Source organism: Erigeron canadensis, chromosome 7 (assembly GCF_010389155.1).
Source record: "Erigeron canadensis isolate Cc75 chromosome 7, C_canadensis_v1, whole genome shotgun sequence".
In the NCBI taxonomy this organism is placed as follows: domain Eukaryota; kingdom Viridiplantae; phylum Streptophyta; class Magnoliopsida; order Asterales; family Asteraceae; genus Erigeron; species Erigeron canadensis.
In genome coordinates this window covers 29,509,131-29,653,309 of record NC_057767.1, presented here as the reverse complement: position 1 = coordinate 29,653,309, position 144,179 = coordinate 29,509,131, and the positions used below count along the sequence as shown (strand labels likewise).

At 32.6% G+C, this 144,179-nt stretch overlaps 13 protein-coding genes and 2 long non-coding RNA genes across 15 annotated transcripts in view; 8 read left to right on the top strand and 7 right to left on the bottom strand.

The window, feature by feature from the left end:
- Positions 1-1,267, bottom strand: part of LOC122608748 — a 2,668-nt gene extending 1,401 nt beyond the window's left edge. Inside the window, exons 1-2 of the long non-coding RNA XR_006325317.1 lie at positions 994-1,267; positions 1-899 (exon numbers count right to left, since the gene is read on the bottom strand). The exon at positions 1-899 is cut by the window's left edge and continues 42 nt beyond it. This is a non-coding gene — a long non-coding RNA (uncharacterized LOC122608748). The remainder of the gene's footprint in view (positions 900-993) is intronic.
- A 265-nt stretch (positions 1,268-1,532) lies between these two features.
- LOC122608001 (F-box protein CPR1-like) lies at positions 1,533-3,486 on the bottom strand. Its single transcript, XM_043781081.1, has 3 exons — positions 3,383-3,486; positions 1,946-3,024; positions 1,533-1,855 (listed from the first exon to the last, which is right to left on the bottom strand). The coding sequence occupies exons 2-3, from the start codon at positions 3,011-3,013 to the stop codon at positions 1,808-1,810; spliced, it is 1,116 nt and encodes a 371-aa protein (XP_043637016.1). The 5' UTR covers positions 3,014-3,024; positions 3,383-3,486; the 3' UTR covers positions 1,533-1,807.
- Positions 3,487-6,483: 2,997 nt separating this feature from the next.
- Positions 6,484-8,239, bottom strand: LOC122608561. The gene is made up of 3 exons (XR_006325255.1): positions 7,231-8,239; positions 7,037-7,140; positions 6,484-6,851 (listed from the first exon to the last, which is right to left on the bottom strand). It is a non-coding gene; the product is annotated as an uncharacterized LOC122608561 (long non-coding RNA).
- Positions 8,240-17,493: 9,254 nt separating this feature from the next.
- Positions 17,494-19,105, top strand: LOC122607144. The gene has a single exon (XM_043780067.1). The coding sequence runs from the start codon at positions 17,704-17,706 to the stop codon at positions 18,835-18,837; it is 1,134 nt and encodes a 377-aa protein (XP_043636002.1). The 5' UTR covers positions 17,494-17,703; the 3' UTR covers positions 18,838-19,105.
- A 4,394-nt stretch (positions 19,106-23,499) lies between these two features.
- On the top strand, positions 23,500-25,743 carry LOC122609250 (transcription factor MYB119-like). Its single transcript, XM_043782308.1, has 3 exons — positions 23,500-23,945; positions 24,082-24,208; positions 24,721-25,743. Exons 1-3 carry the CDS (start codon positions 23,500-23,502, stop codon positions 25,741-25,743), a joined length of 1,596 nt encoding a protein of 531 aa, XP_043638243.1.
- A 2,448-nt stretch (positions 25,744-28,191) lies between these two features.
- Positions 28,192-31,764, bottom strand: LOC122607433. Its single transcript, XM_043780405.1, has 3 exons — positions 31,602-31,764; positions 29,653-31,022; positions 28,192-28,742 (listed from the first exon to the last, which is right to left on the bottom strand). The coding sequence occupies exons 2-3, from the start codon at positions 31,017-31,019 to the stop codon at positions 28,487-28,489; spliced, it is 1,623 nt and encodes a 540-aa protein (XP_043636340.1). The 5' UTR covers positions 31,020-31,022; positions 31,602-31,764; the 3' UTR covers positions 28,192-28,486.
- A 3,276-nt stretch (positions 31,765-35,040) lies between these two features.
- LOC122609249 (MADS-box protein AGL42-like) lies at positions 35,041-36,027 on the bottom strand. The gene has a single exon (XM_043782307.1). The coding sequence runs from the start codon at positions 36,025-36,027 to the stop codon at positions 35,041-35,043; it is 987 nt and encodes a 328-aa protein (XP_043638242.1).
- Positions 36,028-53,789: 17,762 nt separating this feature from the next.
- LOC122606806 (mitogen-activated protein kinase homolog NTF6-like) lies at positions 53,790-57,543 on the top strand. Its single transcript, XM_043779661.1, has 6 exons — positions 53,790-54,060; positions 55,329-55,458; positions 55,592-55,729; positions 55,844-56,176; positions 56,556-56,739; positions 57,159-57,543. Exons 1-6 carry the CDS (start codon positions 53,882-53,884, stop codon positions 57,344-57,346), a joined length of 1,152 nt encoding a protein of 383 aa, XP_043635596.1. The 5' UTR covers positions 53,790-53,881; the 3' UTR covers positions 57,347-57,543.
- Positions 57,544-71,524: 13,981 nt separating this feature from the next.
- LOC122608512 (probable serine/threonine-protein kinase PBL7) lies at positions 71,525-74,206 on the top strand. The gene is made up of 5 exons (XM_043781616.1): positions 71,525-71,675; positions 72,286-72,536; positions 72,632-72,821; positions 73,172-73,563; positions 73,716-74,206. The coding sequence occupies exons 1-5, from the start codon at positions 71,600-71,602 to the stop codon at positions 74,004-74,006; spliced, it is 1,200 nt and encodes a 399-aa protein (XP_043637551.1). The 5' UTR covers positions 71,525-71,599; the 3' UTR covers positions 74,007-74,206.
- A 1,088-nt stretch (positions 74,207-75,294) lies between these two features.
- On the bottom strand, positions 75,295-77,670 carry LOC122608510. Its single transcript, XM_043781615.1, has 3 exons — positions 76,833-77,670; positions 75,836-76,378; positions 75,295-75,574 (listed from the first exon to the last, which is right to left on the bottom strand). The coding sequence occupies exons 1-3, from the start codon at positions 77,667-77,669 to the stop codon at positions 75,473-75,475; spliced, it is 1,482 nt and encodes a 493-aa protein (XP_043637550.1). The 5' UTR covers position 77,670; the 3' UTR covers positions 75,295-75,472.
- Positions 77,671-78,163: 493 nt separating this feature from the next.
- Positions 78,164-95,159, bottom strand: LOC122607667 (DNA-directed RNA polymerase III subunit 1-like). The gene is made up of 27 exons (XM_043780686.1): positions 94,988-95,159; positions 93,427-93,562; positions 92,659-92,808; positions 92,167-92,341; positions 91,192-91,376; positions 89,927-90,039; positions 88,786-88,885; positions 88,272-88,496; positions 87,633-87,781; positions 87,417-87,558; positions 87,192-87,332; positions 86,157-86,345; positions 85,810-86,026; positions 85,037-85,130; positions 84,596-84,830; positions 83,304-83,495; positions 83,061-83,159; positions 82,278-82,481; positions 81,923-82,198; positions 81,522-81,669; positions 81,259-81,410; positions 80,663-80,818; positions 80,477-80,590; positions 80,284-80,357; positions 79,687-79,891; positions 78,673-78,875; positions 78,164-78,549 (listed from the first exon to the last, which is right to left on the bottom strand). The coding sequence occupies exons 1-27, from the start codon at positions 95,083-95,085 to the stop codon at positions 78,501-78,503; spliced, it is 4,221 nt and encodes a 1,406-aa protein (XP_043636621.1). The 5' UTR covers positions 95,086-95,159; the 3' UTR covers positions 78,164-78,500.
- Positions 95,160-95,706: 547 nt separating this feature from the next.
- LOC122606531 (embryo-specific protein ATS3A-like) lies at positions 95,707-96,440 on the top strand. Its single transcript, XM_043779382.1, has 2 exons — positions 95,707-95,852; positions 95,964-96,440. Exons 1-2 carry the CDS (start codon positions 95,730-95,732, stop codon positions 96,414-96,416), a joined length of 576 nt encoding a protein of 191 aa, XP_043635317.1. The 5' UTR covers positions 95,707-95,729; the 3' UTR covers positions 96,417-96,440.
- Positions 96,441-121,701: 25,261 nt separating this feature from the next.
- On the top strand, positions 121,702-123,661 carry LOC122609248 (putative WUSCHEL-related homeobox 2). The gene is made up of 2 exons (XM_043782305.1): positions 121,702-122,034; positions 123,413-123,661. Exons 1-2 carry the CDS (start codon positions 121,702-121,704, stop codon positions 123,659-123,661), a joined length of 582 nt encoding a protein of 193 aa, XP_043638240.1.
- A 5,278-nt stretch (positions 123,662-128,939) lies between these two features.
- Positions 128,940-130,608, top strand: LOC122609247 (GDSL esterase/lipase At1g71250-like). The gene is made up of 3 exons (XM_043782304.1): positions 128,940-129,114; positions 129,490-130,131; positions 130,391-130,608. The coding sequence occupies exons 1-3, from the start codon at positions 128,940-128,942 to the stop codon at positions 130,606-130,608; spliced, it is 1,035 nt and encodes a 344-aa protein (XP_043638239.1).
- Positions 130,609-142,484: 11,876 nt separating this feature from the next.
- LOC122608714 (zinc finger protein CONSTANS-like) overlaps positions 142,485-144,179 on the top strand; it is a 2,117-nt gene continuing 422 nt past the window's right edge. The window contains exons 1-3 of the mRNA XM_043781810.1: positions 142,485-142,903; positions 143,702-143,878; positions 144,001-144,179. The exon at positions 144,001-144,179 is cut by the window's right edge and continues 422 nt beyond it. Coding sequence (XP_043637745.1) covers positions 142,520-142,903; positions 143,702-143,878; positions 144,001-144,179 — 740 coding nt within the window. The 5' untranslated portion in view covers positions 142,485-142,519. The remainder of the gene's footprint in view (positions 142,904-143,701; positions 143,879-144,000) is intronic.

The following is a 144,179-nucleotide window of genomic DNA, read 5'->3' as shown; positions in this document are numbered from 1 at the left end:
AGTAGCATTTGCATCAGGATGGTGAATATCGCACTGAATGAATCGTTGGCAATCTGAAACCATGTGGTGATCAACAATATCAGCATGCATTTGAAGACAATCTTAATTTCAATCACTAAAACAGAACTTGAAGCATTAAACAATATCCAAGTGTTTAAACTCTTGGTTTTCTTTCATTTCCTTAATTTCAGCATCTTGCTTCTCTTTCATTTTTCATTGACCTTTTCTAATTAGGCCTTGACCCAACTAACCTGTTTTTAAAATATTACCCACAGTGCTGACCCATAACCGAACCAACCCATTTTTCCTTATAATACAACAAGAAGATAATTAGACACAACACACAAATCATTAAACCTAATATAACAAAGCTAGATTTAACTATAGATACACGGAAAAATACAACATGAGAGGAAGGATAGATAGAGAGATAAGTGGGTGCATATGTGTGTGTGTGCGCGAGATAGAGGGTGTTTATTCACGAATAACTAGCATTGGCAGAAAAGCATGTAAACAGCATTGCATCTGTAACCTCAAATCTAACGTCACCAACATATATGTTAAAGTGACCTATAAAAATACAGGTATGTTATAAGACTATATTACATATGGATGACAATAATAAGCAACATTCAATGCCTAGCCTTCAAATGCATATTATTTAAAGCGAAAAATAAGCATCACATAAACCAACCTGATATGTATCCTCCCTCTACCCAGTGGCATACGCCCAATTAACTTCAATAGGTGGTCCAAACCTGGTAATAAAACTGAGAAGAGTTTACCTTTGAGGTTATATACAGCTCTAATGATACCACTTACAAATGCCTTCCATTTAGATACAAAATTGCAAGTGCGATTGATCTGTAATCGAAGCAGTGAATAAATCCATAGGACGACTGCATTGAAAAAAAGAACACAAGCTGTTATACAACCTAAATTATAAAAAAGAATGATAAACATTATTTATCAAAATTCCGATTCTCATTTTACATGAATCATGTGTGTGCTTTCTTCAAAGTCGGAACATAGCCAAGCAGTAAAGTTAGAGCTGCTTTATCTTTTCTTATGAGTTTGCACCCTTCAACAGGATCAGTACTTGCAGAAGCGTCTTGAAGGAAGTGGTTCAGTACTAGTGTATGAACATTGCCCATATACTTGTCAACAATGAAGAAACTATAGGTTTGGAAAGAGAGACAACAAGGAGGAAAACCTTAGCGAAAAACTCTCATCTATCAATAAATCGACAACAAAATGAACAACAGTCAGCTACATGCTTAATGTATATAGTGCCTAAAAACAAAATTCCACGGGCATACGACTTTTAAAGCAAACTGAGGGGAAAATAGTGTATCATAAGACTTTAATGCTGTAAACAAGCAATAGCAAAAGAAGAAAATAAACTGGAAATAGTTTGTAAACGACTCACCCACTCACTTGGAATAGATTTAATATGCAAAATAATAAAAGTAATCAAAATATAGATAAAAATTGAAAAAGGAAAAGAAACATTAAATTAAGAGCATAAAGAATACTAAAAAGGTAAATTTTATTCACGACTAATTTATATACTAAAACCACAGAAGCACAATAGAAGTACAAAGTAAATACCATAAAATCAACAATAACCAAATAAACCATAAAAAGATAAATACCAAGTAACAGCTTACAACATGATTAAACTCAAGAAAGCAAAACATTAACAACAACCAAATATAATTATAAAAAGATAGACCAACAGAGTCATGGATCTTAAATCATGGTCCCAAATGATAAACAAAGGCTCAACTTGAGATCTCCACCATTATCAAACCTCAAGAGTCGGTCTATGAACTGTAATATCTCCCTTAAGTATCTGAGAAATTGGGCATGCCAGTGAGTGATTATCCGATAATTAGATTAATTTATGCTAGAATTCAAATATAACATCATAATTGGAGCACACCTTAACAGTCCTCTTGTTATTCATTGGCTGCTTCTTTCTCTTTTGTTTGGCATGACTTTGAATACGTGGAGATACAAGACTCTGCACATATATCGGGGCACCGATGATATCCTGAGTCCTGCACAATTGTATCTCATGACACAAGGATTTGTCGCATAGAACATCATGCTTCAATAATCCACTCAAACAGTGCACAAAATCATTCTTCATCTGCCAATCATGTGTCACGCTTGTCCAAGATTGCTTTACATTGTAATGATTCATTTTCCAAATCTTTTGGGGAAGCAGGTATTGATCAAATATGCATAGACATTCGTCAATGATCCCCAAGCTTATAATCGAGCAAGGGGCACGGATATAAGATTGATATACCATATCATCATCTGGTTGGGGGATTTGTTTAAATTTCTCTCGAGATAAATCAAAAGAGAGAATTACTTTATTCTCATTTGGATCCTTCATGACCCAATGAAGTGCCCCGTTGCACAAGACACCAACGCTTCTAAGATAACAATAGTTCACGTCTCCAACAAGTGTCCAAGCATTGGATTTCAAGGTTAGGACGTGAAAGCATGTCACATACTTACTTTTCATGAAACCGACTACAACTTTGTAATCATCTATGGATGAATCATAGCCAAAACCGAAACATAAAACTGGTTTCCCTTCACATTCCGCCCGGAGCTTGTTACATAAATTGTGCTTTCTCAGTTTTCTAACCTCTCTAGTTAAAGGGTTGACTACAAACAATTGAGCATTATGAATAGAAATGCATACCAATCCATTTGAAGAGCCAAGAAGATGAAAACGATGACGAAAACTAAAATACCAGGAACCAATTTCTAACTGAAAGAGGGAGGCTGATAACCCGGTTATAGCAACTCGCCGATGTTCAATCTGAGTATTATTGCAATCATCGTTGTAACTATGTTTGAGATGATCTTTAATAAAACGGTTACTGGAGATCAAAAAGTGCCATGACTTACAAACACTCTTGCAACAGATAAGATCCTCAACGCCTAATCTTATTAGTATCTGCTCGTATATGTCTACTTGAAGCATTGCCATTGCCACGCGTGCTAGGAATAATAAAAAAAAAAAAGATGATATATAAATTATATATATCTATACAATACAATATATATGCTCAATGTAACTAAAAAGTTCGTACAAATTGACAAACGGTAAAAAAGCTTAAATCTTTAAAAATCGAAACAGGAAACATGTCACACAACGATCTGATGAGCAATTTTTGGGGGCCAAAGTCTTGGAAACGAAAAAGAAATCAGAAAAATCGATTAATATACCAACAACTAAAGCAAAACAATATTAATCATCAAAATTATAGCTATAATTATAATTATAATTATAATAATGTTTGATTTATGTTTTGAAATTAACCGACTAGAACCAATTAAGTAAATAATAATAATTCACCTGATTGAGAAAATTAATTGGACGGCTGGAAAAAAAAAAAACCTCCCTATGATGTGCTTGAGCATCCGTTGAGCTCCGTTGCTCAACTGGATTTATCTTTAATGTTTTTAAATTTTGCCCCCTTTTGAATTTTTTTATTTTTTTTTAAATTTTAATTTTCCTTGGTTTATAATTATTTCCGGTACCACGTCTGCTGATAATTATTTCGGTTTATAATACTTTTTTTTAATTTCTTTAATGTTAGATTTGTTGGATTAAGTTTTGAACTTTTGGTATTAATTTTCACTTGTATTGAAATCCTCTATCGTGATTCGATTATATTATCTTGTATATAATTAATTAACGAGTATTAATGCTGGGATGCACGGGTTGACTTATAGTATTGACACAGATTGACTTATAGTATTGATATTTATAATTCTTTTTATTATATTAAAATTGGGAAAATTTCATATATGTTACTTTTAATTCATAAAATATCACATTTGTCCAATTAAATTTTGAAATATCATATATGTCATTTCTAATACTCTCAAATATCAAATATGTCATTATTAAGTAAAATATATCATATGTACCCAAATACATTATTAAATATTGCACTGAAATATGTAACATATCACTCAAATATATTGAATAATTCAAATTTATCATTAAAAATTAAATTGCACTTATTCTCTCATTCTTTAATTCATAAGTTTTTATTGCATCAAATGTCGTGGAGCTAATTACTTGTGCAAAAATAAAAGCATCAAATAGTTGAGTCACTTACAAACCAAGATCACAATACTTAACTATATACTATGAATTGAATAGAATAACGAATTTAAGAATATCAATAAAATTAATCATGTTGGTAACATTGAATTAAATTTACACGGTTAGAGGAAAAAACATGGATCGAATTACAAAAGTAAAGAGAAAAAAATGTGTGTAACTGTGATTACTAAGTATCTTATTAATAATTTTAAAGATTTTTTATGTTGTAATTTTCACTAAATTAGTTTAATCGGGCATATTGAATACATTTCAATGACATATTTGATGTATTTCAATATTAACAACAAAATATATAATATTTAAAAAAAAATTGGAGATATTTATTTTTTTTTACTTAACAATGACATATTTGATATATTGTTAGATTAGGAATGACATATATGATATTTTATTATTCAATAATGGCATATTTAATATATTGAAAATTTAAAAATGACATATATGATATTTTAAAATTTAATTGGACAAATATTATATTTTGTGACTTACCAATGACATATATGAAATTTTCTTATTAGAGTTTATATATCTACTTGTCTACTTGATGTATAAACCATGGAATGCAAGTTTAATCATTTATAAACCATAAATGTAAAAAAGTTATAACATTTAATTAGAAAAAAACATAACATGAAAGCTAAATCTATCAACCTAAATACTAAATCTAGTTATATGCTTTTAACCAGATTAAACATCTAACCCCAGTTCGAATATGAAAAGATGTCATTCTTTAAACCCCAGTTCGAATAACAATAATAATAAAATAGAAAAAAAGATTTCTGGATATTTTAACGATGAACATGAAGGTAAGTTGCCATTACCGTTAAAGATGAACAACCAGACAACACACTATCACCTGCACCTGCCAATTCAAAGTAAGTTCCGGCCCGTTGTTTTGTTTTCTTCTTGGTATTAATTGTATGTGTCTGTAAATCTGTATATATATATGGGTCGTATGCGGTAATTATTTCAATTTCAATATATATTACTCGTACTAACTATATATATTGGAATAACTTGTTTTCAAACAGGAATTCGTACAAATTATACTGCGCAGTATGTTATTTCTCGTCTGTCGTCTTCATGGTTTTTCTTATGCTTGTTCGTGCTAGTAAAAGGATGTTACACGACGAAAATGACAAAAAAAGATTCTCCTGGTCCTCTGGAATATAATGGTTAATTTGTTTATAATCATAGCCATCGTTGCGCTTTGTGTGGCAGAATTGACAGCTTTCATATTGATTATTATTTCAAATATTATAAGCTGCTGCGGTTGGATAAAACGTATTGGTTGCTTCTCAGCAGTTCTAGCAACTTTTTCGGTTATGATGGTAATACCTGTCCCTTCCAAGTTCAACTGGATCGGGGTATTAGTCGCATGTATAATCTCTGGGATCATACTTGCAATATGTTGCTATTGGGATGATCGTACAAAACAAGAGCAACGACACTTTTGATTACGTTTTAGCCGGATCAAGACAACTTTTTCATGTACCTGTATCTCTTGGTTTTGTGTTATTGTCATCCATGGATGTCGACGACTGGATTTTATATTTGATAATATTGTCATTATTGGCTTATAATGCGGTATGTAGCTTTCGTCGTGTGTCACGTTTTCTACGAACTACATGCTGCTAATAGAAGCACACAAACTTGGAATCTCGTCAAGCTAGCTAGCGATCCAACACGACAAGATCGAGCAACATATGTATATGCACGTACGACCTATCCTACTTGTAATATCGATCTAGCTAGGTTTCAGTGGTATCCGATACTATTAACTACTGTATATGTCTATATCTATTAGATATTAATGGAACATTCAGAAGGCCATGTTCTTGTTTTTTTGTTTTGTTTTTAACTTTAGTTTACTTTGTTTTTTAGTTTTGTTGCACAAACCATATATATATACATACTAGACGGATACTCAATATTTACCTGTACACAAACTAAGTTTGCTAAATCAAAAATAAACATGGACAAATTAACATCTAAACTAAACATAGTGGGAATAATTAACTCCACCCAACTCCTAAAATTTCATTAATTTCCTTACAGTTTCCCCACACCCTGTTTCTCTATAGCCAGCATGACTGGTTCCAACCCATCCATAAGTTCGTTTCACACCATGAGTACTCTACTTTCCTTGCAGCACAGCGGCTAAAGATATGGCGCTATAGATACCCTTCACATAAATATTTTGACTGATACGCTATATCAACGTAACTCTATGGGACACACAAAGTACTAAAGACATACACGTTAAAATGTCATAATTCATATATACTACAAGGCAATGAGGGTAATATTACATACTCTTGTATTTGCTAATCAGAAACATTACAATTTCGGTTAAAAAGTTGAACACTTCTCATGCATATCAGTTTAGTTCGAAGTCATAATTGCACGCAAAGGAAACCTTAAAGTATTGGAGTTGTAAGACAATAAAATCTAACTTAAACAGTACAGAAACTTTTCTTAACTCCCCATCTATTCAGGATAACCTTTGAAATGCAAATTTCCAATTTTAATGAAAAGAAGAGTCCACAAAAATCTGGCTTTCTCTTTCATTGCAAAAGAAACTTTTTGCTCCAAAAGCATCAGATGGACTATAATCGTAGACAACTCCAGACCAACACAAACAGACGCAAACTACTCGGGGATATCAACAATTTGAATTCGGCATTTGCTGAAAGTGAATGCAAAACAGTCAAACAGAGTTAGAACTAAAGTAACAAGATCAAAAGGAACTGTTAACACCATAAAATTCAGTAATTACCAAGTAACAGCTTATAATATGTTTAGAAACAAGAAAACAAAACATTAACGATAAGCAAAAAAACCATAAAAAGATAGACCAACAGAGGGATGGACCTTAAATGATGCTCCCAAATGATATGCAAAGGCTCAGCTTGATGTCTTCAACATCATCAAACTTCAGGAGTCGACCCATGAACCGTAATATCTCCCTTAAGTTTCTGAGAAATTAGGCATGCAAGTGAGTGATTATCCGACAATTAGATTAATTAATGCTAGAATTTTATTATAACATCATAATTAGACCATACCTTAGCAGTAGTCCTCTTGCTATTTGTTGGCTGCTTCTTTCTCTTTTGTTTGACATGATATTGAAAATGTGGAGATACAAGACTCTGCACATATATCGGGGCAATAATGATATCCAGAGTCCTGCACAACTGTATCTCATGACACAAGGACTTCTCACTTAGAACGTCATACTTCTATAATCCACTCAAACAGTGTGCAAAATCATTCGTCATTTGCCACTCATGTATCATTGTCCAAGATTGCTTTACATTGTAATGACTCATCTTCCAAATCTTTTGAGAAAGCATGTATTCATAATCAAATATGCATAGACATTCTTCAATAATCAATGATTGATATACCATATCATCATCTGATTGGGGGATTAATTTAAAATTCTCTCGAGATAAATCAAAAGAGATAATCACTTTATTCTCATTTGGATCCTCCATAACCCAACGAAGCGCCCCGTTGCACAAGACACCAACGCTTTTAAGATAACAATAGTTCACGTCTCCAACAAGTGTCCAAGCATTGGATTTCAAGGTTACGACGTGAAAGCATGTCATGTAGTTACTTTTCATGAAACCGACTACAACTTTGTAATCATCTATGGATGAATCATAGCCAAAACCGAAACATAATACTGATTTCCCTTCACAATCCGCCCGGGGCTTGTTACCAAACTTGTGCTTTCTCAATTTTGTCATCTCTCTAGTTGAAGGGTTAACCACAAACAATTCGGCATTATGAATACAAATGCATACCAACCCATTTGAAGAACCAAGAAGTTGAAAACGTTCACGAAAACTAGAATACCAGGGACCAATTTCTAACTTAAAGAGGGAGCGGGGTAAATGAGTTATAACCACTCGTCGATGTCCAATCTGAGTACTATTGCAATCAGAGTTGTAACTATGTTTGAGGTGATCTTTAATAAAATGGTTACTGGAGATCAAAGAGTGCCATGACTTACACACACTCTTGCAACGGATAAGATGCACAACGTTTAATCTAATTAGTATCTGCTCATATATGTCTACTTGACAAAGTGCCATTCAGTACAATCCACTGTGAAGAATAATAAGAAGATCATATATATATATGAGAAAAGTGATATGTGGTTGTTAGACACCTAAGCTTGGGTGTAGATCGAACTCCCTCATACTAATTTTTTAATATTTTATTCAATAATATATAAATGATTGGCTCCCCAGTTTTTTATGGATTAAAAAATTCAAGATGTGAGGGTATCTACATCAAGATAGGTGTTTAACAGTCACATATTCTCATTCCTATATATATATATATATATATAGCATTTCCTTAATTTTGGAATTTTTTTTTCAAAAACTGTGAGAACTCCTAAATTATGTATTAATCACATAATATTAAAGTTTATTCACATGTTAAACGTTATGAAAATATATGTTGTAAAATAATTTTTTTTCAAAACCCTATACATAGCCGTTTGTTCACATGTGAATGAAAACGTGAATAATTTTATTCACAAGTGAACAAAAGACTATTTTGAATGTTTCAAAAAAAAATTTCCTATACAACATTAACTTTAATAATAGTTTACATGTAAATGAGCTTATAAGTTTTAAAAGCATGTGATCCAATAGATAATTTAAGAGTTCTTATAGTTTTTGAAAAAAAAAAAGTTTTTTAAAATAAGGATCCCTTGTAACTAAACCAGTAGCTACCAAAGTTATTTAGAAGCCATCCCTCCTGAACCTTCCCAAAGCCTTCATTTAGTCCCAAAGCAGCCTCATTATTATATTTGAATTATGGGTCTTGTTAAACGCAATCCTTGATGCTGCAGTTAAGGTGAGTTAAATATAGTTGTACACTTATTATAAAATTCAAGAGTGGATTTTTATATGAAAGGTACAAATTTTTATACACGTTAAGTACAGCCCTTAGGTCTGCGTTTAACATTTTCCTTATTGTGTATATATATACATGTGTATGTGACAAGACTCTGTTTCACGCTTTAATAATGTTGTTGATTTTCATAAATTTCTTAAAACTATAACCCAAAAAAAGAATTTATATCACACAAATAATGTTGATTTTCATAAATTTCTTTAATAACAAGAAATCAAGTGCTAGGAAGTCAAATATTATAAGTAACAACAAATTAAAAGATTTAAGGAGTTAGGGCAAAAACTAAATTAATTGCTAGTGATAAACAACTAACCGTATGGTGGTGGACTCGACTGACTGGAGGATGTAGGCTGGCCGGAGCTGCAGGCGGAGGTTAGTGGTAATAGAGTGCTCACTTGTGGCTGTGAAGGAATTCGGACTAGATGTCCACGGTCTGGTGGTGTTATGTTCGGCGTTAATAAACAAAAAGATGTAATTTTGTGGTTTTCATAGAAAGTAGAAATAGTGAAGAAACATGGATGAAAATTATAAAATATTTGGGCGGTCATGGGCTATATATAATACTCAGTAGTAATTGTTAATGGACTATCAGATCATATCTCGCCCCTGCTATCGCCCATGGCATTATGCGAACAAAAATTATTTTTAAGGTTCTGAAAAAAAAGTTTATTTTACCACATGAACTTTTATAACATTTTGATATTACATACTAATGACAAATTATTATAAGCATGCCAAAACCTTTATTTTTGTACTTATCACAACTCCTCTAAAGCTAAGTCAACGTGTTTATGGGTTGAACGAGATTCAAAATGGGGACAGCCTTACCCCTATCACGACAGTGTAGAGAGGTTGCTTCCAAGTTCTATCTGAAGATAGAAAAAGACCTCCAACCTTACAAGGGATGAGGATAGAACCCATGACCTCTGTCTCCAGAGGCAAGGGTGTTAACCACGAAAACAAAAAGTTAACATTAACCAACTAAAACATCAAAAGATAGACCAACAGAGTCCTGGATCTTAAATCATGGTCCCAAATGACAAGCCTCAGCTTATGTATCTGAGAAATTTGGGGAATTAAATTAAGTGAGTGATTATCCAATAGTTTGATTCAAGTGAACAGTAAGTCATGCTAGAAAATTACTATAATATCGTAACGTAATTAGATCACACCTTAACAGTCCTCTTGCTATTTGTTGGCTGCTTCTTTCGCTTTTGTTTGACATGATTTTGAAAATGTGGAGATACAAGACTCTGCACAACTTTATCTCATGACACAAGGACTTCTCACTTACAACGTCATACTTCGATAAATCGTCCTTCGTCTGATCATGTGTCACCCTTGTCCAAGATTGCTTTACATTGTAATGATTCATTTTCCACATGCTGTGGGGAAGCAGGTTTTGATCAAATAAGCATAGACATTCTTCGTCAATCCCCAATTTTATACACGACCAAGGGCGGCGTCTGTAAGATTTATATACTATATCATCATCTGGTTGGGGGATTTGTTTAAATTTCTCTTGAGATAAATCAAAAGAGACAATTACATTATTCTCATTTTGATCCTTCATAACCCAATGAAGCGCCCCGTTGCACAAAACACCAACAAAACTTACATAGCAAAAGTTCACGTCTCCAACAAGTTTCCAAGTATTGGATTTCACGTAGTTACTTTTCATGAAACCGACTACAACTTTGTAATCGTCTATGGATGAATCATAACCAAACCCGAAACATAATACTGGATTGCCTGCTAAATCCCGGGGCTTGTTCCAAAGGTTGTGTCTTATCAGTTTTCCAACCTCTCTAGTTAAAGGGTTGACTACAAACCAATTGAGCATTATGAATAGAGATGCATACCAACCCATTTGAAGAACCAAGCAGACGAAAACGACAACTATAATTAGTATACTACGGATCGACCAATTTCTAACTGAAAGGAGGAGGCGAGTAAATAAGCTATCATGACTCTTCGATTTCCAATTTGAGTACTATTGCAATCAGAGTTGTAACTACGTTTGAGATGATTTTTAACAAAATGATTACTGGAGATCAAAGAGTGCCATGGCTTACACACTCTCTTGCAAAATTTAATGTCAAGTAAATTAATTAATAATTATATAGTACTCGTAATAGGGAGGGTTTTCTTTGCCGGCCGTCCTATCAATTTTCTCAATCAGGTGAAAATTATTATTTACTTAATTGGTTTTAGTCGGTTAAATTATACATATAATTATACATATAATTTTGATGATTATTATAGTTTTATTTACAGCAGTTGTTGGTATATTAAAGGAAACCCCAATAACTCTTTTCACCCTAGAATTTCCCGATCAGATTCACTCAAATAATTGTTTTTTTTTTGTACTATCCAAATTTTCATCACTATCAAAATTTGGTCACTATTATGGTTAATTAATAGTTAATTATTAAATTTTGAGTAGTCACTTTTCGTCACTAAAGGTTCGTCACTAATTTTGTTTAGAGACCAAAAAATGTTATTTTTAGCCACTAATTTTGTTTAATGACCAAATTGAGTGACCATTTTTTTTTAATGGTAACTAAATAAGGTTATTAGTGACTAAATTTTAGTTGTCAGGAAAACGATCACTAATCAACATATTTTTTTTTTAGTGTATAATAAAAGCTAAACATAAAACCTCTAGATTTTTTATTAACAAAAAAAAGTGAAAGAAGGTACACGAAAATTTATCAAAACACGTGGCATGTGTTTCATGTAATGTGATGTGTAGTTTTGGTCTTCAATCTTGTTTTCTTTCCCTTTTTTATTGTCGAAGTCTACTGTTTTTTATTCACATAGATGGACACACATTCAAGTGATTGTTATTTATAAAAAGAAAAACACATAATTGATGATCATTTAAAAAAAAAAAGTTGGAGTCAAACCGAAAACCGACCCAAACGTAACCGAACCAAAAAATTGAGAAACCAAACCGAACCAAAACCAAATCCAACGGATATGGTTTTTAAAAAACCGAACAGATAAATTCGGGTTTTGGTTTTAAGCAAAAACCGACCCAAACCGACTCAAGTTCCCCCTATCTGTTACTAGAGTCTAAAGATGACAGTATCATTTCAATTAACTAGCACGTTACCCGCGCAATGCGGCGGTGATCGTGAGAGCGACGGTGTGGTGGGGGGCGAGTGTTGGTGGTGGAGGCGACGTCGAGTGATGTGAATAATTGATATAAAGGGTTAATCAAAATATATTGAAAAAAATAATGGATTGGTAGTGTATATTAATAATTAATGTTAGGGGATAGTGTATGTGAAAATATTTTAAGGGGTGCTAAATGAAAATATTACATATTTTCAACATTTCCATAAATAAAAAGGGTTATTTCTTTTATAATATAGTATAAATTATGTATAACTGCTGGATTTGGGCTATAATTTACTGGGTCAGATGGGTTAACACTCATAAATTAGCTCAATATGACATGTGAATGGGTCAAAGTTTACAAAAGTTGTTTTTAAGATGGATTATAAATTTTGCAAGGACCAAATTCTAGTCACATTAGTTTTTGATATAGACGTTTTTATTTAACTAACTAGCTTAGTAACCAGTGTATTACGCGAGCTGATAAAAAAAATTTTTATTTTAATTTACCGAAAAATGTTTGTAAAAAATGTATATATATAAAACTTAAAAGAAAGCATGTAATCCATTCACATGTAGCAAATTAAAATATTTAAAAGTGAAAGTATTTAATGAAGGAATAGAAAATCAAAATTTAATTAGATATGATGTCATAAATTAATTAAATAAAAACAAATAATTAGTAAGAAAATATCTCATAATGACAAATAGATTTTCCTTTAATAAAGATGACATCATCACAGTTTTCTTTTATTTATATAAGAGATTAACTAAAGTCGTTACAAATTTTTTTTTTAACAAATTAAAAAGATGTTGCCAAATTTTTAATTAATTAGTAATAGTTGAAGCTTAATTCAATTTGAAAATGACAAAATATATGTAACATAAACCTAGTTTTCTATAGTTTTACATTATGCATAAAAGCCTGTTAGATATTTAAACTTAATTCAATTAAATATTAACGACGCATTATTTATTAGAACAATATCCGTGTGATATGGCGGTATAATACAGTGACGAGTGGGGTGGAGGTGACGGGCAGTGGCGTGCAGCCGTAGAGGCGGTGGAGGTGGGGCCGGTAATAGCGGAGTCGGTAGCGGCTACAATTGGTGGTGGTGCCAGTGACGAATAGTGTAGAATTATTGATATAATATGGCTTTGAAAAATTGTTACAAACTTAAAATTCAATATTGAGACTCAAAATTCAATAAAATGAAATTTGTTTTATAATATAATGTAGATTAATTATAAATATGTCTCATCAGCCCTTTTACTTAAATTGCTTGACATACATTTTGTCGATCGCTATATTATACCCAAATCAAAACTACAAAATATATCTCTACCAATCTCCCCTTAGTGTTAATTCGACAAATATTCATCATTTTTTTCTCTCTCGGAATGTGTCATATGTGGAGTTGGAAATCGATGTCCTGAAATAAATGGACCACCTGGGTAAAAGTCAGCTGGCACTATGTTAGGTGGCCTTTATTTTGTACTCAGAACATATTTTACATACTGATCATCAAGATCATTTGAAGTAAAATTTAAACTCCTTTACCTCTGGATATATATCTAACTTTTTTGGTTGTCTGATGTTTACTCTCTGAATCTTAATCTTGTTTCAATAATGTGTGATTGGTTTTTGTTGATTTTTTTATTAGGCATTTTAATCGTTAGAAGCAACTCTGGTTGCTCTAGACTCTATAGAGTCTATATGTATCGCACATCACACTTGTACTGTATATGTCTCATGCCACACTAATTGGTTGTTGTTTGCCACATAATCACAACGTATATAGACAAATTTTGGCATGAAATATGTAAAAAAGAAAAGTTTGTCACACACATACCATATGTGCCGCTTATCTTTTTCGGGTTCTAGTCCTGACCGAGTTTAAGCATGTAGTACTAGAGTATGTATATGACGTGAATAGATATACAATAATTTTAAAAATAAGATAGCATTTTTATTAGAGAGCTACTATACGGATGTTTTGTAAATATGTGTCAGTTAATTACCCTTTTAGGTGCAAAAATCTACATGAAAGAAAACTTATCTTGAAATAGATTTTATATGTACTTGTATTTGAGATGTGATTTTTGCATAAGAGGAAAATAATGCCTAAAAAGCTTTTAGTTTGTATTAGAGAACCTCACCCATAGTGATGGCAACAGACCGATAAAAAACCATAATCCACGAATACCCATCCGTCATGGACGGGTAATTTCAATAAATTTCATCCGTGGATCCATAACGGGTATAAATATGTACCCGTTTGCGGATCGCGGACGGGTAATGGATATACCATATCCTTCATGGATATATCCGTCTCACTAATCCGTGATACACATTAGTAAGATTCGTGGATATATCCGTAGGATAACCCGTCAAACACGCATACTATTTTTAGTTTTATATAAAAATTATATATATGATACATATTAGTAGATTTTAAAATTCAAAATATCAAATCATTTATGTATTATGTTTAGAGTTTTGTTCCAATCTTAATGCTTCATTCCTAATTTGTAGCCCATTGATTATTTGTTTCCAATTTACATAACATTATTACTTTAATTTGACCGTCCATTTAAAATTTTTAACATTCTACCGTTATCATCTCTTTCAACAATTATTATAATTTTAAGGTGATATAGAATCCGTGGATCTACCCGTGAACTTGTATAACCGCGGATAACCAATATGGATCATATATTTTACCCGTTTGCGGATACCCGCGAATCGACAGATCAAGAAAAATCCGGGGACATGATAACGGGGAAGAAGTATCCGCACCCGTTACCCGTGGGTGCCATCCCTACTCACCCATAGGAGTTGGCCTAATAGTAATATTGGGTTAAGCACAAGCCTAAACCCCACTAACTACTAATGCCCTCAAAATTTCCATACATTATATTGAGAATTTTTTTAAAGATTAATAAATTTATATTTAGAATTCTTCTATCAAATAAAACAACCGCATCTTTTATATGTTAATATCAATTGTTTCAACATCACAGTTTTCTTCAAAATCCAAGTTTCGTTAGCTATGTAGCATCGAAACGGATACGGCAAAGGGGTACGGGAACGGGGAACGGCAAAACTGAAAAATCAAGGATACGGGTACGGCAATAAAAAAAATATACAAATATAAATTAAATCAATTTTTTTATAGAGAAATACTTGAGACTTGAGAGATTATGTATAATTGTATAATTGTATAATACATGCTTGATCAATGATCACTCATTGAATGTTTAGTGTTTAATAATTGGTTTTTGAATAGAAAAAATTTAATGTTGATCAAATTGTATTTAATATAACTTGTTTGGGTTTGAGGAATAAAAAAAGTCCATTAAAACCTTGATATTAATTAGAAACCGTATAGAAAATTGAAGGGAACGTTTCATATATGTTTCGTACGCCGAAACGTTTCCATGGAGTTTCAGAAACGGATACGGCTACTTGTTTGGAGTTTCGGTGCATCATAGTTCGTTAGTCTTCTAGAGAAATTTGAAAAGCATTGTCGGCTCTACCATGATTGTCTCATTTGAGTTTATAAAAGGTTTGTTGATTATCCTTATTTTTCAATTCTTGATCTCTTGCTTTCTTTAATCTCTTGCTTTCTCACATCTGTTAGCTAGTTTTCTTACTGTCTTGATGTCATGCACTCATACACAACCAGGTCCGTCCACAGCCGTCGCCACCATGCACCACCTATCCACGGTACCCCGGGTCCACCCAAGGCACACTAGATGGCAACAATCCAGCAAACTACTAGTGCAAACGACATTTTAAAGTAGTTTTATGAATCCGCCATAAGGCATGTACCTTTCTTCTTGCTTTCTTTGTTTACCATAATTTTGTATGCTAACTCATAAGGCCCCCAAAGTTTGTCTTGTTTAAGGCTTTCAAAATGCTTGAGTCGGCACTGTGATCAACACAATGACGACTTTTGTTATTAGATCGATACGACTTAGTTTTTGGGCACCATCGAAATTATTTGTCTTCTTGGTGGAAACTTGATTTATTTCACTTACATAAAATAAAATTAGAAAAGAATATTGTATTGAATTAAAGGGTTGATGGGAATACAATGGAGAATGAATGGATATGTCGTATCAAAATAATCTTCTTTTTTTTTTTTTTTTAAGAACATAGATATATAGTAGTATATATATTAGTATTAGGAGGATAGGAATATAAGGCTGTGGAACACTTACATATTATTTTTTTAATCCATAAAAATCATGGGGGCCCATGCATTTATTTATTAAATAATAAATAATAAAATATTAGTATGTCAGGGGTTTTACACCTAAGCTTAGGTGTCGGACAGCCTTATATTCCCTTTTCCCTTAGTATTAATATATAGTGTGTGTATATGTATATATTAATATTAATATTAATATAATCTATATTATATTATAAAAGAAATAACCCTTTTTATTTACTTAGCACCCCTTAAAATATTTTAACATACACTACCCCATAACATTAATGATTAATTTACACTACCAATCATTTATTCTTTAATATATTTTCATTAACCATTTACATCAATTATCCACACCACTCGACGCCGTCTCCACCACCAACACTCAGCCCCCTACTACAACAACATTGTCACGACCACCGCTGCATTGCGCAGGTAACGTGCTAGTATAATTAATATATATACCACATGCTCAAAAGTAAACCACGATTTCTTACCTAATGATGTATGCTATTGAGGCATGGATTATAATAAGTTGCCATTGTTTTAAAATATGTATATAAATTGGAAGTGAACAAATAGACAAGAATTCGAGTTTTCTATAATTCCAAATGTGTACCTTTATTACAGATAGAGAAAAGAACAATACAATGTACGTAGGTCACTAGCATATATCTTGATTTGATTATTGAGTTTTATTTTTAAAGTTAATTTAATATTGTTTTTTAGAAGATAAATTCTACACATCGTTGTCCTCACTCATCACATATTTGTCCGAAACATTGACTAAGATTACACATTCTTCGTCCCAAATAAACATGCTTAAAATGTTTAATAACAATACATATGCTACATATATACAACTATATCTAATATTGGCATATTGCAAATGAATATGATATATGCTAAAAAGAACGTTAATGAAACAGCTTAAAAACAACATGGCCTATGTTGTTTTCTTTTTTCTAAGAGAACAATAACTTTACTTTATGAACAATTAAAAAGTATGGATGGCATTAATGATGAATCATGAAATCAAATGATGAAATTGAAAGTAATGTAGGGTTTAACACATAAGATATATCATGAAGTTGCCTTCCACCAAACATTGTACCCCTTTATTCTACTTCCATTGCCCCCCACCCCCCAACTTTTCATCCATTTTTCTTCTTTCTCTTTTTCTCATGGCTCCAAAACCTCCATTACACTACATACTTTGATTAAATCCATACTAAATACTACATTTCCATTGGTTATATGGCAAACTTAAATCCAATTTTCACTAAATTCATCTCCTTAATCTTGTTACTAATCCATCTTGGTTGTTTTGTAATATTCCCTACCTCTAATCACAACCGTCGCCGCTCCAAAACTACGCGAAAACCATCGTCTCCCCTCCCTCTCCTCCGTCCCATCGCCACGAAAACAAAACCGAGAAAGACACTTTCGGCCTCATGGGCATTCATCAAACAAATCTTTACATCAAATTCATCTTCTCACACAGATAATAATTCGTCTATTATTCATCATGTACCCTCTCCTGCCTCCTCTACTCGCTCTTTACGTACAATTGCCCCACTTGAAAACAACCTTTTGGATGTTACAGAACCAAGAAACCGACACGGAGATTTATCCGAGTCGGATTTCTTTCCTCTCCGCAACGACATATATCCGTGTCCTAGGTGCGGAGAGGTTTTTCAAAAACCCGAGTTGCTTGAACAGCACACGGCGTTTAAACACGCCGTGTCAGAACTGTCTGATGATGACCCGGGTAAAAACATTGTCAGAATAATATTCCAAACAGGTTGGCCCAGTAGTGGGCCAACCCCAATGATTTACCGAGTCATGAAAATCCACAATAGTCCAAAAATACTAGCCCGGTTTGAAGAGTACCGGGAGCTAGTAAAATCAAAAGCGGCAGCGAGACACGGAGGAGCGCGTCGCCCCGACGAACGATGTATCGCCGACGGCAACGAGCTCCTCCGGTTTCACTGTGCCACCTTTTTATGTGACTTAGGCCAAAATGGTAATTCAACTATTTGCACACATCAATATTGTAGTGTATGTGGGATCATCCGGGTCGGGTATTCATCTAAAATGGATGGTATATCCACATTATCAACAAGTTGGAAAGGCCACATGGCATTACCAGAAGACATAGAAGAAGAATTCAAGTTCATGCACGTGAAACGGGCCATGTTGGTCTGCAGAGTTATAGCGGGTCGGGTCGGGTGTGACCCGGAAATAGGAGACAAAGATGACCCGGGGTATGACTCATTGGTCGGGAGGGAATCAGGTGCGACGCAGAACAGGATGGAGGATGATGATGAATTGATTGTTTTTAATCCAAGGGCTGTACTTCCTTGTTTTGTGATTGCGTATAGTGTTTGATTTTGATCGTGTGGTTGTGAGAAAAGATTGGATGTAGGAGTGAAAAAGGAGTAGAGTATAGAATAGATGCTTTGGAAAACAGGCTTTTGTAACAAGATCCTAAGAACTTGTTACTTTTTGGTACCACGATCGTTGAAGATGATTGCACCCACTTTGTTGTGTTATGTAATTTATGGTAATTCTGTGAAATGATTGACTTGTACTTTAAGCTTTGCAGGTTTGTTTACTGTATTATTTATGACATAAGATCCATATTATTCTTCTTTTATCTTTTCTTCTAAAAATCAAGATAAGAAATCAGATAGCCTAAATATTATATTGACATATAGGAATGGATTAATCTAAACACTTGTATAACCTTGGTTCATGATTATAAGAATTTATGATTGTGATGAAGTTGCATAGGTTTTGTATTTGATGATTTAAAAGAAAAAAAGAAATTGAACACCAAAGAGCTTAAGTAGGAGATTCTCTTGAATGGTTACTCAATTAAGATGAAGCATGTAATTCGATTAACACAACTTACTTTATCGCCGAGTGGCCACCACCTCTAAATGGTGGGTTGACCGTTATACGAAACTTGCCTTTAGAGGAAAACATAATTTTTTTTACATTGAAAATTATATCATGGTTAAATAGTTAAGGATATTTGTCAAGATTGATAAAATAGTAAGATAATGATAAAATAAGACGTACGGTACAAAAATATTTATAAAACATCTATCTATAATATAATTAAAAGAGATAGTTGAGATACACGTGGTACCAGAGGCGGTACCACATCGGAGGCAACGGGGGCAAATGCCCCCTCAAAACTTAGATTTTGTTATGTATTTTTAAATTTTTGATCGCTTTTTAAAAATTTCTTATAGTTTTTTTTCACATTTTGACCCATTTTATATTTATATTTCACGGATTTTTTAATTTTGCTCCCTCTGAGTTTTTTCTGATACCGCCTCAAAAACCATCACTTATTTTCAAAAAAAAAAAACTATGATTGATTACCAATAGAGTTTTTTTATTTATATACTTTATTCATATTTAATCATTATTATTATTTAACATTTAATTCTTATGTTTTGTTATTGTTGTCTCTTTTAATTTAGTTTGTTTTCCATTATATGTTCATTATGACTTATTCCTCAACCACAAAATATAAGACACATTAGTTCATCTTGAAGATTTTAAGCCAATACATGTTAACCATCATCTACGACTCCGTGTTGTGCATGTATTGACTGTTTTGGAGTGGAACAACCCGAAAAAAAATCAAAACGTTCGAGATGGTCTTTGTTGATGAATTTATATGTATTTTTCAAATTATATACTTTGTTGCAAATTCTTTATTTAACTAAATTTGAAAAAAAAATTGGGTAAATTGGAAGCGATATTTATATGGAGTTAATTTCTATATGTTTCTTCTTTAACTTTCGTATTGATTAAGTTGTGATATTGATCATATTGATGGTTGTTCGAATCATATTAGATTTGATTAATATATATATTGAGACTACCCGTCCATTGGATAAGCTTGAGCACTAATAGTTTGATATTATCAAATATATTTTATACAAAAAAAAATGTCCGGATTTAAGAAAAGTGATATATCAATATTCTAATGTTCCATGATAACGGTAATTTTATCTAAGAATATCAACGACAAAATGAGTATCAATGACAAAAAGGAAGGTATGCTTTACATAAATTAAAAGAAAAGGAGTCAAACTCCAAACCATCACCTCATCCTCATGATCATCTTCATAATCGACGAATTAAGTAGTCTCGTTTTGGGTGCCCCACTTTCAAATAAGATTAGCATCGTATATGTAAGGCGATGAATAACAGGCTTCTCATGTTTATGCAAATTATTTGATTATTTATCTACATCTAGTAATTTCTTTGAGTCAATAAAACATATTCTGCCATTCCAAATAAAAAATAAAAAAATAGAACATATATTCTTGGCTAATGTGATCAACGAGTCCGTTTTTTTTACTGTAATTGCATTATGCCTTTATTTTTCTTTGCTTCGACGTCTTGTCGATGTATAGTATTAATAACATCTCAGCTGTTTAAAAAAACATATATTCTCATCTTAAAAAAAAAAATCAAGAACACGCCAATTAACTTTAAAAAAAATAAATAAATAAAAAAGAAACAGAGTCTTCGAAAGATGTTGAGAGTAATACACACATCAACCAATCGACTAACGTTAATCTGAGTATAATCAGTATATAAATAAGGTTAAGTTAGTTATACCTTTCAATACAATCGATGTACCGAAAACCAAAAACAAAAAAGAGAAACCGGTGACCGGTGATTATAAAATGAAAGCCCCGTCCAGACCTAGACTTGGCCACCCTGGGCTAGGCCCGAAACTCAAAATAGTCTAAAGTTACCCCAAAGCCCAATTTTTTTACAAGAATAGTCTAGCCTTATTTCATTTATAAATGTCTTTGTAAATATATAGTTTTTATTTACTTTGAGTTATACATTATGTATTGAAGTAATTAATTTCATAATTTAGAAATTATAAATTCTTAGAAAGTGATGTATTTTATATTTTATAGTATCCTTAGTTCTTTAACAGAACCATATGGGGAGATTGGGAGAATCCAGGAGCCAAAGTCTTCTAAATTTCATACAAATTAAGTGGTTGGCCAAGGGCCCAAGATTAAGCCATTAATCCATATCTTAAAAAGATATCGTTTGGTCATTGCCAAGTTTCTACTGAAAAGAGGTTTTGGGTGTTGATCTTGATATTAGTGAGTTGACCTGTGGCCTAAATAATTTATTTTTTATTTTTTATTTTTGAAACGTAAAATTATGCTCGTATACAATAAAAGGAGTCGACTAGCTAGCAATGCGCTAGAAGCTGAAATTAGTACACACTAAACAATTTATAATGCAACAAATTAAAAGAAACACATCCTAGATTCTTAATTGATGACTTCGCTTGTATCTTTGGATGTCTTGGTCTTCCTCTTTGTGTGAAAATGACTCCATGCTCCAATTGGTCTACACATTGCAAGTTTGTATCCTATAACGAAGTTGTATATATACCCTTAACGCCAAAAGTCATGGTTTGACTTTGATCGCTCACAACATAAAAATCCAAATGAAGGATATTGGGATAGACTCCTGTTGCCTAATGTTAAAGGTGTGGCAATCTCACTTAATTGTACACAAATGAAACTCGAACCCTCACTTTATTGTTGGTTGAGTTGCCATGAATATCACCAAATTAGGGACCCTTTGATAAGGAAATTCAAACAAGCATAATATGTAATGTGAAATTAACCAAAAATATGAGAGTATATATATACTTGTATCTTAGTAACGTAAAAACTTAATCATGATCATAAGATTAATGGAGAGCTAAGTATTACTAATAAATTATCATTAATGGTGTATTTTCTTTATAAGCTAATTTAAGATAATGTCAAGAGGCATTACATAATTACCATTTTATTAATACGTAAATTAATAAGTTGGATATATAATAATGACAATCAATTTCATATGGGTTAACGATTCTCGTTAACGTGCATTAAATAGTTATACACTTACCATAAAATTTAGCGATGTATCTTTTATATGAAAAGATACAAGTTTTTTATGCACGTTAAGTAAATTGGTGAACTTTTAATATGAAAAGATGCACTAAATAGTTGTAAACTTATCATAAAATTCAGGGGTAAACTTTTAACTAAGTTTTATCTAACAATTGAAGATTGATAAAGCATAAATAATTTACGCTTGGTAAAATTCAAACCTCACACATATAGCAGGTAAATAGCTGAGCTGGTGTTATTGTCTAACAAAGAAATTAATAGTCAATTTATATTATATATTTTTCTAAAAAACAGTGGTGATTGGACTCAGCGGCATGCCTTTTCATCGTCCGGTAGAGATCGATCACGCCACCAGCACAGTCAATCCGAAGACATGACTAGCGGTTGAAGTTCCACTACCGTTCTGGAGGAAACCAAATTATATTGAGACATATATAGAATGATGATAAAAATAAATTTATTTTTCTAGCGTGTGAAATTAATTTGATTTTTTTACTTACTAAGTTTGAAGTGTTTGGTGCATATAATTAATCAACACATGATATATTTGAAGCGAAAATTCTTTCATGCATTATACAATGTTAATATGTCATATACTCGTAGTCTCATATCCACTACAAAGAATATTACTTGTAGTACCATCGATAAAGAGTCTTAAGCACCTAGCTAAGAGCAAAGTCATTAAGTCATGCATGCATGATACATGAGTCAAAGGTCAAGGTCAAGGTCAAATGGAGCGTAATGTAAGCAAAAGTTGCAAGAAATACAACCCTTGCTTAATAATCTCCCCCATACACTCCCTTCTTAATAAATACCATTAAGTATTAATTAAGAGGTAAGAAATGATTATTTACCATTTTGTCCAAAAGTGGAAGTTTAGGAGTTGTACTTACAAACAATTCTCAGCCTTTGTATCGTCTTCTATGTATCTATATATATTGATAGAATAAACTTGAGTCATAACTATATATATTTATTGAGTTTACTTATAAAGAAGAAAAGAAAGAAAGGAAAAAACACCAAAAGACCCCTTTTATCTATCTTAAACACTTTTCTTTTCATTATAGAAAATCTTTCTTGAAAGCAAATGGAAGGTGTTCGTTATTATGGTGGTGGCTTTCCTAATAATAATCATGTGAATTTACAAAAACATTCTCTTGTCCCTCCTCCATTGACAGCCATTGGTAGATTCTTGCAAGGTCAAAGGCCTAGCCAAGAAAGTTTTTCTCATGATCAAAATTTTGAGAAGAACAAAGGAAGAACATTATTCATTCCTTCAAATGTTGACTATGGATCGTCCTCGTCGTTTAATGGAGATATCGGTGGTGGCGGCGTGTATGATGATGTTTCATTAGTACAACGTTTTCCCATGGAAAATATCTATGCTAATGGTCATGGTATCGTGTCAAAAAGTTATCAAAACCAAGAACTTGAAAATGAAGTGATTAATAAACCTTGTAACACCATGAAGAAGACGAAAAGTGGTTTTCGTAAGAATTTGATCAAGGGACAATGGACTAGTGAAGAAGACAGGTTAAAACACACTCTTTCTTTTTTAGTGTCAAATATATTGTTTAATCATATATCCTTATTATACTAAAACTGGATCTGTTTTTTAAGGCATAAACATTATTGACAAAATTTTTTGTTCCATTTTTGTGTTATGTAGGAAACTTCTTAGGCTGGTGAAAAAACATGGAGATCGAAAATGGTCACGTATTGCTGAGCAGATGGATGGGAGAGCCGGAAAACAGTGTCGTGAGAGATGGCATAATCATTTGCGTCCAGATATAAAGGTTTACATTATTTCTAGTTTCTTATTAATCTGTTATGATTTTTATTTGTTGGAACATAATAAGTCAACTAAGTTTCTAAAATTAGGGCAAAACAAGCTAATCTTGTGATGAATGCACATATACAATAAGATTTATGAACTGTGGATTTGGTGTGGATATTTAATCAGATTATCATTCACTTGTTTATTAAAATAAAACCTAATTCTATTACTCTTAATTTGTTTCTTTTAGTAAAAACCTAATTTATCACATTCAATTTCTTTCTTCATATCATACCCTATTTTTATCCCATCCATTCCCTTTTTTTTTTTAATTTTTATTATTGTTGTCAAACCGTTATAGTTATTTTGTTTCGATCTAAACAAAAATCATAAGTTGTCTTAAAGAATCATTGTGTTTTAAGAGATTCATATATTGATTATGGTTTTTTTGATAATTATGGTTTTTTTTTTCTGTTTTAAGAGATTCATATGTTGATTCTTTTTTTTTTTTTTTTAAATATTTTATTTCAGAAAGATACATGGGATGAGGATGAGGAAAGAATGATGGTTGAGGCTCATCGAAAAGTAGGAAACAAATGGGCCGAAATCGCTAAGTTAATCCCAGGGAGAACCGAGAACGCGATTAAGAACCATTGGAATGCTACAAAAAGGAGACATAACGCTCGTCGTAAGAATAAGAAAAACGATACAAAAAACAAAAAGTTACGCTCTTCTGTTTTACAAGACTACATTAGAACCAAGGTTAGTGATCATATTGAGAATGTTGCTCCCACGACGAGCAGCGTGATCAATGCAACTCCTAGCAGTCCTACTATGATCTCCTACGGTGATAATGCACCGATTAAACTCAACACTTTCTTTCCCGAGCAACCGAGTAATTTTAACTGTGATTATTACTCTCCATCTTTAGACATCACTCAATCACATGACGACGAGTTAAGGTTCATGAAAAGTTTTTTTGGTGAAAGAAAACACATTCGACAAGATTCATCAAAAGCCACCTCCACCGAGTCACAATATTTGTTTCAATCATCTTCATTACTTTCCAATGAGTCAGTAGTCCACAACATAGATTCAAGATCCTATTTTGGTTTTCATAGTAACTCACCATACGAATTTGCTAATTCATCTTCATCGATATCAAATGAGTCCTCATCGGTTCACATCAATCTGAATTCATCTCTAGAGTTTAGTCCACTAGGGTTTACTGTTACTAATCCATTATATAGACTTGGTTCATCTTCATCATCAATTTCTCATGATGAGTACTATTCAAATATATACTTGAAACTAGAGAATTCATCAAGAACCCAACTCACTCAAGATGGTTACGTTTCTTATCTCCCCAAAGGAGCTACCACGTTGTCTCGTTCTATCGATTATGGGGACAGAAATAGTGATCACTTAGTGTTTGGTGCTGAACCAAGTTCCGCCAGTTTTGGTTGTTCATCAAATAATGGGCAGAAAGAAATGGATTTGGTGGAAATGTGGTTATCTTCTCAGATTTCTCAAGGTAGCAACTTCATGATATAAACGTACTCATTGTTAGTTTCTTTCCTAATGACTTATGTTTAGCCGGGGTCTGGTTCCGTAGATTACTCCTTTTCGTGTGTTTTCTTTAACTCGTGTTGATATCCCTCTTATTTAGAAACTTATCGGGTTATTTTTCTTTTGATGCAAATAAATTAGTGAGTGATTTTGTAATGTTGATAACAAATGTTTAATGTTAATTTGGTTGTTTTTAGTTTATCTTATTCAAGTGTTGCCTGATAAAAATGTGTAGTAACTTTGTTTCGTGTAGAGGACTATTAATAACTACTAGATTTCTGTTTGTTTAGCAAAAGTTTGGGTTGACTAGCTTAAACCATGCAAAAGGAAAGATGATTGATAATGGAAAGAAATTTAAGCACCAAACGTTTATGAATTGGTGGATTTATTGTTGGTAGCAACAAGTGGTGCGATGAAATAGCTTTCCATGTATAAAATTATACATAAATAGATATAGGATATAACTACAGGTAGGTTGTATAAATGGGCTAAAATCCGGGCTTACACCCATCCCGGAAAAGCCCAAAAAAGCCCGGTCATAAAAAGTCATGTCCATGACTATATAGTTAAGGGACCAAAAATGAAGTTTTCAAAATACAATCAGAAGTCAAGAAAAATAGTGAAAATGACTACAAAATAGGGATGAGCCGAAAATCCCAAGTCCCGAGTCCCGTCCCGGTACCGTCTCGATCCCGGTACCGGGAAGTGGTACCGAGTCCCACGTGGGATCGGGACCGGTATTGAAATTTGATGATTTTCGGGATTGGGACCGGGACGGGACCGGGAAAATCCCGCGAACTACGGGATTTCCCGGTACCGTCCTGGTACCGTCCCGACCCCGCCTTATTTGGGACCGGGACCGGTACCATGTTTTTGGGTTTTTCGGGACCGGTACGGGACGGGACAGGTCCCATGCCCATCCCTACTACAAAATCCACTCGGAACACAGTTAAAAACGACAAAAATTCCCGTTTTGAGTTCTTTTATTCGTCATACGGCATTACGGCTTCCACAACAACTTTATTTTTTTCTACATCTGCTGATCCGCATAATTCAATAAAAGAAAAAACAAAATCATTTTTGAACCCCTGTTTCCATTCCTGAGAGCATTTTGCTAACACCAAGATTTAAAATCAAAATCTCTCAGTCTCAAACTTCACCATATACCAATCCATCTATTGATGATTGGTAAAATGAAAAAAAACAAAATCAATTACATTATATACAACACATTTTTCAAACCATATCCTTCTCTCGTCCCAATAGTAGTGTCATACTTTAAATATTTAAAATCTTTATTTTTAACTTTGAACATAAATATATTTTATGGTGTTATATAAAACTTGATAAAAGTTATACCATTAAAAAATACGTCTAAAACACAATCAATTAATGTAACTTTTATCAAATCCTATATAACACAAATAAAACTATTTAAGATCAAAATTATAAATTCTAAACTTTGAAAAATCAAAATTTGACGAGACAGAAATAACATCATTTAACTTGATTAAATTATTTGAAAGTTAAATTTATAACGTTCGGTTAATATCATGAATTTAATGTGCATAAAAGAATGTTAAAATTATCTTTGTTTGTTTCTAGAGTCTTGCTAGAATCTAGAACAACTTATTACTCGGTCACCGTTATTCAAAATTACAACATAATCAAAAGAAATTCGTAAGCAATAAAATTTACTACCATTATATATGCCCTTATTATTATATGAGAAATTATTAATCTTCCTAACAAAATACATAAAAATCGTTCTAACTATTGGATGATGACATATGAAAAAATCAACGGACAAGATTAAGAAAGAGAATTAATGGATTACACATGTCACATCCTTAAAGTTTTAAGAGGATTTTTAAAAGAATTAATCATTTTCCTTATTATATTTATACAAAGTAACTTCATTACCATAGTTCTATATCTTTACAAAATTTAAATGACAATTTTAAGCCTTTGAAAACCTATATTATGCATTTTATTACTTTTTAAAATTTTCTTTTATAATTCATATATATATCTAAAATACATTTAATTAAATAAGTTATTAAATTTATCTCTCAATTTTTGAAAAAACTACAATATCATTTTCATATTAATTATTTTTATATCAATAAATACCTTATCACCATCAATTGTAGCCGTCAATATCACACCGCCACCACTGTTGTCGGATCGTGTGGGCTTTCGGCTAGTGTATAACAAAAGAATATATCCTTCTCTTATTCCATATACGCGTTTCTGTTTTCATGCACTTGAAAGCATAAATGTGAGTGCTACTATATTTATTTATTTATTATAAGGGTTAATATGAGAATTATAAATCCAAAAAATGAATTGGGTAAATACACATGTTTTTACACATATATGATAATATGATATATTCAACTTTCCAAACGATCAAAAGAGCTAACATCATCATTTAGCTACTAAACCCTTCAATAATTATCATTATAAATTTAAACAAAAATTAATTACACTTGTTGGCTTTACAAAATCACATTTTGTAGTAGTGAAAGTAAAATACAACTTGAAATGTCCAAATGTTCAAAAGCAAACATCAATGTAGGCAGATCAACATCCCAATCACATTCTTTGTTAACCTCCTTAAATGTAATTATACAATCTTTAACCACAACTCAACCCACCCCGGTATCATATAATTAGTTAATAACCGGAGAAAAGGGTTTAACGACAATTTATCGTTTTGCAGTGGTTAAAGGTCATCCGAATTGGTCATGTCTGGTGAATCGAATGTGGAACAAGGGTCGTCGGATCCGTTGCTCCAAAGGAAATTTGCATAAGTGGCTGCATAAAAGGAGTTGATAGGATCAACATCAATGGCTTCCAAAAGATTCTGTTCTGCAGCCCAAAAGTCCTTTCTTACTTCCAAAAGAAAGTTTGCATATTTGCTAAGTGCTTCTGCGTCCTTTGGCTCTACCTTAGAAGCCCTTTTGAAATACTTTTCCGCTCTGTCCATGTAAAAATAAGAAACTTTAATTGCATAGTGCACAAGTTGACATGATTTATAACTCTTGATTTCATAACATTTCATTTTCGGATACTAAAAACTGCCTATATATTATCTACAAACGCAAACCTTGTTTATTAATCAATCAAAAGAGCACTTATCATATCTTGTGTGTGTGGCATATATTTTGTATGTATCTTGATCACTAAAAAGTATAATGTTGTGTATTTTGACTATTTTGAAGAGATAAATTCAATAATTCAAAAAGTTACTTATTGGAAAATATCTAGATAGACGATGTCGATAATATAATAAGAGAAATATCTGGATGATTTCTTTTCATATCAAGAAAAACCACACAATTTCCTCTTATCCCTTCCTACAAAGTTTTAACAAGATGACAATTTGGGGTTGCACTTTATTGAAAATGAAAAGGATGGAAAGAGATGTATAGGTGCCTTGGTTTGGCACGAAAAAGATACTTTATCGTGAAAGAACACCATATGCTATAATAGATTCAACTCACCTTATTATGTTTTCATTTTGTTAACCAATAGAAAGGAGTTATGTGATTTGGGAGCAACCAATTGTCATAATGTCATCTAAAAAAAAATCTCATAGTTAAGGGAAAAATACACCTATTAAAACTCTCATCATCATCTAAATAAAAACCTATGTGTTTTTATGTGGTTAAGGAAAAATACATAGTTAAGAAACTTAAAGATGAACATGGACTTCCAAATAATTGAATGATGGCAACTTCTAAGTACAAATAGTCACTTATGAAACTAGAATGAACATGGGGTCTTTTAAATTAACTTAAAATAAGGATTTCTTCTTCCATATTACTAGATGGTGCATACTTCTAAACAAATTAAGAATTAAAACATCAAAGATTAAAAAAGTTGTACCTATCATAATCTTGGGCGACGACGTAAAGAAACTGAGCATAATTTGCCAGGAGAAGAGGGTTATCCGGTTCTTCTGCCAGACCCATTTGATATAGAAGCTCTGTTCTAAAATGGCTTGCGGTGTCATTGTCGTCTTCCATTACTTTTGCAGTCACCGGAGAGACAAATCTTTGCATGGTTTGATAGTCAAGAACCCCATTTCTAAACAAATCTTGCATTTTATTAGCTTCTTCCACAATTGCTCTCCATAAGCCCAATTCATAGTCTTGGGTCATCTGACCCGAAACTGTAGGGCTTATGGTTGATGACAAGAAACCTCCATCCGGAATAATATTCTTGAGATGTGCAATAGCCCCATTAAAACTCTCCTCATCATCTGTGCCACTAGCCACAGGTCTGGTATCACCACCACCGCCGTTTATGCCACCAATTGAGGCGGTTTTTCCACTTAAATTCATAGGAAACGTCTTGATAGACGTCGAATCAATGTTGGTATCTATCTGGCTTTCAATAGACATAATAGACTCCATGGCGGCAGAATGGGATGCCATAGCAAAAGCAACATTGTTAGACATAGCATACACACTATAATTCGCCAAAAGAATCATCACATACACCATAAACGTAGGAGTATGCGAAAAAACCTGTTGAAACAACCATACAAAAGATGCATTCATCTCTTTTTGTACCCTTGCCAAAACACCTTGCAAATCTTCATAAAATAAAGCTTCCCTCATTTGAAGTGTATAACTTTGAAGCTCGCGGATTATAAAGACCATAGAGGAAAAGGCTTTTTTTACTGAACAATAAGCAGATTCCCCTGCTTCTTTAACTCCTTTTTTCCATTGCTTCTTTCTTTGAATCATTCGTAAAGAGAACGGTAGCTCCACCCTGCTTGCCTTCCGCTCTATACTCGCTTGAATCATATCCATTTCCTCTATCCATTCCGGTTTCTCCATTACTGAACTACCAAACGGCTCAGAAACCTTCATTTCCGATTTTAACAAAACACTACTTTCCATATTATCATTGTCATTTTCATTATCATTATCATTGTTATCCGAGACTTGGAATAAGAGAGCCAACTCTCGAATCTCTCTACAAAATTCTTCATCTGAGAATTCTGCATTTAAACTAGCACGAACGGTTTGTTTGGATTTGAACACATGAGATTTGTTCTGCTTTGTTCCAAACATACTCGGTCTATGTATGATCCTCAAGACCATAGCAACGTTTTTCAAATTACGACGTTTTGTAGAAGGTGAAGAGATAATTGAAGAAGCAAGCGTTTGAGTTGATGAAGAAATCGGCCAATAATTCAAAGACTGTGACCATATCAAACAACCACTTGCCACTTTCACTCCCATTTCCTACACAACAGATACAAGCAGAACATGAAATATATTATATATGTTATAAAAAACGTAAAGCTTAATACAAATTAAATCTATCAAAATAAGAATACTAAGATAATCAACTCAAATTACTCTTGAGCTTTGGCTTTTGTAGTATACTAGCTAGCTAGTATGTGTGATGGCCCATCAACCTACAGGTTGCAGGTTCAAGTCCCATAAGTGACCTCACAATGTCTATTTATATTTCTAATATCATGTTTATTTATTAGCGTAGCTTAAAGCTAATTGGCCACTCAACATAACATATATTTAGAATCTTATATGCTCATCCTGGCTCTATTCAGAGTTACTAGTTATTTTATTACTATATTGTAAACTGTTTGACCACTCGAGACCTTAAATCCTATTCTAAAAGGTTTGTAGATATGCATAGAAGTTGTCATACTTGAAAAACACAAAATGACTATAAAAGCAAGTTTGAATGACAAACCGAAAAACATGAAATGAACATCAGCATATAATACAACAAGCACATACATACATATGCATATAGATTTTACATGGCACTAAATTAAGGAGAAACATTTCACATACCTAAGAGAGATTGTTGTTGGTAGACACGGCGGTGATACGGGGTGGTGACTATTTTTCCGGTGGATGGATACCGGGGTATATATGGAACGTAGCTTCACTTAATTAAGAAGAGAAAGAAAGATGTATGAAAGTGTCTTAATTGTCACATGAAAATAAAAATATCTGTGTGTGTATTTGCACGTTGTGTATGTGTGTCAATGGGACGTATATAGACCATAGGGAGAAAGATATTTGAAAGTATATTTCCCCTGTCCGAGTTAAATTGCTTTAGACCTTAGCTTTAAAAAACTGTTTGGGCCAATATAATAAAGAAGGATTTACTACTGGTCTGAAGTTTTGGACCCTCTTTTAAATTCTGTTTCCAGTCATATGGGCCCTAAATTTTAACTTCTAAAAAAAATTCTATTCCCGGCCCTAACTAATTTTAGGATCATATATTGAATATTTTATACTAGTATAATTTGGAATATTGACGTTTTTATTGCTTGCAAAAAACCATTAATTTACGACTTAATATTAAGATGTTAAATGGCAAAAAAAATAAAATTTCATTTTAGTGAAAGAAATAAAAAGTGTTATAACAGCAAAATTCTTCCTATTAATATTCTTTAGGTTGTCCTTGTGTGAGGGTTTTTTTTTTACTATTACTTACTAACTGGTTTATAAGAGCAAATGAAGCTAGCTAAATTAGCAGATGCATCCCTAATTTTTTTCACAGGTTTTGGGTTAGACTTTTAGGAATGACAAGTCTGTGGTTTTTTTACCAGTGGTGAACCCAAAATTAATGTTTTGGATGAGCCAAAACTACATAGTACACAAAGAGTAATAAAGGTTAAAAATTACTATAAAAAAACAAGATAACAAAATAAAAAGAGAGATTATATTACACTTTATGCACTTATTTAGAAAGTTTTAGTTGTACGTGACGTTCTTTTAAGTTATTAAAATAATCTAGAACTGAATATAAGCTAAAATCACCAACTATTTCTTTTTCAACATATAAAGAACAAGACTATCAAAAAGAAATTCATTGTGAGCTTATCACGAAGTCTATTATTCACAATCTTTATAGCTGAAAATGTTAAAATTAATATTCAACACTTGTATACATGATACATCTGAAGAGTCAGAACAACTCGAATTATAAATGTCAACAATGTTAATTAACACATAACATTTGTAATTAAAAACTAACATATTCATATAAAACTATATGTATTAGATAACAGATTGCTAATGTGTGTCTATCCATTGTTCCTATTTTTCTTAATTTTTCATATTTAAGTGTCGATACATCTTGATTTTAAAATATGACAAGGTGATTAATCATAGGAAAGGAATCGAATGACCAAGAAATCAAAATACTTTTGTTATATTATATAAAGAATAGGAGATAAAAAGTGAATGAATAATCTCATTTTTAAATTTCACAACAATATAATTACAGATTTTTATTAACTAAGAAATTTTCTATCAGTGGGCCAATGTTATTTTTTTTGTTTTGTTGGAATGGGCCGATTAAACCATAAACCAAAAATTTAATAGAATTTTACATAATGATTATAGTAGTAATTAGAACTTTGGGGTGGGCCTTGGCCCTTCCTGGGTCACATGTGGCTGTTTTTTACCTAAATCATCTGTAACAATTTATGGTCTACATCTCGTAATCTAAAGTACATGTATGATTTCACCATTATACGATGAGTTGTTCCCCAATGTCAAATTCCGACTATAAAAAAAAATAGTTTATAAGAATTTACTTAAAATAAATACAAATACCGGCAACAATTACAACATTGAATCATATAATGGTAAAATTGGGGCCGTCCATGGATTTTAATAGTATTTTGTCATAATAAAATGTTCAGCCAACATATACTAATAAAAAAAATATATCAATATTGGACTCTCAAACTCATATTTCATATAATAACACATTTTATAGTTTATTACTTTATTTTTAAATAATTATCATTTTATTAATAAGAATATCATTAAACTTTCAATTATGTATATGGATATTCTATAATTTTTTCACTATTCATAATTTATTTTAAAAAACCCGGTAAAATTAGTTAATAGTTAATCACACCATTATAATTACAAAAAATAGGTCTATATACAAATATGAAGCTACAATAATTAGTTGTAAGATAAACAAACATAATACTCGTATTACATAAATGAAAAATGAAAGTGTGAGACAATGCCATTCAATTTGGATGTGATTCTCTCTCATAGCAACAATTTTTAATTTACTTTGCATAAAAATCAAAACAATCACAAATATCAAAGAAAATGTGATGTGAGAGAATCACACCCAAATTGCATGGTATTATCTCACACTTTCACTAAACAACATGTCTTTATAAGATCTAAAACTTCTCATAGATATATTGACAATGACAACCTTAATTGTTGTCACTAATAAGTTGTATAAAAAAGTAATGAATAAAGCAAGAAACAACTTAGTTCTGTTTTTTGCGGATTTTGAGTTTCAGTAATTCGATGATATATAGAAGAGGTTAAGATGTAGACAGACTTTACGTCTAGTAAAGATATTGTTTCCATTTTCTACCTAAATGGTAGAAAAAACCCTACAACCTTTGAGATAGGATGAGAATTGAACACATGACTTTTGTTTGCAGAAAGTAAGGAGTTTACCATTCCTCCAAACCACATCATTATATATTAAATTTGTTATAAAATATAAAACCACAAATTAAATCACTTGCCATCCACCCGAGCATGATGTCTTTATAGAATATTCTTACCAGAAGCACATTCAACTTAATTAGGTACATCAATCCTAGAATAAGTAAATTACATTTGATTGAAATTAAGACACATAAATTTAAACCACTTCCCTTTAAAAAAAAAAAAAAAAAAAAAAAAAAAGAAAACTAGAAAACAGAAAAATAAAATAAAATATAGCATGTCAGCCAAGATATATATATCATCGTACTCACACAGGATGTCAGCCAAACCAATGGATGATCCAATTACTCTGGTTACATGATAAATAGACAAAAACATGAGATTCCTTATTTAAATTTTAACCAAAAATAGCAACAAAAACTGTAAAGCAGATCGCAATAATAAAAAAAAAAAAAGTTTAGTATCCGAAGGCGTAAGGAACTTTTACACATTTCCTATTCTATAAATGAAACTTACATTTGGTGCATTGTAGAAAGAAACTTTGTAAAACTGTTCAAATTATGTAACATTTTTAAATGCACTAATCAAAAACTTACACGTGGCAGCTCATATCTTTTGCCACGTATACAATTTTACATTATTTGAACAATTTTCAAAAGTTTCTTTCTACAATGCACCAAATATAAGTTACATTCATACAATAGTACAAGTATAAAAGTTTCTTTCACTGCTAGATACTAAACTAAAAAAAAAAAAAAGTAACTAATGACATAACTATAGATTACATAAGATTGAAAACTCCATCACGAACGAGTTCTTGTGTATACCTTGCATCCGGTCGGGCTAATCCATTACCTTCTGCTCGAAGAAGATTTTGAAAACTATTGAAATCGTCATAGCGTTCGCGATCATCTTCACTCATCATCTTCATAAACGAGTTACGGTTCACAAAGTTGGGATTTAATGATGGCATGAACAAGTTATTTTTGTCATTCCTACACAACTCCATACAATCAAAACCACCAAGATTGTTGTTGTTGTTGTTGTAACCAATCAGCATCATTGCTTTAATCGGGTCACAATAGTTATTATTGAAATCTTGATTACTCATCATAGGCGTCTTCATTGCCAAATTAGGATTTGATGATTGCAATTGCATGAACATGTTATTTTGATTTTGATCACCACCATATGAGTACAATCCGTATCCGGATTTGTTGTAATCCATGCTTGGGTTCATCAGTGTTATCGGGTTGACAAAATTTAGGACATTCTTGTAATCTTGATTAAGATTCTGAACATAAGAAGCTTTCTTGAGAGATTCAATTCGAACTTTCACATTATCGATTTTATTGCCCAAAACATATGCAAATTCCCTCAATTTCTTTTCTGGGGCATCATTCAAGGAATCAAACCAAGTAGGATACTTGGCATGCAATTTTTTTTTTTTGGTCTTGAATAATTCTTCTTCAATCTTGCTTTTCCTGTCTTTTAAGAACTGGAGTAAATCATAAGATTTGATTTTCCCAAGATCACTAGCACGAGTTTTGATATAAAACTCGATCAATCTATCAAACTCCTCAGTATCTGGTGGAAAGATTTGAGGAGTTTCTTGATGATCACTGAATATGATCATCAAGACAAAAACATCACACAATGTAGAAAGCTCAGAAGCTTTCTTGATGACACCTAATTTTCTTTTTTTGAATGTGGTCTCACGTTTCTTGTTGTCCGTGATAAATTCCATTTGTATTTTCGCTCGTCCCATGTTTTGAATCTACAAAAACAAGAAAGTATTTTTTTTTTTATGTATATGATCAATATGCTATGAAGAAGATTATCAAAGTTATCTAAAAAATAGTATGTATATGAATGTGACAAAGATTAATTAATCATCAAAGTAAAAAAGCCATAAAATCTAATGCATTCAGTAATTAAATGTTTACCGGCCGGTAAGTTAATTCTGGACGATGAAGGTGCACAAGAGAGATCGATGATCGAGCTTTAGTATTGATTATTACGAAATAGAAGAAGGTTTAAATTTTTTTCGAACAGCTAGCGCTTGGAAGATATGTATACATGTACGTATTTTTGGATATATATATTATATAGAAATTGAGAGGATACGAAAAAGGTGCGAAGGTGTCTTAGAGGGTGTCTTAACTCTCAAAAGGAAAGTAATCTAAGTAAATCTTTTTGAAATTATATGATTGGATGTAATAAATTAGGAAAGTTGTTTTTGATTCAATCAAATCAATTAGCCGAGAATCATAATTTATGATCATCAGCCTATCAAAATGTTTAAAACTTGTAAAGAGTGACAACTTTCTTTATTAACTTTATGGCTGATATAATACCCATTGTTTCTATACAAGAAGTATGCAAAAGTATCTTCGGCCTCCGGGCTTAGTTCTTAGATTTTTGGCCTGGGCTTAGCCTGGACCGCGACTTGATATCTAATAGAGTTGTACGAGACTTTTAGACCGGACTAGTCCAGTCAATTTCATGATTTACTGGTCCAGGACAGAACCTGGGCTCGATCATGCAACATAACTACAAATTATTGGTGGAACCAGAATTGAAAGTGACATATAGCACCATTTTTTTCCAACTAGCCTTGTATATTAGTATAAAGTAATGATAACGATAAAGTTGTTACGATCTTTAGCTGTTTTTAGTGATTTTTGGCTATTTTTAATGAATTTTAAGAATTTTTGGCACTTTTAGTGGTTTTTATTTATCATTTAGTTGAACCCACATCTTTTATCTATATCTATATCCATATCTATATCTATATCTATATTATAAAGCAATTTCTCCGGTCTAAATTTTTAGTTTCAATATTTACTTTCCTAAAATGTCTCCTTTATCTATTTCCTATATTTACCTAAAATAACTATAATACTTTTTTTCTCTATTTAAATCTCAACCAATCATTTTTTTTCCTCTCCTCCATAAATCATTTATTCTTCCGATTCATTCAAAATCTTTTATCTCAAAAATTGTACATCGATAAATTATAAAAATTATATGGGTGTTCTTAAAATTTCATGTCCTTTCATTAGAGATGTCATTCGATATACTTTCGACGAATATATAAATCTGAGGGCGGAACCCATACGGTTAAGGCATGACTATAACACTCTATGACCTATCAAACTTTATGACCTATCAACCCACCATCTCACCACCGCAACGCGTGGATACTTACTCTTGTTGATAAAAAAATGATTTAAAATTTTTAAGTTGGTTACATTGACCGGTATCCCATAATTATTTGACCCGTAACACAAATTAAAAATACATCCTTGTTTGAAAACATTGAACTCCATGAATTTAACGGACTCGTAGCTCGGGCTATCCCCAAATACCATGTGGTTCCTCCCCTGACGCCGGGCTAGATCACACAACAAAACAATTAGAATTTGGTTGCTGAATGTATGATTTAGTAATATCTAAACCATCAACAAGGTGAACTAATGGGTTTAAAGAACAAAATAATGATAATAAAAATACCTTTAATTTTCTTTCAGATATGCGACCTTTTTATACTTATAAACAGGGTTTTAATTTAATTGGGGATATACTGGGTGATTCTTGCATATACTTGCTAACAAATTGGTTAGTTTGACATATATTTCAGCAACTATAAGTTTAACTAGGATATCAAAAAAATACATCAAAACATCAATCATACTAAAGCTAACTTATATTCATGATCATGAGTACTAATTTCATAAGAAATTCCATACATATGCCCACGTACTTAGAAAATAACAGATATGACATTAAGAACTAAAGAAACTCCAAGTTATTATTAAAACATGGAAATTACATAACAATTAAAGGATTGAAACTACTCTCAAAATATGACCAAATGGTTAACAGAAGTGCATAACAACCAAAACTGTACCCAGATCATGTCATTCAATAACTAGTACTTACAATAAACTACATGATTAATTAATGAAATATTTACTAACTGAACATGTAATTAGTAACAATAACCGTTTCCTGTATCGATCACATGAGAAGGCAAACTAGGCATCGCGAATTCGTTCATCTCCATACAGCGTGAACTAGACCGGGGCTGCTGCTGCTGCACCATTATCTCTTTGCAAAACTCGGGCTGCTGCTGATTCTGCTGCGGCTGCATAATCTCTGGTGAAAAGCAAAACCCGGGCAATGGGTCAGTTTCAAGACTGAAAATCCTATCATCAAACCAAAGCTTGTCGTCTTCTTGTTTTTCGGCCATTAGCACATTAGAAAGTACCAACCCATCTTTGTCACTAAATAACTCATCAAGATTAATTCCAAGATTTCTAAAATCCTCATCACTCATCTTCAAATCACAATTATCTACATTAGGGTTTTGATCACCAGGAAATAAATCATCAAAATTAATTCCAAGATTCTTGAAATCCTCATCAGTCATCATCAAATCACTGTTTTCTACAATCGGGTTTTGATCACCAGAAAAGAACCCAAATTTGTTGCAATCATCCATATTCGGGCTGAGTGTACTAGTTACCGGGCCAAGATTTTCAACAACAACATCATCATCATTGATTAGAATAACAGAACTACCCGGGTCGGTTTCAAGATTTTGAATCTTGGACCTTTTCTTGATAAATTCGATCAGGGTTTTTAATTTATTAACTTTACTTTCCAACCCAGAAGCAAATTCCCTCAAACTCCCTTCTGGAAAACCATTCAAGAAATCAAACCAAGTCGGATACTTTCTTGCCGATTTCTTGGTTTTCGCCTTCAAATCATGAGGCCTGATTTTCGCAGGATGGCTACGGCGATTTTTCACATAAAAATCAATCACATTGTTGAATTTATCGATATCGGGTGGAAAGATTTGAGGGGTTTGGTGTTGATCATTATATATGATCAAGGCAACATTAACATCACACAATTTCGAAAGTTCAGAAGCTTTCTTGATGATGCTTTCTTTTCGATATCGAAAAGTAAAACGGCGTTTTTTGGGATCGGTTATGAATTCCATCTGTACTTTTTGACGACCCATTATCGATCTTCAAGTTTATTAGCAGAAAGTTCGAATCTTTGATGGGAAATTAAAAGAGAGGGATAAGGGTTTAATTAATGAGTGAAGGTACATATAAAAAAAAGATTATGTGGGTGTGACCTGTATTTATAATATATGAAATTTATGTGAAAAAGAAAATAAATCTTGAAATTAAATTTGTTCGGGCAATTTTAAATAACATAGCCGTTTGCTCCAAATGAACCTTGCGAAATTGCGCGTATACAAACAATATAACAACCGCCATACGAAATTGCGCGTATACAAATACACTTTATCATATCTATATCTAAATCTATACTTATCTATATCTGATGCTTCTAATATAATAATACTTATATTATAAAGCATTTTGTTCTTTTTACACATCTTAATTGAACTACCTAAATTACTCATCTTCTTTATTTATTAATATAAACATCTATACCTAATATACCTATAATACCTTTAAATCTCAACCATTCATATTTTCTCTCTTTCCTAAAATCTCAACAACTCATTTTTTTCTCTCCTCCATAAATCATTTTATTCCTCTAATTTATTCAAAATCTTTTATTTCAAAAACCGTATATCAATAAATTATAAAAATTATATGGGTGTTCTTAAAATTTCATGCTCTTTCATTAGAGATGTCATTCGATATACTTTCGACGAATTTTTAAATCCGAGGGCGGAGCCCGTACGGCTAAGGCATTTGACAATCATACTCTATGACTTGACCTATCACCCCCACCATCTCACCGCCGCAACGTGCGGGCACTATCTCTCGTGTATATATATATATATATATATACTATCTTACTCTTTTTGAAAATCTCAATTCATGATTTGAAATACCTAAAATACCTATCTTTTTTATTCACTAATTTAAACATCATTAGCTAATAAATATATAATACCTTTAAATCTCAACCACTTATTTTTTTTATTTCTTCCACAAATCATTTTATTCATCTAATTCATTCAAAATCTTTTATCTCAAAAATCGTATATCGATAAATTATATGAATTGTATGGGTGTTATTAAAATTTCATACTCATTCATTAGAGATGTCATTTCGACGAATTTTTAAAGGCGAGGGCGGAGCCCGTACAGAGAAAACATTTGGCTATCACACTCTATGACTTATCACCTCTTATGACCTATCATCCATACCATCTCACCGTCGTAACGCGCGTGCACTTTCCCTCGTATTAATAAAAAAAACTACACTCCCATTTCCAACTCTCTACCTTTAAAATACCCAAAATATCCTTAATTTTCAACACATTCTTAACTCACACACTAAATCTACTCAATATATCCCTAAAATATTTTACACTCATATTTATCAAAACTATCTATCTCTTTTATTAATTAATTTAAATATTTTCACCTAATATTTGTAAAATATTGTTAATAAAGTTATTTACAAAAGGATACATTCCTTAATCATAAAATAACTACACTACCATTTACGTCAATTACTTTTAGATTAATAACCACATCGTTAACACCGCCGCCACTAGCACCACCCGTTGCCGCCACCGCCATTTCATTGCGCGGGTACCCATCTCGTCTATCTACATCTATACTACATTATAAAATATTATCTTTTTATTTTTCTTCCACTAAATAATTGATAACCCCAAACAATCTCTCTCCTATATTCATTAGTTAAACTTAGTGTTACATGAAATATTTCGAAAAACAAGAGCTTAGAAAGTAAATTAGTATGACGAGAGATAATGTCCGCGCGTTGCGGCGGTGAGATGGTGTGGGTGATAGGTCAAGTCTTAGAGTATGATAACCAAATGCCTTAGCCGTACGGGTTCCGTCATCGGATTTAAAAGTTCGTTGAAAGTATATCGAATGACATTTCTAATGAAAGAGCATGAAATTTTAAGAACACTCATATAATTTTTATAATTTATCGATATACGGTTTTTAAGATAAAAGATTTTGAATGAATTAGAGGAATAAAATGATTTATGGAGGTGAGAAAAAAAAAGAGTGGTTGAGATTTGAGGAGAGAGAAGAAAATGAGTAGTTGAGATTTAAGGGTATTGTGGGTATATTAAGTAGAGATGTTTAAATTAGTGAATAAAAAAAGAAGGGTATATTAGGTATATCAAATCCTTAATTGAGATTTTAAAAAAGAACATAATGCTTTATAAGATAGTATTAGAAGTATTAGATAAAAATTTAAGGTGTAAATAGTTCATTAAGAATAAATTGGATAATATCTAATAACTTTTTCCATAAGAAAATGATTATTAAAGACAGTTTGGTCATTTTCAAACTAATTTTTTAATTTTCTTGTAACACTTTTCAAAAGTAGGGGAAGTAGGATTTCATAGAGTAGAAATTTATTAAAAATTAGCACACGTATAATCACTAATTTTTAAATGTTTTTTAAAAAAAAAATTGAAATTGGGGGTTTAACTACCTTCTTTGTGGGTCATCTGAAATCGGGTGAATATCGATCAAGGCGGGGCTTAACTTTTTTGGAACCTTTAAACGAGATTAAATCCAGCGGCCTAGTTCATTAACATAATTGATAGTGTATGTATAACACCCCGAGCTAGGCACGAAATGTCACCGAAAAGATATAGCGTATGCATGGAATTATCGTAGAACATGAACTATATGCATAAAAGGGATCCGGTGAATCCAACATCAATAATCAAGTATAAAATGCGTAAAATAGAGCGAATGAATCCTGGATCCATGTAAGTCCAAGCCCAGGTCCTAGCACAAGCCACAATCGATCATCACGTCTTCGATTCACAAGTTTACCTGAAAAGTGTACTAAACAAGGTCAAAACTAGGTTGGTGAGTTCGTAGGAGCGAATGACAAAGATCTAATACCAAAGCCATTTACAAAATGAACAAGGAAAATGAGCTAGCAATACACTTACGATAAGTCCTTAAATATGCACAAGCATTCAATTTTGGTTGGCTCGTAGCGCAACCTAGTCCCACTTGTATCCATTGCACAAACTATACAATAGCTAGAACACGTATAATGCACAAGAACACAAAATATTGACATCAACAAGTATCCATAAAGTTCTAAAATGTCAAACATGTTCATCAATGTCCCACAATTGTTCTCATGTCATTCAATTGTCATCAAGTACATATAGTACCCGTTCATTGTCATCAAATACGGATAGTACCCGTTCATTGTCATCAAGTACATATAGTACTCGTTCATTGTCATCAAGTACGTATAGTACCCGTTTATTGTCATCAAGTACATATAGTACCCGTTTATTGCACTTGCACACATTGTACTCAACTGAACATCATGCACCTCATTGTACTCAATTGCACATAAGTTGTTCATCCATGAACATCGATGCCCACACATAACCAAAACACCATGTGTATATACTTCGTACGATACTACTTTTGAAAGGCCTTTGATGCTTATATATAGGGTCACCCGCAGCCTTCCCACCACATCTCCAACTTTTCAAAGGCATTACCGTCCTCTATATATACACAACTAACCTATAACAACTCAACATACCATATACAATAACCATACAACAGATCACATAATTGCACATCTACAAAACCGTCACCCAACATGTAATTCCATAGATCAATCAATGTCTCCATCAAGACCATGTCCATCAAAGACCCTCACACGTGTATTCACATAATGAACTACATCAAGGTATTTAGAATACACATAGTAAGCAAGAATAACTAATAATGATATCAACAAGTATCCTAACAAGTCCTATGCTTTCACGCATGCACACATTGTCCCTCAATTATCCCCTTGTCCTCCATTCTGTCATCATTCATGACACTCAAACATGTGCACAATCAAGTCATGTCATCAATCAAGAAAATCAAGCGTATGCACAATTGAACTATGTCACAAATTCAAGGCAAACATATAATTGGACACTCAAACAAGTCAACACACAAAAGTTGTACACTTTTCAGCCCGCATCTCAATTGAGTAGGGAGCTACGAAACTCACCTTGATTTCCAAGCAAAACGACAAGTTAATATCGAGCTATAAATGTCCAACGAGCGTCAAATGTCCACAACCGAAACTTCAACAACGATCTCAACCTACTTTACAACATCACATCATCACAAATGCATTCCAACAATGAGGCCTAACTTTCTATACTATGACACAATCCCCAAAGGCATTAGAAGTGATTTAAGAACGTTTAAACAATACTTGAAGAGTTTTGGCTAAATAAGGTCCAATGACTTAGCACCAAAATTTGACGTAAAAATCAAAGTGTTTAAGAATGTGTTTAATCAATTTTGTTGACCTTAAAATGATGTTATAAGACTAATAAACAAGTTTTGGATCATTAAAAGTCAACTGATAACCGAACGAAAAACTTGAGGAAAGGACAGAAAGAGTGCGGCCGCTCGCACGGTCGGTCGTGTGAGCGTCTGCAGTAACTGGGCACGTAGCACGGCCACAAGCACGACGCGTCTGTCTGAGCGGCCGTGCTCCGACTGGGCAGATTTTTTACTTCAAGATCGATTAAGGAAGCTCCAAGACACATTTTTATGCATAAATCAACATATTTTAACGTCATTAAACATAACCCACATCATAAACTTGATTCATAACATCAATCTTGACTCAAATTACACCAAAATCCATCCAAACCCTAATTTTGACCCAATTCCATTTTGAACCCAAATTTTACCAAGAACACTTAGATTGGACTAAGAAACATGATTAACAATATAAAATAGTGATTTTGAGTTAGAAATTACTTACCAAAACTTCCACCAAACAATGAACCCGAATTTGAACCCAAAAGGAGAAGTCTTACACTTTGAGAAACCCAAATTTTGACAAGATGATGAAGGTGATAATAAACCCTTGATTTTACTAACAAATCTACTAATAACAATGATTTTGATGCAAGAAATCTAAAGAGAGAAAGAGATTTATGTGTGTGTGTGTGTGTTTTTGAGTTCTTGCAAGAAAGAAAGAAAGAAAGAGAGAAGAAGATAAGGAAATGAATGAATGGTTGAGGGATTGGGTGGAAGAATGGGAGGATAAGGTTAGGTAAGTTAGATGGGTCACGGGTAGCGGGTCGGATCCACAAATGACCCGTTTCACATTCCTAGTCCATTGAACGCAAATTACCACCGTATGACCAAATAAAATGACTAATTGACCTCAATAAGCACGTTGCACACAAATGACCTCCAAAATGACCCTAAATATATTACTAACTAAAAATGTTAGTCTAATTATACAAATAAATCGATGGTCAAAAGTCACGGATGTTACAGTATGATAATACATGGTCCCAGTCAAAGCTAGTCAACACCTTGACCTAGTCAATGAAACTAAGTATAACATGCTTTGGAGAAGCGGACTGTGCTCCGGACCAGGCAAGCGAACCACAAAAGAGATTACCAGTCAAAAGACATGCAGCAGACCAACTGTACAAGGTGACGTAACACTCAACCAAACCCCTTCAAAGAAGGTACATTCTCAAGAGGGTCCAGTCCGTACTGGATGGGCCAAAGGAGACAAGTACTCAGACCTTGTCCACTTGCCCTCTATAAATACTCACCTCAAACACACATTTGAGGCAGATGATTTCACACACTCACACACTTTCCTCTGATTATCTTTGTGGCGTGGAATAGCTTCCATCACCAATAGGGAACCGCCAATAAACATAATCAGCTTCTTCTGACCCCTCCTCAAGCAAGTTCACTCCTTAGTAATTAGACGACGAAATACGTTTAAACAAGTGGCGCCATCCGTGGGACAGATGGTTTACTGTTGAAGTTCACCCCTTGGTAATTAAGTGTAGCGGGTTTTATTAGCAGATTGAATTCCAAAGCACCCGTTGTTAACATATGGATTCGCCTTTGCTTATCATCTCTCTTAAAAAAGACCATGTACGTCTCTATATGAAAGGTGATCAAGGAGAAACCAAATTTAATTTAAGTACGAAAAATTATGATATGTTATCTGTTTAACACAAATTTTTTTTTTTTTGTAGTAATCTAGTAACTACACTTACATATTTTGACAAATTTGTTGTATTAACCCGCTCCTTAATTGGTTGTGCCTTGAAATAAAGAGGCCTATTTAGGTAGGCTCAACTTTATGTTCTGTAGTTTGTCTAAACCCAGCCCTAGATTTCATATTAGACACAAAATATGCAAGTTATTTCTTGGATTTCATGACCCGCCGTTGTTTCGGATATACAACTTCAACAGTAAACCAATTTGTAGCGGCAGAAAATCCTACCATATAAAAATGGATTCTTCCATGCTTCTATACGGGTATACCTATCACATATATTAGAGGACACTTTCATCTGACCTGTTTTGGTGTAAAAGGGAAAAAATATGAACTTATTAAGAAAACAAAGTGCACTCTTTATGCACAAAGCATCCTATCTCATTCAAAGATAAAGAAGATTGATAAAGAATCAAGCAGAAAAAATTTAGGGTCAACCTAACCCGGCTCGTTTTGAACCATACAAAAGTTTTCCGTCTTGAACTATTATCCACTCTTCTGACTTCTATGTTCCCACTTCTGGATGATGATGTTCATCCAATGAAAGTTTGAAACTCGGCTTTATTTTATTTACAAATAGCTTGTGACAAACATACTCGAAAACTGATGGTACATGAACACTACTAATCTGATCACTCTTACTAAGGGCATGATAACCCCATACACTATACAGAAAAAACTATAGTAAGTGGAAATCTAGGCAGCGCTCTTTAGCATCTTTAACCACCGATTTCGATTTACAATAGCACAACTCTATACTACACCCTATCATCAATCAAACTCACCGCTCTTCACACTAGTTCACCGATCCATTTTGGCAAAACGTCCTCTAAGCCTTGTTCTGCTTTCAGCTTGTACCTTTCGTGACTCGTACCTAATATGCTTATCACACCTGTTATAACACCAATAATACAAAATATCCACTTAATACAATTTGAGTATCATGATTTACATGTAACTTAAGGCTACTGTGCCTGCCTTTCTGATAAAAATATGGCTATTCATGTGGGTTTGGCACACAAGTCTATAATGCAGTCATGATTCAAAACTGGTATTTACATTCACAAATAATATATTGTAAATATAAGATAAAGAATTGAACCTTCTAATAAAATAATTCAGGAGGTTTTTATGAATTTGTATATATAGTTCAGGTGATTTTCAGCACGTTTGACCGAATTGTGACCCATTTCCTTTTTTGTTAGATTCTTATTCTTTAGCTTACCAGCTAACACATCAGAGATAAAATATAAGTGAAGGGATCAAAATTGCCACATCTAAGAAATGAATAGAACTACCTTCTAGATTTCTTCTTCTCTTTGTATCGTGTTATTGCCATCTTTCTCTCCTGGCTGTTAAGGTCGCGCAGAGCAACAGCATGAAAGGCTATTGCAATTTCAACAGTATGATGTGACTGGCCTTCATGATTGGTATTGGTGTGGCTAGATTAATGTACATTATCATATTTTCCATCACGAATAACGCAGTTTGCCTCTGTGTTATATCTTACCAATCGGTCAGAATAAAATTCCAGCCCACCAGTTTCAGAACTATCAGGGTACCATTGAAATGGATTTGCCTGTCTATTAGAACTCAGAGTCAGTTATGGGATCCAAAGAGTTTACTATTGTCTAATAAGGCAATGGGTCAAGCCGGGAGATTACAGAATAATAAGGCAAAAAAGCTAAAGCTTAGAAAAAGGTTGGCCCTAATGAGCCACCACTTTATGGGGCAACCAGCAAAGGGCTCAAAAAAGCAACAAATCCATTTAACCGTAACATGTTGGTAAAGGTGGCAAACTTTGAACCATTTATGGGTGGATGCCGTTAACAGGTCAAATGGAAAAAAAACTAGATAAATTGGTTTACCTCAAAACAGGTCTAAAATCACCAAAATGCACTCAAAATGCAGAAGACCTCTTCAAGTGATTTTAGAACTAAATATAGAGGAGCTAAAAACTTTAGTAGTCTATAAACTTGTAAGCAGTTGCTATTGCATTTTGTAAAATAGAAAACTTTTGTGATGTAGCTGTAATTTCTGTACAGCCACAACCAGACATGCATGAATAAAGAAAACAAATTATACCTCATATGAAGAATATACATTCAGGTCCAACTTATGTTCAAACCCTAAACTCCTACCTTTGAATCCAATGTCTTGTGTGGTTACCATGGATGATTGAAACTCACTTGTTGCTTTAACTATGTCTCGATCATTATCCACATTTGGCTCAGACTTGGCCAATTCAAGAAGCTGGCGTAGAAGTTCATCTTTATAAGTTCCAAAAGCAGCATTCCGGCTCTGATTCAGCAAAAACAGCCTAAAATAAGTCAACAAACAACAATGCACAACACTTGGTGATCCTAATAACTCAAAGAAACTAATCACTATAACATTTCATATGCAATAAAGCCACAAACTTATTACATTCTTCACTGTAGACTGAATTCCAAAACACCCAATTTCTTGACATTGAAACAGGCATCTTATTTTCTTTCAGAAGTGCAGCCTGGCGAATGGGTGATTCCAGCATATACTTGTTACCAAATTGGTTACTTTGACATATTTCAGCAACTACAAGTTTATTAATTAGGAAATAATTTATTTTTTTGTTATCAAAACATCAATCATACTGAAGCTAATTTATAGCATACCATCAGATAAAGCACTAAACTAAATTCATGATTATGAGTACTAATTTCATAAGAAATTCCATAATAGTTGTAAATTGTAGAGTAATTATGAACATCTTTTAGCATATACCCACCAGGGAAAAAAAACAGATAAGACATAAAGAACTAATGAAATTCCATATGTACAGATTTAAGATCAGAACATTGAAATTACATAACAATTAAAGGATTGAAACTACTCTTAAAATATGATCAAATGGTTAACATAAGTGCATAACAACAAAAACTGTACCCAGATCGTGTCATTCACTAACTAGTACTTACAATAAACTACATGATTAATTAATGAAATATTTACTAATTGAACATGTAATTAGTAACAATAACCGCTTCCTGCAATGTACTCCATCATATGTGAAGGCAAACTAGGCATCGCGAATTCCTTCATCTCCATACAGCGAGAACTAGGCTCGGGCTGCTGCTGCACCATTATATCTTGGCAAAACTCGGGCTGCTGCTGATTCTGCTGCGGCTGCATAATCTCTGGCGAAAAGCTAAACCCGGGCAATGGGTCAGTTTCAAGCCTGAAAATCCTATCATCAAACAAAAACTTGTCGTCTTCTTGTTTTTCGCCCATTAACAAATTAGAACTTTCCAAACCATCTTTGTCACTAAATAACTCATCAAGATTCATTCCAAGATTTTTGAAATCCTCATCACTCATCACTAAATCACAATTATCTACATTAGGGTTTTGATCACCAGGAAATAAATCATCAAAATTAATTCCAAGATTTTTGAAATCCTCATCAGTCATCATCAAATCACTGTTTTCTACATTCGGGTTTTGCTCACCAGAAAACAACCCAAATTTGTTGCAATCACCCATATTCGGGCTGATTGTACTAGTTATCGGGACAGGATTTTCAACAAAATCATCATCATTATCAAGAACAATAACAGAACTACCCGGGTCGGTTTCAAGATTTTGAATCTTGGATCTTTTCTTGATAAATTCGATCCGGGTCTTTAATTTATCAACTTTACTTTCTAACCCAGAAGCAAATTCCCTCAAACTCCCTTCTGGAAAACCATTCAAGAAATCAAACCAAGTCGGATACTTTCCTTTTAAATTCTTCTTTTTCGCCTTCAAATCATGAGGCCTGATTTTCGCAGGATGGCTACGACGATTTTTCACATAAAAATCAATCACATTGTTGAATTTATCGATTTCGGGTGGAAAGATTTGAGGGGTTTGGTGTTGATCATTATAAATGATCAAGGCAACATTAACATCACACAATTTTGAAAGTTCAGAAGCTTTCTTGATGATGCTTTCTTTTCGATATCGAAAAGTAAAACGGCGTTTCTTGGGATCGGTTATGAATTCCATCTGTACTTTTTGACGACCCATTATCGATCTTCAAGTTTATTAGCAGAAAGTTCGAATCTTTGATGAGAAAATTGAAAGACAGTGATATAAGGGTTTAATTAATGAGTGAAGATATATATATATATATATATATATAAGAAGATGATTGTGGGTGTGACCTGTATCTATAATATATGAAATTTATGTGAAAAGAAAATAAATCTTGAAATTAAATTTGTTCTGGCAATTTTAAATAGTAGCCGTTGCCTCCAAACGAACTTTGCGAAACTTGCGAGTACAGACAATAGTACAACTGTACAACCGCCATCGTAATTCTTTTCTTGATTTTTTGATAGGCTAACATTAGTTTTTATTTTAACATGATTAATAATAGTAAAATGATAATAACAGCCGGTTGTCATTACCTGCTTATTACATGCATAAAAAGTAGTACACTATATATCAATAACCGCCTTTCAATTTTCACAAGACAAAGTATAAATTTTAAAGCATCAAGTTAATTAATACTTACATCCCTAAGAGCTGTCATTAACAAAACTCTTAATAATACTAGTGTACATAAATCATATTATTCAAATATTTTTATTTTTATTTTTCAGGAGACCTATGTATGTTGACCCGACCCAATTTGCAAGCAGACTACCCTTTTTTATGGATTGATTGAAACCGTCACCGATAAATCTCGATAATCATAAAGTGTGTATTCTTTCTTGAAATTTGAACATAGGGTCCCTAGTATTTTCAACTTAGAGACCAACCCTTGACTATTATACCAAGTGGTTATTAATTCGTAGATATATGACCGAACATATCAAATACTTAATACTCCACCTTAAAAATTACAAATGTTTGTCGTTTCGAGTTTGATGGAATCATTTTAGTGGATTTAAAATATACCAAATGGAACCTAACTTGGTATCAAAATCGGGCTTAGAAACTCAATCCCAACAGTCAACCCGAACTAAACCAAGGTTTTTATTTTTATTTTTATTTATTTTTATTGATTTTAAGTTAAATACTCGTAAGTCAAATGGGTTCACAATTTGTTGGTCTTTTAAAAAAAGAGAGAAAGTGAAAGGGGTGTGCTAATTGGTAAATTGTCAGGTTTAAAAAAGTTATGTTCAAGTCGATCCTTGTAAACCCAACCTAAACGACTAAAACAAGCCAATAAAATTAGGTGGGGATTGATAGGTTAGCAATCGACAGTCGAGAGTCTATAGAAGAATAAATTAATTATTTTCAAGTCGAGTTTTATGTTTGATTGAATATTACCTAACTTTAATACATAGAAGTTAAATTAATAAACTTTTAATATTGTTAATCTTTTTTTAAGAACCAACTGGGTTGGATCAGTGGTTGGAGCTCATGCCTCTGAAAACAGGGGTCATGGGTTCGATCCTCATGCCCAGCAAGGCTGGAGGTCCTTTTCTACCTATGGTAGTACCTGGAAGCAGCCTCTCTACCTTTGGTAGGGGTAAGGGTGTCTACATATCAACCTCCCCCATACACCATCGAAGACGGTATTGGGACCCAAAACCCGTGGAAGACGGCATTGGGCGTTACTTTACTTTGCATACTAAGGTTTTAAATAAGAAAGATTAACGTTTCGTATGGGAGATGATATTTCTCCTAAAAAAAACTTCTAATAATCCTCCTAACTTTATGATGATGACATTTGTTATCGATATTTTTTTTAACGGTAAATTTAGGCTGAACGATATGCCTCATCAGGTACCCCAAATTCCAATTAAGTCCATTTTGGAAAAAGCTTTGTTTATATTATTAAAAAATATCAAGATTTGAACTAAAGATCTCAATGTTATCCAAATATTAATCCATTAATTGTTGGTTGGTAAAAATTATTGTAGTTGAAAAGGGAAAAAAAACTTTTTTTTATATACTTTAAACCTTTTATTTTATAAATAATTAATGCAAAAGTATATGTTTTTATCCATTTTAAAGTTTTAATGTATATTTTATTTGTTTGAGATGTGATATTCGTACAATTTTTTTTTTTATAATATATCTATATCAAATTAGAATTTATACAGTAGACTCTATAGATTTATCAAAAAGAGTAATACAAATATCACCTCTCTTTTTTATTATTATATGCAATTAAATGTATCTAATTTTCTAAAAATTAAAATTAAAATTTTTTCTTGAATATTTTTAACTACGATTTTCTATTAAATTTTGATCATTGCAATGCATAAGTGTTGGACGTTGACCCTGTTCCTAAATGATCATACAAATTTTTTAAACTTTTATCACATAAATAAGATATAGATCAATTGGCAATTGTTTAGAGTGTAGAGAATGTAAGGAGGTAAATTTTTATTATTACTTATAGGTTTTTGGGTTCGACCCTCTGGAGTAACAAACTTGTAGGGTTTTTCTTCTGTATTTTTTGTGATCACATCCTGTCTGAGGTGCTCTGAGGTCTAATAGGTTCTGAGTATCAAATTATCAAAAATATGAATAAAGTTGAGGATCATTAGTTCATTACTTTTGTATCATGCTGAGTAATAAACGAACATAAATAAAGAGATTTAAGAGTCCATTTGAACCTTTTAATCTCTTCTTCGAGGGTCAACTTTAATTTTCAAATAGTTGGTATGACTTTTCTTTTTCATCTTATTATTTTCATTGGCTTTTCTAACTGATATTTTCTTGAATTATTTGAAGTTTGGACCTACAAAATGTGAGTTTTATGCCATCATATTGATCTTCCAAGAAATTATCATTTATATAACCAAATTTTTTAAGTTAAAGATCCTTGACCAATATATGTCTATACGAGATGGGTACCCGCACAATACGGCGGCGGTGCAACAACGAGTTGTGCTAGTAACGGTGGTGGTAACGATGTGGTTATTAATCTGAAAGTAATTGACGTAAATGATAGTGTAGTTATTTTATGGTTAAGGGATGTATTTTTGTAAATAACTTTATTAAGAATATTATAGAGATTTTAGGTGGTAAATTAATTATTAAATGAGATAGATAGTTTGGATAAATATGAGTGTAAAATATTTTAGAGATATATTGGGTAAATTTAGTGTGTGAGTTAGGAATGTGTTGAAAATTAAAGGTATTTTAAAGGTAGAGAATTAAAAAGAAAGAGGGTGGTTTGTTTATTAATATAGTATACATTATAGATATTGATTATTACTAAAATTGATGACCAACGAAAAAAAAATGAATACAATACCTCTTAGTCTCTTACCAATAGAAGAAGTCTATCAGTCAATGCACAAGTTAACCATTTTTTGGGCAATCTAGTTCTAGCTAAAGTAGTACGTTTCCTCTCAATTTCACAATAGAATCAGGTTTGATACGTTAGTTTATCATAATATGATACTAAGATTTGAAAAAGTAATTAACAAATTGTTAGTCTTAAAACGATATTTTCGTTTTTGTTTTTCTTTTTAAGTTGATATTAAAAATATAGAACTATTAATAGCGTAGATTGTGAGAAATTGTTAGATATCTGATTATTAAGATCGAGATTAAGAACAAGATCACTGGATTGAAAGATCCTACCACCCTACAATGCGAAGTCGTGCAAAATCGGGCTAAGACCTTGAGTTATCATTGGATTGTAAGATTGGTCATTGATCCAATCTTATTGCTATATTTAATAAGTTATTGCAAGTTAACGACTATTATCAGTAAACTAGTAAACTACTAATCTATTCACACTATGGTTATTAAATAAATTAGCATGTTCGTGGGAACACAACTAATACGAGTCAAAGGCAAAGATCACATATATAATTCTGATTAAATTTTCTGATAAGAAATCTCTATAAACATAACCATCACACACACACACACACACAAAAAAAAAAATCACATTCCACTATATGCAAGTCATCCACAAGTCAAATATTTGTTTGGTGAACTGTTTTTAATTTTGACTGGTAGTATATTCCTCCCAACTTCCTAAAAAGAATTATCTTTGATTTTCTTTCATCAACGTTGACCATAAAAAAAACTGCACTAACATAGAACTTTCCCACTATACCACCAACATTTCAAATTCCCAATCAAGAAGATGATGACCAAAATGGTCCCCTAAGTTAAAAATATGGGAAAAAAAAAATTCAAATATTTTATTCCTGTTGCTAAATTTAGCGATAATTACCTGATTGTCTAATATAAATTGAGAACTTTTGAAAATATCCTAAATAACCTTACTTCATCAACATCCTTACGAATGTAAAAAATAAAACTTGAACTCGGGTAAAAAAACCAAAAAAAGTAAAAACCTTGCCTATATGACCAAACTCGTTGACTCCATAATTTCAAAATAATAGTAATACTACTTTTTTAAATAGAAACGTAACACCCGCTCCTTGTCAACTTTCTATTTAGTCTTTACAACTATCATTATAAATACATTCCGTGTGACAACTTATAAAAAGTGATAATGATCATAAGCGCCATTAAATTTTGAAAACACATATATAGAGTACTAAAGCATTTTTTTTCCTCCATATATTTGTGTTTAAAGAATGGAGAGAGGTGAAGTGAAGGGTGGTAGTGGTGGTGGTTTAGGGGTGGTGTTGAAAGGAGTCGCGGCGTATGGCGGCAAATATATGCAGTATAGTGTTCTTGGTAACTTGTTTGAAGTTTCTTCTAAGTATGTTCCTCCTATTCAGCCCGTCGGTCGTGGCGCTTATGGGATTGTTTGGTAAATATCACTTAATGTTCCCCTGAATTTTATTTAGTGTGTGTGATGTGTTTATGTGTTTTATTGAATTTGCCATGCTTAGGAAGAGGTTGTTTGAGATCACTTATTATTCAACTTATTACCTTAAGAATATACAATAAGCGCTTTGTTTCGTTTTTTGTAGTACTGCTTGGCTAAGCTAGTTATTATAAGCCTCGACTTGAGTCATGGGCTTATTTCGATAAGCTGTTTTACCATATCTCTTTATTGATTTTTGGAAGGTGGTGTACTTGTGTATCGTTTTATTGTATAAGCTAATTGGAACATTATCTCTTTATATGATAATACATATATGATATATCTGATAGCTAGAAATGGATCCTATGATCCTAGACTACTGATCTTAATTGTGATTGCAATCCCAAATTTGTCTATGAAGATAGAATCATATGATATAAAAACCGCCTTATTTGGTATAAATAAGAAGCACATCTAAGTGTTTGGATGTAAGCAAAGAAGCAAGGCTGGTTATTGATTAAGTGCCAAACACCTCTTTATGCACCTCTTTAGGGTGTGAGATTGCTTATTTAACAGAGTATCAATATTTGATTCAAAATCACAAGTTTATGCTTGAATGTATTACCTATTAGTAATCTCACAAAGAAAAGCAGATCTGCATTCACCTCCTTTAGTTAATATATGGAAAGATCTAATTCTATATCAAGAAAAAATGCTTTATTGATAAATAAGCACTTTTCAAAAAGCTACCCTTCAATCACTTTCGAAAATTAGCTTATTGTTATTCCTAAGAAGCTTAAAAGTAGTTTCTGTAGCAGTTGGAGCTTATGGTGCTTTGATGACACAATAAGCTGATAGTCATCTTAATCTTCTAAATATACTTGGCTAAACATCCTCTTAAAGAAGTTTCTCTTTCAATAATAACTAATGGTACTGCCAAAGTTACTAATCTTCTTTCCTTCTTTCTTTTTTTTTTTTTTGTAAAGAACTTGTCTAACATCATTTACATCATGTTCCAAATTAAGAGTTCGTGATAAGTTTGATACTTGTTGGTTGCTTTTACTAAATATTAACTTGTTAGTTCCGTTATATGTTATGGGTATATTGCATCCCCGGGGCATGTAAGAGTTGATTGCTAGTTCTAACACGTTAATTTAGGGCATTCGGTTGGTACTAGATTATTTATCAAGTATATATCAGTTTTATTGTGTAACCTTTGTTCTTGCTTTACCGTCTTCAAAAACTTTGATGTTACCACATGTTAACTGCAGTTGTGCAAAAAATTCTGAAACAAAGGAAGACGTTGCAATCAAGAAAATTGGGAATGCATTTGATAACACGATTGATGCTAAGAGGACTTTACGTGAAATCAAACTCCTCTGCCATATGGACCATGAGAATGTAAGTGCATTTTGTTGGCAGAAAATCATCTTTTAGTACATTTTAATGTTGTATTTTGGACTTCATGGTAGTGCACATTGATGTTAACCAGTGTTATTTAGTCAAAAGTGTCTAATATGTCGATGGTTTGCAGATTGTAAAAATTAAGGACATCATAAGGCCACCAGATAAAGAGAAGTTCAATGATGTGTATATTGTATACGAGTTAATGGATACTGATCTGCATCAGATTATTCGTTCTTCTCAGACATTAACAGATGACCACTGTCAGGTGAGGCAAAAATAACGTATACTCTTTGATGTCCTATTAAAACTTTATTTTAAACTGCTTCTGGCAGACATATTTATAAGTTTTTACTGAAACTGATAATTTGTTCGGTTGTAGTATTTTCTGTATCAGTTACTGCGTGGACTAAAATACATACACTCGGCCAATGTTTTACACCGTGACTTGAAACCAAGCAACTTGCTCCTTGATTCAAATTGTGATCTAAAGATCTGTGACTTTGGTCTTGCAAGAACCACATCAGAGACAGATTTCATGACTGAGTATGTTGTGACAAGGTGGTATAGAGCACCTGAATTGTTGCTAAACTGTTCGGAGTATACTGCAGCCATTGATATCTGGTCTGTTGGCTGCATTCTAATGGAGATTCTTTTGAGGGAACCTCTCTTTCCTGGAAAAGACTATATTCAACAGTTGGCACTTATAACCGAGGTATCTATCTTCATGGAAATCAACTTTTTTTATACCAAGTTAACTACTATGTTTACCCTGCATGAGCAACTCATTAGATCAGAGTTGATGAATAACATAAATAAAATCATGGCAAAAATTGACCAATTTATTTGTGGATGTGTCCATTTGACTTTTATCTCAAACGGGTCAAACAAATAAGACATAGCTCAAGGGAAACAGGTTAAATGGGCTAACTTTGCCCAAAGTGTATTTTAAACCTTCTTATTCCCAAAAGGCTATGGCTATGGTTAGAACCTGTTTGACCCATTACCCAACCCATCCATTTAGTCACGTCTAAGAACAACCTGATAACAAATGCTCATTGTTCTCCCCCTTGTGTATACTTTGTTTAATACAGCTATTAGGTTCTCCAGAAGACTCAGATCTTGGTTTTCTTAGAAGTGAAAATGCTCGGAGGTATGTTAAACAACTACCTCATGTCCCAAAGAAGACATTCCAGCAAAAGTTCCCAAATATATCCCCTGTGGCGATTGACCTTGCACAGAGAATGTTAGTTTTTGACCCGGCCAAACGCATAACAGGTAAGCCTTTCATAATACTAGTTAAAATGCCAGAGGTGTCCATTTCAATCCATCTACTCATGAAAATGCAAATTGTCACGTTTTAATGGGCCAAGAGTAACTAAAACGGAAATGGGTCAAAGATTACCCAAAGTGAATGAAATTGCATAAAGTCTCTTATATCATTTATTCAATCAACTTGATTACTATTGACATAATACTCAATATATATTTTTGAACTCATATACTCATATTTAATTTACTAGTTATTAATGAAAAGATTAATTTGTTGATAAAGAAATTGTTCCAGATCAACTTGATCTGACTTGTACTAAAACACCTATGTTGGCCCATTTTGACACCTATAGGACAGGTACTACCATAAGATCTATTACTGGCTTCTTTTTCTATAATCTTACACTTGCATGACATATTATTAGTTGAGGAAGCACTAAACCACCCAATGGTCCGAAACCTTCATGAAATCAACGAGGAACCTACCTGTCCATCGCCTTTTCTCTTTGACTTTGAGCAAACTTCTTTAAGTGAGGACGACATTAAAGAGCTTATATGGAAAGAGTCTTTAAAGTTCAACCCAGAAAGTATCTCAATGCCAAAAATGAGTTGAGTTTACAATAACCCGAATGATCATAAATCACTAGGTAGCTTCTTGTTTGTATGAAGGTAAAAAAAAAAAGAGGTTTTTCTTGACAGTTTCTTTGTGTGCTCCGGTTCATTTTTCGTGTGGATCATTTCGCTTGTTGTTGTCTGTATACATTCTTTGACATATATATTGAGTGAACAATTATACGTTTTTTGACATTATATTGAGTGACCCAAATATACATTACTTATTTACTTATCAATCACTGATCAATATGAAAACAATAATTGATATATATATACTAGGTATTTTACCCCGCGCGATGTGCGGCTAGTTAAAAAGGTTATTTTATCCATTAGTAAATAGGTATTCTATAAGTTTATTATGTGAAAATTGATTATGTTATAGCTCATGGTTGAATTCTGGTCACCTTTTGACTTTTCTGACATGTCAATATTACAATCACTCAACCTACCGTAGTTATTAAACACTTTTTTTGAGAACATTTACCCTAAGATATTTTGATATCATCAACAACACTATTTGTGTAAAAATAAATCAACTGTAAATCGATAATGTAGCATGCTATCTATTCATTAAAATTAATAATAATATATATGTACAAAGCAAAAAACGAAGCATGACAACAATATAGTCATATAAGATATACATAAATACAATACAAAAAGCTAAAAAAAAAAAAAAAGATAAATAAGAGAAAATCATATAGTTTTTGTTTTCAGTTATGTTTAAGAGATGAAGAAAATACCTTATATAATGACTGAAAAAAATAATCCTAAACACAACTAAGAAATAAATTATTTTTATCAATGTCAATCAAGAAACTCATTTGTAAAACTCTAAGTAACTATTATTATCATTATATAGGGGTTGGGTATTGTAAAACAAGTATTAAAGTAAAACAAATAAGACAAGATCTTGACCATTAGATCGTGGTTAGATTGATGCACGAAGATTCACGAAGCAATTGATGCATAATGATTTTCATGATGCACGGTGATTTTCATTAAAGAAAAACCTATTGTTTTATTTGATTTATTTTAATACTTGTTTTATTTTACCTAAAACCTCATTATATAATAGACTTTGTTTTGTGCCTAGATAACAACTAATTTTGATTGCTTTATTTTATGTGTTTTGGCCAAGAGAACGAAGGAGAGAAACAACATGATTGTTTTATCCTATATTTTTACAGAAAACAAAAACAAATATTTGTTAACACAACTAAATTTTAAGATGAAAAGTAATGTCATTCTGGTTACAAAAACCAAAACAAAAGCAAAAAAATTATTGTATTACCATGAAGATGTATATGTTACAAATTCATAAAATCATCCATTAAAAGAGGTGAAATCACGAAAAAGAATACGTACATGCTTCTAAAACTTGTTATTATATTATATTATATATTATATATTATGTTAACATTAACAATCCTCCTATGTAGACTTTTTTTATTTGGAAGGATTTTATATATTTAGGTTTAGGTTATTTAACATACTATATCAATAAATATATTTCAGTATACACTGTCAAGTTTCGTAAGATACAATAATATCTGTCTAGATTTTCTTTGATAATATATTTTATTTTATTATATAAAATATATTTATATTATTATTTTATTATATTGTACATAAATATTCAAAAAAAAATATGGAGGCGATACGTAAGAAAATTCCTACGTGGCAAAGCATAAAATATTTTTAAGTTGAGTTGGATGGCTTTATAAAGCTAGAATTCTTACTGTTTTATTAGTTGTATAGATATATATATAGTTGAGTTATTATGAGAACCAATAATTTGTCGAGAATTACGAGAACCATTTTTGTCTATTTGATCAATTAGATCAATGGTTGAAAAGATTTGATGACATTTATTAATTAATTTAAATAAAAGTTGATTTACTAATAAACGAGATGGATACTCATGCAATGCGGCGGTGGCGGCGGCAACGGGTGATGCTAGTGGCGGTGGTAGTAACGGTGTGGTTATTAATCTAAAAGTAATAGACGTAAATGGTAGTGTAGTTATTTTATGGTTAAAAGATTTATATTTTGTAAATAACTTTATTAAGAATATTATAGAGATATTAGTTGAAAATATTTAAGTTAATTAATAATAGAGATAGATAGTTTGGAAAAATATGGGTGTAAAATATTTTAGGTAGATTTAATGTGTGAGTTAGGAATGTGTAAAAATTAAAAATATTTTTTGGTATTTTAAAGGTAGAGAGTTGAAAAAAAGGTAATTTGTTTATTAATGTGGTATAGATAATAATGGACAAAAGGGTATATCTGGAATATTCATGAAAATAGAATAGCGAAACACACGTCCATAGATTATGGATCTTTATTTTGAAACTTTTATACCGTTTCAAATTATTATTAATTTATAATTTATAATAAAATAATGATAATAAATACAGATATTATATTATTCATTTCATTTTTAAAATTTAATTCAATAAATTAATCAACTAATAAGAAAATGATCGATCCAAACATCTATTAATATTTTTAATTTAATTAATTCATAATACATTTTAATAATATATATAAACTTGTGATTATAATTTGTAAACATGTGAATTGTATAAATATAAAGTTTTTTGTTAGTACACATGTATATGGCCATATTTACAAGTGCATATGTTTTAATTAGGTATATAATAAAGTATTTTTAATTTGTACAAATATATTACCGTGTGAATGTGTTTATTTTGGTATCACAAGGAACATCTGTATTTCGGTGTCCACATGTGTTATTGGGATATGGTCATTTATATATGTATTTCAGTGTACACATGTATTTATAGTTTTCTACCAATATCTTCATATTTTTAAGATGTATTTGGTACAATTGGTTGTAATTAGCAAAAAAAAAATGATATTTATGTTCAAATAAAAAATAAAAGATAGGATATTTACATATTTGATAAACAACAAATTTATATATAGTATAATAATAATTTTTAAATATGTACTTGTGAACTAAATATTTATTAGTATTGTAAGTATTACGAGTATAACATGTAATCATGAAACTTAAAAATGAACAGAATTCATAAAATGAAAAGGACGGTCGACGGTGATCTATATAGGACGGTCGATGGTGATCTATAAAATTGTCAAGCTATTTGAATAATTAGTTTTTCAACTTGTAACCGTTTGAGTAGATTTAGAAATTTTATTTTAATATTTTTATTAATTAAAATGATCAATTATTATATTACAATATTACCTTTACATAGATTAATAAAAGATTGGTTCTCGTAATTTTATCTTTTGCCTATATATATATATAGAATGTTAGGAGTTATATGATGAAAGAAAAAAGGAATTATCTGACATTGTAAATTTTGTAAAGGAGGCCAAAGTGTCTCACCTCCATCTCCACTCTTTCTCCCTTTTTATGTCCCCGCTTATAAGAAATGTCTCACTTACCCCTCCTTTTTTTATATATACTTTTTGTTTGGTTTCAAACGTCATATGAAATGGTGAGAAAATGGTGACCAAAAACGAGGCAGCCCTCCCCTAAAGCCTCCTCACCCTTGCGGTATCAAGTATTCGGAGTGGTGTTCCTTTGGGTACCGGTGTGGGGTATCAAAACACTCCCCGCATAAACAAAGTTACTATAATTTATTTGTTGTGAATTTGTGCACTTAAATAAGTTCCCCAACATTATAATTATATTGTACAGATTGACATCAATAATATGTTGGTTCCACTTCCCCCATATCATATAAGTAACGCAAATGTTAAAACAAATAATTGTAATTAAAATTTTACTCTTCAAAAAATTTATTCTCCCTTTAAATATTTTTACCTTTAAAATACCCAAAATGATCTTACTAATATAATTTACATTATCCATGGACATATTAAATATCCAATATATCCTTAATGAAATATTTACTTACTTGTCAAAAAAAAAAAAAAAAAATATTTACCTATTAATTCTTAGAGAAAATTTCATTAGATAACCTTGTGATTTGCTGTTTTATCATTTTTTTACCCTGTTGTTTGAATTTATTATTACTTCACCTTGTGGTGACTTTTTGTATCATTAGAAACCTCTCTCTTAAACAAACGTTAGTGTTTCTCCATTAACCCTCTCACGTGCATTGCACATGAGGGTAATTTCGTTTTTTTACCATCTAAAACACTCTTTCTTCTTGTTGCTTTTCGTTTCTCGATCAAATACCCTAAAATCAATACATACATACATCTATTTTGCTAATCCTTCAAAATATGGAAAAAACATTATGCCAAAAAGACATTAAAAATCTGGAAAAATAAACACACACACAAGCACACGTAAACACACACACACAAGCAACATGGCAGATCCCCCACCGGCTTTGAAATCCAACACCGGCGGAAAACTTTTGAAATCCAACACCTCCACCACCTGTTAGATCTCGCCCTCCCCAACCACCTGCTACAACCGGCAGTCCGTCACTATTTCCGTCGACCTACCCATCGTCCCTGCTACAAATGTTATCTCTATTCACCCAACGACCGTAGCTACCACTCTTTCCACCCACCAGTTTTCTCGATGAGAGCAATTGATAATAAAAATATAATACTTCCGGCGGTTTTTGTTTGTGAGAACCAGGGTGATTGGGCGAATGGCAAAAACGGTATCTTCTTTTCGATATCTCCAATTGTACGCTTCTAGATTATGGGTTGGTTAATTTATAATTATTAGTTTTTAACTTTTATTTGTGATTTACAAATAGTGGGTCGACGGTCAAAAAAAAATAATTGGGGGTTTGTTGGGGATGTACATGTAGTGCTTTAATATTGTGATAATCAAGTATATTATCTTTTATTATACTAAAACACAGTTGCTCTAATAACTTATCGACCAATCACATCTCTCGATTTCTTAATGTTGACTTTTGTTTTTAATTTTGACTTTAATTTACACTTTTTTGTTTTTCATCACAAATTTACACTTTTTATCCAATAATTTTTTTTACTCAATAATTTTAATACAATAAATAAATAATAATATCTATATATATCCGATAGAATAATAGTTAATATTTATCCAATTAAATAATAACTAATATATATCCAATAATATGTTCAATCATATATATATATAACTAATTAAAAATACATTAAATTTAATGTAAAATATTAACATCTTAATAATAATTGTACTATTTTAATTCTATTTTATTTTATTTTAATATATACTAAATTAAAGTTGAACTAATGACTTATTAACCAATCATATCGTTCGATTTCATCAAATCGACTCCTGCTAATGTCATCATTTGATTTTTTACAAAATTTTATTTAATTAATAAAAAACAAATAACTAAAATAATTATTTTTACAATGTTAATAAAATTAGTTTCTATCTAAAAAGCCCAGTTTTCACACACGAACAATTGTACATTACAGTATCTTGAGTTAACTCGAGAAGGGCTTTAAAGTGTTAAATTGTGACAAAGATGAGAAGACCAAAAAACAGTACAACAAATTTCATGTATAAAGAAGTCTTTCAAATGCTGAAGGAGGGTATATGTTTTCAATATTCTTTTATTACATTAGTTTTCACACACAAACAATTGTACATTACAGTATCTTGAGTTAACTCGAGAAGGGCTTTAAAGTGTTAAACTGTGACAAAGATGAGAAGACCAAAAAACAATACAACAAATTTCATGTATAAAGAAGTCTTTCAAATGCTGAAGGAGGGTATATGTTTTCAATATTCTTTTATTACATTAGTTTTCTTTATATTATCTTAACATTCTTGATATTTGAGTTAAACATTAATTTAGTATCTACTTATATTTTCAACATTGAACATATAAGCTTTTATGAGTTATATATATATAAATATCTAATATTAATAATGTCGTAAGTCTCGTGTCCAGTGTTGGACACGGGTCTAAAATCTAGTTTATGGCTATCACAAAAGATCTTTCAAATGAGTTCTCAATAATTTTACTATCAATAGATATAATTGCAAATGTATATGTGTGTTGTTTTGATGTAATATATTTGGTGCCTTGGTGCTTAATCTATTGTATGTATATAGATATATGTGTTAAAAATGATGGTTGTTGTAATATGTGTTAAAAATGATGGTTGTTGTAATATGTATGTATATGTATATGATATTTATATTAATTTGAATGTGTTTATATTATCACAATTGGTGATCTGGAAAAAAGTGTTAGAGATTTGTTGTTTAATATATGTATGTGAGATTGTGAGATATAGATAGATTTGGTTCTTAGATCTGGTAAAGAGAAGCAAGAAGAAGCAGAGAGTGTTAGAGGTAAAATGACCAATACACCCTCATGTGCAATGCACGTGAGAGGGTTAATGGAGAAACACTAACGTCCGTTTAAAAGATGGGTTTCTAATGATACAAAAAATCACCACAAGGTGAAGTAATAATAAATTCAAACGACAGGGTAAAAAAATGATAATACAGCAAACCACAGGGTGATCTAATAAAATTTTTCTCTAATTCTTAAAATAATCTATCTACCTTTTTACATCAACAATCTAATTACGCCGCTGACATCACACATGTCACTACCACCATCGTCTGCATTGTGTGGGTATTCGTCTAATTTAGAATGAGCTAAAATGGTAAATACAAATAATAATCTATTTATTATTTTTGGCCAAACTAAAGCGGTAACGTAGATAATAATTTTAACACGGGAAGAGTACTAATCATATAAAATGGTGAAATAAGGGGAGGATAAGAATTATTTGTAAAAATGCAGCATCTAAAGTTTAATTTAGAAAATAATGTTACATCATTAACCTATGCTTTGTACTTCCTAATTTAATCTAAGGATTTTGCTGATTAAAGTTTTTAAAATTATGTTAATCTTTGACTATAGAGTATTTCAATAGGGTTCTGTCAAATATTAAAGGTTTATAAGAAAACAAAATAGAATTCAAATTCCAGTTATTACATTTTTATGTATCAATTATTAGAGGTTATAAGGAAAAAAATAAGTTAACCAGGTTATAACTTTTTCTAAAAAAATAGGTTTAACTTATAATAAAATATCAAACATGACGTCTAGAAAATTATTTTTAACGGGCGGTTATTATTACTCGTATCATTATATTAGTCACAACTCACAGGTCACAACATTTTATGTATTAATTAACTATTTACTACAAGAAAATAGGCTTTTGGTGACGGAGTTTGGGCAACGACAAAAATGTTGTTATTGAAAACCCACTAGACGACAAAAAAGTCCCCATTTTGACTTTGAAAGTCAAATATAATAATTTCACAAAAAAATGATAACCTAAACTTAATTTTGTGTGAGGTGGCTAATCTTTAGCCCTGCTAGCTTATCACATAACTCACTCCGACTATATTATTACATCATAAACAAGTTTCCATATATTTATTGATTTCGCTTATATTTTTGGATTATCTCTAGTTTCTATATATATATATAGACCACTCCCACATAAAAAATCATATCAACCACCACCCGGCCCATACTTTCTTTCGTTTTCTCTATCAAATCTTTTGTCTATCGATCAGATCACTAATCATGACTCGCGAGCTAGAACTGATCAACGATGCGCAGAAACGTGCAGATACGTTCCAAAGATGTAAACAAGGGATCCTCAAGAAAGCTGTCTGACTTGTCGACCCTTTGTGACATTAACGTCTCTATGATCATATTCAATGATCAATATCTTCCAACCCCTGAAATCTTTCAAACTGATATCGATTTGATCAATCTTTATAAAAAAGTTCGCACTGCTGATCCCAAGAAAATAAAATCTCATAAAATTTCAAGAAATAACAAGTTGGAAAGTGCTTAAACAGAAAACTTGCGACCCAAGTTTCCAACTTGGCTTGAGTTCTTGAATCAGTACTCAGAAAAATCTTTGAGAGAATTTGGTTCTGTTTTGGAAGATAAATCCAAAAAAGTGAAAACCCGAATTGAATCATTCAAAAAAACATCCGATTTTGGGAATCTTGAAAAAGTAAATTCTGATTCGATAATGACTGAAGAAGATTTCAACAATCTTGGAATTAATATTGAGGAGTTATTTGGTGACAAAAGTTTTTTGGAATCGATAATGAGCGAAAAAGAAGATGATTATAAGTCTTGGTATGATTGTGAGAACTTTGGTCTTGATCAAACTGATCAATTTCCAAAGTTCGAGTTCTGCTTTTCACCGGAGGAGACAATGCAGCCCGAATCGAGTTCATGCTATATGGAGATGATGAAGGAATTCGTGACGCCTAGTTTACCTTCACATGTGATGGACTACATTGCTGGAAGTGGTTATCTTTAGTTAATTACTTGGATTTTTGGTAAATATTCATATGCTAATTAGACATGAAATTGATTGTGAATACTACTTACGATGATTAGAGAATTTTTTGTTGATGTTTCATTAAGTAGACATGAGAATATTTTCGTTAATACTTCTAATGATAATTAGGGAATTTTTTGTTGATGTTTTAGGGGGAGAGGAGTCGTGCCTCCCAATTTCTCATCCCTCCCAAATTCCACCAATCAAATACCTCCAACTTAATTTTCCTTTTCATCCCTCCCAACTATTTTTAATGGCATTCATGACTTTCCCATCTCTCCCAAAAATTTTTTTCTTTTTCATTTAATTTAATCAAACACTTTCTTTTTTAATAAAAACTTAAAATATTTCATTCAAATTAAACTAAACATTACATAAATATAAATTAAAAGGTACATAAATTTAAATTCTAAATTTCTAAAATGAAGACAACTAAATCAAACTCGCAACTGATGGTGGCTACATCGCTGGATCGTCAAGGAATGATAAGTCTAAAGCCGATACATGCGCCCGTGAGATCGTATCGGAGCCGATGATGCACGTTCTCGTCCATTATCTCCCGGTTTGCTTCCGGGTTATAAACTCTTGGCACCGGTGGATCCATAATATGAACCGGTGATATCACCCGCCCGTTGTCTTTGATGATCATGTTGTGAAGTATAGTAGGTACCTTGTGATCACCCCTCGTGTATTGCCCCTTTAAGTGTTTAGGGCACTTGGTTAAAGAACTCAAAAGTACTCCCCGTAGACGATTCGTCTAACTCCGGGGGAACACAAAATGAAGAAGATGAGGACATGGAATCCATTTTTTAGTAATGTGATGTTTGTTTTGGTGAAAATGTGAAAATATGTTTTTTGTTTGGTGATCTTTTGGTTAAAAATGATATGTATTTATAAATAAAGAGGTAGGAATTTTTTTTTTTTTTAATTATGCTTCAAACGGTCAAAAGATGCTCATGGACCCACCACAAACGCTCCCCACGCTCCTCTTAACGTTCGAAAATTGCCATCCCTCGCAGGGCTTTCAACCCGCCGACCCTCATGCCGCTACCATGCCGGGTTAATGGCGCCGGTGTTCCTTCGGCGGCATGCCGATGACCACTCCTCTCCCCCTTACTAAATCTAATTTAGTGAATGTCAGTAGTTTGGTCCAAAACATCTTTTACAGCTTTAGTAACCCAGATAAATCAATATGGGGTATGAAAAGTTAATGGACCCGGCCCAACATTTGGGTGTTTGCCAGGAGCCCAGAACTGGGTGCTTTGTAAAATTTTGGGTCTGGAATGGCTTTACCCATATTGCGATTTATATTAGCTAATTGCGATTTAGCTAATTTATTTTCGAAACTTGCAAGGATAAATTTTACAAATTTCAGAAAACAAACTCTATCTAAAAGGCAGTTATGGGCCTTTTGTAGACACGTTATTTTCTTGTCATTTAGTCAGAACAATTCTTGGTTCATTCTCCGTCGATATGTTTTCTAGTTCAATAGTTTATTAAATTAAATAAAATGATACATAGGTTTAAATAGTAGGCTTATTAATTCGTCTGAATATTTTGTGTTGACCCCAAAGAAATTAAATTACGAGTATATTAGTCAGTTTTTTTTTTTTCTTCTGAAACTTAACTATTATCGAAGTTCTAAACAAAATAGAAATCTAATATCAAAATTCCAAAATGATTAGCTAATATCAAAAAGTTTAAAATGGTAGGCTTATTAATTTTTCTGAAAAAATTTTTGTGTTAACCCCAAAAACTTAATTTTATATATCATTCCAAAATGATAAGATAATATCAAAAAGATTAAAATTCCCTATGTCTTAAACTCCAAAAGTTTATTATTAATACACGTGTATATCATTGACCTGAAACCTCACTAACAAAATAACAAATAAGGCCACAACCAACCCAATATATCTTCCTCCTTCTTCCTCACTGTCACATCAGCTTTTCTCTCTCCTAAATCACTTCTTTCTCACTCACTACCAACTCTACCTCTTCCAAACCTCTTCCTCATCTCTTCCTCAACTTTTATTAATTTATATTTTATATTTATCTTAAAATAAATAAAAATCTAAAACTAAATACCCAATTTTATCTAATTTTTATCGATATACTTTCATATATTAAAGTAAAAGGTAAAAAAAAAGCAAAAAAAGAAAAGAAAAGTGGGCGGTTGTGCTTCTTTTCTCCAATACATATATATATTACCTAAAGATATATTCACAAACCTATATATAATATTGTGAGAAAAAAAAAAAGAAAAGAAAAGAAACAAATACATGTGGCCAAGGGCGGTTCTTAATAGGGACCCGTGGGGCCTGGACCACTGCCATTTGTTTGCTTAATAGTGTTAATATACCCGTATTTCGTTCGAAAAAGATATATATTAAGTCGGCTCTTAGGGATAGTTTTTCAAATACTTTTGATATGTTAAATAAATTTAATAATCCAATAAAACTTACCTTTTTAGTTTTAATAATCAATAATTTTATGTTTTAGGCCTTGTCTTTGTCCCCTTTTTTGAGTTTCAGCAACTAAAGTGAGTCTAAATAATTTCAGAAACAGTGGGTTTGATTCTTTACTTGACGAGATGACCTTTTTATGTAACAAGCATCAAGTAGAGATGTCAGATATGAAAGCTCCATATACATCTACTCGATATCGACCGCGTAAAAATATCTTCATGTCACATTTGAACATTAATACCGAGTAGATTTATTTACAGCCACATTGGATATACAAATACCTGAGTTGGATAGTAGATTTGTTCAAAGAGCTTAAAGATCGTAATGCTGACTTGTAAATCCAATACCTAGTACATGTCTTTTGTCTTGGTATCTTCATAAGTATTTGTAGTTTTTTGTTTGTTAGAAACTATGTATTGGTGATTTGAATAAAAAACTTAAATTATTAGTGTTATTTTTGTTTGACCCAACCCGAATTAGTAAATTACATGACCTTAATATAATACTCGGAATATAAAGCTGGGAAAAAAAAATTCTTTTGGCCCCCACAGATAGAATTTTCAAGATCCGCCACTGCATGTGACCCCGCTCTCTTTCCCTCTCTCCTCGTCCTCCCCCTTCCACCCAACAAACACCCGCCATCGACGAAGCCCACGAACAAGCTGTTGCCATTGGTGTCCTTGTCAACACAATTGAGGAAAAGGCTGTCGACGAGCCGTTGGCTTAGGCCTAAGGTAGTCCCCTGACGAAGGGGTTTAAGTCTAGTAATCATATGTTCAAATCTTGGAGGAGCAAAAGGTTTACCTTATTAATCGTCGTATCTCTGGATGAATTAATAGGAGGTTTTTCACCCATAATGTATTTAAAATAAGCTTTTTTCTTTGAGTGAGCTCCCCGTAGTAAACCCGAATAAAATAACATATGCTAAACTCCCGCTGTCGAAATATGACACGAGGTTTCTACACTTTCAAACAAAAAATCAATACGTGCATATGTCACTTAAATCAAATTGCCACTTCCAAAACATGAAGGTCGCATGTTAGGCGACATTGTTTACGACCCAAATAATTCAAATAGAAAAGTCAATAAATGATATAAAACTATAAGTATCATTTATCAGTCCATGTTATCTTAAACCGATCGATATTAATTGCAAGCATGGAGCATGTTGGATTAGTCGTGGATCTACACGCACATAACTTTAGAATAATATATAAAGTTTCATATACGATATTATTAAATCTACAAAACGTTATAGTTAATTGCAAAAAACACAATTTGATAGGCCCAATAATTTATAGTTAATTGCAAAATGAATATTTTCGCTATAATAACTTGCTATAAATTCTCATCTTTGTTATCTGATGCACTTATGATTTGTAATACGAGAGATGTCACAGCGATGTTAGCGACGGGTGGTGGTGGTGACGGTAATGATGAAATTATTAATTTAAAAGCAATTAATGTAAATAAGTAAATGGTAATGTAGTTATTTTATGTGTTAATTAGTGTAGATTGTAAATAATTTTATCAGTAGTATTATAGGTATATTAGGTAGAAATATTTAAATCTCTATAATAAATAAAAGAGGTATATTAGATAGAAATCTAAATCTCATGAATAATATACATATTTGTTGTAAGAAAATAAAATAAAATTGAAAAATTGAAAAACTACTTATTTTAGCAACATAATTTGTCCATAAAATTATTATTTATTATTTATTTAGTAAAAAATAGAAAATATAAAAAATTAAAAATTAGGAAAAACTACTTTAGCAACATAATTTTTCCATAAAATTATTATTTAATATTTTTTATTCTCAAAATAGTATGTTATTAAGACATGTTATTTCTTTAAAAAAACATCTTTATGACTATACAATGATTAAAAATCTTTATATATAATAAAGAAGGATTGTTTTTTAAACTATTTTTAGAAACAATTATGATGTGGCATGTCTACAAATTTTTTCAAAATGTTTTTATTTTATTTATGATGTCATATCTAATTAATAAAATTTTAAAGATAAATAGCCCATTAAATATTTTTAAAATGTTTTATTTTATTTATGATGTCTACAAATTTATTCTTTTAGTAGAAAATAAAATGAATACTTTTTTATATAATATCATAAATGTCTTTTTATGTTTTATTAATGCAATAGGTACTAATATATATAATTATTGTGTTAATTAATTTAATATCTTCAAGTCGAGTTATAATATATCAATAACAAAAGTTATATAAATTATTTTATATTTTTATTGCTTTTAAAATTTTATTAAAAATATCCAGGTTGAAGTCGGACTGATTAACTAGTGAAACATTATTGCACAATGATTATTCAATGTGTTCGTGTGTTAACATGAGTCCTTAATTTAGTCTAATATTTTTATAAAAAATAAAGATCGTCTTAAGTTAAGAATCAATTTGATACGTAAACTTATAACTTTTTTAGAGAATAAAAGGTAATAAACTGAGTATAAAACTGGATTTACATTAAAGATCCCACATTTTTTTGCATTCACAAATTCATAATTTGCCCAGTCTAATTCATCTTTTAACTTGAGAAAATCTTCATTTATTTATAAAAGAAAGTTAAAATTACATCACAATTTTAACCTTCTTCTTTTTGGAATTTATAACAATAAATTTAGTTTGGAAATGAAACAATTGCCCTTAATAATTCCTCCTCCTCTAAAAAGAGTTATTAAAAATACTAATTTACACCATAAACCTTTGTATTATTAATTTACACTTAAACTCCAGTTAGCTAGAATATTTTTACTACAATATTTACATCAGGTACATTTATATGAAACTATAGCACTAGACACCGTCATAATCACTAACAGTCGTTTCCATCATCACCTGTCAGGCTGTCACCACTATGAGATCGCGGTTACTGTTATCATCGCGAGTACCATTTAGGGATGACAAACAAATCCATACCCGATAAGAAAACCCGATACCCAACATCATCAGACCGGGTTTGGATATGCAGGTCTAGGGCCGGATATGGGGATGATTTTAGTTTTGTTGTGTAAGTCCGGGTCCAAGTATGATTTTAGATGAAAACCCTTATACCCGAATCCCACCCGAATCCCACCCCGAACTCGTATACCCGACATGTTAAACATATTGTGTTATAATATCACTTCGTTATAAAGTCCTTTGGTTTCCCCTCCCATCTAAAACTTGCCTAACTGTTTAAAAATATTAATACTCGCATTTATTTATGCTGATTTGTTTTCGTGGGTATGTTCTTTAGCAGCACACAATACCAAAAAGATGACAAATTTCTAATCTTTTTTCAAAATCGAAACATGGGTTTGTTTTCATTTTCGTTATAACATTCATACACACAACATATGTATACACATACACACACATACACATACATATACATATAGATATATATATCTATTATTAAGTGAGTGTGAATCATGGGTTGTTTCTTTTGTTCTGGGGGAGACTCCAAATCACCAAAAACCAAGAAAAATCAATCACATCCTTCTTCTGGTATGTATATATGTATAATGCAATTAATGATTTTTTTTTTCTTCTCAAAATTGTATATTTTTGCAAGATCAATGGATGGGATTCTTGTTTTGGGAATTATTCTTATGATTTTTGTATGCCCTTATTGGAAATTATAAGTCTTGATGATTTTTTGATCCAATATGTGAATTCTTGATTAACATTGAGATGTGATTTAATGATTTATTTGTACTTGGTAATATTTAGGTAATCATTGTTTCCAATTGTTGGTCCTATTAATGTTTAATTAATAAACAAATAAACATATTATCTTTTGATTTTTTTTATATTTAGGAAATAGTTTGTTCCAAATGTTGGTCCTACTAATGTTCAACAACAACAATAGCTGAGTCTCGATCTCGTCGTAAGTGGGGTAAGGCGAGGTGTGATGTAGATCGTCTTACTAATGTTCAAAAAATTATAAAATAAAAAGTTTTGTTATCATTTTATTTTGTTGATAAATAGTAATGCTGTCATAATCGTTGTTTTCTTTCTCATTGATGTTGAAATTCTATTGTTTTTTAGTAAAAAGCATTGTTTTTGGTGTTTTATGTAATATTAGTGATTGAAGTTGGTTGAATATATTATTTAGATAAGTTCAAATTGGCTACATTAAATGAAGTAAAGAAGGACAATGCTCGAGAATGTGATCGGTCAGCGGGTGCCAATGAGTGTGATGATAAAACTAGTTCACCTAATAAGCAAGGAAACAAGAAAAGTAAAGCACGAACCTTTACATTTGCGCAGTTGGTCGCTGCCACAGATAATTTCACGGCTGAAAATTTCTTGGGTGAGGGTGGATTTGGAAAAGTATACAAAGGAAAATTAGAGGACAGTGATCAGGTTAGTGATTATTGATCATTCTAGAATTCTAACAAGATACATTTCTTATAAACGTATGTTTAATCGATGAGGAATCATTTGTGATTTTGTTGCAGATTGTTGCTATTAAGCAATTGGATCCTGATGGAGGTCAAGGGATGAGGGAGTTTGTGGTTGAAGTGTTGACTTTGAGCTTGGCTGATCACCCAAATCTGGTGAAACTGATTGGTTATTGTGCTGAAGCTGAGCAAAGGTTATTAGTTTATGAGTTCATGCCATTAGGTTCTTTGGAGGACCATTTGCATGGTATGTGCTCAAAGTGTAAACAAACATCCGCGCCTTTAGTTTTATAGGAGTCTCATTGACCCAATGACTAGTTCCCTATATCATTAGGATCACAAGCGTTTTTTGTAGATGCTCCTGATTGATCCTCATGATTCTTTTAACATTATTGTATACTTTGGAATGATTCAAGTCAAAAGCTACTTAATTTCCTACTATCATTTCTATAAACTAGTTCATGATGCTGTTTTATGTCTATGCTGAACACCATATGTCAAGAATTTGATTTTAATTTTAATTTTTCTTTTTTGATAATTGATATGATCAATCTGTATGATATAAGTCTGAGTGTTAAGTTGTATTTTTTGTGTCAGATCTACGTTCCAATAGGACTCGGCTTGATTGGAATACAAGAATGAAGATAGCAGCCAGTGCAGCCCGGGGATTAGCCTATTTGCATGACCAGATGAACCCACCGGTTATATATCGGGACTTGAAATGTTCCAACATCTTATTAGGTGAGGACTATCATGCTAAGCTGTCAGATTTTGGGTTGGCAAAGGTGGGCCCACTTGGTGAGGATACACATGTCTCGACCCGAGTGATGGGCACGTATGGTTACTGTGCCCCTGATTATGCAATGACTGGACAGCTTACCTTTAAGTCAGATATTTATAGCTTTGGGGTAGTACTCCTGGAGCTCATTACTGGGAGAAAAGCAATCGATAACACCAAACCGGCAGCAGAGCAAAATCTTGTTCCTTGGGTATGTTATCTTTCTCTTCAAAGTTTTGTCTTTCGGAAAAGAAAGAGTTGTTCATTTTTGTCAGTCAAATTTAAATATTTCTCTCTTTAGATATCAACATATAACTACAGCTGGATGAACAGAACATTTTATCATGTTACAATTTATTTCAGGCCCGACCATTGTTCAAAGACCGAAAGAAATTCTCTCAAATGGCAGACCCAGTTCTTGAGGGCGAATATCCTGTGAGGGGACTCTATCAAGCTCTAGCCATAGCAGCAATGTGTCTTCAAGAGCAACCCAACTTGAGACCACTTGTGGCTGATATAGTCACGGCTCTGAACTATCTTGCTTCTCAAATATATGATCCCCAGATTCACCCTGTTCAAAGTCCTTGGAGGGGTTCTCGTAAATCAAGATTAAGATATAATGATGAGAGGAATGCTAACCAGAATGAAGTCTAGTTTTGTTACTACAGGTTTTATGCTTGGTTTTTAAATGTTTAACTTATAAGGTACATAATACACATGGAGGAATGTCTCGTTTTTTTTAGTTTTCCCAGTTATTTTTGGATGTAAATGAGAATCATCGATGCGGCATATAATACAGAAGATGAGTTTTTTTGGTTGAAATGTATGACATGATTAGAAGATAAGTTTGGTAAGATGAGTTTCCCGTCTCTTCTATCCAGTATCTTTTTCATATTGAGTTAGAAGTTCAAATTGCCCGTAACTAGCAGATTTTAGCATTCTAGTTATGTGTCCATAGTTTTCAAGAGCTAAACCTCACTGTATTCTTTAGTAACTTCTCCTCCTCTCCTTTCCACCTTTTAAAAAATTTTAGGAATACGTTTTATTTTAAGATTTTTTTTAGAAGAAAAAGGGATGCAGTCGAGTTGGGTGGTGATTGGTACTGCCAACCAAGTTATGCATACATAAAATAATATGCGTCAATTTATATGATGTACAAATCACACACCCTTGACTTCTGATAAATGAAATTACCAGCATCTCGTGTTACTAACTGCCTGAATCCAACACCTTTTTCTTCTTTTTGGAAGTTCCAATCAACTAATCTAATACTACGTTGATTGCAAAAATAATTAGTTGTTGGTATAACTAGGGTGGAGCATGGGTCATAGACATGGCACAAAACAGCCACCAAAACCAGATTGTTTGGTTAAGTAAAACCTTAACCATTAAAGTCTGGTTAGTACTTAATCGTTACTGGGTATGTCTTGGGTCGGTTATTAGTTAACCATCGATTAATAATTATACATAAGTTAACTGACGAAAGACCAAAAGATAGGACAGGAAATCACGACTTCTCTTGGTAAAATAAAGGTGTTTGCAAACTGTGCTAAATTCAATCTTGTTAATAATTATACATAAGTTACTTGGTTTCCTTGATCTCCATAGCCAAGCTGAATTATTCGCTTGTTGAAATTCCATATATAGCCAACCATCGTTTAAGTGACTAGGTCAGTTAATTTGGTTTGGTACAATCAATTAGTTCAGGTCATGGTTCACTTAAATCGGTATTCTGCTCTCCAATAGGTATAACATGGCAGATACCCTTAAAAACATGAATAAGAAAATATGTATAGAATATCTATAATCATTCATAGAAGTACAATACAATGTCTTGTTTTCTTGCTCAAGTTTACAAAAAAATGGTACTCATAAAAACAAAACGAGGAACATAAACGACCCAGCAAGCTGCTAACATCATAAGTTCTTGTGATTTGTTTCACAGTATAAGTTGTTGACTAGGCACAGCAGCTGAAAGTATTTATATCTTGTGAAGTCAGGGCTTGTTTAAGACTGTTGGCATTGATTTTGGTCCCTTTTTGCCATTGAAATACATGATGGCATTACACATAATAAGGCTGTACACATAATAACCATGGAATATATATATACATAGTACTTTACACCTCGATGACCTCATTTTCTTCACAATGACCAACCCATAAGTACATAATTCCTTCCTTACTTGAAGGTAGAACTCTACAACAATCCTTTCTTGGTGCCTGCAAAAGATCAACAAAGAAACCAATTGGTCAAACCGGTGGAATTACAGATGATGCGTTGCCACTGTTGACTATGCTAATTTGCGTTTACCTAATATGGCGCTATAGTATCATTGACGTGGTGCTATTTAAGGATTAGGACGCTTTCTAATTGAAAGATTTTATAAAGTTTGAACTTTTGAAGAATTTTTCTAAAAAGTAACCCATTGAACAAAGTAACATGGTGTGTCAAGGTTCACAAGTATAAGATTGTAGATGTACCCGTTGCCAACGATTTGGATCTTCCCGCTTCAATACAACAACGGTATGGATTTTTGCAGGAGATTCCATCTTCCACGAGCACCGTGGGGATCGTTGTCTATGAATAGTATAGATCCCAATGATCTGCTTCCTAGCTTCGTCATACCATGTTGAATTCACATAGAACACAAAAGGCTTTTGACATGGGTGGCCTGAGATAGGCCGGGTATTGAATGCATACGCTGTAAAATCAAGAACTTTGTACCAGTTGATGAATGTTCGACTGGGAGTTTCAAGTTCTCTTGGAGAAAGTATTCCTCTTATGATTTGTACCGTGAAACCCCACGATACCAAGATGGACCATTTTCGTTTGTTGTCGTAGCAGATAGATTGCTGTATGAGACTGGCGGAATCAAATTTAGCAGATTCTAGTAAGTGCCTGAGGGATTTGACTCTGTCCATTCCAGGGAATATCGGGTCAACTACATCAAAGTGGTGCAGTGAGACTAATGGAGTCACTGGATGGCCTGACAGTAAACCCAAGAGGTTTCCATACAAATCATTCTGCAAAATCGCATTCATTCTATGTTAATAACTTACTGATGAGTCAAGCTGGTTCATGTCTTACATATAACACTTAAAATGGGCCAACTCAAATAATCTAGTTTAAAGTGTAACCGGCAAAATGGGTAAAACGGGTGAAACAGGTTTAAATTCACCCAAGCGCAACCTTCTAAATTAGCACATCATTCTGAACTATTACATGTTATTCTAGAAAATTTTACAATCATTATCAACACAGTAGTAGCTTATATGAAACATTTTAAAAGTAATATAGAACAGAAAGTCCAAAATTGTTTCCCATCCTGACCTGACCCGACCCGCTTCAAGTAATACAGTCTAAAACTGTTCGCTCGGGTCACTATACTCTATACCTTTATCTGAACCCGTTATCATGCCTACCCTTCTTACTCGATTCTAAACTAACAGTTTATTGAATGACACCTTAAAAACTTACTTGATGAAATCCGGGTTCTCTTGTGAGCGGGACATTAAGCTCAGCCATACACGCTTGCATTCTATCATCACTTCCATACAAACCAGGATACCTTTTAATACACCTATCTTGCATCTTTGCCAACTCTTTTACCAAAGGATAACTAATAGCAAATCCACCACCACCATATGCCATTGAATATGAAAAAAATATATTCTGAAAATGACTTTCAGATGAACTCCCAATATAGTAAAACTGCTTATGATCATACTTATTCAAAACTCTAACAATATTCTCCACAACAAAAACAGTGTCATCATCTCCCATTACAAACCAACGTACGTCTGGCATCCCTAACTTCAATGCTTCCGATACTATTCTTGATATACGAATCGCTGACCTATGACCTTGTCGGTTTGTGTATGGGAATTTTGAAGTGTCTTGTGAAATGTGGATATTGGGTAGGCTTTCGTTTGGTTTGATCTTTACTTTTTTGTCTAACCAAACCACCCCACGAGTCTCCCCTGGCCTCCACCATAGTTTAATGTATTCCTTTCTTGAGTCCCATAGTTTAGAGGATGCAGCAATGCAAAATGCAATATGTTTGAGCTCGGCGTCATAACCTGTTTTAGAAACATTGGTTTCCGAGAGTTTAACTAGGGTGGCGTTGGCCTCGTTGGTTTTAACGTTAGAATCTTGGCACTTGATATTGGCGGCGAAGTGTGAAGGGTAAATAAGAAGTTTGGAAGAGTATAGGAGGTAGAGCAAGAGAAGGAAAATTAAAAGCGACGGAAGGGATGACCGGATGGTGGTCGTGATGGCTGAAGGAGGGCGGTTTAGGGTAGGAGAAGAGGTCATTATAATCGCGGTAGTGGTTTTGGTAGGACACTGAAAGTGAGGTGGTGGAGTATGGTGGTTGCATGGTGCTCCGTTGTTGAAGCTTTGTTTTTTAGGGTGAATGACGTTTGTATGGACAAAATTGTTTTGTCAAAGAGTGATGTTCGGATCTTGATAAAGGCAAAGAACTGGTCAAGTTCCAAGGATATATACACCTTTACAATTACAATATATGTCTATAAAGTCTAAAGTACGATTTTATTTACTTTTTCGCCTGTTTCTTTCCTCAACTAAAACGATTTTTTTTTAAACTCAACCATTTCTTATGTTTGCCTTATAGAGTACTTAGCAGACATGCAACACGAAAATCACACGCTATACAAAGATCTTAGTCGATGGCTGATTAACCTATAGGTTGTCGTTAAGAACATATGTACAATATGAAATATCTGTCCTTGTGAGGAAAAAAAATTAACATTTGCAGTGGTTATGATAGTGTTTTATATACAAGTTTATTATTACTAAATTTCGTATTTATTATTTCAATTAAATAATATTATTTTACATGTTTCTGATGTCAAAAACAATTGTATTACAAAAGGGCCCAGAAAGATCACAAACCCTCTCAAATAAGTATACTTGTAAAACCATCTTTGTACTTCGAAATAATAACTGAGCTACTATCTATGTACATATCTAGTACATGTATAAATAATACCAAAAATAATACAGTTATTCCTCCAACAGTCCAACTGCAGCCTATGGATGCAATTCTTCACGTACCAAACTTTGTGTCTAATATGCATGCCTCTGTTTGATCAAAATTGTTCAATAGTTTTGCTCATTATCGGCTTAAGATAAAATGCCACTTGATAACTTTTCCAGCTTAAATGGAGGAACCCTGTAAACAAATATCATAAGAAACTGAGTCGCATTCAAAAGACTAGCATCTCAAAAAAAACATTAAGACACCAATTGCATGTCAAGAACATAGATTTGCACCGCTTGTGTTTTGTGGGTGTACCTTTGCTGAACTCCAATCATTCCTGTGCCTGTCTGCATTGGTATTCCCATGATAATACATTCAGTAACGCCTTCTATCTTGTCTACTCGCCCATTTACAGAAGCATTAAAAAGATGATCTGATGTCTTCTCAAACGAAGCCAACATCAGCACACTTTCTTTCATTTTCTGAATGCCAAATCTGGTGATCCCCAAAACTTCCCCCTATATAATGTTTAGTCCATTTGAACAAGTTAGCGTGTAAATTGCAGTCTTTAGCAACAAGATCATTACAAATATAACATAGAAACTAGATGTGGCAATGGCTTATACTTATGTAATTTTTTTCCCCTTTTGGGTGGCTGGGGTTGTTAATAGGTCAAAAAGTGTTGATTTTTGAATCCATGAAAATTTGATCCACCCACCCCCAATATCTATATCTATACTTCTATATAAATATTACAACCCACTGTTGAAAGTTATACAAATTCAGTATGTGAAATGAGAGATATACCCCTACAACTTAAATCTTAATTAATACTTACTTTATATATTTAGTCAAACTTTCCATTTCCACAATTAACTAACTTAAATATTTTTAATTTTATATATGAAAATCACAAATATGTCTTGCTAAAAAAAAATGAAAACGTAATTTCTAACCATTAGTGAGAAACAACATAAAAAGTCGTCGTTTGCAACCGGTAGAAAGTATTTACTCCCGCCGCATTGACGGACACTCTTCTAGTTTTTATAAATACTTAAACATGTGAGAGTATATGATATTAATTCAACAGCTAACTTGAATTTGGGTGACTTTAACTTGTTTGACCTGTTTGTCCATATCCTTTAAAGCCAATTATTATTTAACTGTAAAACCCATTACCGATATATAATAGGATACATCTAACAGCTGCATTACTAGCTACCGCTACATTCTTAACATTGCCCACTTTCTTTTAATTCCCTACCAGATCATTTTCCAGGTTTAACAAATTGTGGCTTTACTATTAACTAATATATACGAGGAATGTACCTTATATGTCATGACATCAGCTAAAAGCATCATATGTCGAATATCAATACTCATTCCATGACTTTCCATGGTATATTGGATCTCTTTAATAATGGACCTTCTTGCAGCTTCAATGCCAAGTGTGCTTTGTACTTCTAGAATATGATTACTTGTGGTTTCATGTCCATTAATTCCTTCCATGCCCATGACTGATTGGAGCCCCGTTCTAAAATTTTCACAATATTGCAATTATCAGCATATCATTAAAAGTAGTACGACAGTCCATAGAAGTCAATGATCAAGAAAGTAATTTCAGCTTGACAAAATAACTATAACATAGATCATGCCACTTGTTGAATAGCATTGATCACATGTGGTTGAACAGTGGTCACGCTTATTACTACGAGTTAAATACCTATATATCTTTAAAAAGGTGATGACTGATCATCTAGAATTGTTCTATGGACCAATATATCAGTAAAATGTAATATTACTAATGAGGAAAGAAATAATGCTGCTTTGTAACTTGTAAAATAGTATTTTTTGCATCTATTCTGCATCATCCTATAAACAAATTGTTCCATTCATTTTGGCAAGAGTATGATACTGTAGACTTACCCTTCCACGAGCAAGTTAAACTTGTCCTGCTCCTTCTTTTTGTTTATCACAGCACGTTCAATGGTACCAATGCCCTAGAAATAAATGATGTATACTTAGTTTTAGCTGGTCCACATTAGCATAAAGTCGAAGTTTTTTTTTATTTAACTCAAACCGTAATAGGGGTTGAAATACACTTTCAATGTTTCCTCACCTTCACTACAACTGTTGGAAGCCTATTCCTGAGCCAATGGAGATCAAAAGAAAGTTTATTTCTGTCATATACAGGCTTAATTTGAAGTTTTCTAGCATCCAATACAATGATATTCTGCATGAAGAGCAGATATTTTAGAAATAATGGAATGCATGGACATCTCGCAAATAAATATAGAGAACTTACAGCTTCCTTTAGTTTGATTTTAGGTGTCTTTAGTATTGACTCTTTTACGGTATATGCATCTATAGATAGTTGTAGGGCTTCGATTGTTTTCTTGTCAAGACTAATGACAATAGAAGCGGATCTTAATCCCAACACAAGCTTTACACTCTTTGCAACCTACATACATGGAAGAAAAATCAAGATCAATATTTCAAGAAATAGTACAGCATTTGTACAATATGAGGTGGTAATTTTGACAAATTTACTTGAGAATGATCTGTTTGGGATACACATTCTCTATAACTAGGGAAAATAGGCTAAATATAAAAACAGTTTAAACAGGAAGTTAAAGGGGAGGGATCAGTGAGTCGAAAGTCGCCAAAGTATATTTTAATTTATAAATTATAATACATCCTAAATAACTTTACTGAAAGAACCAGATTATTATAAAAATCATACAACCTTTTGCAATCATATTTGACACACCAGACGTCTATCTCCAATCCTTTACAAATGTCAGATTTTGTGAATGCAAGACCAAGCACTAACGAAACTTCAATTCGGAATTTGACCTTAATACATATGTATATATAATAACTTGTACGTAAATATCTAACCTGGCCCAAAAGAGTTCTTTCCATTTGGCCTTTTACCAGCTTGGCAAATGATAAATTATCATTAGATTTGAGCTTTGCAGTAATGACTGGAGTACTGATTTTCTTGGCTGCATTTAATATTTCCTTGATGCGGGGAACCCCAAGAGTGACATCTATCAAAGAGTTAAGTAGCATAGCACTCTATATGTACACAAGAATTCCAGAAGCATGATCAAAAATGCAAAATATATACTGTGATTAAATGAAATTTATAGAATGGATACTCATGCTCGCAACACCAGCAAAATGAAAGGTTTTCAATGTCATTTGTGTTCCTGGTTCTCCAATACTTTGAGCACCTATTGCACCGATGTTTGTTCCAGCATCAATCTTCTTTTGATGGTAACGAGAGATGCAAGTATTTAAGAAAACCTGTATAGTTGTGCAGATTATTACAGCACATGCAACAACCAAGTGAATTATTCTGAAGCTAAATATTAGGGTTCGGAAATCAGAATTACCAAAATAAATACAATCACTAGAGAGTGTTCATAAACTCAGCTCTAAAATCAAACAGATAGATAAAAATTATCTTATAATTCCAACTTTTTACTTCAGTATAACATATGAACGTTCCTAAGATTCAAATTTTAGCAATCAACGTTCGGACTAGCATATCTAATACCTGAAGCTGCTGACAGGTAATGCCAGATATGCTTTGAGCTACACTTTCTATAATTCCAGATTTTTCGTCATTAGGTTGTCCATCATGCATTTGAAGTGCTCTCGTTGTGACTTCTAGTGTCACGACATACTTTTCAAGAAATTGTTTTAGTTTCTTTCTGAAGTCCTCAGAGCAGCCCCCTTCTGGAGTCATATCATGCATTGAAAGACGCTCCTCAACCACTTCACGAATCTCTGAGGAAGACATGCCTTTATGTTGTCCAGCAGGACATGTAGCCTTTCACAAAACTCTTATTAGATATGAACTATATATGGCAAGATGTATGGATATTAAAGAAGTGAAGTCGGGGTCAAACCTTAGCTTTCATCAATAACCTATCAAAATTTAGAGGAAATCCCGCCTTTCCTTCCATTTCAGATGGGTCCCTTCCATCACCACCATAAGTAAACTGTACAATACATGCACTCGCATCCCTTACTGTGTTGTCATAGCAAACAGACAAGTCTTCTAATCCCTTGATAAGTTTTCGGGACATATAACCCGTGTCAGCTGTCTTAACCTGTCAATTTATAGAAGCAATCCAGCCATTAGAACACTGCTTCAACAGCATTACCCCATTAACAGGTCTGCTAACTTGAATCTTCAACATGTGCTAAAAGTGGCAATTTCGATTTTTGATCAATTCCTTATGAAATGGGTCGACTTAAGTGAAGTCTTATCTCTAAAGGGAAAGAAGTCAAAAGTGTAATATAAAAAGATAAGGTTACATGTAAACAGGTCATGTCACACAGGTCAAAAGTGGCCCAAACTGTTACTTTTTAATGGGTAAAGCACATCCATTATTTGAACTTGGAGATTATGTTAAATGAAATTGTATAAATTTTGTATAATATTAAAAATAATGATTTGCAATAAAAACAAAATATGACCGGAGAGTGTTTCAGATCTACCAACATGGCTTGCAACAAGATATACCAATTTTTGACCTTTTAGCTTGGCCCATCCATTTTGCCCTCTATCTTTCATACCCAATAGATTAATGAACATGTAATTTAGTTTAAAATTGAGCGTCAACATTGGACATGCTCTAAGCATGTCATGAACAGGCAACCAAATCAAATTACAAGTACAATCTTACAGCTGTATCCACAAGCCCTTCTCGCCCTCCCATCGTGTGGAAGAAAAACTCTGTAGCCCTTAAACCACTATAGAAAGAATTTGCTACGAATCCTTTTGCCTGCAATGAAGAAAAAGGGGAAGCGGCAGTTAAACCTTAAGAGCTGGCATCTTGTGGAACTGTTACTTTTTCAGTTAAGAGTGTGACCCTGTGGCCAATGAAACTTTAAAAGACCCCTAAAGACTACATGAAAGGAGAACATACAGCAGGGGTCTTTGACTTCCTCGGGAAATGGGGAAGACTTCGATCAATAAATCCATTTGGAGCACGTTGGCCTCCAACTGATTGCTGACCAACACACGCAATCATCTGACTGATATTGATAGGTGATCCTTTGGACCCACACTGAGACATAATTAAGGGGCTATTTCTCCAATGTAGTTTCTCCATACAAACCTGTTAAAATAATCATCATCAGTTCAAAGAAAGGGTGGTAATTTGGACCCATTTACTTGTGTTGTGTATGGGTTGATCTGGGTTATTATTAATCTGGAGAGTCAAAAGGGTAAAGTACTGAAAAGTAGCTTATAAGGAAACATGTAACTGGTCTTTTACAATCAAGTGATACCTGTTTAAATATTTCAAAGTCAACAAAACTACCAGAAAGGCAGTTTTGCAGACTACATGGACATTAAAACTAGAAAACTTTAATAGGTATGACAATATAATTTTGAATTTTTATCTATTCTATTTAGCATTATAAATAGAGTATAACACTTCAATAGATAGAACATTTAATACAAAAGTATAAGCCGATTGAGCATAATAAAAATTATAAATGTAAAAACTTGACTACGGACGAAGAGTTTGATAGTAAAAACACATATACATGAAGCATAAGCCCATTGCTTGTTCACTAAATAAAAAGATTGACAACAAAAACAGAGAGAAAAAAATGAATTATCATACTAATAGTAACAATAATATTTATAATAGCAATAATCATATTAATAACAATGATTATGATAACAATAATAGTAAAGTTATTACTATGTAAAACTGTAAGGATGAAGGTAAAGATGTACTATAGTTCAGCAAAAATCACACAATATTGGCATAAAACTTCTGCAAGAAGTGGAACGGTATCTTTTTTATATTGTATGTTCCCCTTATCAATTGGAAAATGAAATACTAGATTCATCCGTTCAAAATATATATATATATATATATATGTATATATATATAATTTTAAACTTATGTGCATCATCTTCAGTACATCATACTTAACTATTCATAAGGTTCTATAAGAAAGATCCCCTGCATAATTAGAAATTTTCATTTCTACGAATGTGTTTTCTTTGTTTTGGCCTTTGGGTAATATCTATGATTGTTGAGAATTAACTTTAGAGATTGCCTTCTTCAAAAAACATCAATGACTAAGAGAACAGTAGAGGGCACTGGAACAAATGGTTGTAAAGATTCGGAAGTTTGAAACAGATAATGAACAGATACAATCCTTAATCATTGGCAGTTGATGAAAACGCATAGCCCATTACCTTTCCAGTTTCATCTCTGATCTTATTTAAGACACCGGTGATCTCAGCTTCAAGTGTCTGGGCAGCATTACAACCTGGCTGTAACTTGAGCTTTCCTTTATTAAAATCGAGAATGAAATTATCACATTTGTTGTTCCCTTCAGAAATAATTCTATGAGTGTTGTCATTCAAATTATCCCCAGGTTGGACATCATCAATACCAATTGAGAATCCATGATTTCCTATCCAGCGAGCACTGCATCAAAATAATGTCAGCAGGTTCCATATAAAGAGACAGAACACATATCGTTTTATCAAAGGTCGTGATGATAAAAGTTGTGGAGATATTTTGAGTTGAAAAATCACAATAAAAACCAGCATACAATATACATACACAAAAATTAGTGATTATTCAGCCTTATTAGATTCACAAAATGAAGCCACATGGTAATAACAGCATACCTTAGTTTTGCTAAGCGGTTCATACAGGAAGCTGCGGCATGTGAATTGTAATCCCTGAGAAGAACCGAGTAAAGTCCATCCTTGTTGCCATTACCTATGCACATATAGAAGATAGATGCAGAAATACATTAAGTCATGCTTGCAACGAAGTGCTCCAAGCATCATCAAGAAAATAACATTTAAAGTTATATTTAAGAAAGAAAACAATATGATCAGATCTTTTCAGTTTTTTAACTCCATCAAACAAACATGAACATTACAAAGTACATGTCAAGGGAAGATCAACGATACTCGCATATTGTTAACTCAAGCTTCAGGCCTTCAGTATACAAAAGTACATTCTATTTTCTACCCACTACAAAATAACTAATTTACTTTGATGAACACTCTCTGCAAACAAACATTACACATAATGCGTAAGAAGGGCATTTGGGATAGTCCTCAGCACACTCACTAATAGAGCATCAAAAAGTTTTGTGAGTCCATCACTAGTTATGTGGTTGTGGTGATGACATACTTATCCGTTTCCATGGTATCAAGTAGAATACAGATCTAGAATCCTCAGTGTATTCCTTACATGCTTTTGAAATTAGCATGGTATTAGAAGTTCAACATATTTAAAAAAAAGTAACTTCATTAAGATAAATAAATAACACACATATATAGCAAGTTGCAATGGTTAAAAGCTCAACAGTATTCAGAAACTCCTTTCTTGTATTAGTGGCAGAGGCAGGGTATGTGCAGGTATGATTGGCAGAGATAAAGGAACCAACCTAAAGTGGCCTTCCCAAGTTGTCCACTAAGAAGTTCACTATTGTGGATGTAGATATAACCATCATTAGGGCACATTGTCTCGTAAGGCTTGTCCCTTTTTCCACTTGGCTTCGTGTAACTCTTTTCAGTAACAGTGAGATTCAGATAAACTTTCATATCTGCATGTGGGCGCAGCAGTACACTAAACAACTGTTTACCAGTCCAAAGCTCTATTGGCTGCAAGCAAAAAATAAGTCGATGTCAAACAACAGAAAAATATATGCAAATAAAGGTATACAGAATTCAAAATCATTATTCCACAACTAACAGCAATGAAAACTATATGGTGCAAATTCTCTCTTCTTACCTTAACTATAGCAGGAGTCGGTAAATCGAGAATATCCATCCCGTCACCCAGATAACAACACATAAGGGAAAATGAAGAACGGTCGTAGAATGTGTCCTTCCTTGTTATAAGAAAGGAAGACGTCAAAAAATCTTGTGTGGATGCAACCAAAATCTCCCCATTCTTTGGCGTGCATAAATTGTTTTGCACCTGCATTAAGGTTTTAAGCAGCAATATGAATTATACAAAAATCTAGTAGAATATATTGAACCCATTTTTGGATAGGGAATCTGGTACCTTCACTTAAAGTCAATCATGGACATGGAGCATTACATTACATTATAAAACAAGAAGCAACAACAGCCTGATGATAAATACCACCTCTAGCTATTGGGACTTTAACAAGGAAATTATCTCTATAGTATTTGACCGGAAGTAGTTATGTGTTAACTAGATTTTAGTCCATGTATACACACAGTTAGGTTAAAGTAGCGGCATTAGAATATTTAGAATTAGTTTTATGTATAGTGGTATTTTAGACATGCAGATACATCCTTCAATTATAAAAGTCTCCACTTTCTATCAGGTATATAGTTAAATAAGAATTGTGGTATTTTATGCATAGGATGTTTTCCCCATTATTTTATTCCTATAATCAATCCTATTTAATGGTAGATTTGCACTCATGCTTCGCACTTCACACCATATTGTTACCAAATGGAACTAGTGAGACAGTTTTTGAACAAATAAACGTATAAAAACCTCCGCCTGTCATTTAGTTCCTTCTTTTATATTTAAATTGGAGTAAAATAACTCAGTTACAACGCACAGTAGCCGATGCAAATTGCAAATAAGCCGTCATATCTAACAGTGTATAAGTTCAACTTGAAAGAGATAACATGTTAACATTTTTATTGTTCCAAGGCACGTCATGATTGAGGTGTAACTTTTCTAAAACTATGAAATGCAGATCGGAGACAGTGCCTGATATATTATGCATAACAATTGATATTTTAAACCTAAATAGCAAGAGAAGAGGTTCATAGAGATAATTACCCCCATTAGCAGAAGAGCCTCTGTCCTAGCTTCTTCTGTTTGAGGAACATGCATATTCATCTCATCACCATCAAAGTCGGCATTGTAGGGATTACAAACAGATTCATTGAATCTCAAAGTGCGCCATGGCATAATCCTTGCCTAAATATACCAAAAGAAAAAACACTTCGCTAATGAGATAGTTAAGTCGCAACGTTTATTGCATAGAAGTTTCATCACCCTCACCCTGTGACTCATGATTGACATGCGATGCAAACTGGGTTGCCTATTAAAGAGAACAACATCGCCATCAATTAAATGGCGGTCAACTATGTCACCACATTTCAACTCATCAGCCAAACGCTTCCTGGCATTGATACTCAACGACCTAGCAGAAGTACACTTTATAAAACTATGTTCATTTATCATAACTAAAAAGATTTCAGCACCGATAATACTTACATCATGGTACCATCTGGCTTTCTGATATGCTTTGCACCAGGGTATTTTAAAGTTCCGTTACACACAGCCTGTCTCAATCTCTCCATATTGTGATGTGAAACACGCTCAGGGTAAGTCAAAATCCGTGCCATTAAGATAGGAATCGCAACCTGGACCAAGCATTTCATCCAAAAGAATTAGAGGTTGTAAATTGCTAATGGGGTTGGGGGTTGGGGACAGGTCTAAATGTGCTCCACTTAGAGCGGCTATGTGAATTGGGGCCCGGGTAGAACTAGTGTCTATATTTTGTCCCTTAATTTCTTAAATTCAATAATATATTTAATGTATTATATATATTTAAGAGAACTGTGTTTCTGAAGTACTAATATTTTTAGATTGAACGATTTAAGAGGTCTTTTGATCCGCTCCCATTTGACATGTTTGATTTTTAACCATGTTTTCAAAGTTTAGCCATCTGCAAGTTAGAGGTGCGCATTAACCCACTTCCAGGTAGATGGGTTAAATTTGGCAAAACTCCAAAAGAATTCAATACTTTAATACAAGTATTCGAGATCAGAAACATTAAACAAAAGAGGCATGTGTCCACACAGATGATGATATACAGAAGAGAAATGAAGAAGCAAGCAAAAGAGGCCGGACCTCTGTAATCTTTAGATTGGGGTCGGGAGAGATAACGGTCCTGCCAGTATACTCAACACGCTTCCCTGACAAATTCCCACGAAAACGTCCTTGTTTTCCTTTCATGCGCTGAACAAGACCACTTATTGGTTTCGGTTGTTTCTGAAATCTAGCAAAATCAGGTGGAACACGAACATCACTGTTTATATATTGTGCAACCGAAAGCTGCAGATGTTCCCAGGGTTCCTACAAGAACATCATCATAAGAAATAGCTTAGTCAAAAGTCTAGTTCATCTGCTTTAACTCTTCATAACAGGGTATAATTATAGAAAACATATGTTGGAGAAGATGCAATATTGATAATATGTAGTCCTAGGTAAAATAGCATCTATGTTCGGCTTAAGGTTTGGAAATGCAGCAAGTAGTATCCTGTCCAGATTGGAAGTTCCATTTCAAGCAAAACTTGGCATCAACAAATATATTTTTATTTGACAAGATTAATAAGAATTAATAAAGCTACGAACAAATGCATACCAGGCCTTTGATAGCAAAACTTGTATCTGTTAACATCTGGTGAACAGAAGCATTAAATTCTATAATTTTTCCCAGTCTCTGGGTAACATCATTCTCATTGCTGCAAGATACAGGATCAACTCATTAGTGGAGGTACAACTCCAAATGATACAAACCCCATACATTGAAATACAGAAATTGACAATTTTCTTCTCAATGTTCAAGCGTATTGACTGTCATTTTACAACAATAATTTAAAGAACGCCTGTTTACATGGTTAACTAGATAAGCAAACAAAATGCAAACTGATTAATTAGAACTCAATTTAAGGTGCAGCTTTGACATCAAATATCAAGTGCTGAAATGTGAAATCTTAGACTGAGTTAAGATAACTCATCATTCAACTTTGTGATTTTCAATTGCTTCATATGGAGAGATAAAAAATGTAATTGCGGGCACCCACACTTGATGTGAGAGGATATAAAGATCAGACTCAGAAAATAAGAACAGAATGAAGATAAAGATCATACAAACTGGCCCTACATAGCTGATTCACTACAAAATTGGACCGATTAAAAGGTGAAACCACGTATAAGAACATTGGAACAAAACAGATAACGAAAGAAGAACTATATATCAAATATATTAAAAAAAAAAAAAAAACTAAAAAAATATGTACAATCCCTCCGCACCAACTTCCAACATATAAGACCATTTGTTGTTTTTCTTTTTTTCCTTTCAGGCTCATTCAATTTGCTAAAGAGAATGAACTTTAGAAGTGGAAGAGCTGACTTTTCATTAAGAGATTATAGTATAACACACCAAAAAATCCTTCATATATAATAAACAAAGATGCCCAATAGCTAAAGCAGAGACAACTTATACAAGAACATATCAATAATATAATAAGGAGATGCAGAATAGCTAGGCCGGATAAAACTTGGCTTTGTGAGATCACAACCCTTTAGTCAGGGTAAACTTAGTTTCGTTTAATAATGGACAATTAAACTATATAGGAAGAGGCAGAGCTACATCCATCACCAGAGGTAGGATAAAATGAAATGAAGGCTTTGTAACCTTGCATTAAAAATAATAAACACGACATAACAATAAACAAATAAAATATCTCAGATATAGTAAGAAAGCTTTGGTTAGAGTTCACCTGGTGGTCCCCCCGTCAACTTTGACAGAAGGACGGATAGGTAGTGGAGGAACAGGAATGGTTGATATAATAAGTTTCTCAGGTCTATCAGCAAGATAGAGCAGATCACAGTCCTGTAACAGAAAAATATATGTATATATATATGAGTGTGAAACGACTCAGAAGTAACCTTCCACGTATATATGAACAGCACAGCATATCACCAAATAGTTAACATATGGTCGATAACAGTGGATATACTTGACATTTTAATAAGATAAAGAACAGCAACTTGTGTGCTAAAAATAAATATCTTAACTAATAAAGTAACATTTTGGTGGCTCAAACCCTACTCAACCAAAAATTGAAGAACCAAGCTCAATCAACTGTTGAACCCTCGTATAAAATAATAATGTGAATTCCGTTTAGAAGTCAGAACTGAACTTACTCTAGGGCCACCGACTTTAAAATAAAAGTTAAGTACTTAACAAACTCTACCTGTTTAATAAATTGAATCCAACTCATAGTGGAAAAAATATATTTGATACACAACCTCATGCACACGCAGTTAAAATTTGATACAATTTACATATATCATTATATCAATAATATAATGTTTCTAAAGAAGCAGCAAATAATTGCAAATAGATTATATATATATATATTTCTGTGTGCCTTTGTTATGTTAGGTTAAACCGTTAAAATATCATTTGATATAGCATCATCATCCTTTCAAATAGGGACACCATTTATGAGATGAAACACTGATTCCAGTTGAGTTCAGTAGCTCATGGCAGTAATGCAGGTGGCAAGGATGGTGTCAGCCGAAAAATGAATGCTGGCACTACACATGCAACTTTCCAAAACAAACAAACAAAATTTAGTAATAGTTGAAAGTGAAGGTTTTCACATTTAATCACATTACTTATAGTTAGAGTGACAAAATATATACAAATAATCGCCACTTGAAGCCAAAAAAAAAAAAATACAACTAAGACAAAGACTTTGAGACTTTTACTTGCAAGAACAACAAAAGCTTGCATTTAATTTTATTTCTACATTTTTTAGTTCTTTTTCTACTGTCCTCTGTTTCCTATGTTCATGGCTCTTTCGGTTTTTTGTCTTCCTTGATTTTATATTTTCTTTTATTTAATATTATTTGTTTTCTATCATATACCCCCTTTTAGAGTTTATCTTTTACATGTAGGCTCTATGTTTCTGTTTCATTAATATTTGGTAAGGAGAGAGTGGAGGTCAACTAGTGCCATATAACATAAAGACTATACCATATCCAGCATCTTCTTAAAAAGTTTAAGAACTTTGTCAGGGTTTAACATAGAAGACATGTTAACAGGTGTCCTCTTCTCCTTCATGTTAGAAATAGCATCATCAGACTCCTTTAAAGTATTAGCTTGAACTTTGCTACGATCATGTATCACTCCCACAGTTCCAACAGCTCTTTTCACTATACCTGAAATGTTTAATCAATATTAAGATACCGATAAAGGAAATTCACTTAAAAAGTTTCAGCATCTGCAACCTAATCTCCATTATGGAGTCGAGTTCATATTCTCTTACAACCTACGTAAATCTTTAACAATTCAATATATTTCAAAGCAACATATGACAAATAGAACATAAAGACTAAACATATTACATATGGATGTTTTTTAATAAGTAATTACCCTAGTGTGTAGAAAGAATTGGAGAGTGGAGACTTAGGAGTTAGGACAAATACTGAAAACATGCCCAGCTACATATATGCTTACCCTACAACAAGATATTATACCAAACCAGATACGAACCAATGTGCTTATTTTAACTTAAGATCTTATAATCAACCCAGGAAAGATTCCTACATTAAACCAAAATGATGCCCTATACCTACATTATTGTACCTTGGGAGGTCACGGCTACCTGAAAACAGCAAGGTCACTATAGTTGCAGTGCAAGCTAACTAACATGCCAAAGGAACCAAAATTTGTAAAACAAGTCTAAACCACCATCAAACTCGTATTCTTTTTCTGCAAAATGTGTAATTATCAAGAGAGAGATCGCCTTTTAGCTTACATTAAATTTCTTAAGGAACTATGGTACAGTCGTGTTGATGTTTACAATGGATTTTACATTACTTGTATGAATAGATAGAAAAAATCAACAAACTGCACTGCACTGCACTAGGGAAAAATTATTGACTTTTTGGTATATGTGAATACAGATCAAAAACTTAGAAAAGATTAAAGATAGGGTAAGTGTTGAACCATTTATATAACCACATCTGGAGCATGTCACCGCCTTCTTACTACTTGCCATAGCAGTGCACCTTTTAACTACCTTTTTAAAGTTGTCATTCTTCCTCAAATGATCTTTTTGAGTTCTCATCTTCTTTAAGTAGTCGAGTCGTTCGTCCTCCACCAATAATATGCGGGAACAAAACTGAAAGGGAAACACAAATGGAAAGATGAAGGGTAAAGGGTAAAGAAAGAAAATGACGAAAACAATGTCAAATACACGAACAGCAGTGTGATCGAGCCGAACCAACTTGCGGGCCGCTCAAAACTGACTCAAAAGAATATTAAAAATCGAATCAATATAAATCAAGCCGCGAGTAGACTTTCGAGTCAGTCTCCAGCAGTAATATACCCAAACCGTAAAGCTCGCAGGGCTTATCAGCCATAGATTCCCTGAACTTTCTTTTAAAAGATGCATATCCCCACACAACTAAAAGCAAATACAAAGCAAAGCCACAATACCTTGCATATGCACTTCAAAATGTCCACAATGTGAGATAGATATCCCACATTGAAAACCGGCAGCTCAAGTGCCAAGTAACCAAAATGACCAGGACAAGTATCGAAAGACCCATGACAAGTCTCACATGTGCCTTGCTTGTGTGGAGGACCCTGAAATATGAAAATAGATGCTTTCATAACTTCAAAGACAAGTAACATAGTAAGTCTAGATACTACAGCAAACCAAGCAAGCACCAAGCCATGTAGCATAAGTTGGGATGTAAAGATATACCAATACAATTTCAGATCCAATAAATATTTCAGCTAATAAAAAAAACATTCAAATGTTCAGAAGAATAAGATATGTAGAGGAGCCACTTGGTCAGCCCTTGTACAAAAATCTTTTTTATCATGTGCCTCGCAAACAAATGTTACGATAGTAATGTGTGTAATAGCCATCTTATGATCACTAAAGGGGATATCTTACGGAAGTCGAGTGTTTTTAAATGTAACTACCTTCACCCCAAATACCATCGTATGTAACTTACTTCATATATTCGATGACTTCTTCATCATTACTTTTTGCTACTGTAAAAGTCAAATAAGTTGTCATGTCATCGAAAGCAACATTTAGTCACCAGTTTAGTACAATATCATATCTCTCCTACTTTAAAACACTACTATCGACAACAAACCCCAGATCCAACACACTAAAAAGTAGTACTACAGAATCACAATTCAAAATAAACAGCATAAAATCTTCAAAAAAAATTTAAAAAATTTGTTTACCATGTGTGGATCTAACAAGCCATGAGGAACGGGTCTTTTATCTTCTTGACTAACGTAATAAACTGAACGATTCACTTGAACTTCGCCCATTTTAAGTATATCCTCATCAGAAAACGTCGAAAACTGAATACTCTTACTGCATTAATTTTCATATCCAAGAAACAAATACAAGTTAGCAATACTAAAACATATCGTACATCGAAAATAACCGCTTCCTAAAAATAAGGATATACATTACATTTATGTATGTATACACAATTTATTCTAAACATAAAATTAATACGTTCATACATAAAAATAACGATATGTATTCAGTTACAATTCTTCTATGCCTGTATGATATATATATATATATATATATGGTAACACTCCGGTGAGAACAGGTCTAAAATAAGAATGGTGAGAACACTTAAAAACATCATTTTGATGCATTAAAAGTCCATAAAACTAACATAGTGCATAACTAATTGTCATTATTTAAGTGTTTAGCAACACATTGATCCGTCAAAATCGAAAAAATCACATTTTTTGTTGGATGCATCATTTTGATGAATATGCATCCAAGATGGATGCATAAAACAAAAAACATGATTTTCTCGATTTTGATAGACCAATGTGTTGTTAAACACTTAGATAATGATAATTAGTTATACACTATGTTAGTTTTATAGGCTTATAATGCATCAAAATTTAGTTTTTAAGTGTTCTCACCGTGTTCTTATTTTAAGACCGTTCTTATTTGATTGTCCCCCTATATAGTATAACTACTTATCTTATAAAGCAAATAACATTTTCAACTTTCAGCTTTCAACAATTCATCAAAAACACATTATATCGTCACCACCGCTGCTACCGTCACCACCACCAATCGCCACCGCCATTACATCGCCACCAACGCACCCACCTCCACCACTGCCCTACCGCAGCATGCCACCACCACCCATCACCGCCACCGCCATTGCATAGCCGTGTGTTCTAGTTATTACACTATAAAGCATTTGTTCTCTAAAAAATTTTCAACTAAGTAGTTGATAACCCTAAAATACCCCTCCTGTTTGTTCATTAATTTAGACATCTTCACCTAACATACTTATAATACCCTTAAAGACATTATTTATAACATACATCCCTCAAACTTTAAAATAACTATATCACTTCCTTTTACATCAATCACTTTTACATTGATACCAACAAACGCCGTCGCCGCCACCACCACCACCAACCAGTGGCAGAGCTAGGTGGTGGCAGGGTGTCCATGGCAACCCCACAATTTCTATAAAACTCTATTTTTCTAGTATTATTTTCATATATTTTTCTAGTTTAAAGGCAATTGACATTCCCAGACTGGTATAATTTAATTTTGTATTCTTATTTCACATTCGTTAGTATCATGAAAACTGTTCGGCAACCCAGGTTGAAAATCCTGGCTCCGCCACTGCCACCAATGTTGCCTCGTCGCCAAACCGCCGCATCGCACAGGCATTTGTCTATATATATATATATATATATATATAGCAAAATCATTAAAAATGAAATAGTTAATTTATTGAAAATTACTTACATTCTTCGGGGACGAACATCTTCAATATAAGGCTGTTTAGTAAATGAAATTACTGACTTCGTGTTTTGGTCTGCTGCTCCTCTGTAATTTCTGTTCATTATTATAAATTAATAAAAATGATCGGAAATTTAGGAGAGTGATTAGGGTTTTTAGGGTTTATGATTTCTTCATCAGCAACGGGGTTTGCATATTTCTTTCTGGTTTAATATTATTATTTTATTATTTTGTTTTGAGTTAAATATTTAATTTAGGGAACGGCTGAAAGAAAAATTAGATAGGCCAGTTGGTCAAAGTTGACAAATGTTTTGGTTTTAGAGATCATGGTTTCGAAGCCCAGTTTTTATTATTTTTTTTTTAATTAAGTGCTATTTTGGGGTTTTTTTTTAAAGAGATTAAATGCTGGAGTATTAGTTAAGTTAGTTTTTTTTTTTTTTTTTACTACTATTTCTGAAGCATTTTTAATGTTGCTTAATTTTATTTTGTTATGGTCTCTATTGGAATAATTTTGTTTGATCATGTGATCGTGTCTAAAACATTCTTAGTATATATTTATATATTTTAATATAAAAAGGTAATCATAATAAGGCTTTAAGAATCTACTAAAGACAAGAAAGGAATGAGTAATAAGAAGAACCACCTTCTCGTCATTTTATATATCAATGTTTGTTAGTATTGTTACTCAAGTTTAATAAAGAATAAAAGTTCTATTCTCAATTTTCAAAAACAAGTAAAACAGAAAATAATGAGGAAGTCTAATTTTGGAGAGCTGATCTTGGTGTTATCAATAATTGTTGCTCAAGTTATGTTTGCAAAAAATTTGACAGTGGCATCAAAGGTTACTCACCGTTTTCATCTCAAAGAGAAGGTAAATTACGACTTACGAGTATTAAATATTTGATTTTGTGTTTTTTTAGGTTCTTTCTGATATAACTTTAGCTAAAGATCGAATTGAACTTTTTACGGTGTCATATGATAGAGAAATTGCACTTATGCAATAACAATAGAAACGACTTGTACAAAGGGGGCAGACACTTCCAACCATGTGAGTATAAGGTTCGGCGACTCAACCTCAAATGACATCTTAGTGCATAGCCTTAACTCAAAACATGTAAAAAGACTTGATCCACTAGAGCCACAAGTTCTTAATGATGTGCCAATAAAGCCATTCGAAGCTTGCACGATTGACCAATTTCAACATTCAAGCAAGTGTGTGAAATCACCGGTATGCTATATATACCTAAAGTTAACGGGCAAAGATGATTGGCGTCCTGGCTTTGTACAAATTCGAGTATTTGAGGGCTCACATCTCAGTTCAAATTACTTTTACATCCGGCGATATCTTCCAAGAAATGTATGGCATGGTATTGATGCTTGTGACACGAAGGTTACCCCTTTTGGGTTAAAACACACTAAAAAAGTATTCGGCTAGTAATCCTGGATTACTTGACCAAGTTAGCGCTCTTGATATCCTATGCTTATTTCCATTTATGTAATTAATCATTTAGTATATTATACTTTATATTTTTGAAAATATAATATTGGCAGTCCCAAACATGTCATATAGAAAAACAAATAAAGTTTTATTACAGTATAACTTTAAATACTTGTAAAGCTACCTTTATATTCATAAATTTTTTTTTTCGGTGAAAAGGTAATGTTGCAAATTATGTCTTTTCTCCAATCGTTATAAAAAGTGGTTGGATGCAACCATTACAAAAATATTTATATATATTGCATTAAGCAAGTATTATACTAGTAAAAACATATTAATTATGTTATTAGGAAAAGAAGCTAATGGAGAAAGATATATATGTTTAAGGGTTGTTCTGTAATATTGTATAAGTTGGGGGTGAATCTTGAACTTACAAATGAGTTTAAAGGATACTGGGTAATGTTGTATAAGTGTAAAGTTGATTTTGAAGCTTATAAAAATTGCTAATACAAAAAAAAAATAAACATAGCCCGTCTTTGAGCCTACATTTAACGTATTGTTAAATTCATAAATGATTAGCATAACCCTAGGATTATGTTTGTCATTTAGGTTAAAAAATAGATAGGAATGATTCGAGACTTGAACTCGCGATTCACCCCATAAAAGCAAACAACAACAACAAAACTCAATCTCTCTAAGCAGGGTGTGTGTGGGAGATGAGATGTAGAGAATCTTGTCTCTACCAAAAAGTAGAGAGACTGTTTCCATAAAGACCTTCGGCCAAACAATGAAAAAGCATAAGAGTGTAAAAGGTTTAGTAATCATACATGTCGGTCGAGTTTCACCCGGCTACACCCCATAAAAACAAAATACTAACCAGTTCAACTAAACTGAGTTATTATTTTTTGAAGAGTTATCAAGTTAATATATAAGTTTAAGGGTTGTTGTGTAATAATGTATGATTTCAAGATGAATTTGAAACTAATAAATAAGTTTAAGGGTTGTGGAAAATATTGTATAAGTCAAAGGTTGAAACTAAAACTTCTAAAAGTTGTTAATCTATACTCCTTTTGTAATATAAACTGTCACATCTCCTTAGAAAACCCTTCACGTTTCTATTGTATTTCTCCATCTTAATGAGATACCAACACTACCCTTCAACCCTAAACTCTCCCCACCCCTAAATCGCCACTGCTTGTCGTCGCCTGTTACTGTCACTTGTCACTGCCACTGCCGCGACACCACCGCCCGTCGACGTTGTCACATTGTGCAGGTATCCCTCTAGTAAAATAAAAGAGTACTGATAAAAATTACCTTAAAACGATATCTAACATATATGCTTTATTGATTTGCATATCTTTAGGAATTATGCTTATCTTTTACCAAAATAAAAAAAAATTTGAGACTTGAACTTATGATCCATCACTCTAAAAGCAAAAAAACTTACCACAACTAAAGTGAATTACTAATTACTAAAAAGTCTTCGGTTTACCAACACTTTATAGAAGAGTTTCCAATCGCCCTTATAAAACTGGACACCACCATGTTTACCCCTTACCAAATTGTGGGGCGTAGTTTCGCATTGAGCGGATATCCTTCTAGTAGAATAAAAAGGAAATGATAAAAATTACCTTGTTTAACATATATGCTTTATCGATTTGTGTATCTTTAGGAATTATGCTTATCTTTTACCAAAATAAAAAATGCAAGACTTGAATTAATGATCCATCACTTAAAAAGTAATAAAACTTACCATAACTAAAGTGAATTACTAATTATTAAAAAGTCTTCGGTGAATCAACACTTTATAGAGGAGTTACCAGTCGCCCCTACAAAACTGGATACCACCATGTTTAACCCTTGCCGATTGTAGGGTGCAGTTTTGATTTCGGCTACAAACATGATTGAGGATATTTTAACATAAATATTGCTCAAGTGTGAGGTATTTGGTGGAAAGATTTTTCCAGGGCATGAGTTGTGCAATCTGTGCATGTCGGTAATATTATATCAAGGTTCATGCATTCTTGTTTACATCTTTTACCAAAAGTCTTCAATTAGTTATTTATTAAAAAATAAATAAATAAAATAAAATGAGATTGAAGTGAGTTAATTTGAAAGCTATAGTTTAAAATAAATAATAGTAATAATTCGTTATTAATTAACAAGTAGATGTAGATCAATTAATGTATGTTTCTTTTATTTTTTTATATGCTCAACTTCAATCATAGAAGAAAGTTTATTTTGGAAAAACCTTTGTCATTATTCTTGTAAATATTTTGCTCACACTTAAATTTATACTCAAAATCTCAAGATTTTACGTGCATCCAAATACCAATTCATTTATTGATGGTTGATATATTTTTTTGCATATCTTTATTTTGTCATGTACTATCAATCAATTTTTTTTAACATGGATTATTAGACTATTATTTTATGACTATATTATCTTTCTATAAAAAATTTGCAAATATGTGCACTAAAAAGGAAAACCAGAAAAATATTCATGTTGGGATACAAAGAATCTCAATTAAAATGGATTGTTATATTTATTCAATTTCTTTCTGAACTCATTTAAGAGAATGTCATGTTGTCTCTCAACTCATTCACTCATGATGAATTGAAGTAGTCCTATCTACCTTAGTACAAAAGGATAACTTAGTTGGCCTACTTAACAAGAAGATTTTACTATATTTCTTAAAAGCTTGAGGTATTTATAAAAATGCAGATAATATACATATAAATAACTTTTAACATTTTGTCTATCAAAAACTAATAAGATTTGCTAATTATAACTTTTAACATTTTGTCAAAAATATAATATCTCTATATAACTAAGAGAGGATAATTTTTTCATTAATTGACAATTATGAATAAATGACATGTAAGATTTTTTTCTTATGTGTCATACCTACGTTAATTTCTTGATTTTAAACATTTTTTTTAAAATAAATTTTTATCCTAATTATCATTAATTAATAATAAAAAATACAAAAGTCAAAAAATAAACCTAGAGAACAAGTCGCCTAAACAAGACAATATATCGGCTAACAATGTTAAAATATTCTTCCTATCAATTTGATTTTTTTTTATTTGAATAATGAATACATCTAAATCTTTTTGATATTAATATATTTATATCATTGGTATTGGTATATTTATATAATATTAAATAAAGTTTTCCAATTTTGAATCATCTAATCTTTTTATATAATTAAGAGATGATGAATTTTTTTTCTTAAGTGACACTCCTCTTAAAGTAATATTACTTAAAATATTATATTTGTAATCAACTTAATATACATTATTTTAACCGTGCATCGCACGGGGCATAATCTAGTAAGACAATATACATATAAATAACCCCTTCTTAAAAGTGATTATCAATCATGATGTACAATATTCTTTATGTATTAACTAATATCCCAAGACTATAATTACGCAATTAATAGACCCGGTAATAATAACTTATACATTACACTTGTGAGAATAAAAAGAACTAATGAGTAATGAAAATGTCCTTATCAATGGAGTTAAAGTTTTTTTGGTAAATTTTGAAATAATAAAAATTCATGTAAATTTAAGATAGTTGTCGTTAATAAATAAAAAAACAAGGTAATAAAAATATCTTATATAGGAAGGAGTAAGTGGATATGTTCCAACAAATGCCACTATTATGGCATATGATCTCACCAGGACTAGATAGACATGAAAAAGTTATGATGTAAAAAGTTTTATCTTTATTTATATATAAGGTAACCTTTTTAATTATTTGACTTGACGGTATTTTTTTACTTTGCTAGAGGTAAAGATGACGCGTCATGTTATTTGGGTTTCAACTTGTTCGAATTGGGTTATTAAATAAGGAGAAGACTGTTTACATCGTATCTTTTTATACCATATTCATGACAAAATTAAGTATCGTGATTAGTATATTTTTTTGGTTTGTTGGTATGATATTGTCGTCTCTAGTTTTGTGACAAGTTGTATGTAAGTGTGGATCTAACAAAAAATATTTCCTAAATACTGAAAAATATTTTTTTTAATAAGTAAAAACTAAATAGGTTCTTCTATTAGAAATTTTGAGTAAAAAAGTTATCTTTTTATGGATTTTCTCATCTTTTAATATACTAAAAAGTAATTGTTCTAATTTGACTTTTGCTTTCAATGTTGACTTTATTTTATACATGGAATGTTGTTATAATCTAATTGGAATATTTGTGATATGTTTCATCTAGAATTAAGATATTATTTATAAAAGTGTTAACTAAGAATGTAATACACCACGTGTAACAATAAAGCAAATAAAATAATAGTGACCTATTATGATTTTTAATATTTAAATATTACTAAAGTATGTCACAATTTACAACTTTGAGGAATATATTATGAGTTTGTAATATTCAAATATCATTAAGCATGTCACAATAAAACAACTTTGATTTACATAATTTTAAAAAATATTTCAATATAAAACTCAAAGTTTTAATATATAGATCAATTTTTTACTACTAAAAATTAATAAACTAAATTTTAAACTGAAATAAATTAACATCTAATATTAATAATGTCGTAAACCCCTTGTATTTGACACGAGCCTAAAATCTAGTTTATTTACTCAAATGATATTTCATTCATACTAATATTATCAAGTGATTTAATAGGGAAAAAGCAAAAGATTAGCATACTTAAATAGAAAATAACAAAAATAAAATAAAAAAATAGAGTCTATATATTGTAGCGATATAAACACATTAAAAAAGAAGGCCCAATATTGTATGGGAAGTTGGAAGACAAAGATTTATACTGGTTGTTCAAAAACAATAAGGAAGCATTGGGGGGGTCCAAGAGATGTAAAATTGGAAGATACATTTATGCTTATTTAGTGAATTTTTTTGGTTCAAATATGCACAATCGACTATCTATATTTACTGTTGTATCGACCATATTTTATTGATGGGGAAAAAAAATGGTCTCAATTTACTTATGTATCGACCTTAATTTATTGACGGTGAAAAAACACAGATGGATTAGATATGTGGTCTTACGTTAACAAAAAAAAGTGTATACAGTCTTTGAATTTTGAAGTACGAAAAGGATTTTCAACCAATAATTAGGGAGCCTGTGAAAGTGTGAAATCATCTCACATACATGCTCCCTCCTAATTCTGAAATGTAGAAAGTGAAGTCGGAGCCTTGATGAATTTTTTCAAAACCAAAAACCTAAAAACTCAATATTAACACATGACAGATTGAAAATGAAGATTAAAAGAAAAAATAAGTTATTTTTTTAACCTTTATACAAGGTTTTAGCTACAATGTAGGGTCCATTATTAATAATTTTTTAGATTTATTAAAAGTTTGTATATATTATTTCTAGAAGTTTGTATATAAGATTTAGTTTAATACTAGATTTACACCCATGTCAAATATACGAATTATTTGTAACATATTCAATATAAAATATATGTAATCTAACAAAGCTCTGAAACTATGAAAAACAGACCGGTAAATTCAAATATAAATAATATAATTAAAATCAAAATAACAAAATATAATATTAAAACATTGATAAAAGTGTTTTACATATTCGTCTATCAATATCATATCAATGCTAGTCCTAAAATATTCTTGACATTACAATTAAAAAATTTCTTTTAGCTTTTGCTGTACTCTGTATGGAAAGAAAGCTTTCAAAAAAAACTTTATCCAACCTCTAACCTTAAATACAACTTTTTAAGAATTATAAGAATTATATCACAAAATAACTAGTGGAATTATCAATACATATAACGTTATGTATTACCGGGTGCATCTACGTCTTTTACTAGGGATGAGCAAAAGACTCGAAAACCCGGAACAGGATCGAACCGACCCGCCCGAAGTGCTAACGGGCCGAGTCATGGGTAACGTTTTTAGTGCATTCGCGGGTCACTGGTTGGACGGATCGGTGAAGCCAAAAACCAAAAAATTGTGAAGGAAACCCGTGAACTGCCCGAACCGAATTGATGTGACTAATTTATACCCATTACCCACATCGTTATTGGCCATTTTACTATATGATTTAAGTCGTTTTTGTATGCATTTGGCGCGCTTATGGTGTTTGTTAGTGTTTACAGGCTCTAAACAGGATGCGCATTCATTTGGTACATTTTCGGATGATTATTGGCCCGGAAGTGCGTTATGATGATGAGAGTTGATTTGAGTGGAAGAGACGACAGAGTTTGGCAAGTAATCGAGATCGAAAGAACTTGGCTCTGTACAAGTTTGTGACTGCGCCGCAGTGAAGGTTGCCATGCCCACTGCGCCGCAGTCCTGATCCACGGAAATTAATGGACAAACCCCCACTGCGCCGCAGTGGGGATGGCTAGGAGTTGACTGCGCCGCAGTCTGGTTAAGAAGAAAGGAGGCCGTGGAAACTGGCTGCGCCGCAGTGGTGGATACACGAGCCACTGCGCCGCAGTCCCCCTGAAGTCAAAGTCAACAACACCTCACTACGCCGCAGTGAGGGAAGGCTCAACCCCACTGCACCGCAGTGGGTGCACGGGAGAACCAGACTTACCCTGTTTTTGCATCTGATTTTGGAGGAGTATATATAGCAAACCCTAGGTCGAAAATTAGGCATCAAAAATCTTTCTAGGAGCTGTTCTACAAGGGTTCTTCGTCCTCCAATCAAGATTATTTCTTAGGCGGATTCGTTGAAGATTCACGGGCACCCATCTAAATCGTATCTACTTATTGTCTTGCAATTTATTTTTCATCAAACAATTGGTACATCATGTTTATCTTCTATTTTATTTATTATTATGGATTGATCATGAGTGGCTAAACGTTTAATCATCCACCTTGATGAAACGAGACGAATAATGTGATTGCAATATTTTTAATTCAAAAGAGTTTATTTAATTATCGTTGTTCTGTGATCTTGATGATGTTAATTCTTTTTATTAATTAATTTTGATATTGGTTGCATATAATTCTTCGTTGGTGGTACCAGTTAAATGTGTATGTGATTTTTAAACGGTTACTTGTCTATAAGTAATTATCACTAGTTCATGGTATGATAGTGAATATCATTTTAAGAAAAGATTAATTTTGTCAACGTGATTGATATCGGTTGGTGGTACCACGTTATTATCACATAGGTTCAATTGATAATTTGATAGTCAATAAAACTGATTGTTAAAAGAATTGTCTTAGTTTTGGTGGTACCAGCTTGGGTAATTTAACTAGCAGTTAGGTGATTCGGTATTTTGTTCATGGTTGCTGGTACCACGTAAGTATCTTAATCTTGTCACGATTATCTTTAAACTCTAGAGAATTTGTTCTTCATTAAATGCAATCACATTTGAAGTCGAGGGAAGTCAAGGTGGATGACTTTTAATTATATTGTCTGAAGTTTCTTTTTAATTTATGCAATTATTTGCAAACTCATTTTACTTTAATTGTCAAGAGGATTTTCAAAGCAACACCCGTTTTTCAAACCATTTCATAAGCAACTAATCATTTCCCAATCCCTGAGAACGAACTCAGACTTGCCTCTTAACTATATTACAAACGATCGGGTCCACTGCCCGTGAGTGCATAGTAGTGAGTTTTTAGGTAGTTTTAGTTTTATGAATTTAAAGCTTGATTTTGCACATCAAGTTTTTGGCGCCGCTACCAGGGATTGTGTGCCGATTTAGTTGTGAATTTAGTGGTTTGATCCTTCCTCACGCGTGAGGAAGTTATTTGCTTATTTATTTAGATTTGTTTTCTTGAATTATCACAGGTGCATTTGACGTGTGGTGTTACTTGTGTTTTGCAGGATTCTTTAATAGTTGATGATTTTGCGTTCTTCGGGGCGACCTCTTTTTAGTCCATTGAAAACTCCACCAAGACGCATGATCAACTTTACAGCACCACCAGATTCAGACGAATAAGGCTTCTATCTAAAGGAATTCTTTGATTTTGCACTTGTGAAAGACGAAATGGGTGACAATCCACCAAGAGACCCAAACGACATCCGGTATGGTGACCGAACCCGGACTATTCCTACGGCTCGTGGTTCCGCTATTAGACCACCGAGTGTTGATCAAAATTTCAACTTGAAGCCCAACCATCTCAAGAGTATTGAAGAGCAAAAATTTGATGGTAAGAAGAAATGAGATCCTTATAAGCACTTAGAGAGGTTTGAGAAGTTAGCTAGGCTTTATCAATATGGCCAAAACCAAATGAGTGCCGTCAAACTTGAAACCTTTCCTATTACTCTCACCGGAGATGCCGAAGATTGGTTCAATGATCTTCCCGAAAATTTAATTACTACTTGGGATCAACTCAAAGAAGCTTTTATTGGAGAGTTTTATTCGGTTAGAACTCAAAGACAATTGGAGAACTTGATAAGGTCCTTTGTGCAAGAAGACGGGGAGATGTTGTTGATGCATGGATCCGATTCAAGGAAATGTTGAGAAATGGTCCGGGACATGAGTTGACTAAGGAGAAGTATGTTGAGCTATGATATTGCCTATTTTATATATATTTATTTTACGCGATATCATCTCTCTTATGTTTAATTTATAATTATTCTATGGACTTTTGATGCTTAATGGTTAATTTATTTGAATTGTAGGTTCATATCATGAAGTATAATAAAAGTGTTGTTTTTAGCTCAAGTTTGCATTACACTTATGCAAGTCTGGAGAAAAAGAAGTCTTAACTAATGTCATGTGAAATTCGAATGAAAATTACGTGAGCTTTCAAAGAGTATTACATTATTGATTTGCAAAAGTGGTGGTGACTTCGTGCATTTATTCCAGCCGAGAAAGAAAAGAAGCCACATGGGCCGAAGCCCATTCCTTTTCTTGTGTCTCAATGGAGCAGCAGCCCACTTGGGATAGATTAGTCGTGAGCCCAGCCAAGAAAAAAAGAGGCCACAGCCTTTTGTTTTGTAAAAATAGGTCGGCAGGCATCATCTATATATATATCACAATTTTTGTACGTAGTGAGAATATAATTAATTAGGAGGGGTTTTGGAGGTCGACTGTTTTTAGGAGTTTTTGTACGCGAGGTGCTTAATTAATTCGTACGAGAGTTTTTGGAGTTTTTCGGTGGGGTTTCACAGCCGCAAAAAGAGAGCACCATATTATATATACTTGATACTTGTTCGAGATTTATTTTTAAGGTGCTACGAAGGGAATTGAATTCGTAAGTTGCTTGGTTGTGGGGATTTGACCGTCGCAAAGAATAAAAGTCGAAAGATTTCAGTTCAAGTAGCAGCTTTCAATCAGACAGCCAACATTATAGACTCGTTCGATTTCCTATCTCTTTTATCACTATTATATTAGTTACAATATTGCAAGATTTTATTAATACTATTATTATTATGGATTCTATGTATTTTATGATTGATAGTTTTATTTGTCTTGTCATGAGTAGCTAAATCTTTAATTATCTACTAAGATGAAGTGATACAATTGAATGATGGTTGCACTATTTTTATAATTCAAGTTGATTTGATTTAACGTTGTGTCGTAATCTTAGCTTATTAATTCTTTGTTATTTAACTCTTAATTGCGGATAGTTTTTGCATGATCTTAGTGGTAACTAGGTTGTATAAAAGTTATTTTGATTACTTGGTTAGAAGCGATTGTTTCTATGACGGGTATGGTAGAAAGTAATTAATAGTTAATAAGAGTTAACGGGTTAATGATTGGGTACAATCAATAGACACAATTGTTATCTAATAACCCAAAACAATTAGTTGACTAGGAAAGTTATGAAAGACGTCTTGGGGTACCGGTCTTAGTAATAGAACTAGTTAATTAAGGGAATTGAATAAAGTAACGAACTTAACGGGTACGAGGTGAGTCTTTGTTTAGTTCTCGGTTATTAATCAACATATTTGAATTGGTTTTTCAATTAAGTGCAACCTAAATTTTTTATAGTGTCATGGATTCGAGATAGATGACCTTTTAATTAAATTTGATTACAACAATCTTCTTTTCAATTGAATTCTTAGGAATTGCTAACTTTTTCAAATTAACTAACCACTTTCAAATCCAATATGACGGGAGTCTTTAAAATCCAAAACTCTTTTTAAAACTACATTAAACTCGCTTGCTCTTAATTAGTCCCTGTGTTCAATCTTGGACTTACCTTTAAACTATATTGCATACGAACGGGTCCACTGCCCGATAGTGTGTAGTAGTCAGTTCTAGGGTATTTTTCTGTTTATAAATTTAAGACTAGATTTTACACATCAACTTTTTGGTGCTGCTGCCGGGGATTGATTTTAAGAGTTTAGCTTGAGATTTTGTAGTTTGATCCTTTTTCGTATTTATTTACGAGAAAGTTACTTGCTTTATTAGTTTAGCATAGTATATTTTTATTTTTATTTTTAATTAGTTTTTTATTTAGTCTATTTTGTTTTACACACTTGCTTTTCACGGGGTTTCTAGCTTTTGCTTTTATAGGTAAAAATGGATTTGGACGAATTCTTGCATGAATTTGGGGAGCCAAGTGATGCTTATTCACATTCAGATCTTGGTGACTTGACCATGGAGGAGTTTTTGGAGGAATTTATGGAGCCCGGAGATATTTTGAGTAAGATTATAATACAAGAGGCTCTAGAGGCTGGTTTACTTTCATTGTCATTGGTGAAAGTTGATTTTAAAGAAGTTAATCCATTGGACTTCATTCCTTCTGCGAAGAAACCAATAAATGTGTTCCAACATGATGTACTTCTCACTGAATCCGTCGTTTCTCCTTTCCATTTTCGGATAGGTAATTTATTTTTTGAAGGTACGCATTACCACTATCATCCCCACTTAAATTTAAGTGTGGGGGAACAAACCTTAATTTCTTGTAAATAACATTGGAGTCAAGCTAATGACTCGAACAAAAATTAGCGCTTCCGGAAGGCAACCCGAGGTTAGGTAATTTTATTTTTAATTTCTTTTATCTAGTTTAAATGTCATTTAATTTTTATAAATTTTAAAAAATCCAAAAAAATAGAAAAATTAAAAATACAAAAAAATTGAAAATTAAAAATATAAAAAAAAAAACTAAAAGATTTTAATTTTTAGTTTAGTTTGTTTATTTTTCTTATTTAGAATTTTTAGTAATATTTTTAGGTTTTTTTTAGTTTTTCTTTTTCTTTTATTTTGGTATGTTTGATGTGTTTGTTGAGTGTGTTTAAGCTTTAAAGATAAATGCGGTTGAGATAAAGTTTATTGCTTATATTTGGAATCAACCGAGCATTTGGAGCACACATTAAACCCGGGAAGTTTCTCAGTTCTTTTGCTCTTTTATTTACTTTTTCCTATTTCCCATAGTTTTAATTAGTTTATTATACACTGAGGGCAATGTACAACTCAAGTGTGAGGGGAGAGGTAAATAGGAAAAACCGGGTCAAAAGTAAATTGTTAAGTTTTTTAAAGTTTCTATTTTACATGCATATTTGGCTTAAATTTTAAAATTTTGAGTTAGCTTAGTTAAAGACGAAAAGTGATGAATTTGTGGGATTTAGAATGTTAGAAAAATAACATAAACATGAGATTAGTCATTATTAGCTTTCATATATTTATTACCCGTGACATTTCATCTTTCCAATTAATAGTAGGTTTGTCTTGAACTTCAACACAATTTAGGAAATTACAAATGCATGCACTAATTGTACTTAATTAAAATATGAATTAGTTAATGACTCCATCATATGATGTACCGGTAGGCATAAAGTACCACGGTTCCACTCTTGTGGGGAACATAACTAGTTATATGGCTTTGAATGCATGCTCAAGGGTACCAAATTCCGTTGATGTACCCCCTACTGACCTGTAGCTTAAGCCATTGCCTGCCCACTTGGAGTATGCTTACTTGGCAGGTAAATCCTCTCTACCAGTTGTTATCTCGTCTTCACTCTCGAGTGACGAGAAAAATCTTCTTTTGGCCGTGCTCAAAGCTCATAAGCGGGCTTTTGCTTGGAAAACTACCGACATTCCAAGTATTAGTCCTGATTTTTGCATGCATAAGATAGATTTTGTTGATGATGTTAAGCCCGTTGTCCAGCGACAAAGAAGGCTTAACCCGAACATGAAAGAGGTAGTTAAGAAAGAAGTAATTAAACTGTTAGATGCAGGGATCATTTTCCCGATTGCCGATAGTTCTTGGGTAAGTCCCGTCCACTGTGTTCCCAAAAAGGGGGGCATGACGGTAATTGAAAATGAAAACAATGAACTTTTGGCTACTAGAACAGTTACGGGTTGACGGGTTTGTATTGATTACCGTAAACTTAATGATGTCACCCGTAAGGATCATTTTCCCCTCCCATTCATTGATCAAATGTTAGAAAGATTAGCAGGCAATGAGTATTTTTGTTTCTTAGATGGATTTTCAGGGTACTTTCAAATACCCATTGATCCAAAAGACCAGGAAAAGACCACTTTCACATGCCCCTTTGATACTTTCGCCTACCGGCAAATGCCTTTTGGCTTGTGTAATGCCCCGGGCACCTTCCAAAGGTGCATGATAGCTATTTTCCAGGACATGCTTGAAACCTCAATGGAGGTTTTCATGGATGATTTCTCGGTATTTGGGGATTCTTTTAGGTCTTGCTTGCATAATTTAGATAAGATGTTGACTAGGTGTGAAAGGGCTCGTCTTGTTTTAAATTGGGAGAAATGTCACTTCAAGGTGACCGAGGGGATTGTTCTAGGTCATAAAGTGTCTAGGGCCGGGATAGAAGTTGATAGGGCCAAAATTGATGTAATAACTAAGTTACCCCCACTTTCCAATGTGAAAGGGGTACATAGTTTCCTTGGCCATGCCGGTTTCTACCGTAGATTCATTAAGGATTTTTCTAAGATTACTCGTCCGATGACCCACTTGTTGGAGAAGGACGTTCCTTTTGTTTTTGATGAATCTTGTTTAAGTGCTTTTCAGGTGTTGAAGGATAAACTGACTAATTCTCCCATTATGGTTGGACCGGATTGGAATTCACCTTTTGAGTTGATGTGCGATGCAAGTGACTATGCCGTTGGAGTCGTGCTTGGGCAAAGGGATGATAAGCATTTCAAGCCGATTTACTATGCTAGTAAAACCTTGAATCCCGCCCAGCAAAATTACACTACTACAGAGAAGGAGTTGCTTGCGGTAGTCTTTGCATTTGATAAGTTTAGCTCATATCTAGTACTGAGCAAAACTGTTGTTTTCACTGACCATTCTGCTTTGAAGTATTTGTTTTCTAAGCAAGATGCAAAACCTAGACTTATTCGATGAATTTTGTTGTTGCAAGAGTTTGATATCGAAATCAAAGATAAGAAAGGTACCGAGAATTTAGCAGCTGATCATTTGAGCCGGTTGGAGGACCCAAACCGGGAGGAGCTTCAAGATGGGGAGATTAAGGATAACTTCCCCAATGAATATTTAAATGTCATTTCTAACTCTGATGAAGGTCCTTGGTTTGCTAATATTGCTAATTATTTGGTTGCAGGTGAAATACTAAATGATTTCTCGGGTCAACAGAAGAAGAAGCTCATATCAGATGCTAAGCACTATTTCTGGGATAACCTATATCTGTTTCGTACTTGTGCAGATGGTATCGTGAGAAGATGTGTCGCGGGAACTGAAACTAGGGAGATATTGGATGCTTGCCATTACGGACCAACCGGAGGTCACTATGGTCCGTCCGTTACAGGTAAGAAGGTTTTTGATGCAGGGTTCTATTGGCCTACAATTTTCAAAGAGGCTCAAACGTTGTTCAAAACCTGTGACATTTGTCAAAGACAGGGAAGCATCACAAGACGGGATGAAATGCCGCAGCAAGGAATTTAGGTATGTGAAGTATTTGATATTTGGGGCATAGACTTCATGGGACCATTCCCACCGTCTAACAAGTTTCAGTATATTCTAGTTGTTGTTGACTACGTGTCTAAGTGGGCCGAAGCCAAGGCTTTGCCTACAAACGACTCGAGGGTAGTCATTGAGTTTTTGAAGCAGTTGTTTAGTAGATTTGGTTGCCCTAGAGCCTTAATTAGTGATCGTGGAACACATTTTGCTAATCATCAACTAGATAAGGTTCTTAAGAAGTATGGTGTTTGTCATTATTTTTCAACTTCTTATCACCCACAGACCAGTGGTCAAGTGGAAAACACCAATAGGGCATTGAAAAGAATTTTAGAGAAAACTGTCGGGGATAACCCCAAGGTTTGGTCGAAAAAGTTAGATGACGCCTTGTGGGCATTTAGAACCGCGTTTAAGATGCCGATTGGCACTACACCATACAAGTTGCTCTATGGTAAGACTTGTCATTTACCGATTGAATTAGAGCATAAGGCGTATTGGGCGTTGAAAAACTTGAACCTAGACATGATGGAGGCCGGTGAACTTTGGTTATTGCAACTTCATGAGCTCGATGAGCTTAGGTTAGGTGCATATGAAAACTCAAGACTTTATAAAGAGAAAACCAAAGTTTACCATGACAAAAGGATCCGTAGAAAGGAGTTCAAGGTTGGAGCGAAAGTTTTGTTATTTTTATCGAAATTTAAAATTAAACAACTAAAGTTAACTTGTAGGTGGATAGGTCCTTTTGTGATTAAACATGTATATCCGTCCCAGTTATGTTGAACTTTTTAAAAGGGATGGAAATGGGTCTTTCATTGTCAATGGTCATAGGTTAAAGTTGTATTTGGAAGAAGAGCAGGAGGAGAGGATGGTTGAAGAAATCCCCATTTTTGATTCACAAACTTGAATATGATGATCGAGTCTAGCTCACGACTCGTAAATAAATTAAGCGCTCCTCGGGAGGCAACCCGTGTTTAATTTTTTTTTGTCAAATTTGATTTTCATTTCGTTAGATAGGTTTAATTTATTTTGTCAAAAATGTGCAGGTTCAAATGTGGTGTGAAGCGGATTGAGGTAAGTTTGTGTTTAAAAACGAAAAAACCAAAAAAAAATTTTTTATGGAAAAGTCCCCCACTGCGTCGCAGTGGGGGTGGTAACATCGACTGCGCCGCAGTCCATTTTCACGGCCTATATTGACCATCACCCCACTACGCCGCAATGGGGGTGTGAGGAGACCACAACGCCACAGTCCAAATGCTCGGCACCAGTTGCATATTAACCCACTGCGCCGTAGTGGGTGATGGCCCAAGCTCACTGCGCCGCAGTGAGTCATTTGACTGGTCAGAGGGGATCGGGTGTTTAAAGTAAAAAAGGAAAGAAGGTATGGTTTTCACCACATATTCAACATTCAAAAACTTCTTATCTCTTTCTCTTAAAGGCAAAAAACGAAAAACCCCCCAAGAACACCCTTTTAATTCCGAAAATCACCCCCTTATCCACCAAATTCTTGCATTCTTTTTCTTTTTCTTCTTAGATTATCAATTATCCATAACTACCATGGGAAAGAATGTAAGTTTTCTTGTTTATTTTCCTTTCAATCTTTTAATTTTGATTTCTTGATTTTTAGGGTGTAATTGTTGAATTGTTTGGTGGGATTTGTAAATGAAGGGGTATAGATGATAATGTAGTGTTCAATTTCACGAATCTAACACTTGTTCATCCGGATTTGAGTCTAAATCAAACCTAGGGTTTTGAAAAAAAATTTGGGCTTTTTGATGAACAAGTGTGGGGGAGGTTAATGGTAGAATTTGTAGTGTTAAATTGTTGAAAGATTGCTATTTAGTTGGTTTAATGCACCCCCCTTCTCTGGAAATTCGTGATGAATATCAAAAACTTGCCCAGAAACAACATCCCACTGCGCTGCAATGGTGAAGGGTCTAGCTCACTGCGCCGCAGTGGGTGGCTTGTGACCCGCACGTGTTTAGAACCCCACTGCGCCGCAGTGAGGGTTGCTTCAGACCACTGCACCGCAGTGGTAAACCTCGACCCACATTGATTTTGCCTCACTGCATCGCAGTAGGGGGTGTTGATGCCCACTGCGCCGCAGTGGGGCACCTTCTTGCCCATATTTTATTCGTTTTCAATACGGTTCCTGGTTTGGATTCCGCGTTTAACATGTTTGTTTATCTTATGATTTGTGATTGTAGGATGCTTCAGGAACTGACAAGAGGAAGCAGGTTGAAGAGGGCCAAGGAAGCGGGTCGGCCCAAAAGCAAGCCAAAGCAACACGGGAGGCGGTTGAAGCGCCAACACTAAATTTCTGGCCAGGGCAATTAAACGAGAAACACACGTGGTTGGAGTTCAGCAGGGTGAAACAACCCCACAAGAACAACTTCCTTAATGAGTTGTACTCCATCCACAAGGAGGTGGTTTGCCCACCTAGGTATCTTGCCCCTACTGCTGCTCAGCATTTCGGCATTCAAGCCGACATTAATGGATGGTTCAGGATAGAAGCTCAAGTTGGTGATAGGTTGGTTGTTAGCGACATGTGGCATAATGTGTTCAATAACCGGGAAACTGTGTATAGGGAGCTGTGTTTGGAGTTCTATTCAACTCTGAAGGTCACAAAAGAGTTGAATAAAGTGAAGGATATTTTTAAGGAGCGATGTGTGACCTTCTACTGTGGAGGTGTAGCTAGGAAAATTTCTATAGCCCAGTTCGGCTATTATACTGGTATGTACACTTTGGACCAGTTGAAGAGTAGCGAGTTTAGGAGTCTGTTGAGGCAGGGGTTGTATGTTAAGCAGGCTTTTGATGGTGAGTCCATTCCTCAATATTGGATTCGGATTACTGGTGGTGAAGCTTGGCCGTCTGGGGGGTCGGGTAGTGTTTCCAAGATCAGGAGTGTTAGGTTAAGGATGCTCCATCGTATGATTGTCACATTTCTGGTACAGCGGTCCACTCACTGGGACAAAGCGTACCAGACTGATCTTTGGTTGATGAAGTTGTTTGAAGAGGGGGGCTCCTAGGAGGTTTGCTTTGGCCCCCATTGTTGTTCTTGACCGGATGTGGAACCACTCCGACTCGGAGTTGGTATTGGGGCATTTTGTTACGATGATTTATCGACGTATAGGCATCTTTGATACAGACGAGTGCCAGACCGATCTTTCTCCCCCAATTTTTCAGGAGACATTGACTGAGGGCGAGTTGGTTAGGGCCAAGATTGTGAAGAAGATGACGCAGACGGAGAACTCCAGACTGCTGGATGACATTGGGTTTATTGCACCGCCTCCCGTTGTGGAGGGAGCTGAGGATGTGGAGATGAGGGATGCTCCACAGGAGCAACCTAGGAGGCGGGCTCCTACTGGGATAGATTTGACCCCTTTGAGCACCCAGCTCCAGCAGATCTACGATGGGCAGCAGGCCAGCCGCCAGGCTTTCGAGGATTATCAGCGGCGTATGGATCAAGAGGTGAAATGGTTAGGGTCGCAGCAAGCCCATACTAACTACACTCTTGACTATTACCAGCCGATGTGGCAAGCCTAGTATACGGGGACTGAGTTTGTAAAGCCTGGCCCGATTCCACCTTTCAGCCCTCCACCTATCCGTGTTCCACCGTATCGACAGGATGGCGGTTCTTACTTCTTCACGCCATACCAGATGTCCTCACGGCCCCATGACTTGGGAGGATCTCCCCGAGGGCCAGTTCAGTTTGGTCGATATACAGGTGGCGATGCTGGGATTTCCTCCTCCATGCCTAGTTTCTTTGCAGGTGCCAGCTCTGGATTTGCTGATTTTGCTGGAGGCTCAGGAGGATTTGCCGCTGGTGGTTCTGGACAGGCAGATGATCAGCCGGGTGGCGGATATGGCGGTTCAGGTTCAGGAGGCACACCAGAGCAGGTCACCAGCTGGGTGGATGATCTCTTTGGCCCACCCGGTGCTCCGTATGGCTATCATGGGCAGCAGCAGTGATGATGAAGATGACCTCCATCCGGTACCGTGGGATGGGGTCATATGTTGATTGATATTTATTCATTATGATAGATGGATGACTGTACTTCGATACATTGTTTCTTATTTTCTTTCTTTATTTGTGTTGGTATCCACCCTACGTGGTGATGAAACATTGTATTGGTTTCTATATCTTTCTTCTTTTAGTTGTTGCATGAACAGTAGGTATAAGTATTTCTTTGATTTACTTTGGGTTGCTTTGATGAAATTTGAGCAGGTTATTACATTTGATGGCTATAGCGCAACTCAAGTGTGGGGGGAACCCCTTGGATTCTCTTCTCATCTATTCTATGGCATCAGTGTGTTGACTGTGTGATGGTGTGCGTATGCTGGCAGTAAGTTCAGCGCCATATTTGTATTGCTATGTTTGATGCACACACAACTCTCGCACCTTCCGTTTTCACAAGTTGTTTATCCCGCCAACCAAAGTGTCCTTCCTATTTCGGAATGTGTCCTTATTCCGGTATGTGCTTTTATTTTTCTATGTCGCTTACCCCTATTTACTTTTGTTTGACCGAATATGGACATTGAGGGGATTGTCCATCTTAAGTGTGGGGGGTGGCAAATAGGTTTAAGCCACCGGGTTTATCATTTTTGTTGTTTTGCCATTGAGATTTTTATCAGTTTTGTTAATGTGTCCCTCTCGTAGGCCTTTGGATTTTATCTAGGGGTATGAGTTTCTATTTTGAACTCTTAACTGTGATGTGCATGTTTAAAATTGGTGATATTAATTTGGCGGAATAATAGAAGTTGATACGAATTTTAAAACTTGAGTTGAACTTGTCCTTGTGGTAAATTGCTTTTGACACTTAATTGATTACTTACTAAGCAATTTTACTACAAAATGTTTCCTTGACAAAAATTTTAATTGGCGAAGTGTGTCCTGAACGGTTATTTGGCTAGTCCTTCGGGATTGATAACATTACTTGCATACTCATATATATCCAAAACACCCGATTGTGAGATTTCATCATTTCATATATAGTGTGTTAGGTGACGGTTTTGATTTGTTTGTCTCGTAAATACGTCCCTCTCTTAGGCTTTTGGATTTATTCAGAAGTAAGGGTTTTCATTTTGATGCCCTGTACTAAGATGTGCGTGTTTGAGGTATTTCTAAGCCATTTCCGGGTTCTTTTCTTGATAAGAGTATACCGGTGATGTGTTGATTCTAGAACATGGCCTGGTGATCGTGACGAGTACATTGGATGACAAATTGGCATTTAGGTTTGACCATACTTTTTCTTTCTTTCTTTTCATTTTTCTTTTGTATATCCACTTCCCTAGTATACAACCTTATACATATACTTGTCTATATTCACACAAATTTTCTTTTCTTTTATACCTTAGCAATATATACACATATACATCACTATAACTTACCTTTCCATTGTATAAATCCACCTATTCATGTAAACTTCACCCAATTATACAGATAGTCTAATCTGGGGGGCCATTGATTGTCATTGGTTTGTTTGGATGGTTTGGGAGAATTTCTGTGGGTTGATTTGTGAAATATTCTTGTCTATGAGAATATGTAAATGGGTTAAGTTATTGAAGATTGTCTTGGATTGTTCAAACAAAGAAAGCGAAGTGTTATAGGCATGTTTATCATTGTAAGAGGGTATCTACTAGTAGAATAAAATGGTTCAAAAAGAATAAAAAGAATTGAAAAAACAGAAAAATAAAAAAGAGAAAAGAAAGAACTTGGGCTACTAGTAGGTATTTCTCATGTTTAAAATGTCTAGAAAGTTGTTGTATCATTAATTTTGGAAGATTTGGTTGATTATAAGTTGTTTGAAGTTGATACACCACAATGGTGTCGGGCTTGCTTGGTACTCTAGAGGTGTTCTCGGGATAGCATCTTATGGGTTAGTGATTTGTTGGCAATCAATGGTATGGGTTGATTAGACTAATTTGTTCATTTTCAATATAACTTATACTATAGATTATTTACTTTCACTTTCAACCAATAAATCTCCCATATCCTATTGTACATATCCATTATGCATAGCCTTAGTTTAACTAAACAACCACCCTTAATGCCTATTTTGACGATGTACTTGATCCTTGCGCCTTAATGGTGGAGTGACGATCGTGGTTCAAGCCTATGGTAAAAGAGTATACATCACAACTGAGCTATGAGTGATTCTTCATATATTCAACCCCGAAAGTAAGTTTGTTGGAGTAGAATGATATTGATAGGATCGTTGGTTTTCATTTATGCTTAGTTGATTATCGTGGCTTGCGGATTGTTCAGGTATTGTCAAACATTTCGAGTTTTCATTTAAATTTAAAACTGCTTCACCCGCTCTTTGTCATTTGACATGCTTGGTGTTACTTCTTTTTGATACTTGTCACTTTTTTGATAGTTTGATTGTCAAGGATTACTTTTTCTTAAATTCCGGATTTGCTTGAGGACAAGCAATACTCAAGTGTGGGGGGATTTGATGTGACTAATTTATACCCATTATCCACATCGTTATTGGCCATTTTACTATATGTTTTAAGTCGTTTTTGTATGCATTTGACGCGTTTATGGTGTTTGTTAGTGTTTACAGGCTCTAAACAGGATGCGCGTTCATTTGGTACATTTTCGGATGATTATTGGCCCGGAAGTGCGTTATGATGATGAGAGTTGATTTGAGTGGAAGAGACGGCAGAGTTTGGAAAGTAATCGAGATCAAAAAAACTTGGCTCTGTACAAGTTTGTGACTGCGCCGCAGTGGAGGTTGCCATGCCCACTACGCCGCAGTCTTGATCCACGGAAATTAATGGACAAACCCCCACTGCGCCGCAGTGGGGATGGCTAAGAGTTGACTGCGCCGCAGTCTGGTTAAGAAGAAAGGAGGCTGTGGAAACTGGCTGCGCCGCAGTGGTGGATACACGAGCCACTGCGCCGCAGTCCCCTGATGTCAAAGTCAACAACACCTCACTGCGCCGTAGTGAGGGAAGGCTCAACCCCACTGCGTCGTAGTGGGTGCACGAGAGAACCAGACTTGCCTTGTTTTTTCATCTGATTTTGGAGGAGTATATATAGCAAACCCTAGGTCGAAAATTAGGCATCAAAAATCTTTCTAGGAGCTGTTCTACAAGGGTTCTTCTTCCTCCAATCAAGATTATTTCTTAGGCGGATTCGTTGAAGATTCACGGGCACCCATCTAGATCGTATCTACTTATTGTCTTGCAATTTATTTTTCATCAAACAATTGGTACATCATGTTTCTTTTCTATTTTATTTATTATTGTGGATTGATCATGAGTGGCTAAGCGTTTAATCATCCACCTTGATGAAACGAGATGAATAATGTGATTGCAATATTTTTAATTCAAAAGAGTTTATTTAATTATCGTTGTTCTGTGATCTTGATGATGTTAATTCTTTTTATTAATTAATTTTGATATTGGTTGCATATAATTCTTCGTTGGTGGTACCAGTTAAATGTGTATGTGATTTTTAAACGGTTACTTGTCTATAAGTAATTATCACTAGTTCATGGTATGATAGTGAATATCATTTTAAGAAAAGATTAATTTTGTCAACGTGATTGATATCGGTTGGTGGTACCACGTTATTATCACATAGGTTCAATTGATAATTTGATAGTCAATAAAACTGATTGTTAGAAGAATTGTCTTAGTTTTGGTGGTACCAGCTTGGGTAATTTAACTAGCAGTTAGGTGATTCGGTATTTTGTTCACGGTTGGTGGTACCACGTGAGTATCTTAATCTTGTCACGATTATCTTTAAACTCTACAGAATTTGTTCTTCATTAAATGCAATCACATTTGAAGTCGAGGGAAGTCAAGGTGGATGACTTTTAATTATATTGTCTGAAGTTTCTTTTTAATTTATGCAATTATTTGCAAACTCATAAAAGCTCACTCCTTAATATAATCCTTATACAAAAGTAATTAATATTAATAATTATATATAATTTTTTTTATGTTTTTAACCATTAATTTATACTTTTAAACTCTTCTTTTAAAATAATAATTTTTTAAAAATAAAATATATAATATATAAAACTCATGTCTATCCCAAATATCCAACTAATTACATAATTTAAAAATATCTTTTTAACAAATACAAAAAACCAACTTGCCTCAATTAGTTTTCGTCCAACTATAACTATAACTTATTTAAGTTATTTTTAATAATAACTTATCAAATTATCAATGCTTATATGTAAAAAAAATATATATATCTAATTGATAACAACTATATAATCTAAAGCTTTTATGAAAAACAAATACCACAACAAAAACTACAAAAAAGTTTCTTTAATTGTATGGTTAAGAAAACATTTACAACAACAAACTATGACGTGACAATGGTAAACGAACAAGTTAAACACTTTCGTCACCTTTTCAGTATTACATTCTGTTACTTTGACTTTCATTACATTATTCATATATGAATTTATCGGTTTCTTTTTTATATTTGAATTTACTAGTTTGTTCTTTGACACCTTTCTGGGATTACACAGATTTAATTTTATCTTTAATATCTTACAAATAATCCGTGTATATGACAGGTGTATAATTCTAGTTAATTATTATATATAATCATCAAATAAAAAATAAAAAATTCAATTATTGGCTTAATTTCATTTCTAGTTTTATGACGGTGGAAAAAAAAAGAGACTATGATCACTTTAATAGTTATAGTTATGTAATTAGGATAGAGATCAAATAATAAGGTACCTTAAGGAGAGAAAAAAAAAATGTTCGTTTTTTATTTTTATTTTTTTACTTGTTTTTTTTTCACTTTTTTCATTTTCTCTTTAATTAACTAATTTCATATAAAAATATAATTTTTCAAAGGGCGTAGCCCGTAAGCTATAGGCGAAGCCTCTCAGTCTATGACGGAGCTATGATGGCTAAAGGCGAAACCCTTTAGGTAGATCACCCCATCACCGATCACCCCCTATGACCTATCACCCTCTATGACCTATCACTCCCACCAGCTACCTATTATTAATATCCTTAAGAGCGAAGTTCGTACCTTATCATCACATGTATAACTCATTAACTCGGGTTAGAATTTTTTTGTTTAATTTTTAAAAAATTTTCATGAATTGACTTAATTAAAAAAAATGAAAAAAATGGGAAAAAAAATCAGAAAATAAGCTAAAAAGAATAAAAAACGAATTTTCTCACCCTTCTCTCTGAATCTCTACCCATCTAATTATATATTGATTATTATATTTTCTAACACAATTCTCCTTTATGGTATTATAATTATTTATCAAGTTATTCTAATTAGATTATTATAAAGATAATTAAAAATTTTATATTATAATTATGACATTATCAATTTTCAATTTATTAAAGTCGAAAGCTATGATTTGTTGATAAGTTGGATTTTTGAATTGGTCAAAATGCATTTTAGTACCCTCAACTTGGTTGACTAGGTGTTCTATTCCCCCAAATTATTAAAGGTATAGTATAGTACCCTAAACTTGGTTAACAAGGTTTTCTAGTACCCTAACTCACTAATTAATCTAATTTATGGTGTTAAAATATACATTTTTTTTTAGAAAAATATTTTCAAGTTTAGATTTATAAATTTAAAAATAATCGCGTTAGAAATGTTGAAACTATGTTAATAAAAAAAATACAATATTACAAGTTATGTATTGAAATTGAAAATATGGTTAGATATAAAATTCTGAGTTTATACATATATTAAATATTTGTATAACTGGATATTTATAATATTGCAATTTGAAATAAATATAAAACATACTATTATATTTTATAAGTTAATTTTTACATAACTTGATTAATCACATCATATGAATCATTAAATCTTTTTTATTTAATAAAGAAATTAAAATAAACTTCAATAAAAAGATGATTATATATATATATATATATAATTAATATTATATATATATATAAATATTAAATATTGATTTGTACAAATATTTTTATTGTAATGAAACTACCTCTTTATTTATAATGTAGTAATGTTTTTTTTTTCTTTTTTAACATTAGGAATTTAAATAAAAATATAATTTTAATGTCTATTTATTGTATAATTTTAAAGTATATTTTTTTCAAAGTCGGTACTTGAAAATTTTATAATCGTGTTAAAGATAACGTATATTTTTAATGTCTTTAGTTACTTATGGTTTGTCAAATATATTATAACATTATATATTAGTTAATTAATTTATATAAATTTTTAAAAGATTTATTAGTGAGTCTAGGGTAGTAGAAAACCTTATTAACCAAGTCTAGGGTACTATACTATACCTTTAATAATTCAGGGTAGTAAAACACATAATCAATCAAGTTGAGGGTACTAAAATGCATTTTAGCCTTTTGAATTTAATTTAACTGATTTGGCATTTTGGCTTAAAGTTAAATATTAAAAGTTAGGAACCAATGTTAAAATTGGTGGTTCACGATATAGATGATTTCTACAATTAACTCTAAGCCAAATTATAAGATTATCTATCATGTGCCAAACACGTGACCTTCTTTTTAATTAATGGTTATGGTCAGGACCAAAAATGTTGACGGAGAAAAGTTTTTTGGACTAAAACTTTAATTTATTAAACTTAAGGACAAAAGTTGCAAGTGGAGATATACGACAGGGACAATTTTCGTAATTAACTCATTTTAATTTGTTGTTCGCTGTATAGTTTAAAAACGAGTATGTCTTCACAAATAAGAGACTAAACCGAGATGGATCAATGATGAAATAAAGCGTTCGTGAATCTTTTTAATTGGCTTTGACTTAATTAATTGTGGATAACATCAAAAGCTAATTAAGTCAAAGTGTGAAAAAGGTCTATGATTGGACAAAATTGTGCTCTTCTCCTTTTTAATTACAGTATATTGTTAATTGCGTTGCTCGGTCTCATGCATTTTGCTTGAACTTCCCACTAAAAGAAATTAATGTCGTGGCTAATTATTTCGGCGACCACTATTATCGCTAACTCCTTACTAGTTTTTCTTAAAAAAATTACCGTTATTTTTTTTTTTTTACATTATAATGATTTTTTTTGAAAGGTACATTCGAGGGAGCTCTCTAGCACGGAGCCGGTTAAGACAACGTATGTTATACCTTCTGCTGTCGAATCGCGACACGAAGTTTCCTGCAAAATTCACCTTAAAAAAATAATAATAACAATAAAGAGTACGTGATAATCCCTAGACTCCGACAAAATTGATTATATGCATGATTCATTATTTTACCAGGAAAAAAAATAATAATTATCATCTTAAATGTATACACGGCCGCATCTATCATCCACTTAATGTACAATTATATTCGTCGGAGTATTGATTTTATTTTATTTGTTTTAAGAAAACAGTACATGCAAAATGAGAGTGAAGACGACATAATGGAATCACCTATATTCACTTTATAAATACCCCTTCATCGATCCCACCACCCTTCAATTACAACCAATTAAAAACCCCATAAGTTAACCAGAGAAAAAATGTCTACAAAAGAGACGGTGTCGTCGCGGTCATCAAACGGCTGTGGCGGCGGCGGGAGCAGGTGGTGTCCCACACCGGAACAAGTGATGTTGTTAGAAGGAATGTATAGAGGAGGTCTAAGAACACCAACGGCTACACAAATACAGCAAATTACAGCAAGACTGTCTCTTTATGGCAAAATTCAAGGCAAAAACGTGTTTTATTGGTTTCAAAATCATAAAGCTCGAGATCGACAAAAGCTTAGGAAGAAGCTCATGGCAATGTATCAAAACCAACGTCTTTTTCCTCCTTACAACAACTCATCTAATTATCATCCTTCCTTTTCTCTTCAGGTAATTAATTAAATACTATACGTCGATCTATGTATAATTAAGCTAGATAGCTAATAACTATCCAATTACTAATACGTGTAATGTACGTGTTAACATTTGTTTAATTAATATATAAGTTATGAGTTTGAATATGTGAACAAACTCTTAGAAGCTGTTTACGCTATAACTTCAATATTATTTATAGTGATTGTTTAATGGACGTTTAATTCTTGAATTTTTTTCTTAGGTTTTGATATACTAGACGTCCGTACGTCCAACCTAGCTAGCTAGCTTGTTAGAGTTTTGGATGTATATGATGTGTCCAAAATAAAAAAGAAGAGATGTGTTACTCTTACTCATTTGGTTTTGAGACAATGTGTACTAACGGATCAGTATTTTAAAGAGCAGTTAACATCTTTCCACTACAAACAATAAGTCATATATATTCATACATTTTTATGATATATTCATACCTAAATGTGTGTCAATTTAATTAAGCCTAATTGTAAATATAAAATGGCGTGACAAATTATATATGAAAATATACACTTAAAGTTGTAGACTTTCAAAACTCCATATTTTTAACCGTGGTTAAATTTGTATACACTTTTAAGTGCGTACTTTATAATTACAATTTATATATGCTTATAAATGTACACTTCTAATTCGATGTAGTTTTTTATAATTATATAAGGGTGACAAATTTTTATTGCATGTCCATACTTAAGAAAAACATATTTTTTGCAATGTTCTCATGATACACAATTTACTTGTAGAAAGGATGGCTATTATAAAGGATGTAGCACTGTTGTAGAGTTTAGATATATGATATAGTATGAAATTAGTTATTCGTTGTTGATCATCCTAGCTAGCGTCAAAGATTAATACAATTTCAAATGTTAAAGGGATTTGAATTTTGAACGATATTCAATATATATTGATACTAATATATATATTAAAACCACAACAACATTTTACAATGATATATGATCATTCATTTTTTAATTAATTAGAAGAAGGTGATGATCTATGCTTCAAAACGTCAAATGGATTTCTTCATTTAGTTTCAACAAAGTATATGTTCATGTGCATGCATATAATCCGTATATCTATATATTAAGTTTTGGGTCGAGTCGTCACATATAAAAAAAAATGGCGGAGGTTGTCCATGTTTAGCTAGGTTATCTGAACCGAAAAGTATTTGACTCATATGTATGTGGTCTAAGTGATGGGATATTCCATGACGGTTTCCAGACCATTTTCTAGACTATCACATGATGTACCATGGTTATGAATTTATGATTTAAATTATGGTTCATATAGTTTAACTTAACTTGTATTTCTATTTCTACACAAGAATAATCATAATGCAGTGTTGTATATATGTGTATGCATACAGGGTGGTCCAGGGGCATTAGCTGGTAACTCAAGCAGCTACAAAAACATAGTCAATGAATGGAATGTAGACCAGACCTACTACTGCAAGAAGGTCGACAATAACATATGTGATTGCTCACTTATGACAGTAACGATGATGGAGAGTGCTGCTGCTGCTGCTGCTGCAAGTCAATATTGCACAACATTATCATCATCAGTACCACCTAAAACCCTACAACTCTTCCCAACAACACCTCTAAGACCCAATTAAAAGTCAACCTCTCCTCCTAATTAAGTATAGTGAAATTGACAAGACTTAAACCTTAGTAGCTAGTATGACATTTGGGTTAGGTTTTCAAGAAGAAGGTAGCTAGATCCTAGCTAGAGGATGATATTATTATTATTATGGTTTTAAATAAAAAGCAATTTATTCTTTCTTTTAAGTAATTAGTTATTCCCAGTTGTATTAATTAATTGATGGTGTTGGTCCTTCTTGTAATGACTTGTATATCATGCAATAAAGATATATTGTACCCTTTTGTTGTGATTATTATTTTATATATATATATATATATAGGGTAACACTCCGGTGAGAACAATATTAAAATAAGAACGGTGAGAACACTTAAAAACATCATTTTGATGCATTAAAAGCCCATAAAACTAAAATTGTGCATAACAAATTATCATTATTTAAGTGTTTAACAACACATTGATCTGTCAAAATCAAAAAAATCACATTTTTTGTTTTGTGCATCCATCTTGGATGCATATTCATCAAAATGATGCATCCAACAAAAAACGTGATTTTTTCGATTTTGATGGATCAATGTGTTGCTAAACACTTAAATAATGATAATTAATTATGCGCTATGTCAGTTTTATAGACTTTTAAATCATCAAAATGTAGTTTTTAAGTGTTCCACCGTGTTCTTATTTTAATATTGTTCTCATTTGATTATCCTTATATATATATATATTAGTAAATTTGAGTTCAATAACATTGTCTTTTCATATATTCAACACTAATTTCAAGAAAAACCCGACCATTTGAGAAAATCCTGATGTTGTCTTCAGTCCTGAGAGCATTTAATTTGCTCAAATCAGGATTTAAATTGAAGACATCTAAGCCTTAAGTCTCTCTAAGCATGCAAATACGAGTATTATATATATATTAGAATTGAGAATATGTGGCTTAAATACTTAAAGCTTGGGTATAAAATCTCTCATTTTTTAATTCATAAAAAATATGAGAGCCAATAATCATTTATAATTATACAATAATTTAAAAAATCAATATATGAAGGTTCTACCCTTAAACTTAATTAAGTATCTAACACCTATATATTAACTTTTTTCATTAAATCTATGGTGTGTGTGTGTGTGGTGTGTAATGTGACTTGTGGGTTTCTGTTATGTCAATAGACGTTTGCATGCTGGCCAGTAGTAGTAGTACTACATGAAAGATCTGAATTGCCATAGAAGCTAGCATTTAGTGATGGAATTGAAATGTCCATTTCACTAACTTGGCATATGCAGTGGGATTGCCGAAAGCTTTTGTGTTTGGTTAATTCGAAATTTGTTCCATGCATGCCATCCCCTCTTGTTTTTTTCTGATTTGTATTGAGTACGTACAGAGTAGTAATTTTCTAGTTCACATTATCAAAAAGAATGATCTAACTTAATTTATATGGGCACAAAAACATTGATTTAATTTTCAAAATCAATTTAAATGTTTAAATTAACTTTGAGTTGTTGAGTTTTTTTTTTTTTTCTAACTTTAACCGTAAGTATTTTTGTAACGGGCAGGTTTGGGTAACGGGTTAAAACGGGTGCGGGTTTAAGCGGGTTATTTCAAAAATGCAGGTCAAACGGATACGGGTCAAAATGGGTTGGGTGCGGGTCGACCTTAAGTTTAAGTTGTAAGTATGATATTAGCGAATTACGCATATAATATTATTTTTAGTAATATAGTGTTAAAGTTCTAGTATTAGAAGTATTGTAGGTAGATAAGATAAGTTATTTCTGGTATAAAGAAATAGACTATCAATTTTGTAAATAATTGACTTTAAGGAACCACATATAGCACACAGACAAACAGTACCTGTGAATGCTGGCAAGGTGATCAGATGGTCGATCAGTACTTTATGATTTGCATAGACATGTCTTGGGAAAAAGTCAGGCAAAATTTACTTGTGTTTTAAGTTTTGTCAGCAAGAAGAGTAAAGTCAATTTGGCAATGCATGCACATTTCAGCGTACACCTATTAAAATTCACCTAAAACATGTAAAAAGTTTTTTTTGTTAAGGATAAAAACGAGAGAAAGAAGATTGTTATAGTGTTTTGCTAAAAAACTAGAAGCTCATAAAAAGTGTCATGATAATAATACCCTTTTTGAAAAATATTGATTTATTAATTTGTAAGAAGCTAGGTTCCAAAAGTTGTGTTACTTTGCAAATTAGTATATCATGACTTTTCAACAACTGTCATAGGCACCTCCTCGTCGGTTAGCTAGGAAAATAATGGCACTTTGATGACGATAATATACATAATGCCTTACACACGATAAATTAACCAATTAATACAATTATATTGTATTTAAAATAGATGAGATAAGAACATAACGTACACATCTGAAAATTAGCAAGACCAGATTAATTTCGTGGAAAAGAACATAAAAGAGAAGCTAAAATCCAAAGTTAGATGTATTTAACACAAAGCAAATAAAAAATGAAGAGTAAAAGAAAACTAAACCAAAAAAAAAAAAACCAAGCTAAAATATAGTTAATTGTAGAAAGCAAAAACGAAAATAAATATTTGTTCAAAACATGGCCAAAAAGAAAAAACTATAACTCAAAAAAATAAAAAAATTTAAAGTAGTAGATAGTCTAACGAAATTAAGTTGAAAAATGATTAATTGTATTGTATAAAAAAACAAATGAAAAGTAAAATACAAATGCCCAAAATGATTGGTGGAAGTTAGATTTAGTTAATTATACAAAATAAAATATAAATGATATAGGTAGAAGTATAATCTAAAAAAGAAATTAAAAATTAAAAAATGAATTGCTACACAACAGCATGCCATTTAACCAATAAAAATATGTTAGTGTTACAGGTTGTGAAAATGTGATATGGGGTAATTTTAAACTTTTAATTGAAATTATTTGAAGTAAAAGTAAAATTAAAAGTAACTCAAGTGCAGTGATTTCCTTGTTTTATCCATTTGATGTGGTCCCAAAGGGGGCACTGTAGTGTCGATTGTGGATCTAGGCTGCATCTTGCTACTCTCGACAAGATTAACTGTTATTACTAATTTGTTATAGTTTGCATTATTACTAGTCATGTTCTTAAGAATAGTAAATTATTTTAAAAGATTAATTACACGATGATAAAATATGTCAATTTTAACAATACGATGGTTTAATAGGACATAATAAAGCGAGTTGTCGTATTAGAAACAAATTCAAAAGTAATTGTTCCTTTAAATAACACTATAATATAATACTATATTTTAAAGTATGCTGAAAATGAGAAATGATTAATCCCCTAATTAAATATCCTAATAATCTTTTTAACCATGATATGATGACATGTGAAAAATCAGGGAACAAGATTAGAAAAGAAAATTAATCGATACTGCATGTCACTTTTTTAATGTTTTAAGAGAATTTTTAGGTTAATTTTTAGAAAGATTTATTATTTTATGTTGAAAATACTTAAATACATAGCATAAAATGGAGGGCACAATCCCTTTTAGGGAGTGTTACTTGTTAGGCAATTTTTTGTGATCGAGATTTGTAGAGGGAGTGTTTAAAAAGACCCCAATATACTATTTAGATATCTATATAATCATTAATAATGTTATTAAATATCTCTCTATTCTTCTTAATCATTAAATATCTATTTAAAAAATCGTCATTCATTAACTTTTTTTCTTTTTGATCATTACATAAAACATTTTTTTATAATTTATTTGATTAACACAATATATCTCATAATAAATTTATTTTTCTTAATAGATTATAGATATGTTAAATATATGGTTGTATTAGTGATACTATTAATAAAAAAATTTATATCTTTTATAAAAATCCAAAAATAAAATAAATAAAAATGAAACATTTCAAAAACAATAACATATAATAACATAAATTAAAAAGAAATATTTCAAAAACAATAACAAATATAATGACATTAAAATATCTAAGTGAAATATTTGTTATTGTTTTTGAAGTATTTTTTTTGTCAAATAAATATTTCACTTACATATTTTAATGTCATTATATTTGTTATTCTTTTTGAAATATTTCTTTCTTATTTATATTATAATATGTTATTGTTTTTGAAATATTTCATTTTTATTTTAGGACTTTTATAAAATACATAAGTTTTTTTTATTAATAATATCACTAACACAACTATATATAATGATTAACATATTTATAAACTATTAAGAAAAATAAATTTATTATGAGATATATTGTGTTAATGAAATAAATTATAAAAAAAATGTATTATGTAATGATTTTTTAAAAAGAGAAAAAAGCTAATAAATGAAGGTTTTTTAAAGAGATATTTGATAATTAAGAAGAATAAAGAAGTATTTAATGACATTATTAATGATTATATAGGTGTTTAAATAGTATATTGGGGGTACACATAGCATGTCCCTTTGTATAGGATGTGAACTTTAATTAAGAGTAGTTTGTTTTATTAAAAAGTTGAATGAAATTGTAGACTTGAGCTTTAGCTCAATGGTTGAAAGATCATCCCCATTTATAAGATGTTTTGTGTTCAAGCCTTGAGCAGGACATAGAAAATAAGCCCCTTTATTAGAGTTTGACTTGGGTATACCTAAGTTTAAGTCTGAGAGGGCAGGGTTTACATCTATTAATTGTTGTGTCTTAGAGCGGATTAGTAGGGGGTTTTTCCTCCCATCGGATATTTGAAATAGACATTTCTGCTCCGAGAGAGCTCTCTAGCACGAACCCGGTTAAAACAATGTATGCTAGACCTCTCATTGTTGAATCGCGACATGTAATTTTCAGCGAAATTCACTTTTAAAAAAAAATAAAATAAAACTGTAGACTTAAATACTCTCTTTTTTTTGTTTGTACGTGGTCTATGTGAAGGCGTGAACTCGTGAAGCTCAGAAGCAGCAGAGTAGCAACTGTTTATGCCGGCAGTGTAGGCCCATTGGTTAGACCCAGTAGGCAGTAGCATGCCTAAAGTTTGAGCTCAGGCCCAGTAACAAGCCCAAAGTTTGAGATTAATAATACAGTAGGACATATTTAAATCAATTGTAACAAACTTTAATTAAATTTTGTTTGTACAAGCTAGCAAGGCATGTAAATTATTTCTAACAAACTTTAAACTACAAGTAACCTGCCATATTTATCTAACTTTGTGACAATATGTAGTCGCATTTGATCTTAAGTTAGAGTAATAAGTAGCTAGGAGTAGAAACAAGCTATCTAGAGAACGATATGAAAGATAACATGAAATGTGGTGTTATTCTCCATATTCTGATCATAATGTCGATACAAATGGCGAATAGCACCACAATGTTTACAGCAACTGATATTAAGGCAATGTATGTGTTGGGGGATTCGACAGTTGATTGCGGCGAAAACACTCTCTTTTTCCCTTATCTTCTTCATAACATGTCTTTACACCCTTGTGAAGGTCCTCCTTCATACAATATTGTTCCCCATCTTCTTGGTAATTTCACCTCTTTTTTCTCTTAACATATTGAGTTTGCCATAAAAAAGGACTAATTAATGGCACAACTTGTTACCCGTTTGCCTTCTATTTACATGTAAAACGCGTTATAATGAAACACGTAAGAATTTAATTTTCATTGTTCAAAAAGAAATATATATATATATATATTCCATCCTAATCAACCTTATTTCTTGAAAATTGAAGTTCAGATAGGTTTAATTATGGCCCAAAACTACAAACTATACGCTTTCATACCAAATTTCTTAATGTGTTGGCATGGGTCAAAAATAAAAAAACTTCTAATTTTTAATATTCTTGATTTTTGTTTATTTATTTCCAGGCTGATATGATTTCATTTTGTTGTTCATGTAGCAAAAAAGATTGGATTGTCATATCCAATACCATTCTATAGACAGAATGGATCAGCCGATGTGCTTCAACTTGGAGTAAACCTCGGGTCAACCGGTGCAACTATCATGAGCAACCCGACCAACCCAGTTCTACGGTCCCTAAACCAGCAGCTTCGTCAGGCATTTGAGATATTTCAATTACTACAACTAGAACTTGGCCAAGAAACCGCCAACGACTTTATCCAATCCTCTACTCTCTTTTACCTCTCTTTTGGAAAAGATGATTATGTTGATCTATTTCGTGGTACTAATGCCAAGGATCCAGAATCAAATGCAGAAAAATTATCCCGTGTTTTGGTAGATCAAATGACTAATGCTATCCAATATCTTTATGGTTCAAGTGTGAGGAAGTTTGTACTTATGGGGGTGCCGCCTTTAGGATGCACTCCAAGGTTTTTGCATTCAATAAAAGATTCAGAGAATGATGGTCTACATGGAGATAGGGTCGTTTGCGCAGATGACATCAACAACTTTGTTTTGGAGTACAATGCTTTTCTAGAACAACGCATTGTTCGCCTTAATATGGAATTAGCCGGCGCTCAGTTGATCTTTTGTGATGTTTATCGCGCAATCATGGAGATCATAAATAACCCTGACACCTATGGTATGACTCTTCAAACTATATATGTAGTCCCTAAATATATGCCATTGATCAAGATTCTTTACTTTTTAATAAAAACTTAAGAAAGCTAGTTTTGTATCTTTACATAGAAATTGTACAAACAAATTTAATTTATTTGCCCAACTTATTTAGCCTCACCAAAGAGACCTTAAATCTTTTAAGAAAAACAAATATTCTGTTTTGTAGGTTTTTGTTAAAATTAAATGACTTAAAATTGCGTATCCTTTTCTAAATTCTGCAGGAATCAACAATGTGAAGAATGCATGTTGTGGAGTGGGGATGAGTGGGTGCATGTCAATGACCATGGCTTGTGCAGACCCTTCGGCGTACGTGTGGTGGGATCTCTACAACCCAGGACATGTAGTTAGCTCACTGATTACTGACTCGGTCTGGTCTGGTGAAAATTTGCAAGACATATGTCACCCTACAACTGTCCAAAAATTGGTTTCTCCAAAATGAATCATCTTAATTGATTGAAATGGATAAGAAAACAATGGGGAAAGCATAGTTGTACGGTTTATTATGTGTCTAAATTTTTTGATTTCTCACTTTGTAATTGTAGGCATGTAAGTAGGAAATGTTATTTGCCTGTTATATCATACATACATGGCACTTATGACTTAATTATTTTTGCACCATTCATGACTGTCACTCTGCAATTGTTTGCAAAAAAAAAAAAAAACAGAATAAAAGATCTCATAAGTTAACTAGTTAGCGGAAGCCATATGCTAAAAATGTTGACTCTATCTACAAATGGAAAGATGGCTGATACAAGATACTCGTGTATAAGTAGATTGTAGATATGCTTCAATTTCTGAATCTGATATATTGATTCATCTATGATCCCCATACCCAAACCTGCTGCCGTGTTACCGGTTGGGTATGTTATTGGGTAACCTCGTTCGAATCCAACCTCTTCTCCATAATCTTATTGGGCCAGCCCTTTGTACATTACAAATAATCAACATTGGACATAATCCCGTACAAAACTCGCATAATATTTGGTACAAGATGTCATTAAGAAAGAAGTTATCAAACTTCTTTCCTATTTCTAATTCTAAGTGGGTGAGCCCGATAAAGGTACAACACAAGAAATCAATCTAAATTGTTACAATTGACTTAAGTTGTTTACTAAAACTAAACATAGACCAACTTATCATATCATTGAAGAAAATGATTAATCATTATACTAATTGTAACTTATATAAGAATATCTAGATTTGTGATGTATTTTGGGCCCGGCCCGGGGATGGCATGCCCCATGACCCATATCATTCATCTTTAGTTTATCAACAAAGTATAAGTTACAAACATTTACAAGTCACAACTCCATTTTTATACAACATTGATAAATCACAGCTTTTAAAAAGGGTGGATTATGGGTTAAAAACACAGCATATATTGTAGATATAACAAAATCCACATTATGATCTGGTTGGAAAATGTTCTTTTTATTTGAATGAACTTAGCAAGATGTGTAAAATGCTTGTTAATATCTTGCAATTTTTCAAAAAAGAACTGTATAGGTGTTATTGAGGTTTGTAGATTATAGAGAATTTGGATTTCATACATTTTTTTTCTGTTTATTCAATTAAAATGAACTCGTAAGTCGCAACCACAAGAAAAATTATATAAGAAGAAGATGCTTTTTACGCTATTCAAATTTACGGTAACTTTGATTTAATGGATAGAAATCGAGTTAATACATATATTTTTAATTACTATATTATTATCACAGCCTTTTAATTACGGTTAAATGTGATTAATTTAAATAAGGAATTTATCAAATAGGTATTTTTTTTAATGATTATGACCAAAAAAAACTTGTCACTTTAATATAACGTCATGTGTCAATAAAAAAATTGTTACAATCATGTTTTAATTTATTGTTAGATTGGTAAATCACAGCTTTATAAAGGGTGGGATTAAAAAAACTGCACCGTAGATATAAAAAAAATGTACATTATGATATGGTTGGAAATTTTTTTTTATTTGAATACAACTAGCAACACGTGTAAAATGCTAGTTAATTATGATGCAATATTCAACATTTTAAAGAAAATGGTTTAGGTGTTATTGAGGTTTGTAGATTATAGAGAATTTGGATTTCATACACATTTTTTTTTATAAAGTAGAAAATTCTATTAAAATGAACCGGCTAACCAAAAACAGGCTTGCTGAACCATTCTTTCTTTCCAACGATTTTATGCTTTTTATTTCATCCCTATCTTTTAAACCATTTATCCACTTTCAATTACTTTTTAAAGATATATTCTAACTCAATCCAGCATCCCATAATTGATCCAATCCTTCTTACACTTTGTCACATTTTTTTTTTAAATTAAGAAGTTGACAAACATACATGCCTAACAATCATCATAGATTAATTTTCACACAAGGGAGCAATGTTTGACCTAGAGCAATAAATCGTATAAGTAGGACGGGTATCAAATCTTGACTCCTGTTTTTGATCTCCCACTATATAGTCAAACTTAAATATTATGTAAAAAAGTGTTATGTAAGTCGATATATTCATTTTTATCAAGCCTAAGTCGGTGGAGAGTTGAAATAAGAGTGTGACAAAGAAAGAAGTGACTTAAAGCCCTTTGTAAGATAAGGTAAATCCCCACAAGCAACTAGCATTCTATGTCATTGTCAGTTTTTTTTTTTCTTCTTATTTCTTCTATTTGGTTATACCCCGTGGAGGTATAATAGCATACACTTTTAGCACAATATATAGGCTTTTTCTTGAGTGAAAGCCAAGAACTACATGTGCCAATAATATGGGTATATATAGTAACTTTGGCGATATGGTCAACTACGGTTTGCCAATAATGTCAGTCCTTATAGTTGGTTAGGTTTACACCATTATATAGTTTTCTGTTTACAGATTCTATGCATAATTACACATATATTTGAAGTAAAAACGTCTTCTTGGATACAAGTTTGATTACAAAACGTTCCTTGAACGATTATTGAATAAGTACTCCCTCACATGGAGCATGGCTTCTTGGCTAATTGGCCTTTTTAAGTACCCATAGCATGGGATCAAAACTCAAAGGGTAATAGCCTAAAAGTTCTCCTAATTAATAGAATTGTGACATGTGAAAAATCAGAGGGAAGAGATTCCCTAAAGTTACTAATAACTTGATAGTTCAAGTTAGAGTAATCTTGACCATTGATTTAAAATCAAGAGTTAAGATTTAATAATCATCTTTTAATCTTCACCCTTAATTTTAAATCAAAGGTCAAGATTTACCCAACTTGAAGTCAAGTTGGGTAACTTTAAGGAATCTTTTCTTAAAATCAGGGGTGAGATTAGAAAAAAAAATTAGTGGTATCTACATGTCATCATCTAAAGTTATTAGGAGTATTTTTAAGCTAATTTTTTATGAGAATAAATCATTTTCCAAACTGTAAAAGACCTAGGGTACTTTATAGGCATGCCTATAAACCACATAATTTTTTGTACGTGATCCAAAAATATAATAAAATAATGTGTCTTGTCTATATATTTTGTGTTACTGGTGGTGTTTCGTCTTGATTCGACCTAGAGAGTTACTAGCACGACTTCCACATCAAAATATATCAAAAAGCTGTCATAGAGATTGACATGACACCTTGAATCTCTTCGCTTGTATGCCTATTTATTTAATTATTTCGATATCCTATCAATAAAATTTTAACTTTTCCCAAACAAAATGAATTAATAATCGATACTAGGAATTAGAAAACTAAAAATTTATACAGATACTTTCTGTTTTGAAACGGTTCGGAAGTTATTAGTCAGAGTAGTAGAACCCACACTAACGTGTTCGTATGATCTTTTCATATAACTAAGTTATAATTACAACCACTTTCAAGGTGCTTTCAGGGACCCATATTAATGGTTTGTCAAGCTCTATTTCATATTTTTCTTCTTCTTTGTCGGGGTTTTTTTAAACTTATAATGTCACAACTCGTTCTCGTGGTTAGTCCATTTATTACGTTTGATTAATTCTTAACGGTTTTTTTTTCATATTTCCCCTAAAATAACGGTCACACATATCTTTTTCTTATTCCCAGTGTTTTAAATACCGGTATATACCGGCCGGTATTACCGATATTAACGGGAACTCCGGTATTTTAAACTCGGTATTTTCACTATTCAATATCGGCCGGTATTTCAGGTATTCATAGTATTTTCCGGTATTACTATTTCGTTATTTGAAAAAAAAAAGATTTTGAACTTTTTTAAAAATTATTTTTATGTGACTTTAATATTTTTTTTTTTTTTTATTTGTGAACTTTAAACTTATATTTTGTTATAAAATACTTATTTTTTTAATGGATTATAATTGTATTTTGGCAATTTTTTAAAATTATAACAACTTTTGTGAAATTTATATAAAAAAAAAATTAATATAGTCGTGTCGTCCGGTATTTTCAGTACAACCGATAATATTGGTAATACTTGAATTTTTTTTCATACCGGTATGATTAAAATACCGGTTTTTAAATTGTTGCTTATTCCACTGCACGATGATTGAATAAAAATCCTAAAGAGAGCTAAGATAAGTTAACGATATAAATAGGCCATTTCTAAATTAGTTCGGTGTGATTTAACTTTCGTGCAAACTAAGCATCTGTCTGCATATATAAACATACCATTCATTTGTATTTTCTAAAAAATAGTAAAAAACCTCAAACACGCTAGCCAGCATGTCGAAGGCCGTAATGGGCTAATGGCAATATGCCGAACCTCGGAGTATTGGGATCAATACACTATAAAAAGTTGCATTGCGGAGGGTCTAACTAAAAAATTGATGGATAAATATTTTCTTAAGCAACTGGACCTATCAAGTTCGATTTTGTGAGTATAGAAAATATGTGATATCTTTTCTTGTGGGTCCAGCTTAACAATTTAATTGTTTTCATTGTCTTACAAGTTACAAAACCACAACTTATTTGATAGATTAAGTTAATTAAGTTGTTTTTACGAAAAATCCCCATCCAAAGTTGACTAAGTATCTATACTATGAAACATGGAGAATAAAGATCTACTACATAGTTCCTATCTTTTTTGTCTCTTCACATGGTGTTGACTTTTAATTTGATATTCAAACGATTATTTGTTTTACATGGTATGGACCTTTGCTATAAATGTAAAAAATTGTGTTATGTTAACTGCTTATAATCATAGACAAATCATATACTTGCTTTTGGTAAAAAAAAAAAAGAAAAAGTGTAGATTGGAGGGAACACCCCGATCCCTGGAACCGCATTGGTTTCGATACTCGCAGGCCGCACAACCAGTATTCCAGTCAAACCCTTCCACCAAATACCACAACAACGGAATAAATCCTCATGATAAGCATATACTTGCTTTAGTGATCGACAACTGTACTTTCTTGAAGTGTATTCGTAAAAAAGTTCATCCGGGCATGTTCTCTAAATGTTAGACGTACGAAATCATACTTTGATTTGTTTTCCAAATCAGATTTTTCACATTCAAGATATTGTTTTATGCATAAAAGAGAACGAAAAAAATGAAGAGTTTACCAATTACCAATACGTTACTTCTTAAGTACTAATGTACTATCAGTCTATCACAATATCACAAACCACATAAAGCCGGTCAGCCGGAGTAGGGCAAAAAGGCCTAAGTTTTAAGGCCCAAAATTGTGATGGCCCAAAAACTTTGTCCAACTTTCTTATTTATATAGTTTAGTCTAAAGACTTGTGGGGTTATGCTTCAATCCAAAGCGTTTCCAACTTTCCACCCCATATGCATAATAACTAATTTTCACTCGATTAGAAAACTTAATTTTTTTGTACTTGACTTAAATTGTGACTTGACTTATTAAAGTCGTATATTTATATACATGTTTGACATTTTTAGAAACAAGATATAAGTTGATAATCGATCTTACTAAATTTATAAAAAAGAAATTACATATTCGATAGTTTTGAGTTATAAATTTATAGTGTATATTCAAATTCGAAGTAAAAGGATCAAAAATACATTTATAACACACAAAGTAATATAACCATAAATATAATATATAATTATAAATTCATTCAATGGCGTTTTTATATATTCTAAAAAAAGCAAATAAGGTGAAGGTAATTTAGTAGATAAAAGATGTATGCTATAAATGTTTCAAGTAATTAAGAGATTCCAAAAATGGAATATCTAGTTTGTATTATAAGGGGGTATAGATATAGATTATTTGGAAGTATGATGCATTGAAATCATAAATTTTTAAATGTTTCACTTGCTGTCTGTTTTAAAACCGGTATTTTAGTCATATCGGTAGAGACAAATTTTCCTATATTATCGGTATTACTAGAATATTTAAGACTCGATTTCACACATCATTAGTATACGTAGTTTTAGTGTACTGACTTGGTAAATCCCAGGTCGATCACAAGGACTAAAGTTCAGTAATTATTCGAATTAAGCAGTTCAAAGTAAAAATGGGGTTTTGTGATTGAATTGTCACGTTGCTTAAAAGTTAGTTTGCAAGAAATTAAAAGAGTTAGTAATTCCGAGGAATTAATCGCAAAGAGTTTTTGTTTTTAAACAGTAAAATTAAAAGTCATATACCTCGAATCCACTCGACAACAGTTTGGGTTGCACATGATTAAGCTCAAATTCAATTTAGTTGACAATGATAATCGTGACCAAATAAAAACACATACTGGTACCATCAACGTGTGTAAAATCATTTAAATCACTTAATTAATCAGTTCTTTGTAAAAGCCGATACCACCAATTAATGCTTTAAACAATTCCCTTAACCAGCTAGTTTATTTGATTATCCAATTAACAATTGTATCTATGTTAGTATTATTTGACAAGCGCGGTCATCTCAAAATCCTGGCTTCGCTGCCGTTTCAAGGGAAATGATTACATTTCTAAATATCAAAACATGTAACTGTTAGACCAAATCGAGATATCAGTATGTTTGCAATTGATGAATTCAAACAATCAAACTTCATTGGAATCAATAAGTTAGGAATAACATATCCAGAGACCATAATAACAAGTTTAAGTACAAAATAGCAAATTACCTTTTTATATGGGAGCTAGACGCAACATCAGTAGGTGTCTATTCATTCATCCAAAATCCACAGTAGTCTGGACAATAACGATACGCACCACAAGTCACAAAAGTTGTTGGAATGTTGCTGTCTACATTACGTACTGTTGATATCTCGACACAGAACATCATGCTTTGTTGCGCAAAAGCTCAATGATATTCATGCTGCAGTACTAAACCACTAAAATCATATGTTTGATTTATATATATATATATATGTGTGTGTGTGTGTGTGTGTTGCGTTTTCCGATTGGTTGTCCTACAGTTGTTCTACTTATTCACCAACCAAGTAACGAAACGTCCAATGATGGTCACTCTTGCAAGTTTTTAGCTTTGTGGGACTTGTAAAAAGTCAGACACTTCATAATTGAATTGTACCATATTAAGGAGCTTTTCTATTATTATTTATTTTTTTAGAAGAATGATAAATGTTAACAAACGTTTTCAAAAATTTGATACGAGTTCAAGACAAATCAAAAGTTCTAAAATTAAAAGCAATAATGAATAAAATTCATCTGCCAACGCATATGACATATCATACATTAAGATTAAAAGAACTAAAAAATAAAATTCATCCGTCAAAACCAGATTCTTAACCATTTTTTAGTCTCTAATTTTTATTTTATGTATGTAGAACATTTTATGTATGCAGTATGCTCGTGTGTAGATTTGATAATGTGATGGAGATGATTTTGCGCTGAAGGAGTGTCTACCTTCACTAGAAAAATGCTTTCATACATCCCATTATTAATTTCTTGTTTTCTTGATATGTTTTTACTGATGTAATATTTGAAGGCTCGAATTTGGTTGAATTATGATTCAATTACGACTCAAGGGCAGCTCAAAATGCTTGATAATTAAAGATTGCCATAAGTTCAAATCCTAACGCTATAACTCTAAAAAAAAACATCATTTCAAAATATTCCCAATACTAACATATTTCATGCCGGCCAAGAACATTATTGATGGATGATAAACAGTATAGTAGTAGTAAAATATAGAGTAGTAAGTAAAATTCAAATATGTGAAATAATTCAGCAAAATGATTTCTATTAGACACCATAAACTTTTAAAACTCAATAATATCTAATTTTGATAGTCATTCGAATCGAGCAAAAGCTCAAGCTCAGCTAGTTTTGTTATTTCGTGTTTAAAATTCTTAAAGAATTGACAAACTCAGTACTCCTAATAACAAAGTACAGCTAAACAGTTTTGTAAAAGAACGATTTTTTTGGATAGCAAAGGTGACATGGCAAAGACAGGTGAAAAACTAAGTGTGGCTGAGTTGGCTGTATATGTGGCATAGCTAAGGTTTGAATAAGGGAAATGATATTCGTATCATAAAATTTGATAAATTCATCACTGTTATGCATTACACACTTGTATAGTATGCTTTAAAACATGTACAATGTAGTAAATGCATCACAACTTGTGGTACGATTATTACTTCTCTTTAAAAAACCCCGATATATTTATTTCAGAAAATATATTGTTTACCAATTACCACCCAATTTTTTTACAAACGAATAGGGTTTCTATATTATTTAATTTGTATATATTTTTTTGACTAAAAGTATATATATTGAAAATTAGGACGAAAGCTGCAAATGGTGGTCCACGACATAGATGATTTTCGTAATTAACTTTAAGCCAAATTACAAGATTAACTATCACGTGCTAGACACGTTACCTCCTTTTTAAAGGACATTTATGGTAAGGATCAAAAGTGTTTGACGAAGCAAAAAGTTTTATACCAAAACTAAATTTTTTAAAAGTTAAGAATGAAAGTTGTAAGTGAAGAACCACAACAATGATGATTTTTGTACTTAACTCTTTATTTAATACAACATATAAACATAGTTTGGAAAATTCAAACAAGACAAATTTTATTGGGATTAATATTTTAGAATATAAATAAGGGATTAATTACAGGAAGACCAACGTACTTTTCCATTTGTACACGGTTGTCCATTATACTTTTTTATTGATGAGTTTTACCCACATACTTTTCATTTTTGTACATGGTTGACCAATATTACCGACTATCACAGGTAAACCGGTCAACTTTGGGTCAACCGTGTACAAAAAAAAGAGTATGTGGGTAAACCTCATCAATAAAAAGTATGATGGGCAACCGTGTACAAATGAAAAAGTACGTTGGTCTTTCCATGATTAATAAAAAAAAATAAGTAGTGATGTATGGCTAAAAAAAATATCTTATGGATGATCCCACATACTTAATACATGTGAATCTTTCTTACTAAAAAAGGGATAACAACCAATTATTTCATACAAAAACCCAAAATACAAAAATTTTGAACATTTTGACGTTGTGGATGTTGCATATCATTGCAACCCAATAACAATGAATGTTGGTGCCCGACCTCAAAACTTGTTTTTTCTTTGTAACGAGGTCTTAAGACCCGTGCATTGTACATCCGAGATGAATTATATTATTTTCATTTTTAACGTGTGGTTTAAAATTGATCTATATTAGAACGATGTTGAGTTGTGTGTAAGAGTATAGTTATAATATGGACATAATTATGAAAATAGAAATTAAAGAAACAATAGACAATATAATATATAGCTGTGTTGATTAAAAAGTACATGTTTACGAACGTTGATTAAAATTGGATTAATCACGGAAAGACCAATGTACTTTTCCATTTGTACACGGTTGCCCATCATACTTTTTATTGATGAAGTTTATCCACATACTTTTTTTTGTACACGGTTGACCCAAAGTTGACCGGTTTACCTGTGATAGTCGGTAATATTGGTCAACCGTGTACAAAAAAGAAAAGTATGTGGATAAACCTCATCAATAAAAAAGTATAATGGGCAACCGTGTACAAATGAGAAAGTACGTTGGTCTTCCCGTGATTAATCCCTATAAATAACTTTACATGAATTGTCATATTATGTATCAAACTTCAATCTCGTGCATTGTATGTAATGAACTATCAAATTCTATCCATTGTATGTATCCGGTTATATGTGACAACCATATAAGCCGTCGCTTGTAAGTTTTTGATTGTTCAAATACATACAATGTACAGAAATTGAAGTTCATTACATACAATGCACAAGATTAAGATTGAAGTTAGATATACGTACACTATGACAATTCGTGTAAATTTGTTTACATATGGAGTACCAACTATTTAATTTAAACATTTATTCAAGAAATGTGAATAATATACGAAAAATAATAATGAAACCTGTATAATATTGTAAACAATACTAATAAGTGTTTTTCGGTGGATTATTAGGGAGGTTTTTCTTTTATTAGGTATTGAGTGAAAAGATTTTTTAACACGGATCTGGATTGTGATATTAGAGGGTCTAGATCCTCCGTTGTAATAATCAATATGCACATTTTCAGAAGAAAAAAAGTTTAGTGGTGGGGAAGGGTCTAGTAGGTTCTACATCTAGTAAAAATGCAAGTTGAGGGAGGGGTTGCAAGAATATTTTCGAAATTTTCTTAAAGAGATGTTGGGCACAAATGGTAGCATTAGTTTATAGTCCTATACACTCTTTAGATAGGACCACCCCACCGTTCGCAAAAGAACACTGTTCCACATAGAAAGGGCATCTTCTTTGACTATTCTTGATTCAAGTAGATTAGACATTATATTGGATCACGTAGAAAAGCTACCTATGCAGATTGAAGTTAAGAGTTTGACGTTTATTTTTAACAAGCCAGTGATTCATTCATTGCGTCGATCTCTATCATAAATGGAATTAAGGCTATTTATATCTTTTTTTTTCCTTTCACAAAATTCATAAAAAAAAGTATTAAATATATTATTTTAATTTATTAATATCTTTAGTTTTTTTAATGGGTGCAAGGACAGTAGGCCAGTAGTGGCTATGTCTCCGACTCTCTCGAATTTCTCATGGCGCGCTTGAACCGTCAGGTTGTCGAGGACATGTCTGAAGAGGAGGTTGCGTTCAATTCTTATAGCTGCAGTTAAGGTGCATTAAATCGTTGTATATTTATCATAAAATTTAAGGAGTGAGCTTTTAATACAGAAGATACACACTTTTTATTCACGTTAAATAGAATAGATGCATCCCTCATTTAGCATTTTCTTTCACTCCATTTCCACACCCATAATCCCATAAGGGGGCAATGTTTGTTTCGATATTCATAAGGTAGCACACTACTTACTACTACAACGTTCCCTCATAAATAAATAGTTAGCTATGTTCTCCGAAATATTGGCCCCGAACAACCTTACATTTACCAATCAAGTACAAACCGACGACGTTAGCCCCAATCAACAATTAAAATTGATTAAATTATCTTTAAATACACTTTCTAAATGACTTTATAATTTTTTTTTTTATCAATTATCAACAAAGGATTGTATATAATTATGTCAAGGTATTGATACTACCAAGTGATATAATCAGAAATGAGATATTATATAAATCCACACTATTACATTTATAATTCTAACAACAAAGTTCTAGATCAACTTACAAGGATTAATTAAACATAGTAATGAACAAGATTGATGCAGGCGAAATTCCCAGCAATAGCTGAGATGTTCAGTCGACTCCCTCTCTTTTTGTGGGGTCCGGACCCCTACAAGTGAACAAAAAGGGAAGGAGGAAAGAAACCCTGGTGAACCGTCATAATTAGTGAACAAATGTAAGAATGATAGTTAATTTGTCAATCAAGCCACTTAATAATACAACTGTTACCAATTAGCTTTAGCTGAATTAGCATATGAGAATTGAAAACATGGATTTGAAACCATTGTCTCAAGTTCAAATCCGTTCCTAAACCACGATTTCAGCTTTCCATGCAAATCTTTGAATTGAAGAAGTTAAACCTCCTGGTATATTTGGATTACAAACCAACTTACATTTAAGAATATATATTCATGAGAATGCTTAATTAAAGCCTTAAATGTTGTAGATTGTATGTGCTAGCAACTAGCATTTGGAAAATAAAGTTTACTTGTTCAAAACAAAAATACATATATTGGTAATAGAAATCTTTGATATCCTTAGAAGGTCTTGATTAAAAGTAACGTCGAGCAAATGTCAACGGAAACTAAGAAAACTTGTCAAGAAGAAAACATGTCATTTCAAAGCCATTATGTCTTCGAGTCAACTTAAAGGTTAAACCCGAAAATGTCAACGATTCTAATGACATCACCTTTCACGTCACCATTGGGCTTATATAAACGTGTGGAATATTTTGTGACTCCTACTATACACAACAAACTTTTATTTCATTCCAACTTCAACTTAACACTCCACACGCCATGTACGGGCACACTCACAACAATGACACATATAACTTCTCACCGGAGTTGCTCACCGTGCCAGGATCAACTACTACACCATTGCCTCATCCATCGTATGTAGGGACCGATTACTTTGTACCGCCACCACGTCTAGCCATTCCTGCATATCATGAGTTGGATTCCGTTTATGCAACAAGTAGTGGAGGGTATGACTCGCCAAGCTCTTATACTGGGAGCCCGAGCGTGGTGATGCAAAGGAGCGGAAGTAGTCAATCTATTGCTACTCAGTTCCAAAATAACGGGTTCTTTAATCAACCCGTTTCGTCCCCTTCTGAATTACTGGATTCAGAAGGAAGCAGTTCCTATACAATGAGGAGGGTTTTCAGTGCCGAAGATTTTCAGGTTTTAATTTCGTGACAAATTTTATGAAATGCTTGATTTTTACTCAAAACATATCGTTTCAAAATATGAAAACATACACAACCGATCGAGTTCAATATTACCATATTCAAAATTCGTTACAGCAATGGTCTTGTTGTTTACCAGTATGGCACTTTCTCTAATTTCAAGCATATTTTGAGTTCAAAAATGTTAAAAAAAACATTGTATTAAGCTATTTAACGAAATGTCTTTGCTCTAAGCTAAAAGTCGTATAATCTTCTATATGTACTATGAAATTCAAAATTTAATAAATATTTAAAGTTTATTGTATCATGTATGATGTATAATATACTAATTATATTATACGTAATTACGTACAATTAAAATGTTATATTTATTTTTTAGAAAGCTAATGTTTGATAAATATTTTTTCCAACCATTTGTTTCACTTTTGTATGTAGATAGGCCCCAACAGTGTTCTAAAGAATTATGACCCGGCCACCACATATGATTAGTCTCAATCACCAAGACTTGACAAAAAGAAAACACAAAGACAAAGTGTCCAATTCTGTTAATTAACATAATTTAGAGTTGAATACTTGTGTTTTAATTTTATGTCAAAAATCAATCAACTGAAAATGATATGTACATTATCTATCTTTTGACATTCAATCACACAGTTATACACTATTTAGAGTATGTCATTTTACTTTCTCAGTGTATATCCAAAAGTAATGGTATAATTGCATTTATTTTAGGCACATCAACTTCTCAAATCTATACAATAATTTTAATTTAACTATATACTGTTGTTTATAGGGAACAAATTTGGTGCAAACTCGATATCATCGTTCAGAAAGCCCGTTATCAAGTGAAAGTAATAGCATCATAGAAAGCATGAACAAAGCGTGTAAATACTCGCCTGATGAGAAAAGAGAGAGAATTGAAAGATATAGAAACAAGAAAACCCAACGTAATTTCACAAAGAAAATCAAGGTTAGCTATTATTACATTTGGAAATATATCATTAGAAAATAGATTAAGTTAAATGTACTTCTTTGTTTCTGTTTTAATTTCCTAATTTCTAGTCGTAACAAACGTTTTTCCTCTTTGTATAGTATGTATGTAGGAAAACATTGGCGGATAGTAGACCTCGTATACGAGGAAGATTTGCTAGGAATGATGAAATCGATAAGACAATAGAAATAGAAGATCAATGTACGACTCAAGAAGGTGGAGAAGAAGGTTTTGATGATGAAGATGAGGATAATTGGATAAACAACTTTCTTGATTCATT

Excerpts from the sequence above, each read along its gene's own strand:
- LOC122609247 (XM_043782304.1), top strand. The coding sequence starts at position 128,940 with ATGGCGAATAGCACCACAATGTTTACAGCAACTGATATTAAGGCAATG. Across the intron at positions 129,115-129,489 it reads TATTGTTCCCCATCTTCTTG|CAAAAAAGATTGGATTGTCA; the intron begins GTAATTTCACCT and ends TTGTTCATGTAG. Across the intron at positions 130,132-130,390 it reads AAATAACCCTGACACCTATG|GAATCAACAATGTGAAGAAT; the intron begins GTATGACTCTTC and ends TAAATTCTGCAG.
- LOC122609249 (XM_043782307.1), bottom strand. The coding sequence starts at position 36,027 with ATGGGACGAGCGAAAATACAAATGGAATTTATCACGGACAACAAGAAA.
- LOC122607144 (XM_043780067.1), top strand. The coding sequence starts at position 17,704 with ATGGCAAACTTAAATCCAATTTTCACTAAATTCATCTCCTTAATCTTG.
- LOC122609250 (XM_043782308.1), top strand. The coding sequence starts at position 23,500 with ATGGAAGGTGTTCGTTATTATGGTGGTGGCTTTCCTAATAATAATCAT. Across the intron at positions 23,946-24,081 it reads TGGACTAGTGAAGAAGACAG|GAAACTTCTTAGGCTGGTGA; the intron begins GTTAAAACACAC and ends TGTGTTATGTAG. Across the intron at positions 24,209-24,720 it reads ATTTGCGTCCAGATATAAAG|AAAGATACATGGGATGAGGA; the intron begins GTTTACATTATT and ends ATTTTATTTCAG.
- LOC122607433 (XM_043780405.1), bottom strand. The coding sequence starts at position 31,019 with ATGGGAGTGAAAGTGGCAAGTGGTTGTTTGATATGGTCACAGTCTTTG. Across the intron at positions 28,743-29,652 it reads GTCGCCCAAGATTATGATAG|AGCGGAAAAGTATTTCAAAA; the intron begins GTACAACTTTTT and ends TTACATGGACAG.
- LOC122608512 (XM_043781616.1), top strand. The coding sequence starts at position 71,600 with ATGGGTTGTTTCTTTTGTTCTGGGGGAGACTCCAAATCACCAAAAACC. Across the intron at positions 71,676-72,285 it reads TCAATCACATCCTTCTTCTG|ATAAGTTCAAATTGGCTACA; the intron begins GTATGTATATAT and ends TATATTATTTAG. Across the intron at positions 72,537-72,631 it reads AATTAGAGGACAGTGATCAG|ATTGTTGCTATTAAGCAATT; the intron begins GTTAGTGATTAT and ends ATTTTGTTGCAG.
- LOC122606806 (XM_043779661.1), top strand. The coding sequence starts at position 53,882 with ATGGAGAGAGGTGAAGTGAAGGGTGGTAGTGGTGGTGGTTTAGGGGTG. Across the intron at positions 54,061-55,328 it reads GGCGCTTATGGGATTGTTTG|TTGTGCAAAAAATTCTGAAA; the intron begins GTAAATATCACT and ends TGTTAACTGCAG. Across the intron at positions 55,459-55,591 it reads GCCATATGGACCATGAGAAT|ATTGTAAAAATTAAGGACAT; the intron begins GTAAGTGCATTT and ends GATGGTTTGCAG.
- LOC122606531 (XM_043779382.1), top strand. The coding sequence starts at position 95,730 with ATGAGGAAGTCTAATTTTGGAGAGCTGATCTTGGTGTTATCAATAATT. Across the intron at positions 95,853-95,963 it reads GTTTTCATCTCAAAGAGAAG|AGAAATTGCACTTATGCAAT; the intron begins GTAAATTACGAC and ends GTCATATGATAG.
- LOC122608510 (XM_043781615.1), bottom strand. The coding sequence starts at position 77,669 with ATGACCTCTTCTCCTACCCTAAACCGCCCTCCTTCAGCCATCACGACC. Across the intron at positions 76,379-76,832 it reads GAGAACCCGGATTTCATCAA|AATGATTTGTATGGAAACCT; the intron begins GTAAGTTTTTAA and ends GCGATTTTGCAG. Across the intron at positions 75,575-75,835 it reads ATCCAAATCGTTGGCAACGG|GCACCAAGAAAGGATTGTTG; the intron begins GTACATCTACAA and ends GATCTTTTGCAG.
- LOC122609248 (XM_043782305.1), top strand. The coding sequence starts at position 121,702 with ATGTCTACAAAAGAGACGGTGTCGTCGCGGTCATCAAACGGCTGTGGC. Across the intron at positions 122,035-123,412 it reads ATCCTTCCTTTTCTCTTCAG|GGTGGTCCAGGGGCATTAGC; the intron begins GTAATTAATTAA and ends GTATGCATACAG.
- LOC122607667 (XM_043780686.1), bottom strand. The coding sequence starts at position 95,085 with ATGAACAGAAATTACAGAGGAGCAGCAGACCAAAACACGAAGTCAGTA. Across the intron at positions 91,377-92,166 it reads CAGATGTGGTTATATAAATG|GTATAGTGAAAAGAGCTGTT; the intron begins GTTCAACACTTA and ends TAAACATTTCAG. Across the intron at positions 82,482-83,060 it reads AAGGGCTTGTGGATACAGCT|GTTAAGACAGCTGACACGGG; the intron begins GTAAGATTGTAC and ends ATAAATTGACAG.
- LOC122608001 (XM_043781081.1), bottom strand. The coding sequence starts at position 3,013 with ATGGCAATGCTTCAAGTAGACATATACGAGCAGATACTAATAAGATTA. Across the intron at positions 1,856-1,945 it reads ATAACAAGAGGACTGTTAAG|ATACTTAAGGGAGATATTAC; the intron begins GTGTGCTCCAAT and ends CCAATTTCTCAG.